General features: G+C 43.4%; 1 protein-coding gene across 1 annotated transcript; it reads right to left on the bottom strand.

Moving 5' to 3' along the window:
- Positions 1 to 26510: 26510 nt before the first annotated feature.
- On the bottom strand, positions 26511 to 105192 carry LOC124033213 (calcium-binding protein 7-like). The gene is made up of 5 exons (XM_046345177.1): positions 105074 to 105192; positions 28435 to 28578; positions 28170 to 28282; positions 27416 to 27566; positions 26511 to 27104 (listed from the first exon to the last, which is right to left on the bottom strand). Exons 1-5 carry the CDS (start codon positions 105183 to 105185, stop codon positions 26977 to 26979), a joined length of 648 nt encoding a protein of 215 aa, XP_046201133.1. The 5' UTR covers positions 105186 to 105192; the 3' UTR covers positions 26511 to 26976.
- Between the last annotated feature and the right edge of the window lie 38987 nt (positions 105193 to 144179).

Below are 144179 nucleotides of genomic sequence, written 5' to 3'. Positions count from 1 at the left end.
GGACAGCAAAGTCCATCTTCTGAAAACATCTGAAACCCTACCTCTTCAAAGAGTATCTTAAATAATCTCGCACCCTCTACTCACCCTTTTGTGAAGTAACACTTGCAATATTTTCCCCCTTTACTAACTCTGTTGCTGAAAGCTGCTTTATTGAGGAAAAATGTACTTCCTATTACTGTGAGATGTGGTTGTCCCACCTATCTATTTTAAGATTAATGCGCTAACTGTAAGTCGCTCTGTATAAGAGTGTCTGCTAAAATGTATACATTTACATTTGAGTCCACTAGTCCCACTCACGCAGAACTACCCTACACTCTGATCTCTTTCTTTCCAGATGAAATCTTGCGACTAGTGATGTCCAGCTGCCTGTCAAACCTGCCCATTCGACCCCACCCTCTCCTCACTTCTCCAGACAATCTCTGGAGAACTTCTCCCAATCCTCATCTCCCTCAACTCATCCGTGACCACTGACTGAGTGCCCTCTGACTTCAAGATGGCCAGAGTCACTACCTTCCTCGAGACCAACACTTGACCCCTCTAATGTCAAACTACAGTCCGGTATCACTTCTTTCTATTATTTCCAGTACACTTGAGTGAGCTGTCTATGACCAACTCTCTTGTTATCTTTGTCAGAATGATCTTATTGACCCTAACCAGTCAGGCTTCAAGACGGCGCACTCTTCTGAAACCACTCTCTTCTGTGTCGCCGAGGCTCTTTGCTCTGTCAAAGCTGACTCTCTCCTCTGTTATCATCCTCCTAGATCTATCCTCTGCATTTGAGAATGTGAATCATCAGATGCTCTTCTCCTCCTCTCCACCTTCTCAGGGCTGGGTGACTCAGCCTCTCCGAACCCTCTCATCTTTTTCTATACAAAGTCACTCAGCTCTGTCATATCCTCAAATGGTCTCCTATCATTGCAATGCAAATGACACTCAGCTACTTTTCTCTGCCCCCCTCCCCTTGACAGCCAGGTGGTTACAATAATCTCTGCATGCCTGGAAAATGTCTCAGCTTGGACGTCTGCCCACCACCTCAAGCTCAACCTTGACACAGTGGAGGTGCTCTTCCTTCCAGAATCCTACCTGCTCCAAGTCCTCTCCATCACGGTTGACAACTCCACAGTGTCCCCCTCCCAGAGTGCAAATAACCTTGGCGTGGCCCTGCACAAAACAACCTGTCCTGCTGGTTTATGCTCTACAACCCTCAGATTAAACTCTGGACCTCAAAGCCAGTTCAACTGCTTTTTTAAATCACAAACTGATTTAGACCTGGGACACCAGGTGGCTGCAAATAAGTATCAGGTACAACTGATAACCAGCAAGCTCCGGACCTCATAGGGCATACCACTACTCTACAACATCCGTAGAGTAAAACCTTCCCTCATACTGAAAGTGGTGCAGGTCCTAATGCAGGCATTTGTCATCTCCCGTCTAGACTACTGCAACTCTCTGGTTGGGCTCCGCATGTGTGTCATCAAACCCCTGCAACTTATCCAGAAAGCAGCAGCCCACCTGGTGTTCAACTTTCCCACGTTCTCCCATGTCACCCCGCTGATCTCCCATGTCACATTCCACTGGCTTTCAGCCGAAGCTTGCATCCACTTCAAGACCCTGGCACATGTCTCCAGAGCAGCAAGGGGAACTTCCCCTCCATACCTTCAGGCTATGCTCAATCCCTACACCCCAAACCGAGCACTCCATTCTGCTACCTCTTGGCCATCCCACCCCTATGGGGGTCAGCTCCCGCTGAGCCCAGTCAAAGCTCCTCTCTGTCCTGGCACCCCAATGGTGGAATGATACAAATGAATGCTTGACAGGACCTATGGACATGTATTCAGTCTGATTGATGAGCTTCTGTGAGTGACCACACCTATACAGTAGCTTGGGACAGGAAATTACCTAACAGTGTGGATGGGCTGGAAAAAAATAGGATAATTTAGGAAGTTTATTCAACCAGCATATTTAAAACATAGTATTTGGAATAGGTGTCGAAAATGGTTCAGTTTAGGGCTATGGTTATGGTTATAGTTGAGATAAAGGATGAACCTTGATGTGGACTTATGGTTACTGGCTGCTGTTAGGGTTAGGGCTAGTGATAAGGTTATTACAGACATTTCATTTCTTCATGTTATTTTCTTAGCTTCGCACTAAAGAAACACATCAATCCTCAATTATAATTCCATCAATGTCAAATTCTCAAATGACTATTTCCAACCCAAGGGACAACATCCTCCTGGGATATTGATTGTACTAAATATTTATTTAGTAGAATTTTGTTAGGATCTCCTACTCTTCCTGGGGGTCCACACAGGAAACAACAAATAAAATTACATAATATACATAACACTACAAAATACAATAGTAGTGTTGATTGAATTACATTAGGATGTTAGGTGACTTCTGATGAATTCCCCATCTTGACAATGGTCCATAACTGTGCCCTGCATAAGAATATACTCACTTCTCAACCAATACCTGACAGACAGGACATCAGACATCGGGAACATGACAGTCTTTCAGCCTTAATGAAAATGTATATTACATTTACATTTAACATTTACATTTAAGTCGTTTAGCAGACGCTCTTATCCAGAGCGACTTACAAATTGATGCATTCACCTTATGACATCCAGTAGAACAGTCACTTTACAATAGTGCATCTAAATCTTAAAGGGGTGAGAAGGATTACTTATCCTATCCTAGGTATTCCTTAAAGAGGTGGGGTTTCAGGTGTCTCCGGAAGGTGGTGATTGACTCCGCTGTCCTGGCGTCGTGAGGGAGTTTGTTCCACCATTGGGGGGGCAGAGCAGCGAACAGTTTTGACTGGGCTGAGCGGGAACTGTACTTCCTCAGTGGTAGGGAGGCGAGCAGGCCAGAGGTGGATGAACGCAGTGCCCTTGTTTGGGTGTAGGGCCTGATCAGAGCCTGGAGGTACTGAGGTGCCGTTCCCCTCACAGCTCCGTAGGCAAGCACCATGGTCTTGTAGCGGATGCGAGCTTCAACTGGAAGCCAGTGGAGAGAGCAGAGGAGCGGGGTGACGTGAGAGAACTTGGGAAGGTTGAACACCAGACGGGCTGCAGCGTTCTGGATGAGTTGTAGGGGTTTAATGGCACAGGCAGGGAGCCCAGCCAACAGCGAGTTGCAGTAATCCAGACGGGAGATGACAAGTGCCTGGATTAGGACCTGCGCCGCTTCCTGTGTGAGGCAGGGTCGTACTCTGTGGATGTTGTAGAGCATGAACCTACAGAAACGGGCCACCGCCTTGATGTTAGTTGAGAACGACAGGGTGTTGTCCAGGATCACGCCAAGGTTCTTAGCGCTCTGGGAGGAGGACACAATGGAGTTGTCAACCGTGATGGCGAGATCATGGAACGGGCAGTCCTTCCCCGGGAGGAAGAGCAGCTCCGTCTTGCCGAAGTTCAGCTTGAGGTGGTGATCCATCATCCACACTGATATGTCTGCCAGACATGCAGAGATGCGATTCGCCACCTGGTCATCAGAAGGGGGAAAGGAGAAGATTAATTGTGTGTCGTCTGCATAGCAATGATAGGAGAGACCATGTGAGGTTATGACAGAGCCAAGTGACTTGGTGTATAGCGAGAATAGGAGAGGGCCTAGGACAGAGCCCTGGGGGACACCAGTGGTGAGAGCGCGTGGTGAGGAGACAGATTCTCGCCACGCCACCTGGTAGGAGCGACCTGTCAGGTAGGACGCAATCCAAGCGTGGGCCGCGCCGGAGATGCCCAACTCGGAGAGGGTGGAGAGGAGGATCTGATGGTTCACAGTATCGAAGGCAGCCGATAGGTCTAGAAGGATGAGAGATATTACTCACCCGTACATTTTTGGGGGGACTTTCATAAATCATATGTTGAAATTCATAACATACTAAAAGCCTCTGTAGCGAAAATAGGCCTAATTATTTCTGCACAACCCACTCCCACATCATAAATTGTAAGCACACTAGTTACACAGCCTCCTAAACACATGATTGACATGAGGGTAAAGAGGGTGGGCTATCAGCTGATGGTTGATGATTGATGTAAATCTTCTAGGTAGCGAGGGCAATTTGTTTTACTAACGGTGATTTATCTTCAATGCTTGTATCAAATAATAACTTAATAATATTCATAATCTTCTAACTCGTGATATGCGGCTGGCTAGTGTCTTATGTGGAGATTTTAGTATATGATGGTTAACTAGAGTGTAGACTTAGCTGTGTTGCTGCTGCCCTGACATACATGTGCAACTCCTAACTTAAGAAGGGTTGGTGTTGGGTACTTAAGAAGGGTTGGTGTTGGGTACTTAAGAAGGGTTGGTGTTGGGTACTTAAGAAGGGTTGGTGTTGGGTCGGAAGGTCGTTGATGCAGCCACTCAAATCAAATCGTATTAGTCACATTCACCGAATAGAACAGGTGTTGACCTTACAGCTTACTTACAAGCCCCTAACTGACAATGCAGTTTAAAAAAACATGGATAAGAATAAGAAATAGTGGGGGTACTGGTACAGAGTCAATGTGCGGGGGCTCCGGTTAGTTAAGGTAATATGCACATGAAGGTAGTGTTATTAAAGTGACTATGCATAGATGATAACAAAGAGCAACAGCTGCGTAAAAGAGGGGGATGTCTGGGTAGCCATTTGATTAGGTGTTCAGGAGTCTTATGGCTTGGAGGTAGAAGCTGTTTAGTGCTACATACCGCTTGCCGTGCGGTAGCGGAGAGAACAGTCTATGACTAGGGTGGCTGGAGTCTGACAATTGTTAGAGCCTTCCTCTGACACGGCCTGGTATAGAGTTCCTGGATGGTAGGAAGCTTGGCCCCAGTGACGTACTGGGTCATTCGCACTACCTCTTTAGTGCCTTGAGGTCGGAGGCTGATCAGTTGCCATTCCAGGCACTCCTCTCTGTCTGTATGATGGCGCCGACTGAGATGGCAGCATTGCGACTAGCTTCTAAGCAACTCGGCAGTATATTGTTTGTTTTATGTACTATATTTTAAGTTATTAGCTCAGGAATTGTTTTGTGTCATTACATACAACCGGGAAGAACTATTGGATATTAGAGCGGAAGTACCTCACCAGAACTTCCAGGATTGCAACTTCCCTGGAGCAGATCCTTTGTTTGCTCTCCCCAGAGCAATTTAACTTATTCCAGAGGCTGACCCAAAACAACGCCAACGGAGAAGAGGTACCCAAGGAGGTCTTCTGGTCCGACTTAGGAAGTGTGCACACCACCCACCGCTCGCGAGTATTTTACTCGCTAATGTCCAATCTCTGGATAATAAAATTGATGAGCTGAAGGCAAAAGTTGCTTTTCAGAGAGACACCAGGTATTGTAACATACTCTGATTCACAGAAACATGGCTCTCTCAAGATATACTGTCTGACTCTGTAAAGTCAGTTGTTTTCTCAGTACATTGCGCCGACAGGAACAAACATCTCTCCGGAAGCAGGAAGGTGGAGGTATATGTTTTATGATTAACAATTTATGGTGCAACTACAGGGACTCTAGTCCTTCTGTTCACCTGACCTAGAATATCTCACAATCAAATGCTGACCGTACTATCTCCCGGGATAATTTTAGTCAATAATAGCCACAGCGGTCTATATTCAGCCCAAGCAGATATCATGACAGTGCTCAAAGAACTTTACTGGGCTTTATGCAAACTGGAAACCACGTATCCTGAGGCTGCATTTACTGTAGCTGGGGATTTTAACTAAACAGATTTGAGGTAAAATTCTATCAACATATTGAATGTTGTACTCACGCTGCTAAAACCCTCGACCATTACTAAACCTACCCTAACCAGAAACCATGGATAGATGGATAGAACGTTTGCGCAAAACTGAAAGCGCGAACCACCACATTTAACCAGGGCTAGAAGACTGGGAATATGAAAGAATACAGTGTAGTTATTCCCTCAGCAAGGCAATCAAACAAGCTAAGCGTCAGTATAGACATAACGTAGAGTCGCAATTCAACGGCTCAAACACGAGACGTATGTGGCAGGGTCTACAGTCAATCACGGACTACAAAAATAAAACCAGCCCCGTCGCAGACACCAACGTCTTGCTACCAGACAAATTAAACAACTTCTTTGCTCGCTTTGTGGACAATACAGTGCCACTGACATGGCCCGCTACCAAAACCTGTGGGCTTCAGTGTTGCCAACTCCTCAGTAAGTAAAGTAGCTATTGGCTGTCCTAAAAGTCGTTAGAAGTTGCTAAATGACGTCATCACCCTAATTTGCATAATTGGCCATGTGCATGTAATTGTGATGGACGCTGTAGGAGAGAGGAATAACGTCTTGGGACAGACAAAAATCGAGTAAAAAACACCCTAAATATGTTTAGAACTACAAATGAGCAAGCTGCAGAGAGTGGCACACACAGCAAATAAGAACCAGATATTTGAGGTCATACTCCTCCTTCAGCACTTTATGGACCCCATTGTTAATCCCCGTCATAAGAGGCATTGTCAGTCCCTATCCCCAGGAGTTTCTCTTTTTTAAGACAACACTTCTCGAGGAAAGCCACAACAGCATGGGGCTATAGATTTGGCATCTCCCCCCTCCAACTTAACAAGCCCCAGAAATGTTGACACAATTGTCTGCTTGGTGTCACTAAAGTACCTTATCACAACCCCCAGGTACTTAAACACTTACATCTGTGGACACATCGAGGAAGAGGCTGAAACGCTGGTCACCCACATCTGCGACCAACTTCTTCAGGAAGTATGGTGCTAGAACACCATTAATCATGTCTGTGCACTTTGTCCTGTGCATTTTGAAGTGGGTAGCAGCAGTGGAGTCTAAGAAAGCAGCTCTACATGCTTTTCCAATGTGATCACATTACCAGCATCGAACAGTCGTCAGCGATAGTTAATGCCATTTGTAGCCACAAATGGCAGCTTGTTTTGGGTGGAACTGTTATAAGGCTTTTTGCCTTGTGAGTATGTTTTTGAGTTGTCATGTGTTTTTTTACATCACTAAGTTTGGCGTAGAAATCAGCCTTACAATACAGGCAGTATGCCCGTGTATCATCTCCAATAAACAGCTTCAACCAGTCTTTGAATTTAGGTACCGCTTGCCGTTTGATTCCCACTCCTTTCTGTATTTTTGATTGTACAGTTTAGACTGAGACATGATGAGCTAGCCAGCTAGATGGTTAGCTTATATAGTCACTGAGAGGGCACACACACAGTTGACAAGGTGAGTAAGTGACTGAGGCTGCGTGAGTCAAATGCAGTGATTTATTTTTGTGTGGTGATTTATTTTAGACAAAGAACATTTTACATTTACATCTTCCCTGAATGTAAGCCAGGGCGGGATCAGCCAGCGGCGGCTTCCCGCATGCGCGATTCATTTGCAGACTGGACAAGGAAGGGTGAACATCTGCTCTGACTGCAGTTGGGAGGGACTGCTACGCGAGGACTGGGCCGCCTGTGAGTGCTTTGGGAAGGGGGTGGGGCCCAATGCAGCACCCGCTGCTCGTTGATAAGAGTAAGAATGATACGTGCTTTCACGTCAGTCTCCAAAAGTCTCCAATAACACCAGAAAAAGTCGCTAGATTTGTCGCTAGTCGATTTTTAAAAAATGTGTCGCTAGAGGGGTCTGAATACTCGATAATTATAGCAACAACGTCACTAAGTTGGCAACACTGGTGGGCTCGCCTTCACCGTGGCCAACTAGCCGCTTCCTCAGAGCATGCGCAGACCTGCTGGCTGGTGTGTTTACGGACATATTCAATCAATCACTATCCCAGTCTGCTGTGCCCTACATGCATCAAGAGGGCTACCATTGTTCCTGGTACGGCAACTGCTCCACCCACAACCGTAAGGCTCTCCAGAGTGTAGTGCGTTCTGCACAACGCATCACCAGGGGCAAACTACCTGCCCTCCAGGACACCTACAGCACCCGATGTCACAGGAAGGCCAAAAAGATCATCGAGGACAAAAAGATCATCGAGGACAACAACCGCTCAAGCCTGTTCACCCCGCTACCTTCCAGAAGGTGAGGTCAGTACAGGTGCATCAAAGCTGGGACCAAGAGACTGAAAAACAGCTTCTATCTCAAGGCCATCAATCAGACTTTTAAACAGCCATCACTAACATTGAGTGGCTGCTGCCAACATACTGACTCACATCTCTAGCCACTTTATTAATTAATAATTGGATGCAATAAATGTATCACTAGTCACTTTAAACAATGGCACTTTATATAATGATTACATACCCTACATTACTAATCTCATATGTATATACTGTACTCTATACCATCTACTGCATCTTGCCTATGCCGCACGGCCATTGCTCATCCATAAATGTATATGTACATATTCTTATTCATCCCTTAACCTGTGTGTATAAGGTAGTTGTTGTGAAATTGTTAGATATTACTGCACGGTCAGAACTAGAAGCACAAGCATTTCGCTACACTCGCATTAACATCTGCTAACCATGTTTATGTGACCAATACAATTTGATTTGAACTGATGCATACACACACACAACATGTTCATGTTTTTAAATGTATGTAAATTGTAAAGTATTTTGTCTGTAATGTCTTTTTTGTTGTACCTCGAACCCCAATAAGACCTTCTCTCGCCATTGGCGTTGGCTATTGGGGATCCTAATTAATCAAATCAAATGACTGTGCTATTCAATGCATTTCTCTGGGCTATAGTAGTAAAGGCCAAATGCAATATTGGATCAAATAATTTGAAAAAAATGATTGATAACTAAAGGGGTGCTAAAATTCTAAATCAAATAGCTATCCATAGTATCACCACCTTAAAACAATTTCATATGTCAGCTAAGAACTCCCCCCTCCCACCTCAAAATGGCTTACACTTTTAAGAATGAACTATAAAACCAACTCTCACTGGACCTATTGTTATGCAGGTGAATGAGGACCCAAAAGCGACTTTACAGAAACAGAGTTTATTCCAAGTCAAAACAGGAATACTGAAACCCTCTAGTCAGTAGAGGGGAACAACTGAAGATGCGACCACAGACTGCAGGTCGCTTCGGGAAGGCGCAGGGCGTAGCTGATCTAGACACCTGCTCACACGCAGCATCTGAAGAAGGAAAAAAAACATGACAGGACGGAACGAGGACATAGAACAGCAAACATCAAACAAGGATCCGACAAGGACAGAAGCGGAAAACAGAGGGAGAAATAGGGACTCAAATCAGAGGGCAAAATAGGGGACAGGTGTGAAAGAGTAAATGAGGTAGTTAGGAGAATGAGGAACAGCTGGGAGCAGGAACGGAACGATAGAGAGAGAGAGAGAGAGGGAGAGAGGGAGGGGGAGAGAAAGGGATAGAAAGAGGGAAAGAACCTAATAAGACCAGCAGAGGGAAACGAATAGAAGGGGAAGCACAGGGACAAGACATGATAATAAATGACAAAACATGACACCTATACTTCTTTCTCCAAACACCTTTTTCGTCCTGCTATCCCCTTAACAGAAACAACCCAGTGTTGACTAATGGGTCAAATGTAGTTGTCACGTTCTGACCTTAGTTCCTTTGTTTTGTCTTTGTTTCAGTATGGTCAGGGCGTGAGTTGGGGTGGGCAGACTATGTTTATTTTTCTAGGTTGGTTTTTGAGTTTGGTCTGGTTCTCAATCAGAGGCAGGTGTCGTTAGTTGTCTCTGATTGAGAATCATACTTAGCCTTTTTCCACCTGTGTTTCGTGAGTGTTTATTTTCTGTTTTGTGTGTCATCACTAGACAGGACTGTTTCGTTTGTTCATTCTTCCTAGTTGTTATTTTGTTTAGTGTTCAGTTTGATTATTATATTAAAAATTATGAACACTTACGACGCTGCACCTTGGTCCTCTTCTTCCACCGACGACGGCCGTTACAGTAGTGACATTTCCTCCTGGCTGGAAACGTAACATTCCTTGGTTTCCTTGCAGTTGGTTGATTTCTCCACAGTCAGTGACCTGTGAAATGGAGGGCTCAGGGGCAGTGAGGAAAGTTAAAGGTTGAGTTAGAGATTTAATGATTCAGATTTGGTGGTAGCATACCTGGGTGGAGCTGGGTAGCCAGATGTGTTGCACCAGACCATATCTGATGTGCTAACAATACTGTGAAATATGTGAACTTCGGGCTTGTTAGCCAGTGAAGGGAGGATATTTTTCTGGTTGTGTGGCGGCTCGTTGATAATGGCTGTATGTCCAATGCAGGTGGAGTTGACATTGACAGTTCTGGCCACTTAATCCTAGTCAATAACAGTACAGCTAAGGTATAGAGAAATACATCAGCTTCATCTCCAGTTGTTTGCGTTTGATTATGACCATTTGCAAAGCATATGAGAACTGTATTTTAACAAAGTAATCAAACCACACTCTGGGGAGAAAGGACTTCTGTGGTAAAATTATGAATAGTCCAACTTCTGATTTTTTTTTATTTAACATTTTTAACCCCTTTTTCTCCACAATTTCGATCTTGTCTCATTGCTGCAACTCCCCAATCAGCTCGGGAGGCGAAGGTAGAGTCATGACCCACCAAACTGCGCTTCTTAACATCCGCCTGCTTAACCTGGAAGCAAGCCACAACAATGTGTCGGAGGAAACACTGCTCACCTGACAACCGAGGTCAGCCTGCAGGCTCCCGGCCCGACACAAGGAGTTGCTAGAGCACGATGAGCCAAGTAAAGCCCCCCGTCTAAACCCTCCCCTAACCTGGACGAAGCTGGGCCAATTGTGCGGTGCCCTATGGGACCGGTTGTGATACAGCCCGGGATCAATGTAGTGCCTTAGACTGCTGCGCCACTCGGAAGACACCCAGCCTCTGATTTCAACGGAGGAGCACAGGAGAAATAGTCTCATCATTAACGTAGAGGTGAAACATATCCATTTATATGTGTTGGTGTGAACAGCCTCAACAGGGCTTTTTACCAATATGGTACTAATAGTCCCCTCCATACACACAGGCGGGCAGGCACACACACGCACGCATACACACACACACTCACGGATGGCTAGAGAAAGGGAGTTCCAGGAGATCCACCTCACACTTCTGCAACTGCAGTGAAAGGTGGCAGTGCAAGAGCGATGTTTGTCAGACCATGATGAGACATCCCGAAAATCAGTCTTTTCACAAAGACGTCTCTAGTGTCCGAACAGTTTAGCCCATGAACTAATATGGAAAGATGACTCTCATGAACATGATGGTGTGCTTTTTTTCTCTATAACTCCCACAAGTGTCACAGAACTCGTCTGAAGATAACTGGATGAACGAATGGATGAACGAATGGATGTATGAAGGTAGTTTTGTGCATAACACAATAAATGCAAAAAAGGGGTTAAATATATGTTTAAAATATATATATATATATAGAGTACCAGTTAAAAGTTTTAGAACACCTACTCACTCAAGGGTTTTTCTTTATTTTTACTATTTTCTACATTGTATAATAACAGTGAAGACATCAAAACTGTAAATTAACACCAAAAAAGTGTTCAACAAATCAAAATATATTTTATATTTGAGATTCTTCCTTGCCTTGATGACAGCTTTGCACACTCTTGGCATTCTCTCAACCAGCTTCACCTGGAATGCTTTTCCAACAGTCTTGAAGGAGTACCAACATATAATGAGCACTTGTTGGCTGCTTTTCCTTCACTCTGCAGTCCAACTCATCTCAAATCATCTACATTTGGTTGAGGTCGGGGGATTGTGGAGGCCAGGTCATCTGATGCAGCACTCCATCGCTCTCCTTGGTCAAATAGCCCTTACACAGCCTGCGGGTGTGTTTTGGGTCATTGTCCTGTTAGAAAAACAAATGATAGTCCCCCTTAGCCCAAACCAGATGGGATGGCAAATCGCTGCAGAATGCTGTGGGAGCCATGCTGGTTAAGTGTGCTTGAATTCTAAATAAATCACAGTGTAGCACTCCCACACCATAACACCTCCTCCATGCTTTACAGTGGGAAATATACATGCGGGGATCATCCGTTCACCCACACCGTGTCTCACAAAGACACAGCGGTTGGAACCAAAAATCTCAAATTTGGACTCCAGACCAAAGCAGATTTCCACCGTTCTAATGTCCATTGCTCGTGTTTCTTGGCCCAAGCAAGTCGCTTCGCTTCTGTTACTTGAACTCTGTGAAGCATTTATGGGCTGCAATTTCTGAGGCTGGTAACTCTGATGGACTTATCCTTTGCAGCAGAGGTAACTCTGGGTCTTCCATTCTTGTGGCGGTTCTCATGAGAGCCATCATAGCGCTTGATGGTTTTTGCGACTGCACTTGAATAAACCATCTTCTGTATATCCCCCTACCTTGTCACAACACAACTGATTGGCTCAAACACATTAAGAAGGAAAGAAATTCCACCAATTATCTTTTAAGAAGGCACACCTATTAATTGAAATGTATTCCAAGTGACTACCTCATGAAGCTGGATGAGAGAATGCCAAGCATGTGCAAAGCTGTCATCAAGGCAAAGGGTGGCTACTTTTGAATAATCTTCAATATAAAATATTTAGATTTGTTTAACACTTTTTTGGTTACTACATGATTCCATAGTGTTGATGACTTTACTGTTATTCTACAATGTAGAAAATAGTCAAAATAAAGAAAAACCCTTGAAGGAGTAAGTGTTCTAAAACTTTTGACCGGTAGTGTAATTTCATAGGCTTAGACTTGTCTAGTCAAATAACGCTAGGCCTGCAGGTTCTCTTCCGTCCAAACATCAGGGGTCTCCAACAGGTCAATTCCAGCCCACCTATGAGTAGCTCATCATGAAAGTACATGCAGCTTTCACCCCAAACTATCGGAAACAAATCTCACAAGTAGCATCAGACACCGCAAGCTCCCATCTAATCAACAGAAAATATAAATTAACCCACCCCTGGTAAGCCAGTATTGGCTTAAAAGGCAAACCTGACACTATCTGACAATTAATTTCCAGCAATATTGCCCGTCTGTCTATGTGGTGAGCACGATTGTTTATCACTCTGCTGCATCCAGTTGATGTGATAACCATCTTGGGGGTTGACAGAAATACAGTACTTTCCACAAAACCTTCTCAATTAAATGTTCACTGAAAAGTTTGGCTTACCTGGCAGAAGTATATCATGAGTAAGTATATCATTTGTTTGTATTATTTGGGCCTGAAGCAGAAAAGGGGAATTACACTCAAATTAAATCAAATCATCAAGTCAATCTTTATTTATACAGCACTTTTCAGACATGGAATGCAACACAATGTTCTTCACAGGAAAAAATAAAAACAATGAAAATAAAAATGAAAATAATTACTACATAACAAATATAAGAGAATAAAAAAATATAACAATAAAACCTGAATGTCTAAAAAGCACCCTAAGAAAAAGCAAAGCTAAAAAGTTGTGTTTTAATCTCTTTTAAAAAAATGTCCAGAGTTTCAGCCCCCCTCAGGCTATTCCAGAGTTTGGGGGCAAAGTAACTAAAGGATGCCTCTCTGTAGTTAAAAAGAGAGTGCCAGAAGGCCTGAGGGACATACTGGGTGCATCACTTAAAAGCATGTCTGACATGTATTGGGGTGCACAATCGTGGATTGATTTAAAAACCAGTAGAATAATATTAAAATGAATTCTACAGTGAGGGAAAAACGTATTTGATCCCCTGCTGATTTTGTACGTTTGCCCACTGACAAAGAAATGATCAGTCTATAATTTTAATGGTATGTTTATTTGAACAGTGAGAGACAGAATAAAAACAACAATATCCAGAAAAAAAACGCATGTCAAAATGTTATAAAGTGATTTGCATTTTAATGGGGGAAATAAGTATTTGACACCCTTTGCAAAACATGACTTAGTACTTGGTGGCAAAACCCTTGTTCACAATTACAGAGATCAGATGTTTCTTGTAGTTGGCCACCAGGTTTGCACACATCTTGTTTCTCACATTCTCCAATCTATCAGAATGATAGAAGATGACCATTTGTTTAAACTCACTAGAAGGTGGAGTTAAAGGAACATAAATTAGGTTACTCACAATAACTATAGTGCCATTTCTATAGGAGTTGATATGATTTCCAAGTCCTCTGTTGCTTATTCTGACAGGGAGAACTGAAGCACTACCAGAACCTGCCTGTCAGTCTCTAACACAGTTTGTGATGTTGCTGGAAATAATATTGGAACCTCTGCGTTTTAAAAAAAAGTGCTGGTTGCTCCCACAGCAAATCAAAGTTGTCACAAAAAGAGAAATTCCTGTCAAAATTCCTGTCGTTGCAAAGTTTCTTCAGATTACTCGTTTAGGGCAAAGAGTCGGCCGAAACGTTACGAACCCCTTCGGTAACACGGAAGGGGGCCAGAGATAATTATTCTCTTCCTTGTCCTGGTGAGGGTCTTTGATTTTTTTTGTAGTTCTCCCTCAAAAAGAATGTGTTCTTCCAGACCCCCAAAAAGTGTCTTCTGTAGTGATGTAAGCACTGACATGGACTCAGAACATCCAATTTTGTTGTTATTCAATGAACAATTGTAATTTTAAGAGTGAAAAACAAAGAAAATCTAAAATGAGGAAAAATAAAACAGAACATAATTTGGGAAAATATAAAACAGAATTTGAGGGAAAAAATCACAGATTTTATAGGGCCCCCCTTAGAGTTCTTTATTAACCATTATTTGACCAAGTACGCTACCGTTCAAAGGTTTGGCGTCGCTTATTGGCTGTGGGGACTGGTGTTTTGCGTGTACTATTTTATGAAGCTGCCAGTTGAGGACTTGTGAGGCGTCTGTTTCTCAAATTAGATACTCTAATGCACTTGTCCTTTTCCTCAATTGTGCACCGGGGCCTCCCACTCCTCTTTCTATTCTGGTTAGAGCAGGTTTGCGCTGTACTGTGGAGGGAGAATTAGAGAGTGTTGTATGAGATCTTCAGTTTCTTGGCAATTCCTCACATGAAATAGCCTTTAAGAATAAACTGACGAATTTCTGGACAGCCTGTAATCGAACCCACAAATGCTGATGCTCCAGATACTCAACTAGTCTAAAGAAGGCCAGTTATATTGCTTCTTTAATCAGAACAACCGTTTTCAGCTGTGCTAACATAATTGCAACGGGGTTTTCTAATGATCAATTAGCCTTTCATAATTATGAACTTGGATTAGCTAACACAACGTGCCATTGGAACACAGGAGTGATGGTTGCTGATAATGGGCCTCTGTACGCCTATGTAGATATTCCATAAAAAAATCTGCCGTTTCCAGCTACAATAGTCATTTACAACATTAACAATGTCTACATTGTATTTCTGATCAATTTGTTCAAAAATGTGATTTTCTTTCAAAAACAAGGACATTTCTAAGTGACCCCAAACTTGTGAATGGTAGTGCATATTGACAGAAAACATAATGCACTTGTAACGGTTGTCGTCTGGAGAAAGAGAGGAGGACCAATGCGCGGCATGGTACATGTCCTTGTTGATAATTTATTAACATTGAACACCAAAAACAAAATAACAATGCGAACGAACAAAAACAAAACAGTTCTGTTCTGGTGAAGAGACAGACAACAATCACCCACAACTAAAATGGGGAAAACAGGCTACCTAAGTATGATTCTCAATCAGAGACAATGAACGACACCTGCCTCTGATTGAGAACCATACCAGGCCAAACACATAAATACTACATAGAAAAAAAGAACAGACTACCCACCCCAACGCACGCCCTGACCAAACTAACACAAAGACATAATAAAGGAACTAAGGTCAGATCGTGAACGTACAAGTATCTCTTGTACTCTAAGGACCTGGGGAAGAGTTGCAGGGGATAGGAGAAGACTATGCCTATTGAAAGCTATAAAAATAGAGGCCCCTGCTGTACATAACAAATACATTGGTACAGACAAGAGTAAATGTCTTAAATTAAAGAATGAATGCAGCAATCATTTAGCTGACATCTGTAAAGCTTTCTCTTTCAATGTTGCTTCTCTTGATGGGCCTGGGGAGAATATGCATTATCTCTAAACAGCATAGCCTAAATATTCTTCCCTGGCAAACAATTTCAGATTAAACCACTGAAAACTAAATCCTGTTTCTGATGCATATTTTACGTGGTTGAAATACTGACAGCTGTTAAAGGACCAATCACTGATTAAAAATACCCATATTCGCATTTGCTCAAAATACTGAAAGAAATCTTACCATATTGCTCCACTCCTTTTCCTGAGACAAAAATAACATTTGGTGTATCATTGTACTGCAAGAAATACATAATTCTGCATGAGTTCATTTCATATTAGGGTACAGGTGAGATGTTATAGGCCTGTCAGTGTCAAGATTTCAGTTTGTATTTCAATCTCAAATTCAAAAATATAATTTCAGCTGTCTAATTCCGGCTCTCACATTTGTTGGCAAAGTAAACATTTTATAACACGATATATTAGTTTCTCACAAGATCACAATCTTTCACAATAAACAAGTCATTCACAATAATACTCAAAGTAGTCATAGTAATAGAGAAATTAGTATTTCAAAGTGTCAAATATTTAAGTAGGCCACTTCCAAATGGAGAGCCATAGTAATAATTCAAAGTGTATTTGTTCTGAAGATACGGAAAAGTTAACAGCACAATTAAATAGTAGCCATACATACAGTAATGGCAGTGTAGTACAATACAAGGACTACTTGTACAGTGGTGCAATAGAGGTAACAGCGGTGTGGGTGTAGAGATGTGCAAAGAGTGATCTTGTGACAAGAACAAGGAGAGAATAGGAGAGAATTTCCCAACACCCTGCAGTGCAGCACCCCTGAGTGGAGAGTGTAGGGGTGCCTTGCTCAAGGGTAAAATGGCAGGAAATGGTACATGGGAGCCTTCCAGCTGCCAGTTCAAATCCATACCCATTTTTGTGTCATCCTTGGCTTGAACCATTGTAGTCATGGCACCACACTCATTCATTGCTCCTGTAGTTGCCTAGCCCTAGAGCACTCTAGTATCCTGATCGTAAAGGAATCAAAGTGGTGCACATTTTTGTTTTTGCCTTAGCACTACACATCTGATTCAAACCATCCAAGCTTGATACGTTGATCATTTGAATCAGCTGTGTATTGATCGGACAAATATAAGAATGTGCACCTGAACCAGAAATGTGCCCCGGTCCGGGCAAGAAAAAATGGGAGTGGAATTGAACTGGCAGCTGGAAGGCTGTTGGTCATTGATCCCATGTACCATCTTCTGCCATTGTGCCCTTGATCATGATCAAGCCACCTAACCCCCCACAATTGCTCTCCATACAGGGCCTCTGCACTGCTGCTGACCCTGTGTCAACTTGTGTATTTGTTGGCGATGGGAAAGAGTGAAGACATATTTTCCATTCTAACCAATGGATTATAAAGTTGTATTTAATTCCTATTTAGCGTAATTTATGTCTTTATACAGCATTCTGTCTATCTAGAGAGGGATAGACAGCCCTGACAACACCAGCTGGCTCCCCATGTACTCCACTCCTGTAATGTAGACGCAAGGAGTCAGGAAGCAGGTGCAGTTAGTGAGTTTAATGATAATGAACATGGAACGATACAAAACATGGAAACACAAACAATACTACCTGAAGACTGACAAAACAGAGTGCTAGATAAATGTTAAGTAATGAAGGTAATAATGAAGTCCAGGTGTGACTGATGATAGGGTACAGGTGTGCATAAAGATGGATTGCTAGGACCGGTGGTTAGTAGATCGGTGACGTCTAGCACCGGAGAGGGAGAGCGGGAGTAGATGTAACAACACCAGGAAATATATGTCTACCATCAAGCATTATTTTCTGGAAAAAAGAACAACACATTAGACTCCCCTGCGCAACCATTTGTTGAAATATATCAGCGCAATGTTGATGGGACAACTTTCACGTTGATTATACCCCACAGACCCCCAAGATGAGTATTAACCATGCGCTATCGCTCACATAGGATAATGAATTGTCTAAAGCCAAATCTTCCTCTTAGTTACTCTTTCTCATCAATATACATTTTCTTTGTAGTAGACACACCAGGATTATGATTATGGGCTAGAATTTGGATAGATATCTAGCCAGCTAGCCAGCTAGAACATAAGGTAACCAAATCCTCTAGCTACTTTAGTTAGTTAGCTAGCTATATATATATATATATATATATATATATAGCTAGTTAGCTAAGTTCAGGTTAACTGGGCAAGCAACCCCATCAGCTTTGGGGGTATAAAGCTATAGCTGTATCACAATTGCTTGCACAGAGAGCAGCTATGGTAGCTTAACAACAATACATGGATGTAGCTATTATTGTGTTTCACAGAATTAGCTATTCAAGTTAGCTAACTAACATTAGCTGGTTAGAGTTGAGAGCTAGCTAGTTAGATGTTACAGCAACCCACAATCAGATGTATTTTCCTGTTGCAAAAAGTTAGCTTTTTGGGTGGCATAGACAGACAGCTTTTAAAAGACTAGACAGTTTTTGCTAGGCCTTCAGACAGTGAGTGGAACACAGTTAGATTTATAGCTAGCTTGCTTGGTAGCAGATTAGACTATAAACACATTCATGTTACCTAAAGTGAAATGCAGCCAGACCTTCATAGCAGTCCTGTCTCAATGAATCCCAACAACACAACACTCAACCCTTAGCTACCCCTAGTAGCTAAAGCTAGCTAGCTACATTTATTCTTGTTGGTTTAGCTTTCTGGCAGACTAAACACTTTGTGGCACCAATTTAGAGGTTCTGAGTTGGAATCCATGCCACTACAAGTATGGTGAGAAATGCATACATTCTTTGGTGTTAAGATGGTGTCTTCCCTAAGAATGAGATGGAGAAGCGGGGTCTAAACCCTTGGATAGGGGTTTAGTTGTTGTTTTTTCCTCAGTCATTTGTCCAGGGTCAGGAGGCCATAGATGTCCCCGTCTATTTCATGCCGCTCCGCAGCACCTGATTGGCTGCGATAAGCATGATACTGATGATGAAAGCAATGGCGAAAGCACATATCAGGCTCTTGCGTACACACGTTTGCTTGACTTGCTGCGTTGGACTAGCTGCTTGACAGGGAAGGGAGGCAAGAGGATAAGGAAGGTATTTTAGAGGAAAATAGCTACTGTACATATAACGCAGCTACCTCCGGGCTATGCGTTTTCCCACCACGTCAACTTTCCATATCTATCACCTGTTAGTCCCTCTCAGTTAATCTATATGCCTGTCTCAAAAAAAAGGATACACAGTGTGTTAGTGTGTGCAAGAAGTCTCTTATGATCTATATCCACCAGAGACGCATGTTAAAGTGTGTATCATACAGTGTGAACTATAAAGTGTCTACTACAAAGTGTGTACTATAAGATCCCTTACTGTCTATATCCACCTGAGACGCATGCTCTGAGTGAACTATAAAGTGTGAACTATAAAGTGTCTACTACAAAGTGTGTACTATAAGATCCCTTACTGTCTATATCCACCTGGCAGGCCCCTGGGTTCTCTATATGGCTCTCCTCGGTCTTGATGATGTTCTCGGTGTCCTTCATGGTCAGGTGGTCGCAGAACGTACGCACGCACAGACAAACAGGAACTGTTGATTTATGTTTTTCACCCCAATGCATATGGTTACGATTTGGGAATGGTAAGTTGATCCTAGACTTTCTAGCCTGAGAGAACAGCACAACACTGCCCATTGATGCGTGTGACATATTGAATGACTGTCTTGACTTGGGAACATACACTTCCATACACACACTACAACGTGTGTGTTTGTTCTAGATTGAACACAAAAACACTGCTTAGGCATAGACATTGCCAAGGGAAGCCTGAATCGGTCCCTAAATATTTGGTAAATCCTATTACTGTCCATATGGGAGGATAATTATCTGGGAAACTGTCACAGAATTAACATCTGATTACATCTACATGGATTTCACTTCCTTTGATAAGTTGGGTCTCAACCCTTGGATGGGAATGTGGACCATAGATCATGAAAATAAGCATCTTTAACGGGGACACATAACCATTCACCCCCAGATCATTCCCCTACGAAATGTTTTTGCTTTGCAACTGCAGTTAGAGTACAGTAAAACTGCATTTATTATTTAACTAGGCAAGTCAGTTAAGAACAAATTCTTATTTTCAATGACGGCCTAGGAACAGTGGGTTAACTGCCTGTTCAGGGGCAGAATGACAGATTTGTACCTTGTCAGCTTGGGGATTTGCAACCTTCCAGTTACTCGTCCAACGCCCTAACTACTAGGCTACCCGGTTATGTATGAGAGGATGTTCTACTTTGTCTTACAGCAGCCTGACTTCCATCAGAACCTTCAAAGAGACAGATGAAGGTGATATGAAGCCTGGGGGATTGGTGATGATACTAGGCTAGAGTCCAAAACATCTCAGAGGAGGAACGATGGCAACAGGCATCATAGTGATCAGCTGGGATCCACAGATACAACATGGACTGACAATCAAATGCGTGTGCCCACTAGTGATACTGCAATGTAAGCATCATCAAAGGGACATACTATCTAAAGTCTTCAACCACATGTGACAGATTGCACACCTGGGACCTAGAGACTCTGGAAAGCCAAGAGGCGACTTGAGATGGAATATAATAGCAATCCATAAATCTACTGAACCCAAGAAAACACGTCAGTTTTTAAGTTGAGTTACTATCTGAAATGTCATCATGTCAAATAGCGCATGTTCATAGAGCTGGTCATCATTCAAAGACAGTGTTATGATTGTAGGTCTTGTGTAATTTTCACTCATCAATAGTTGTGCATTAATATACTTTATTTATGTGAAATACCATCCCACGACAGACAGACATATGGTATTATCAATGAACATATGTCACAGGGGGAGGAAAATATACAGTAACATGTTTTTGCAAAATCCAGAAACATTGAGTATCAAATTACAATACAATGAATGGAACAAGAACATTCAGTAGACTCAACATTTATACATTACAACACGTTTTGTTTCACCTGTAAATGAAAATAAATATTTGACTGGTTTCTATTTCTGTACAGCTTTGCTTTGACAATAAACTATGTTTCGTTGACACTTTATTTAAAAGTACAATGCCAAAGTGTCTCAGAGGATAAGGCAAAGTAACAGGTCGTCAAACAACCTTCTCCAGACCCTCGGTTTCAAAGGGCAACATATTGTCGTCTCATTAGAATATGTCAAAAATAAAGACATTTAATTAAGCAGTGTAGTCAACTGTCGCACAAACTGAATGTACCAACAACAGATTTACCAGTTAAATGTAACAACAAATTAGGTGAGGTCATCTACTCTTCTTCATCATTGCATTCTTTTGATGATATAAGGAAAATGTACAAAACAGTAACTATTCAAAACACAGACAAGTATGTTTTGCGCCGTACTACAAAGTGCTACATTTGTTTACAATACATTTGTTTAAAGTACATGTAAATTGACCATGTGCAATTGTATTATGTCCTCTTGCAACCTTGATGCCTTTAACAAAATGCTCATGCACGTGAGATAATTGTTGTCCTGACTGTTTTTAGACAGGACAGTAATCATTATTCCATCACCTCGGTGGTATGCTTGTTCATAATACACAAATACTGGTTCTGACAATAATATCAAACACAAAAAGTTATATTCAATACAAATTAAATATCCTCAGCCTCCAATACATATTTCAGTATTATAGAGAAGGGCATTTTATTTTTGTTATTTTGTTCATGCTCCACAGTATCTCTCCAATGCTTCGTCCTATTATTTTCGTTACATTGAGATCTCATCTCTGATTCATACACTTCACAGCTCAATAGTCAAATCTCCAACAAATATAACCCATGTCATCATGCCCACATTCAGAGATCCAACAACAGAACCCAGGGCTAGATTCAATCCCATTCTGCCTTAACCCATGATAACTGACAACTGCATAGCAGTTTGTTTAATTGTTTTATTTAGGCGATGTCGGAGATGTAACTGCATTGGAGCTGTCAAATCAGCAAGCGGCTTCCTGCATTAAAGCTATTGCATTAGTAATTTATTTATCTGTTATTTTACCAGGTAAGTTGACTGAGAACACGTTCTCATTTGCAACAACGACCTTACAGGGGAGAGGGAGGGGGATGAATGAGCCAACTGTAAACTGGGTATTATTAGGTGACCGTGATAGTTTGAGGGCCAGATTGGGAATTTAGCCAGGACACCAGGGTTAACACCCCTACTCTTACAAGTGCCATGGGATCTTTAATGACCTCAGAGAATCAGGACACCTGTTTAACGTCCCATCCGAAAGACAGCACCCTACACAGGGCAGTGTCCTGGGGCATTGAGATTCTTTTTTTAGAGCAGAGGGAAGAGTGCCTCCTATTGGCCCTCCAAAACCACTTCCAGCAGCATCTGGTCTCCCATCCAGGACCAACCCTGCTTAGCTTCAGAAGCAAGCCAGCAGTGGTATTCAGTGTGGAAAGCTGCTGGCAGTAATAATCCCATGCAGCCCTGTAACAAGTTCAAACACTTGAATGTGTGTTGTAATCTACACCTTGATGTGGCTGATGTAAACTGTACAAAAATATAAACGCAACATGTAAAGTGTTGGTCCCGTGTTTCATGAACTGAAATAAAATATCCCAGAAATGTTCCATGTGCACAAAAAGCTTAATAAAAAAATAATTGTGCACAAATTGGTTTACATCCCAGTTAGTGAGCATTTCTCCTTTGCCAAGATAATCCATCCACATGACAGGTGTGGCATATCAAGAAGCTGATTAAACATGATCATTACACAGGTGCACAATAAAAGGCCACTCTAAAATGTGCAGTTTTGTCATCCACAATACAATTCTACAGATGTCTCAAGTTTTAAAGAGGCATGCAATTGGCAGGAATGTAATTTGGAGAGTGAAATTTGCAGGAATGTCCACCAGAGCTGTTGCCAGAGAATTTAATGTTCATGTATCTACCATAAACTGCCTCCAACATTGTTTTAGAGAATTTGGCAGTACATCCAACCGGCCTCACAACTGCAGACCACGTGTATTTCTTATATTTTTTATGACGTCTTGTGGGCGAGCGGTTTGCTGATTGTGAACACAGTGCCGCATTGGTGACGGTGGAGTTATGGTTGTGGCAGGAATAAGCTACGGACAACGAATACAATTGCATTTTATCGATGGCAATTTGAATGCACAAAAAAAACGTGACGAGATCCTAAGGCCCATTTCTTTGAGGTATTTGTGGCCAACAGATGCATATCTTTATTCCCAGTCATGTGAAATCCATTGATTAGGGCCTAATGAATTTATTTCAATTGACTGATTTCCTCATATGAACTGTAACTCAGTAAAATCAATGAGATTGTTGCATGTTGCATTTATATAGACTACGGTTCAAAATTTTGGGGTCACTTAGAAATGTCCTTTGTTTTGAAAGAAAAACACATTTTTCATCTGTTAAAATAACATAAAATTGATCAGAAATACAGTGTAGACATTGTTAATGTTGTAAATGACTATTGTAGCTGGAAACGGCAGATTTTTTTATGGAATATCTACATAGGTGTACAGAGGCCCACTATGAGCAACCATCACTCCTGTGTTCCAATGGCACGTTGTGTTAGCTAATCCAAATGTATCATTATAAAAGGCTAATTGATCATTAGAAAACCCTTTTACAATTATGTTAGCACAGCTGAAAACTGTGGTGCTGATTAAATAAGCAATAAAACTGGCCTTCTTTAGACTAGTTGTGTATCTGGAGTTTGATTACAGGCTAAAAATAGCCAGAAACAAAGAACTTTCTTCTGAAACACATCCGTCTATTCTTGTTCTGAGAAACGAAGGCTATTCCATGCGAGAAATTTCAGAGAAACTGAAGATCTCATACAACGCAGTGTACTACTCCCTTCAGAGAACAGCGCAAACTGGCTCAAACCAGAATAGAAAGAGGAGTGGGAGGCCCCGGGGCACAATTAGCCTTTTAAAATGATAAACTTGGATTAGCTAACACAACGTGCCATTGGAACATAGGAGTGATGGTTGCTGATAATGGGCCTCTGCACACCTATGTAGATATTCCATTAAAAAAATCTGTCGTTTCCAGCTACAATAGTTATTTACAACATTAACAATGTCTACACTGTATTTCTGATCAATTTGATGTTATTTTAATGGACAAAAAAATTGCTTTTCTTTCAAAAACAAGGACATTTCTAAATGACCCCAAACGTTTGAGTGGTAATGTATATTTTTTGGTATAAATCCTCATTATTTACTTCAATGGTTTTCAATTTGAGTGTCATTTTTTCTATTTTGGCTACATTTTCTCATTCTGAACTTATAACACAGGTGGGAGTTTAAGGATGGGTGTGGTATCAAATCAAAGTTTATGGGTCGCGTACACAGTTTAGCAGATGTTATGGTGGGTACAGCGAAATGCTTTTGTTGCTTGCTCCTAACAGTGCAGTAAAACGTCAAGCGTGACAATGACGACAAGAGCAGCGGCTCATCAATTTGATAGCTCCAGCACTGTTACATCACCTAAACAAGGCATCTATCACACCTAGACATCACCTCAACAAAACAATGAAACTGCTATGCAGTTGTCAGATGGTTAGCGCTGGAACTGATTGAATCTAGGCCCTAATGATGAGCTATTAAATGTTCATTATCTTGTGGTTTGTAAGAGACCTTTAACTGCATACAGTGATTTACTTTCATAGCTTTGGTTGACATTTGTATCTTACAGATGTATACAGATTCTCTCAGTATTCATGGACGTCATTCAATGGCAACATTGGCAAACATGCAGAACACTTTAAAGACCACTGGGATAGCGTAAATGTTACACAGGCATGGAGTAGTGCTTTATTGCAGAGCTTCACGGGCCATGTGATGTTCAGTATAGCTGCGGTATAGTTCCAGAATCAAAGAGGATAGAAACCTGATGTTTCAGTAGTGCCTTAATGGTCATGAACAGTTTTAATCAAGTTTTTCATGAAATATCTGAAGGAAACTTTGGTCATCAAACTATGATGACCATAAAAAATGACTGTTGCTTCTACATTGACAAAGTTTTATCATAAAGTTACTGGTCCCCTCCCCCATGTTAAACATTTGGAATCATTATTAAGGGTACAAGGTGACATCCCTTTAACTCTCATTTTATTACACCAATTGTAACATGATGTTATCTTACCTACATACGTTCTGCCCTGTAACCAATATAAAATATGTGTTTGCGGAGAGGCGTGGTGCATATAGCTAGATAGCTACTCTACTGGTGCTAAATTTTGACTGTAGGGTGATAGTAAATATAATTAAAAGTTTACCCTCTTCATCTATGGCAAAGCTACTTACTGTATATGTTACCCCATTCATCCGTGTCTGGTGTTCATTACTGGTTATCTAGGTATTCAGCCAGCATGGAACAAAAGCCAACAAATTCGTCAGTGCTGCTGTAAACCTCATCACAAGAGACATTCCAAACAGGAGATGTATAAAAAATATATATAGAATTCATTGACAATTTTAACGTCGTTTGAGTTGCTTTGTGTATCACCAAATGTGCTTGAGATGATTTTACTGCAACACTTCTCAAAACATCCAAGTTGCTTGACATAGAGCTTTCGAAAAGCTGTCAGTCAAGGTGATCTCATGAATATAAGCTCCCCACCCACTTAGCCTGTCTTGTTAAACGTCCTGGTAGATTCAGAAAAACTGTTTAGGTCCTTTGAAGAGGAGTTATTTTTGTTTGCTTGTTTTATCTCATAGACGTCCGGGCTTTGCATCCCAAGGACAACAAGAACCTACCATGGGACAGAATCAGATTGAAGGTAATTGCTCCTGCTTTGATTCTCCAGTGCAGGGCTGCCCTATAGATGAGCCTAAAGGACTATATAGATCATGTCTGGCCGGTGATATCACATGTGATATGTATATACTGTATATGATTTATTGCTCAATATAGCCATGTAAATAGGACTGACCAAGGAGCACAAAATATATTCCATCATTCATCTTATACAGAGCTAACAACCCTCTTCTTTGTATGTTAATAAAAACAAATATGTTAAGAGCAAATTCTTATTTACAATGACAGCATACCGGAGAACAGAAGGGTTAACTGCCTTGTTCAGGGGCAGAATGACAGATTTGTACGTTGTCGGCTCGGGGATTTGATCCAGCAACCGTTCGGTTACTGGCAAAAAGCTCTACCCACTTAGCTACCTGCACTAGGCTATGCACATATAACAAATATCAATAACATACTTTAGGATTTCTCAGTGATATGCTAATACAATCCATCACATCTGAGCTGTTTTTCATTGGCAGTAAGATATACTATGATGATCGTCATGGGATGCTCAGTGAAGTTAATAGTCCACAGTACGTCGATAAGAACAGTTCCCCAACTAACTACTTTTACAATACGAGCATGTAGTCTACTAAACAGCCCTTATGTTCATGCAGAACTGTGAAGTATTCCTATCATTAAATATTATTTGGTACACAGTACAGAAAAACAAATTCTCCATTCCCTCCCCTGACCACTGAACTTTGGTCCTTAACCTGACACCTTGACCTCCGACCCCAACCCCATTAACAAAAGTGAAAGTCACAGTTGGCCATACGTGATTTAAAACACACCTATGTTTGTTACACAGTTCTATGGGTATACACTTATAATAACTTCTACAAATGTTTCAAGAGACGACTGGTTAAATCCATGCACTTCATGCACAGATGATGGTCATCTTCCAGGCCCACATAGTAGGGGCTCAATGGGTTCCATTCAGAAAGGAGTTTAAGGAGCAAGTTGGGAAATATGCCCATGAAGTCAATTGGATGAGAGCCATGTATTCTTTTCCTTTCAGTTTATTTTAATGTTGGTTTGATCATCTGTTGTTGTTTTTGTCATTGTTGTTGTTCTGGTCATGGTTGTGTTTGTGGTTGTGGTTGTGGTTTAGAAGTTTTTCCTCAGTCATTTGTCCAGGTGTTTTACATTAGTCTCTTTCAGAGGGTCAGGAGGCCATAGGTGTCCCCGTCTACTTCATGCCGCTCCGCAGCACCTGATTGGCTGCGATAAGCATGACACTGATGATGAAAGCAATGGCGAAAGCACATATCAGGCTCTTGCGTACACACGTCTGCTTGACTTGCTGCGTTGGACTAGCTGCTTGACAGGGAAGGGAGGCAAGAGGATAAGGAAGGTATTTTAGAGGAAAATAGCTACTGTACATATAACGCAGCTATCTCCGGGCTATGCGTTTTCCCACCACGTCAACTTTCCATATCTCTCACCTGTTAGTCCCTCTCAGGTAATCTATATGCCTGTCTCAAAAAAAACTATTATAAACAGTGTATTATAGTGTGTACAAGAAGTCTCTTATGATCTATATCCACCTGAGACGCATGCTCTGAGTGAACTATAGAGTGTGAACTATAAAGTGTCTACTACAAAGTGTGTACTATAAGATCCCTTACTGTCTATATCCACCTGGCAGGCCCCTGCGTTCTCTATATGGCTCTCCTCGGTCTTGATGATGTTCTCGATGTCCTTCATGGTCAGGTGGTCGCAGAACGTATCGTACAGCAGCCTCTTCAGCTCCTCCACCGTCAGCTTCTGCATGTCAGTCTAGACACAAGCACACACGCACAGACAATCACAAGCTGTTGTCACTATGGTGGAGATACTGTTTCAAGGATGATTTTATGTTTTTCACCCCAATGGAGAGAACAGCACAACACTGCCCATTGATGGGTGTGACATATTGAATGACTGTCTTGACTTGGGAACATACACTTCTATACACGCATTACACCGTGTGTGTTTGTTTTAGATTGAACACAAAAACACTGCTTAGGCATAGACCTTGTCAAGGGAAGCCTGAATCGGTCTCTAAATACTTGGTGACTCCTATTACTGTCAGTATGGGAGGGTAATTATCTGGGAAACTGTCACAGAATCAATGCCTGATTACATCTACATAGATTTCACTTCATTTGATAATAAGACAAGCGTAGGAAAGGGATGACACTGTCCTATTAACCATCCAACCAAATCTGGCAATTACATTTGTCTTTGTTCCAAGTCACAAAGACTTAGATAAACGCGATAAATAATAAATAATTTGATAGATAGATGACAGCTATAGCAAAGCATCCTGATCACCCAGAGGACTTTGCTTCAGCTTGTCAGTGGTAATCAGCAGGAGAGATGCGGGTAACGATTACTTACCTTCCAGAACACGGAGTCAAAGTCGGTTCCGTGGAACTTGTCAGGCATTCCGGCTGCTGTCAGCTTGGGTCCGAGGAGAGTGACAAACTCCTCGAAATCCACCTGACCATCACCTGTTTATGACAGTGGGACAAAGACATCTGTTATGCTCGTGGGTTTGCGAGCACACATGAATGCGTGTATGCATACCCATGTGGGTGCCTGTGTGTGTGCCTGTGTGCGTGCCCTGAGTATTTTCGTCGGTGTGTGTGTGCGCGTGTCTCACCGTCCATGTCCAGTCTCTGTATGATGACCTCCAGCTCCACCTCGTTGGGCATGTATCCCAGGGATCTCATGGCCATGCCTAGCTCCTGCTTGGAAATAAAGCCATTCCCATCACGGTCAAACACCTTGAACGCCTCGCGGATCTCTGCAGAGAAGACACATAGGAAGGAGTATATGAAACCAGCCTACCTGTTCTGTGCGCCTAAGAAAATCAATCAATCAATTCATGTTTGGTTGTGCGTGTGTGTTTGGTGGGTGGATCTTAATTGCACAAGGCCTATTATTTGGCTGGGAATAGTACTTTTATTGATTCTGCACATCACTTTGCTCAAGTTGATTGTCTCCAACCGACTTGTAAGTTGCAGCCATTTTTAGGGTTGTAAACGGCCTATAGCGCATCGATATTAGTCAGGAACATTTATTCCACTGCTCAAATTTATAAAAAATTTAAGTATTATAAATTTGGTCTTCGAGTCGTAATGGTATCCAATTAAACTTTGAGTGAGGCGTAGTGCCTTTACAGCCGTCTAGTTGGCCCTCGAAACAAAGCTAATCGAGAATGATGTTCTGGAACCCAACCCTGGAGAGTTGCTTGAAGAGTAATGGATGAGAAAAATACTAGGATTGAAGCAAATGTAAGGAATTAACTTCATAACAAATCATGCAAAACATTTACAGTTAACAGGAATATGTTAGCTGTAGAGACAAAAAAAATTGTCATGAAGTTAATTGGCAAAAATCATTCTAACATTGCATTTAGCTTTCTATGTGTGCGGTTCACAGTTATACGAATTGTAATTTGTCTTGTTTAATATTTTAGGAACTCCTGAGCAAACCGGAAAGCAAGGCTATCATCTTGTGAAACCCAGTGGAAGTAAAGAATTCAGCTAACGCATTTAATGTTACTGGAAATTGAATGAACAATTTTGTAAACTTGACTTGCTCCTTCAAAAAAATAAATTCTAAGTCTGACTTGTCATAGTTCGTTATTGAAGTAACGTTAACGTTAGAGATTGAAGATATTTGTCTTGCAATGCAGCTGAAGTAACTCTTTTATTGCTTATTGTGTAGTAGAGGATAAAAAATACCCGTATTCCTATGGATGGGTTGCTTTGTAGCCGATCTGTGTATAGACCTTAAAACATTTGGTATAAATACCGTCAGGACCCGGTTACGAACCCAGGTCTCCGGTGTGAGACACAGTCCCTTAGCAAACTGAGCCACGAATAGTCAGCAGAACCCAGATGATGAGGCAGACACAGCAGTACTTGAGACGGTGTTTTAATAAAGTAAAAGGAATGTTCAGGCAAAAATATAAATCCACAACGTCAAAAGTAATTCCAAGAGAACAAAGGTAATCCTCCAAGTCAAAAGGTAAATCCACAAGGTGGTAGGTACAGCAGAAAAAAAGCCTCAAAAGATAATAAAAAATAAAAACAAGAACAAAAACAGAGTACCAGAAGAGAAAAGAACTGAGGAAAACTAAGGGTTTAAATACAATCAAGGGTCAAGGGAAACGAGGCACAGGTGCAAATAATAACTGGGAACAAGGGAAAACAAAAGGGTCAAAAAGCACAATGGGGGCATCTAGTGACCAAAACCGTAACAACCCTGGCCAAATCCTGACAAATATTAGTTCAGAATAGGGGTTTTCATTTTTTTATTGCTTCCACTTGTTAATCATTAATCCCATAGAAATTGCAGGAAACATGAAGGAAATGTGACTGTTACATTTCAAAATAGTTTTGTGAGATTTGTGTAACTCACGACTTACATGAGGGTTGGGTTTGGATTACAATCATGTCACTTACCCACTAACATGTGATTGTATCACCTAGGGAAACCCTTCATGAAGCTGTGCTAATTAAGTTCTATCCAATCATAACACCCTTCAAACAGTGAGACAGACCTAACCATTACACAGCACCTCGGGCCTCGGACATGTTTACATAAGACAACGCAATTGACGTGTTTGACAGTGATTACTCAAGTCTGCCACTGTTTTGGTCATATTGATAATTGAGACGATGCGCGCTTGCATCTACACTGCTACTTGTCAATATTCCAAAATAATTCAAAACCGACACAGAGCATTTTGTGTCCCTCCACAACTTGTTTTGTGATATGATTCCATATAAAACACTGCGTAACAGATGCACACTCTGGTAAGAGATAGTGAGAAAGCTGTAATGGGAAACATCACCAAAACACACACATCGCCACTCTCCAGTAACTTGAAAGCTGATTTTTTTGTGCCTGCGAGCTACTATTAGCTAGCTTCATTGACAACAGTGGTGGAGGGTACTTACGTATAAATACTGTAAAGTAATACTTTAGTTGTTTTTTGGGGTATCTGTACTTTACAATTTATATTTCATTTATAATTTTAACTTCACTACATTCCTAAAGAAAATAATGTACACGGAACTAACATAGAAACGCAACAGAGTTACAGTTTACAGCCCTAATCCATGGATTTCACGCCTGGAAATTCAGATACCTTAAAAAGAATGTTGATGTGGATCAGAAAACCAGTCAGTATCTGGTGTGACCACCATTTGCCTCATACATTGCAACACATCTCATTTGCATAGAGTTGACCAGGCTGTTGATTGTGGCCAATGTGTGCTCAATGTGTGACATGTCTGGTGAGTATGCAGGCAATGGAAGAACTGGGACATTTTTAGCCTCTGCTGTTGTGTACAGATCCTTGCGACATTGAGCCGTGCATTATCATGCTGAAACATGATGGGATGCCGGTGGCTGCATGGCACGACAATGGGCCACAGAATCTCGACACGGTATCCCTACATTGATAAAATGCAATTGTGTTCATTGTCCGTAGCTTATTCCTGCCCATACCATAACCCCACCGCTTGCCCAAACGACACCATACACACTATCTGCCATCTGCCTGGTACAGCTGAAACCAGCATTCATTCCTGAAGAGTACACTTCTCCAGCATGCCAGTGGCCATCGAAGGTGAGCATTTGTCCACTGAAGTCGGTTATGTCGCTGAACTGCAGTCAGGTCAAGACCCTGTTGAGGACGACAAGCATGCAGATGAGCTTCCCTGATACAGTTTCTGGAAGTTTGTACAGAGATTATTCAGCTGCTTCATAGGCTGGCGTGGTTACACATGGTCTGCGGTTGTGAGGCTGGTTGGACATACTGCCAAATTCTCTAAAAGGACAATGGAGGCAGCTTATGGTAGAGAAATGGACATTAAATTCTCTGGCAACAGAGGATATTGTGGATATTGCTGCAGTCCGCCTGCTAATTGCAAACTTTCTCAAAACTGCAGACATCTGTAGCATTTTGTTGTGTGACAAAACTGCACAGTGGCCTTTTACTGTCCCCAGCACAGTGTGTAATGTGCACCTGTGTAATGTTCATGCTGTTTAGCTTTTTGATGTGCCACACCTGTCAGGTGGATAAGAAATGCTCACTAACAGGGATGTACACAAATTTGTGCACACTATTGAGATATCAGCTTTTTGTTGGTATGGAACATTTCTTGGAACTTAACAGTATGCTTTTTATTCCACACATTTTCCCTGACACCCAAAAGTACTCGTTACATTTTGAATGCTTAACAGGACAGGAGAATTGTCCAATTTACACACTTATCAAGAGAGCATCCCTGGTCATCCGTACTGCCTCTGATCTAGTGGACTCATTAAACACACATGCTTAATTTGTAAATGCTGTGTTGTAGTGTGCCCTTGGTTATCAGTCAAAAAATACTGATATATACAGTGGGGAGAACAAGTATTTGATACACTGCTGATTTTGCAGGTTTTCCTACTTACAAAGCATGTAGAGGTCTGTAATTTTATCATATGTACACTTCAACTGTGAGAGACAGAATCTAAAACAAAAATCCAGAAAATCACATTGTATGATTTTTAAGTAATTAATTAGCATTTTATTGCATGACATAAGTATTTGATCACCTACCTGTTGATCACCTACCTGAAGCCCTCCTGTTCTCCACTAATTTATTGTATTAACTGCACCTGTTTGAACTCGTTACCTGTATAAAACACACCTGTCCACACACTCAATCAAACAGACTCCAACCTCTCCACAATGGCCAAGACCAGAGAGCTGTGTAAGGACATCAGGGATACAATTGTAGACCTGTACAAGGTTTGTGATGGGCTACAGGATAATAGGCAAGCAGCTTGGTGAGAAGGCAACAACTGTTGGTGCAATTATTAGAAAATGGAAGAAGTTCAAGCTGACGGTCAATCACTCTCAATCTGGGGCTCCATGCAAGATCTCACCTCGTGGGGCATCAATGATCATGAGGAAGGTGAGGGATCAGCCCAGAACTACATGGCAGGACCTGGTCAATGACCTGAAGAGAGCTGGGAACACAGTCTCAAAGAAAACCATTACGCCCTCATGGATTAAAATCCTGCAACGCATGCAAGGTCCCCCTGCTCAAGCCAGCGCATGTCAGGCCCGTCTGAAGTTTGCCAATGACCATCTGGATGATCCAGAGAAGGAATGGGAGAAGGTCATGTGGTCTGATGGGACAAAAATAGAGCTTTTTGGTCTAAACTCCATTCGCTGTGTTTGGAGGAAGGAGAAGGATGAGTACAACCCCAAGAACACCATCCCAACCGTGAAGCATGGAGGTGGAAACATAATTCTTTGGTGATGCTTTTCTGCAAAGGGGACAGGACGACTGCTTGTAGACATTGTTAGAAATCAGTCCTGAGCACAGCCAGCAGCAGCTGACTCAATACTGTCTGCAATGCACTGACTTTCTTATGCAAATTTTATTAATTGAGAAATTGCGTGACAATCTCTTTTTCAAAAACATCAAAAGTAGTTACAGATTTCTTTATTTATTTTTTTATTAACTCTGACTATTTTGAGAAAGTGGTAGTGGCTATGTTGTTGCTACCGTGACTCAAGAGGGACAAACAACAGTAATTGCCAGGGTATGATAAAGCAAACAAATCACACCCACATCAACAAGACTCAAATCTCATTTTGATCAGCAGAATTGGTGAGTTCAGCTGCTCTTTGAAGGTGAGAGTCAATGAAACCATGGAAGTACAGTGCATTCAGAAAGTATTCAGACCCATTGACTTCTTCCACATTTTGTGACACTATAGCCTTATTCTAAAATGGATTAACTTTTTTTCTCATCAGTCTGCACACAATACCCCAAAATGACAAAGCAAAAACATTTACATAGGTATTCAGACTCAGTACTTTGTTGAAGCACCTTTGGCAGCGATTACAGACTCAAGTCTTCTTGGGTTTGACACTACAAGCTTGGTACACCTGTATTTGGGGTGGTTCTCCCATTCTTCTCTGCAGATCCTCTCAAGCTCTGTCAGGTTGGATGGGGAGCGTTGCTGCACAACTATTTAAAAGTATTTCCAGAGATGTTAGATCGGGTTCAAGTCTGGGCTCTGGCTGGGCATCTCAAGGACATTCAGAGACTTGCCCTGAAGCCACTCCTGTGTTGTTTTGGCTGTGTGCTTAATGTCGTTGACTTGTTGGAATGTGAACCTTCGTCTCAGTCTGAGGTCCTGAGCGCTCTGGAGCAGGTTTTCATCAAGGATCTCTCTGTACTTTGCTCTGTTCATCGTTCCCTCGATTCTGATTAGTCTCCCAGTCCCTGATGCTGAAAAACATCCCCACAGCATGATGCTGCCACCACCATGCTTCACCGTAGGGATGGTGCCAGGTTTCCTCCAGACGTAACACTTGGCATTCAGGCCAAATAGTTCAATCTTGGTTTCATCAGTCCAGAGAATCTTGTTCTCATGGTCTGAGAGTCCTTTAGATGCCTTCTCCTCCGATTGCTCTGTTTGGCCGGGTGGCCAGCTCTAAGAAGAGTCTTGGTAGTTCCAAACTTCTTCCATTTGAGAATGATGGAGGCCACTGTGTGCTTGAGGACCTTCAATGCTGCAGAAATATTTTGGTACTCTTCCCCCAGATCTGTGCCTCCACACAATCCTGTGTCCTTCAACTTCATTTCTTGTTTTTTCTCTGATATGCACTGTCAACTGTGCGACCTTATATAGACAGGGGTGTGTCTGAATACATATGTAAATAAGGTATTTATGGATTTTGTTTTGTTGCAAAAATGTTTTTAAAGTATTTTTGCTTTGTCATTATGCGGTATTGTGTGTAAATTGATTAGGAAAAACATGGAACAATGTGGAAAAAGTTGAAGGGGTCTGAATACTTTCCAAATGCACTGTATATTGTAGCAAAGGCTAAGTGTCATGTTTGTCATTTATTATCATGTCTTGTCCCTGTGCTCCCCATGCTATTCGTTTCCCTCTGCTGGTCTTATTTGGTTCTTTCCCTCCTTCTATCCCTCTCTCTCCCCCTCCCTCTCTCACTCTCTCGCTCTCTCTTCTCTCTATCGTTCCGTTCCTGCTCCCAGCTGTTCCTATTCCCCTAATCATCATTTAATCTTCCCACACCTGTTCCCGATCCTTTCCCCTGATTAGAGTCCCTATTTATTCCTTTGTGATCCGTTCCTGTCCCGTCGGTTCCTTGTTTTGTATTCACCATGCTGTGATTGTGTTTCGCCCTGTCCTGTCGTGTTTTTTGCCTTCATCAGATGCTGCGTGTGAGCAGGTGGCTCTATCAACTACGGCCTGCGCCTACCCAGGCGACCTGCAGTCTGTGGCCGCTTCTCTAGTTATTCCCCTCTACAGACTAGAGGATTTTTGTTATTCCCTGTTTGGATTTAAATAAACTCTGTTTCTGTTAAGTCGCTTTTGGGTCCTCTTTCACCTGCATGACAGAAGGAACCGACCAAGGAATGGACCCAGCGACTTCAGACGCTCGTTACACTGCCGTCGAGATCCAAGGAGCCATGCTCGGCAGACACGAGCAGGAATTGTCTGCTGCTCGCCATGCCGTGGAGAACCTGGCCGCTCAGGTTTCCGACCTCTCTGGACAGTTCCAGAGTCTACGTCTCGTGCCACCTGTTACTTCCTGGCCTGCCGAGCCTCCAGAACCTAGGGTTAATAACCCACCTTGCTACTCCGGGCAGCCCACTGAGTGCCGCTCCTTTCTCACGCAGTGTGAGATTGTGTTCTCTCTCCAACCCAACACATACTCTAGAGAGAGAGCTCGGGTTGCTTACGTCATTTCACTCCTTACTGGCCGGGCTCGAGAATGGGGCACAGCTATCTGGGAGGCAAGGGCTGATTGCTCTAACAAATTCCAGAACTTTAAAGAGGAGATGATTCGGGTTTTTGACCGTTCAGTTTTTGGTGGGGAGGCTTCTAGGGCCCTGGCTTCCTTATGCCAAGGTGAACGGTCCATAACGGATTATTCCATTGAGTTTCGCACTCTTGCTGCCTCTAGTGAGTGGAACGAGCCGGCGCTGCTCGCTCGTTTTCTGGAGGGACTCCACGCAGTGGTTAAGGATGAGATTCTCTCCCGGGAGGTTCCTTCAGATGTGGACTCTTTGATTGCTCTCGCCATCCGCATAGAACGACGGGTAGATCTTCGTCACCGGGCTCGTGGAAGAGAGCTCGCATCAACGGTGTTTCCCTGCTCCGCATCGCAACCATCTCCCTCCTCTGGCTTTGAGACTGAGCCCATGCAGCTGGGAGGGATTCGCATCTCGAATAAGGAGAGGGAACGGAGGATCACCAACCGCCTGTGCCTCTATTGCGGAGTTGCTGGACATTTTGTTAATTCATGTCCAGTAAAAGCCAGAGCTCATCTGTAAGCGGAGGGCTACAGGTGAGCGCAACTACTCAAGTCTCTCCATCAAGGTCCTGTACTACCTTGTCGGTCCACCTACGCTGGACCGGTTCGGGTGCTACATGTAGTGCCTTGATAGACTCTGGGGCTGAGGGTTGTTTCATGGACGAAGCATGGGTTCGGAAACATGACATTCCTTTCAGAGAGTTAGATAAGCCTACGCCCATGTTCGCCTTAGATGGTAGTCATCTTCCCAGTATCAGATTTGAGACACTACCTTTAACCCTCACAGTATCTGGTAACCACAGTGAGACTATTTCTTTTTTGATTTTCCGTTCACCGTTTACACCTGTTGTTTTGGGTCATCCCTGGCTAGTATGTCATAATCCTTCTATTAATTGGTCTAGTAATTCTATCCTATCCTGGAACGTTTCTTGTCATGTGAAGTGTTTAATGTCTGCCATCCCTCCCGTTTCTTCTGTCCCTACTTCTCAGGAGGAACCTGGCGATTTGACAGGAGTGCCGGAGGAATATCATGATCTGCGCACGGTCTTCAGTCGGTCCCGAGCCAACTCCCTTCCTCCTCACCGGTCGTATGATTGTAGTATTGATCTCCTTCCGGGGACCACTCCTCCTCGAGGTAGACTATACTCTCTGTCGGCTCCCGAACGTAAGGCTCTCGAGGATTATTTGTCTGTGTCTCTTGACGCCGGTACCATAGTGCCTTCTTCTTCTCCGGCCGGGCGGGGTTCTTTTTGTTAAGAAGAAGGACGGTACTCTGCGCCCCTGCGTGGATTATCGAGGGCTGAATGACATAACGGTTAAGAATCGTTATCCGCTTCCCCCTTATGTCATCAGCCTTCGAGATTCTGCAGGAGCCAGGTGCTTTACTAAGTTGGACCTTCGTAACGCTTACCATCTCGTGCGCATCAGAGAGGGGACGAGTGGAAAACGGCGTTTAACACTCCGTTAGGGCATTTTGAGTACCGGGTTCTGCCGTTCGGTCTCGCCAATGCGCCAGCTGTTTTTCAGGCATTAGTTAATGATGTTCTGAGAGACATGCTGAACATTTTTGTTTTTGTCTATCTTGACGATATCCTGATTTTTTCTCCGTCACTCGAGATTCATGTTCAGCACGTTCGACGTGTTCTACAGCGCCTTTTAGAGAATTGTCTCTACGTAAAGGCTGAGAAGTGCTCTTTTCATGTCTCCTCCGTTACTTTTCTCGGTTCCGTTATTTCCGCTGAAGGCATTCAGATGGATTCCGCTAAGGTCCAAGCTGTCAGTGATTGGCCCGTTCCAAGGTCACGTGTCGAGTTGCAGCGCTTTTTAGGTTTCGCTAATTTCTATCGGCGTTTCATTCGTAATTTCGGTCAAGTTGCTGCCCCTCTCACAGCTCTTACTTCTGTCAAGACGTGTTTTAAGTGGTCCGGTTCCGCCCAGGGAGCTTTTGATCTTCTAAAAGAACGTTTTACGTCCGCTCCTATCCTCGTTACTCCTGACGTCACTAGACAATTCATTGTCGAGGTTGGCCCTTCAGAGGTAGGCGTGGGAGCCATTCTATCCCAGCGCTTCCAGTCTGACGATAAGGTTCATCCTTGCGCTTATTTTTCTCATCGCCTGTCGCCATCTGAGCGCAACTATGATGTGGGTAACCGTGAACTGCTCGCCATCCGCTTAGCCCTAGGCGAATGGCGACAGTGGTTGGAGGGGGCGACCGTTCCTTTTGTCGTTTGGACAGACCATAAGAACCTTGAGTACATCCGTTCTGCCAAACGACTTAATGCCCGTCAAGCTCGTTGGGCGTTGTTTTTCGCTCGTTTCGAGTTTGTGATTTCTTACCGTCCGGGTAGCAAGAACACCAAGCCTGATGCCTTATCCCGTCTGTTTAGTTCTTCTGTGGCTTCTACTGATCCCGAGGGGATTCTTCCTTATGGGCGTGTTGTCGGGTTAACAGTCTGGGGAATTGAAAGACAGGTTAAGCAAGCACTCACGCACACTGCGTCGCCGCGCGCGCTTGTCCTAGTAACCTCCTTTTCGTTCCTGTTTCCACTCGTCTGGCTGTTCTTCAGTGGGCTCACTCTGCCAAGTTAGCTGGTCATCCCGGTGTTCGAGGCACTCTTGCGTCTATTCGCCAGCGCTTTTGGTGGCCGACTCAGGAGCGTGACACGCGCCGTTTCGTGGCTGCTTGTTCGGACTGCGCGCAGACTAAGTCGGGTAACTCTCCTCCTGCCGGTCGTCTCAGACCGCTCCCATTCCTTCTCGACCATGGTCTCACATTGCCTTAGACTTCATTACCGGTCTGCCTTTGTCTGCGGGGAAGACTGTGATTCTGACGGTTGTCGATAGGTTCTCTAAGGCGGCACATTTCATTCCCCTCGCTAAACTTCCTTCCGCTAAGGAGACGGCACAAATCATTATTGAGAATGTATTCAGAATTCATGGCCTCCCGTTAGACGCCGTTTCAGACAGAGGCCCGCAATTCACGTCACAGTTTTGGAGGGAGTTCTGTCGTTTGATTGGTGCGTCCGTCAGTCTCTCTTCCGGGTTTCATCCCCAGTCTAACGGTCAAGCAGAGAGGGCCAATCAGACGATTGGTCGCATACTACGCAGCCTTTCTTTCAGAAACCCTGCGTCTTGGGCAGAACAGCTCCCCTGGGCAGAATACGCTCACTTCGCTTCCTTCGTCTGCTACCGGGTTATCTCCGTTTCAGAGTAGTCTGGGTTACCAGCCTCCTCTGTTCTCATCCCAGCTTGCCGAGTCCAGCGTTCCCTCCGCTCAAGCGTTTGTCCAACGTTGTGAGCGCACCTGGAGGAGGGTGAGGTCTGCACTTTGCCGTTACAGGGCACAGACGGTGAGAGCCGCCAATAAACGCAGGATTAAGAGTCCAAGGTATTGTTGCGGCCAGAGAACCTTCCTCTTACGACAGCTTCTCGTAAGTTGACTCCGCGGTTCATTGGTCCGTTCCGTGTCTCCCAGGTCGTCAATCCTGTCGCTGTGCGACTACTTCTTCCGCGACATCTTCGTCGCGTCCATCCTGTCTTCCATGTCTCCTGTGTTAAGCCCTTTCTTCGCACCCCGTTCGTCTTCCCTCCCCCTCCCGTCCTTGTCGAGAGCGCACCTATTTACAAGGTACATAAGATCATGGACATGCGTTCTCGGGGACGGGTCACCAATACCTAGTGGATTGGGAGGGTTACGGTCTGAGGAGAGGAGTTGGGTTCCGTCTCGGGACGTGCTGGACCGTTCACTCATCGATGATTTCCTCCGTTGCCGCCAGGATTCCTCCTCGAGTGCGCCAGGAGGCGCTCGGTGAGTGGGGGGGTACTGTCATGTTTTGTCATTTATTATCATGTCTTGTCCCTGTGCTCCCCATGCTATTCGTTTCCCTCTGCTGGTCTTATTTGGTTCTTTCCCTCCTTCTATCCCTCTCTCTCCCCCTCCCTCTCTCACTCTCTCGCTCTCTCTTCTCTCTATCGTTCCGTTCCTGCTCCCAGCTGTTCCTATTCCCCTAATCATCATTTAATCTTCCCACACCTGTTCCCGATCCTTTCCCCTGATTAGAGTCCCTATTTATTCCTTTGTGATCCGTTCCTGTCCCGTCGGTTCCTTGTTTTGTATTCACCATGCTGTGATTGTGTTTCGCCCTGTCCTGTCGTGTTTTTTGCCTTCATCAGATGCTGCGTGTGAGCAGGTGGCTCTATCAACTACGGCCTGCGCCTACCCGAAGCGACCTGCAGTCTGTGGCCGCTTCTCTAGTTATTCCCCTCTACAGACTAGAGGATTTTTGTTATTCCCTGTTTGGATTTAAATAAACTCTGTTTCTGTTAAGTCGCTTTTGGGTCCTCTTTCACCTGCATGACACTAAGTTCATAATATGCTTTTGGGAAACCGGGCCCTGGTAATTAATCCGTGCCCTTTCAAGAGGTTGGCTTGACAGCCGCTGGATCCGTTTTTGAGTGCCGGTCAGGGGTACCCCCAAAATCGCTACAATATACGTCCGTGTTTTTATTTTATTTTATTATTACTGCATTGTCGGAACTAGAAGCACAAGCATTTCGCTACACTCGCATTAACATCTGCTAACCATGTGTATGTGACAAATAAAATTTGATTTGATTTGATAATTGATTCTCCCATATAACTACCCCTAATTTACCCAGTTGTTGCTACATCTTCTGTGTCCGTTGAGGTGAGGTGAGGGGGGTGTCGAGTCACTGATCTATAAATAGTATTCCCTGCCAAATAATAGGCTTTGTGCAATTAAGATTAGCAGAGCTACTCCTCCTCTGGCACAGGCGATCCCCCTACGAAACACCCACAACAAGATATTGATTGATTGGAAACAGTTAGGCCGTATATAAGTGGTTGCTTCGGGACAAAAATATCTGACAGACACATTATTTAATTTATTTAACTACGCATGTCAGTTAAGAACAAATTGTTATTTACATTGACGGCCTACCTCGGCCAAACTCTAACCCGGACGATGCTGGGCCGTTGTGTGCCAACCTACGGGGCGGCAGCGTAGCCTAGTGGTTAGAGCGTTGGACTAGTAACCGGAAGGTTGCGAGTTCAAACCCCCGAGCTGATAAGGTACAAATCTGTCGTACTGCCCCTGAACAGGCAGTTAACCCACTGTTCCCAGGCCGTCATTGAAAATAAGAATATGTTCTTAACTGACTTGCCTGGTTAAATAAAGGTCAAATAAATGTTTAAAAAAAATGGGACTCCCAGTCACAGCCGGCTGTGATACAGCCTGGAATTGAACCAGGGTCTGTAATGATAACGTAACGAAACGATTCCAAGATGGCATAGCAGTTCACTTTTGCCCTCGTCTTGTCGTGTCCCGTATATATATATATATATATATATTTATATATATATTTGCAACTTTTTACGCATACCTTTTTATATATTTTTTTAATTTTCCATAAACTCATCTTCAAAACACTCACCTGCAACCCGCCTCACCAATTTATATGTATAAAAATAAAGTATTATTTACCTCAAATCTTTAATCCTCCATAGAAGCTAACCAGAAGCTAGCCAGAAGCTAATCAGAAGCTAATCCAGAAGCTAGCCAGGAGCTAGTTAGCGTCTTTACTGGCTAATCGTTAGTATTCAGCTAACCACGGTTTGTGGTCATCAGCTATCCTTTAGCTCGAAAATCTATCGCCAGTTTTGTACGGCTCGGAACGAAATATACCGGACCTATTTTTCTCTCCATGTCCCTGGATTTCAACCGCTAACTCTGGACATTCATACCTGGATCTCGCAGCTAGCTAGCTGCTATCCGTGTGACTATCGGCTTTCGGCGATTCCGGAGCAAACATCAATTATTCCGGAGCTAGCCACCTGAAGAGTTCCATCAATCACTCCTGGGCTACAATCACCTATCCGGACCCGTTTTACTGCCAACACGGAGCCCCACCGGGCCTTCACGACTGGACTACTGACGTTATCTACCCGAATGACTTATCCGGCTGGCTCCTCCGTCGCGACGTTACCTGAACGCCCATCTGCGGTCCGCTAACCGTTAGCTGTCTTATCGGCTGCTATCTGAATAGACCTATCGGACAATTTATTTTATTTTTTATTTTTCTTTTTTTCTTAGGCCTCTATAACTATATCTATTGTTTTTTGTTGTTGTTGTGTTTCGGATTCATCCCCTCTACCACACAGAACCCCACTAATCCTACCGACGGAAACGCACGAGGTGGCTAATAACAGACCTCCATCCTATGCTAGCTTGCTACCGATGGCCCGGCTAGCTGTCTAAATCGCCGTGACCCCAACCAACCTCTCTACTCACTGGACCCTTTTGATCACTCGACTAAGCATGCCTCTCCTTAATGTCAATATGCCTTGTCCATTGTTGTTCTGGTTAGTGTTTATTGGCTTATTTCACTGTAGAGCCTCTAGTCCTGCTCACTATACCTCATCCAACCTATTAGTTCCACCACCCACACATGCGATGACATCTCCTGGTTTCAATGATGTTTCTAGAGACAATATCTCTCTCTTCATCACTGAATACCTAGGTTTACCTCAACTGTATTCACATCCTACCATACCTTTCTTTGTCTGTACATTATACCTTGAAGCTATTTTATCGCCCCCAGAAACCTCCTTTTACTCTCTGTTCCAGATGTTCTAGACGACCAATTCTTATTGCTTTTAGCCATACCCTTATCCTACTCCTCCTCTGTTCCTCTGGCGATGTAGAGGTGAATCCAGGCCCTGCAGTGCCTAGCTCCACTCCTATTCCCCAGGCCCTCTCTTTTGATGACTTCTGTAACCGTAATAGCCTTGGTTTCATGCATGTTAACATTAGAAGCCTCATCCCTAAGTTTGTTCTATTCACTGCTTTAGCACACTCTGCCAAACCGGATGTTCTAGCTGTGTCTGCTTAGGAAGACCACCAAACATTCTGACATTTTAATCCCAAAATATAACATTTTCAGACAAGATAGAACTGCCAAAGGGGGCGGTGTTGCAATCTACTACAAAGATAGCCTGCAGAGTTCTGTCCTACTATACAGGTCTGTAGCCAAACAATTTGAACTTCTACTTTTAAAAATCCACCTCTCTAAAAACAAGTCTCTCACCGTTGCCGCCTGCTATAGACCACCCTCTCCCCCTAGCTGTGCTCTGGACAACATATGTGAACTGATTTCCCCCCATCTATCTTCAGAGCTTGTGCTGCTAGGCGACCTAAACTGGAACATGCTTAACACCCCAGCCATCCTACAATCTAAGCTTGATGCCCTCAATCTCACACAAATTATCAATGAACCTACCAGGTACCTCCACAAAGCCTTAAACATGGGCACCCTCATAGATATCATCCTAACCAACTTGCCCTCTAAATACACCTCTGCTGTCTTCAACCAAGATCTCAGCGATCACTGCCTCATTGACTGCATCCGTAATGGGTCAGCGGTCAAACGACCTCCACTCATCACTGTCAAACGCTCCCTGAAACACTGGTCATGGGTGCACCTCATGCCTGGATATTTTTTTAAAACGCTCAAGGTCCCAAACAGATATCTTAACCGCCAAAAACATTACTGTGCAGCCGTATTCATTGATCTGGCCAAGGCTTTCAAGCGACTCTGCAACACCAACTCAATCACCACATCCTCAATCACCATAATTGAGAATTTTAATAAGCACTCATCGGCAGACTCGACAGCATTGGTTTCTCAAATGATTGCCTCGCCTGGTTCACCAACTACTTCTCTGATAGAGTTCAGTGTGTCAAATCGGAGGGTCTGCGAAATTGTTCCTAGGACTCTCTGGCAGTCTCTATGGGGGTGCCACATGGGTTCAATTCTTGGACCGACTCTCTTCTCTGTATACATCAATGATGTCGCTCTTGCTGCTGGTGAGTCTCTGATCCACCTCTCGACAGCATTGGTTTCTCAAATGACTGGTTCACCAACACCATTCTGTCAAATACTTCTGGACCCTTCTTTGGACACTGTGTTAACAACCCTCCAGGCAAGCTTCAATGCCATACAACTCTCCTTCTGTGGCCTCCAATTGCTCTTAAATACAAGTAAAACTAAATGCATGCTCTTCAACCGATCGCTACCTGCACCTGCCCGCCTATCCAACATCACTACTCTGGATGGCTCTGACTTAGAATACGTGGACAACTACAAATACTTAGGTGTCTGGTTAGACTGTAAACTCTCCTTCCAGACCCATATCAAACATCTCCAATACAAAGTTAAATCTAGAATTGGCTTCCTATTTTGCAACAAAGCATCCTTCACTCATACTGCCAAACATACCCTTGTAAAACTGACCATCCTACCAATCCTCGACTTCGGCGATGTCCTTTACAAAATAGCCTCCAATACCCTACTCAACAAATTGGATGCAGTCTATCACAGTGCAATCCGTTTTGTCACCAAAGCCCCATATACTACCTACCATTGAGACCTGTAAACTCTCGTTGGCTGGCCCTCACTTCATACTCGTTGCCAAACCCACTGGCTCCATGTTATCTACAAGACCCTGCTAGGTAAAGTCCCCCCTTATCTCAGCTCGCTGGTCACCATAGCATCTCCCACCTGTAGCATACGCTCCAGCAGGTATATCTCTCTAGTCACCCACAAAACCAATTCTTTCTTCGGCCGCCTCTCCTTCCAGTTCTCTGCTGCCAATGACTGGAACGAACTACAAAAATCTCTGAAACTGGAAACACTTATCTCCCTCACTAGCTTTAAGCACCAACTGTCAGAGCAGCTCACAGATTACTGCACCTGTACATAGCCCACCTATAATTTAGCCCAAACAACTACCTCTTTCCCTACTGTATTTAATTAATTAATTTATTTATTTTGCTCCTTTGCACCCCATTATTTTTATTTCTACTTTTCACATTCTTCCACTGCAAATCTACCATTCCAGTGTTTTACTTGCTATATTGTATTTACTTCGCCACCATGGCCTTTTTTTGCCTTTACCTCCCTTATCTCACCTCGTTTGCTCACATCTTATATAGACTTGTTTATACTGTATTATTGACTGTATGTTTGTTTTACTCCATGTGTAACTCTGTGTCGTTGTATGTGTCGAACTGCTTTGCTTTATCTTGGCCAGGTCGCAATTGTAAATGAGAACGTGTTCTCAACTTGCCTACCTGGTTAAATAAAGGTGAAATAAATCAAATAAAAATGATGCCTCTAGCACTGAGATGCAGTGCCCTAGACTGCTGTGCCACTTGGGAGCCGACTTGGGAAGAAATGTTTGCTTTTCCATTCTACTTTAAACAAATCTAAAGTATACTGAGCAGGTCCAGCTTTAAAATACTTCCCCCACATCTGGAACAAGCTTCAAAGCCCATTTCTTTATTAGGGACTGAATCCCATCATTCATCTGTGTTGTAGATCATCGTCCAGTCACGTAAAAAATTACACTTGTCAAGTGATAATGTGAAATGACTGATCATAAAATATGTAGTTTAGGGAATATATCTCTGTAGATACAGTAGATGATAGCTAGATCTACTGTAGGATAAATCTTCTCTGGTTGCTACTCTTTCTTTCACAGGAGCCAAGATTCAACAGCACATATTTAAAATAATCATGCATAATATTATATTTGTATTAAGTCAGTGTAAGCTGGTAAATGAAATATAGCTCTGTGTGATTACATCATAGATAACATTTGCAAGTGGGAATTGAAAAGATACAAAACCCGATTTGACTATGAATAAATCTAGAATTGAATGCACAAGGGAAATGTTAGTTGCAACTTTTTTCTAATCTATTACAAATGCTCAAGCTTTTGTAATTCTGTGTTCACTCTTAAAACTCATTGTTAATGATATGCAGTGTAGTGAATGTGATTTGCTGTTGCATTGATGTAGTGGGGTTTCAGAATAGGGATGTATAGGCAAGTCTGGACAAAAAAAAACCTGACTCCTTTTGACAAATATTTTGTTTGAGGAAAACAAAAACAAAATGTGAGGATGAATGATGACAACGTGTTGGTATTGTGTACATAAGATGTCTTTTTTAAATTTTTTATGGCGCAAACAAAATGGAAACCCATCCACTACAGAGACAGGGGTAGTTGGCTATCATGGATTACAACAGATTACAATGTGACAAACAATTTATAGGGTGGAGTATAATTACATTTTACTGCAGCTATTTTTCACATTTATCCAATGTATTATTGTAGGTATGGGGTTGAGTTATTGAAAGCCTCCGGATACATTTTTCACCTCATGGCTAGCCCGGCTAATCCCGATCCCATTGTTTATACATCCACCTGAGGTCCCTGGCTCCATCCGTTTGCTGGTGTTAGCTGTTTAAACAGTTAGCTCTGCAGCAGAGCAGACACCTATTCTATTGAAAAGTTCAGATGCTGCCTCTTAGGAGGGGCAAGACCTTTAGAGAAGGTGGCAAAACCATTTAGAAGGTGCTATATCTCTTAATTGGCTTAACTTACTGATTGATTAAAGACAGAGATGAATAAAACATCAAAAAAAGGTTGAATACCGCGTTACAAATAAACTTTGCCGTAGATTAAATGTGCCATTGTTTTTTACCTGTATCAAAATAAATACAGTGCCTTGCGAAAGTATTCGGCCCCCTTGAACTTTGCGACCTTTTGCCACATTTCAGGCTTCAAACATAAAGATATAAAACTGTATTTTTTTGTGAAGAATCAACAACAAGTGGGACACAATCATGAAGTGGAAGGACATTTATTGGATATTTCAAACTTTTTTAACAAATCAAAAACTGAACAATTGGGCGTGCAAAATTATTCAGCCCCTTTACTTTCAGTGCAGCAAACTCTCTCCAGAAGTTCAGTGAGGATCTCTGAATGATCCAATGTTGACCTAAATGACTAATGATGATAAATACAATCCACCTGAGTGTATGTCACATTCTCCATCTCTCTTCCAAACCTTGACTGTTATTCATTAGAGTGCATCTCTTTGTCCTTCCATGCTTCGGCACACAAGTATGATTGGTTCATGGACTTGAATCTGAAGTGGGACAGCCTGCCTGCTGTATCTAGCATGCTGCTAGAGGTGTGGGGGCTGGAATTCACCACCTGTCTCTTCAGTGGCTGGTACATGGGCACCGAGATTGGTGTCAGCGACTTCCGTGACAGCTCTCGTTACAATGGTTAAATGCCACTATTTTGACATTCTAATGAGACCATGAAGTATTACAGTGTTATAACAGTGTTACATGTGTTATGCAGAAGAGAATTCTCAAGAGTTGTGAGTGGACTTTTAACTATAACCTTTTACTACGATATTTACTCAAAACTATAATATGCTTTACTGTAATCTGATAGGGCTAATTAAGATATGTCTTCAATACTTACCCGTGTGGTGGATTTGTCTGATGTCATGACAACATACATACAGAGCTAACATTCATCACTTATACGCTCAACATTCATGCAATAGGTTTCCATAACACATCAAAATGTACACAACGCATTTCCATGTCATTGAAACAACACCTGCTGTTTCCATGACATAGACTGACCAGTTGAATCCAGGTGAAAACTATGATCCCTTATTTATTTTACCTTTTAAATACACTTCAATCAGTGTAGATGAAGGGAAGGAGACAGGTTAAACAAAGATTTTTAAGCCTTGAGACAATAGAGACTTGGATTGTGTATGTGTTCCATTCAGAGGGTGAATGGGCAAGACAAAACATTTAATATTTAAGTGCCTTGGAATGGGGTATGGTAGTAAGTGCCAGGCACATCAGTTTCAGTGTGTCAAGAACTGCAATGCTGCTAGATTTTCACGCTTAACAGTTCCCCGTGTCTATCAAGAATGGTCCACCACCCAAAGAACATCCAGCCAACTTGGAACAACTGTGGGAAGCATTGGAATTAACATGGGCCAACATCCCTATGGAATGCATTCGACACCTTGTACAGTCCATGTCCCGACGAATTGAGGCAGTTCTGAGAGCAAAAGGAGATGCAACTCAATATTAGGAAGGTGTTCCTAAAATGTTGTACATTCGGTGTATGTTTACAGTATATTACTAATATCAATGCCATAGCTGTCAGCACAAGACATCTATTAACACACTGTAAACCCAAACAGTACTTTGTTGTAGAATGTATGCACACATGACTGTAAGTCGCTTTGGATAAAAGCGTCTGCTAAATGGCATATATTATTATTATTATATTAAGTTCTGTAAACATTATGTCATGTTTTGTCTTATATTGTCTTGTCATTTTGCTTTTCCTTCTGTTCGTTTTCCCCCTGCTGGTCTTTTTAGGTTCGTTCCCCTTTTTCTCTCTTCCTCTCTCTCTCTCTTCTCTCTATCGTTCCGTTCCTGCTCCCAGCTGTTCCTATTCCCCTAATCAATCATTTAGTCTTCCCACACCTGTTCCCTATCTTTTCCCCTGATTAGAGTCCCTATTTCTCCCCTTGTTTTCCGTTTCTGCCCTGTCGGATCCTTGTATATTGTTCACCGTGCTGTGTCTTTGTATCGCCCTGTCGTGTCGTGTTTCCCTCAGATGCTGCGTGGTGAGCAGGTGTCTGAGTCTGCTACGGTCAAGTGCCTTCCCGAGGCAACCTGCAGTTTATTATCGAGTCTCCAGTCAGTTCTCGTGATTACGAGTGAAATTGTTTTTATGCTTTATTTACCGCTCCAATTAGAGTTAACTGCACCTCGGAAATTGCAGCCCAAATAAATGCTTAACAGAATTCAAACAAAAGACACATCTCAACATAAACTGTTCAGAGGAGACTGAGTGGAGGCCATCATGGTCAAATTACTACAAAGAAACCATTACTAAAGGACACCAATAACAAGAGACACGAGCAATGGACATTAGACCCGTGGAAATCGTTCTACTTGAGAATTGAGGTTTTTGGTTCCAACCGCCATGTCTTTGTGAGATGCAGAGTAAGTGAACGGATGATCTCCTCATGTGTGGTTCCCACTATGAAGCATGGAGGAGGTGTGATGGTGTGGGAGTGCTTTGCTGGTGGCACTATCTGTGATTTATTTAGAATTCAAGGCACACTTAGGCAACATTGGTACCACAGCATTCTGCAGAGATACACCATCCCATTTAGTTTGCACTTCGTGGGACTATCCTTTTGTTTTTCAACAGGACAATGATCCAAAACCTCCAGGCTGTGTAAGGGTCATTTGACCAAGGAGAGTGATGGAGTGCTGCATCAGATGACCTGGCATCCACAATCATCTGACCTCAACTCAATTGAGATGGTTTGGGATGAGTTGGACTGCAGAGTGAAGGAAAAGCAGCCAACAAGTGCTCAGCATATACAGTCGAAGTTGGAAGTTCACACCTTAGCCAAATACATTTAAACTCAGTTTTTCACAATTCCTGACATTCAATCCAAGTACAAATTCCCTGTCTTAGGTCAGTTAGGATCACCCATTTATTTTAAGAATGTGAAATGTTGGAATAATAGTAGAGAGAATTATTTATTTCAGCTTTTATTTATTTTATCACATTCCCAGTGGGTCAGATGTTTGCATACACTCAATTAGTATTTGGCAGCATTGCCTTTAAATTGCTTAACTTGGTCAAACATTTCATGCAGCCTTCCGCAATAAGTTGGATGAATTTTGGCCATTTCCTCCTGACAGGGCTGGTGTAACGGAGTCAGGTTTGTAGGCCACCTTGCTCGCACATGCTTTTTCAGTTCTGTCCACAAATTTTCTATAGAATTGAGGTCAGGCTTTATGATGGCCACTCCAATACCTTGACTTCGTTGTCCTTAAGCCATTTTGCCGCAGCTTTGGAAGTATGCTTGGGGTCATTGTCCATTTGGAAGACCCATTTGCGACCAAGCTTTAACTTCCTGACTGATGTCTTGAGATGTTGCTTCAAGATATCCACATAATTTCCCTGCCTCATGACGCCATCTAATTGTGAAGTGCACCAGTCCCTCTGTCAGCAAAGCACCCCCACAGCATGATGCTGCTGCCCCATGCTCCACAGCTGGGATGGTGTTCTTCGGCTTGCAAGCCTCCTCCTTTTTCCTCCAAACATAACGATGGTAATTTGTTACTTGATAATTTCACTGTTATTCTACAATGTAGAAAATGGTAATGACTGACCCAGCAGACTGTGCAATGCCATCTTCACCCAGGGAGCCACCATCGGTATGCACGAGGAATTGCTTCGTGGCCTTGTGGATGGGGTTCAAATGTTGGCTGAATGCCATGACGGGGCATTGGACAGTTTGCTGGAGCAATTCCATGGGTTGTCTGGAAGGCCACCTACTACGGTGGTAACCCCACTCAGCGACTCAGCTGCTAGCAGCGCCGTCTCTTCGGTCACTCCACCTTCTCGGGAGCCCTGCTTACCTCCCCCGGGACACTTCATTGGAGAGCCGTACACCTGTCTGGCATTCCTAGCTCAGTGTGCACTCATCTTCGAGCTTCAGCCCTCCTCCTTCCTCTCGGATCGCACCAAGATAGCCTACCTGGGCTACTGCCGTAGGGGAACAACAGTCGGTCAGATGCGCTAGTTTGGAGGGGTTTGTGGGAGGTCTTTGATGCCCCGTTCTCTGGGCGAGAGGACGCCCGGAAAGACTCCCAGTGTAGCTGATTATGTGGTGGATTTCCACACGTTGGCAGCGGAGAGTGCTTGGAATCAAGAGGCACTGTTTGATATGTTCCTGCACAGTGTCTCGGAAGAGGACAAGTATGAGCTTGCAGTACCTACGGAGCTCGATTCCCTCATCACTTTGACCATCCATATCGATGGGCGATTATGGGAACGATGGAGGGAAAGGAATTTGGATTTCACTCGCACGACCAGGGATCCCACCTTGTCTCCTAGTCATCCCGGAAGCTCCCGATGGTCTCATTGCCGAGAGAACCCGAGGATTCCTGACCTGCCCTGAGGGCTGCCGAAGATGGCCAAGTCACCGCTTCCTGAGCCTATGCCACTAGGTAGAGCTGGGGCGTCGCCAGCGGAACGGCAATACAGGATTGACACCAAGAGTTGTCTGTAATGCGGGAATCTTGGTCACTTTGTGTCTTCTTGTCCTTTAGAGAAACCAGGTTCACTGATAGGCGCAAGTACTCTGGTGGGCCATATGGAGAAGGCTCCTGCTTCACCTGATCGCACCCCTTTTCATGCCATTCTGCTGTGGAGAGAACAGTCCAAATCTCTTCAGGTTGTCACTGACTCTGGGGCCGGCGAGTGCTTCTTGGACACTATCCTGTTGTCCAAGTTGAACATCCCCACTCAGCCCTTTTCCATTCCCATGAACGTTAGAGCGCTGGACGGATGCTCTATAGGCCGAGTCACTCACAACACCACTCCCATCAACCTACGGATGTCGGGAAGCACAGCGAGACTATCCAGTTCCTGCTTATCAAGTCCCCTCTGATTCCCGTGGTATTGGGATTCTCCTGGCTCCAACGAGACAATCCCCTCATTAACTGGTCTACTGGTGCCATCATGAGCTGGAGCCCGTTCTGCCATGCCCATTGACTGAAGTCAGCACAACCTGCCCCGGGATGTCTTCCTGGGGGCTCGGAAGGTGCCCCTGACCTCTCTGCCAGTACCAGGACCTCTGGTAGGTGTTCAGCTAGTCGCTTCCGCCGCACCGACCCTATGACTGTGAGATTGACCTTCTCCCTAGCACCACGCTGCCCTGGGGACATCTGTACTCTCTGTTGGGACCAGAGACCAAGGCTATAGATACCTACATTGGGGACTTCCTAGCTGCTGGATTTATCCATCCCTCTTTCTCTTCTGCCGGCACAGAGTTCGTCTTCGTGGAGAAAAAGGACAGGACCCTGCGCACGTGCATTGACACCCGGATACCCAGGCTCTGGTGAATGCAACATGTTGAACTGGTTCATATTCATCTACATTGATGACATACTCGTCTTCTCCCGCTCCCCTCAAGAACACGGGCTCCACGTCCTGCAGGTCCTTCGATGCCTTCTGGAGAATCAGTTGTTTGTGAAGGCGGAGAAGTGCAAGTTTCATCACTCCACCATCCCCATTCTGGGTTACATCATCTCTGCTGGGAGTGTCCAGATGAATCCCGGGAAGATGAGCGCAGTGATGGATTGGTCTCAGCCTACACCCAGGGTGCAGCAACAACATTTCCTGGGGTTCGTCAACTTCTATTGCCGCTTTAATGCGGGGTTACAACACCCTGGCTTCCCCCCTGTCAGCCCTCACCTAGCCCAAGGTTCCTTTCACGTGGTCTCCAGCTGCTGACCGGTCGTTCCGGGACCTCAAACATCGCCTTACCACAGCTCCCATCCGGTTCATCCTGACCACGTAACCTGAGAACATCCTTCCCACTTCATGCCTGGCAACTGCATTCAGCTGGGGAATAGGGAAACAGGTCCGTGAAGTGCAGCATTCCCAACCGAACCCCGGGGGGGTGGCCTGATAACCGGATGTTTGTTGATGACGCCGTCTACTCCGCGGTCCTGGCTTGGCTGCCACCTGGCGCCCGTCGGACCCTGGCTTTTGTGCGACAGCGCTTTTGATGGCCTACTATGGTTCCTGACATGTCCGGATTTGTCGCAGCTCGCACGGTGTGTGCACAGAACAAGACTCCTCACCAATCTCCTGCTGGTCTCCTCCAACCTCTGCTTTTCCCGCACCATACCTGGTCACACATCTCCCTGGACTTTGTCACGGGTCTTCCCCATCTGATGGCAACACCGACATCCTGACCGAAGTGGATCAGTTTTCCAAACCTGCCCACCTCATTCCTCTCCCCAAACTACCCTCTGCCAAAGAGATGGCCAAGCTCATGGATGCATGGACTGTCAGTGGACATGGTCTCTGTACAGGGTCCTCAGTTTTCGTCCCAGTTCTGGAAGGCGTTCTGCACCCTCATTGGGTTGTCGGCCAAAGTGTCCTCCGGGTTACACCCCCAGTCCAACTGCCAGTCGGAGCGAGCCAACCTCAAAACTATCCTGGCTGCCTGATCTCTGCCAACCCCACCACCTGGAGCCAGCAGCTTGTGTGGGTCGAATTCGCCCGCAACACCCTTCCATGCTCTGCCATGGGCCTATCTCTCTTTGAGTGTTCCCTGGGGTATCAGCCCCCACTCTTCCCTGAGCAGGAAGAGGAGGTTGGCATACCTTCTGCCCAGATGTTTGTCCGCCGGTGACGTCATACCAGGAGGAGAGCCTTCCTCAAGACCACCGCCAGGTATCAATGACAAGCGGATCGCCATTGGATCCTGGCTCCCCAGTATCATCTCAGGCAGAAGGTATGGCTGTCCACCTGGGATCTGCCCCTCCAGGTGGAGTCTCTCAAGCTATCCCTCTGGTTTATCGTCTCTTTCCCCATTTCCAAGATCATCAGCCCCTCTGCTCTCCACCTTCTGTTGCCCGGTACCCTTCGTATTCAAAATACATTCCATGTGTCTAGAAGTAAGCCTGTGTCTCACAGCCCTTTGTCTTCTATTTCTAGGCCCACTCCTCCTCCCTGTGTCATTGATGGCCATCCGGCGTTCACGGTGTGGCTCCTCCTGAGGGTTCGACCACAGTGTAGGGGTTTCCAGTACCTGGTTGACTGGGAGGGTTATGGCCCAGAGAAGTTATGCTGGGTCCCCGCTAGAGACATCTTGGACCCAGCCCTCATTGTCGACTTCCACCGACACCACCCCGGTCAACCAGATATGCGCCCAGGTAAGACGCCAGGTGAGGGGTGGTACTATCATACCCTGATCTGTTTCACCTGTCTTTGTGATTGTCTCCACCCCCATCCAGGTGTCGCCCATCTTCCCCATTATCCCCTGTGTATTTATACCTGTGTTCTAGGTTTGACTGTTGCCAGTTCGTTTTGTTTGTCAAGCCAAACAGCATTTTTGCGTCAGCGCCTGCTTTCCCCCAGTCTCTCCTTTCTCGTCCTCCTGGTTTTTGACCCTTGCCTGTCCTGATCCTGTACCCATGTGCCTGTCCACTCTACCTGCCCCTGACCCTGCCTGCCATCCTGTACCTTTGACCCACCTCTGGATTACCGACCCCTGCCTGACCTGACCCTAAGCCTGCCTGCCGTCCTGTAGCTTTTCCCCTGTTGCTATAATAAACATTGTTACTTCGACACGGTCTGCATCTGGGTCTTACCTTGATATCTGATAGGATGTCTGTAATTGCTGAGTATAATGTGACAGGTGCTAAAAAATGGCGCAGCCTAAGCTTGATTCAATGGCATGCTTCCTAATTACAATGCAGTACTCAGAGTTTTGAAAGTTAACATGAATTCTGAATTAGTTATGTACTATTCAAATAGCATATGCTTATTTTCTGACGTTGATATTTGGCTTGAGTGTGAAACACGTATCTAAAGTTATGAATATCATTTTCTGTAATTCTCTGAATGAACAGTAGTAGGCCTACATACTAGTTTCCAACCCTAAGACTGTTACCACTACAAATTGTAATACTAATTATTTATTGATACTTTCTCTCTACAGGCCTGACTTAAGGATATTGGTGCTCTAGACAGAAGGCTAGTAGTTAAATGTGTACCTGTCATTTAATTCACACAAGAGTAGGACACACCAAGTGAGTGTCAGATTCACATTTTTGTCATTGTCTGTCAGCAAACTCATAACCCTCCTGCCACTAGATCAGATGACTTATGTGAAGAATGTCCCATCCAGAGCACAGAAACAGATGATGCCACTGGTGAATTGAGGAATCAGCTGAAACAAAATGTAGCTTCTTTATTTAAAAACTGCAGTATATCGTGTCAGACACAGCTACACAATAAATAGTTGACCACATATTAAAGTAGATATTCTCCTTTAACGAGGTATTGCAGAAGCATGACCACACTATTAGTGATACTATGCTTAAAGAAGTTGTCGATGCGGTCATGGACAGTAATATTCTTGCAAGTGCTACTGCTGAAGGTGCGCAGATGTCATCTTCCGAGAGGAGAAAACGCCATCCAGTACATTATGTTTTAGACTTCGAGCAGCCTAGACACACATTGGTCTATGTTCCAATACTTCAGATGATTCAAGAACTATTTAAAAACACTGATATTGTAAACAAAATCTCAGAACCAAATGTTGAGCCAAGTCACTACATGTCCCACAAAGATGGTTCAAATTTTCAAGAAAATTACTTATTCTCAATAGGAGAACTTAAACTGTCGCTCCAACTGAATATTGATGATTTCGAAATTGCTAACCCACTTGGCACATCCCCAAAAAAATCACAAACGATCAGCAGTATACTGGGTCCTTGCCAATCTACCCAATAAATATTGATCAGCCTTACACACTGTACAGCTTGTCGTACTGTGTAAAGTGACAGAGCTCCAAAAGTATGGTTTTGTGGCTGTACTTGTACCATTATTACATGGCATTCGTTCTCTTGATCAGGATGCCGTTTTCATTGAATCCATTGGTCAGAATGTCAAGGGAACCATCTCTTGTGTTTTGGCTCACAATCTTGCTGCCCATGGATTGGGGGGGGGTTCTAGTCTTTCAGAGCAGTGTAGGTTTGTAGATTCTGTATGGCCACCAACAAACAGTTTCAGTCCAATGAAGGAGAGTTTAGCCTGAGATCTAAAGCCAACCATGACATTCATGTACAAAATTTTGTGCAAAGTGATACTCTGAGCAGTCAGTTTGGTGTGAAAGTGGATTGTGTCCTGTGTGAGTCACTGCGGTATTTCCACCCATTCACAGGTTTTCCACCAGATATACTTCATGTTCTTTTGGAAGGTATTTTGCCTGTTAAACTCTCTTTGCCTTAAAAGATATGATTTGCCTTAAGTACGTCACATTCAATTACTTAAACAGGAAGATAGCACTGTTTCCATATCAGCACACAGACAAAGTTGATAGACCACAGCCCATTCCCAAGACATTCACTTCTAAAAGGACAACAGGGGGGAATGGATATGAGAATGCCACTCTCTTCAGACTACTTCCATTGTTGGTGGGCCGTGACGTCCCAGAGGGTGATGGTTCATGGCTAGTTTTGATGGACTTGAAATAAATTATAGAATTGGCATTGTGTCCAGCGTTTACAGATGAGACCATTAAGTATTTGCAGTGTCAAATTAGTGATCACAGACCGATTCTTAGAGATCTTCCCTGAGTATAGACTTTGCCCTAAACATCACTATGTCGAGCACTATCCCAACCTTATTAAGTGTTTTTGGGCCCTTGGTGCACATTTAGACTATGACTATGCGGTTTGAGGGCAAACATTGTTTCTTCAAAAGGGTTGTACAAGACACACAGAACTTTAAGACATTGGCAACCAGACACCTGTACATGATGGTGTATCATCTCAGTGCTCCATCATTTGTCACACCACAGACCCAAACATCTAATGTTAACTATATCCTAGTTTTAACACTACCAGAATTAGCTCAAATATACATTTGGGGACAGACAACTAGCAGCACAATCTACACTACATCGAAGGTCACCGTTGATGGCACAGACTATGCCCCTGGCATGTTTGTGTCAGTTCTAGTCAATGGGGGGGCTGCCTCAGCTCTGCAAAATTGCTCAGATATATCTTGTGAATAACCATTTTATCTTCTCTGCAGTCACTTTGAGTCGTGGTATGTAGAACATCTTTGTTCCTATGAACTATCATCTACACAAGTTAACCTGTCTGTCCAATTGAGATACAAGTTCTACAGCTGACAGAAATACTTTCAGATGTGTCTTCCCCAGAGCGCCTCAGTAGGTGGCCACCAGACGTTTTTCACATGCCTACTTTTGCATTGGAGGTAGAGTTGAATCTTAAGAGAAGAAAATTCTGCCTTTGAATGGAATGAAATATATCTTCAGTTGTCTAGAGACCAAACATATGACATTTCTACTACTGTGTACAATTTCAAGGCTTACCCAAATGATCGAGAGATAGGAAAGGCAGCTCTTGTTACGAAACACTTCTCTGAAATAGGCAGGATCTGACACTGGGTGGAATGGGTGGAAGAACAGCATCAAATTCAAGATGGGTAACTACAGAACCAAGTTGAGGAGAGCAGGATGTCAGGAGGTCTGTAAATGCAGGAAAAAGAAGCAGAACAATCCAGAGAATGAACCACTGCACTAAGTGGGCTGAAGATAACTTTCTGCCAAACTTCCCCCTTGGAGAGGACTCGTGGAGTCTTGAAACGCTGAGGCAGGAAATGGTCTAAGAAGTTCAGAAGATGGAAAGGAACTTACCCCTGATCAATAGGCAGATGGAGACCACATTCGCCCTGCTGCGCCAGGTTATAGTCACCGACACTCTACCTGTAAAGGAGTTCCATGATCTCTGGCGTGCTCTGGGCATGGAGTCGCAGGTAAAATTGCAATACTGCTTTTACACTAATTTGACCTGCTTTAATATATTAGTTATACTGAGTTAAATTGTGATTCTGTGTTCCAAACTCTAAATACTGTCCTTTGTTGTCTGTCTATTCCAAATGCAGATGCAGATGACACCGACCATGGTGGAAGTGCTACTGTAAAGTGTTCTCTTTAAAAGTGAACCTGCAGTGTGTAGGCTAATAATTGTAGGTCATGGTGTTTCTTAGATCTACCATTTTCCTTAACTTATTATTTCCTTGCTCAAATGCATTGAGATTACTATTTAGGAAGTTAAGCATGTTGCCTACCGTTATTAACATGGCACTTGAATAGGTCTACAACTGTTACTTTTTTCAAGCGTGTTGTCCACCGTATGTAACACGGCCTAGCACTGACAAGTTGATTTTGGGGATTACATAAGGGCAATGTCTCAGTGGAGGTCAGTGTCAGGTCAATTCCATTTTAAATTCAGTCAATTCAGGTAGTAAACTGAAATTCTAATGTTTTCCTCAAAGGAGGCAATGAGGAAAATATTAGAATTTCAGTTTACTTACCAAATCAACTGAATTGAAAATGACTGAACCAAACCTAACCTCCCCTGCCACATTGACCTCAATCTGTGCTCTTTAATTGTGAAACTTGACTATGTTATCTAACATGTGAACCTTTTACTGTATTCTCTTTAAATGTACTTTGATTAGGAGTTTTTTCTTCTTCGGGAAATGTGTTATTGTTACTGCAACAATTAATCCATTATATTCCTGGTTTAAAAGCATTCATTTGTACATGTTTTTTTTGTTTTTTTTTATGTTCTATTAACATTGCATGTATTTAGTTTTAGTTGATGATACTAAAAAAAACTTGTCACAAAGGTTTTGATTAGATGTACAACTACCTTTTGATTTAAGTAAGTTATAGTTTTTAATCTGCGTATTAGTTGTTGCAACTTTAATTGTAATTGAGTACAGGCTAATGGCTAGGAAGTAAGCATGACAAAAAATATTACGTTCTTTTAACATGAAGTTTGTAGTAAAACTACATGAAAGGTGTGTGTTATGTTTACATAAACAAAATTGGTTAAATCGATATATATTTTAAGTCACTATAGATCAGTGTAATAAAGTTAGTAATTGTAATTACTTTAAGTTACATGTAATCAAATGTGTATGTTAATTAACAGAAATTATGAATTACTGTATACATCAATACTTTAAAGTTTCATAACTACCAAAAACTGAAGAAATCAGTTGCCGCAAATGTATTGACTTCTGCTAATTAGTTTCCCTCTCACCCCACCCCCCCTAAGTTTTAGATGCACTATTGTTAAGTGACTGTCCCACTGGATGTCATAAGGTGAATGCACCAATTTGTAAGTCGCTCTGGATAAGAGCGTCTGCTAAATGACTTAAATGTAATGTAAATGTAAATGTAATGCTAACGTATCCTGTTTTACAGTGCATGAATCAAAATACCTCAAACTACTGTTTTTGAAATACTATATTTCTCTGAAAAGAATCACAAAGCCCAAAGATGTAAAAAAAAATGTATAGCGTGCACTTGAACTATTCTTCAAATGGAGCTTGATTCAGCATAATACTGCAGATTCTGTTTCTCTTTGGGGCCACATGACACACAGCTAAATCCACAAAGAGATAATGTCCTGTCTTAATTGTCCCCAAGAGACATAAAATGCTCTGCTTTTTATCATTTTTTTCTACTAGTAAGATGCAATCACATTTTCAGACATATGGGCAGAGAATTGTAACAGTAATATTCACAATTTATTAGTCAAATTAAAGACTGTCAATCTCTTATGAATCTCATATGAATATGATCAACAATTAAATGAGGAGGGGGACCTTAGTATCAGAAAAATAATTTGAAACATTTCTATTCAAAATGATAACGGGGAAGCATACCAATTATGGGGACGTTTCCACCACTTTCTGAATCCACAACTTAAACTATAGCCCTGAATGTAAATGTGACTGTTTCAAACATTACCTGTTCAAATATCACTTCACCATGTACTAAAGTTGTCTATCTCTACAAGATACAACCTAGGGCGATGGACAGCATATGGTCATGGACAAAACGTAAGGTATAGTATAGCCCATAGGGGATGGAAAAGATTGAGATACTGTAGAAAATATTCACCTAAAAACAGATCAAGTAAGCAAGCATAACCTCCTGACCCTGGCCCTATCTCAGATCATGTTTCCTTGCTGCCACAGATTTCCTGTAACTGATTTTGACCTTTAAACAGATCTGTGTTTGTTCCCTTTCTTTTTCTTTGTTCCTGTTTGCTTCAGGGAGCTTCAGAGCCGCATCCTCCTCTCTCTGGGAGTGTTTGCCACCATTTTATTCGTACTGAGTGGCATTTGCTTTGATGTAAAAAGGTGCTTGTTGGACTTCAAAGATAGAACGCCATTACGTTCAGTCCCCTAGGGGCTTGGAGGATAAAATGCACTAGGGAAGATCTGGAGATCACTGAGTTTTACAAAACCATTTAAAGTTTAACCCCACAAGAGAAAGGTGTCCTAGTCTTTTTCCCCCCCCAGAGTCCTGTAAATCAATAAAGCACAAAGCCACTAACAGTATCTCGCTGAAGCTCACAACTAAGTTAGTATCTGATCAGACAGAAACTACTTGGGAGCCAGACAGATATCAGTTCAACATGTAAGTTAAACTTGTCTGAAGGACTTGGGTTGATCTTACTTTGAGGTGATTTTGGCTCAGAATTCAGACAATGCTAAAGTGGGAGTAGAATTATGGAGGAGTTTTGTTGATTGAGCCCACATAGGCTGAGAGAACATGTGGGCACAGTCAACAAAACATGTAACAGGGTTGTACAAAACAATCAGCAGGATTGGACTAAAAAAGAAAGATCCGGTCGACTACACCTAATGAAACACCCTGATCAAATCAGGGGTGCTAGAAACCTAATCCACAGAATTATTATTATTATTATTATTATTGAGCAGTTTTGAAGTGCCTTTCAGCCAAGGTGTTTCAGAGAGTGTTATAGAACCCTTTTGTTTGCAAGTAGCTGATGCTTAACCTTAGCCTGTGGTGGCTATAGTACACGGATAGTACAGTGTGCTATCTTAGTTTGATCACACTGTTGTGTGATCCTGTGCGCTGCAGGAAATCACAATTGTTTAAAAAAAAGGCTTCCAAAGTTTGTCATTTTCATTTTAAAAATTCAGACTTGATTTGCCCTAACAAAAAATGCAAAAAATAAATGTCCTGTTGCTGCAGGATTAATTTCCTGCTGTGAGAAACTGGTTAAATTAAGATACTACATCTGTAGTTTACAGTCACCCATGACCCATAGACTACTTCCAAGGTGAAAACATTCAGCATTGCTGAATGCTGAAATAAATAAATTAAATACAATTTTATTGGTCACATACACATGGTTAGCAGATGTTAATGCGAGTGTAGTGAAATGCTTGTGCTTCTAGTTCCGACCGTGCAGTAATATCTAACAAGTAATCTAACAATTTCACAACAACTACCTTATACACACAAGTGTAAAGGGATGAATAAGAATATGTACATATAAATATATGGATGAGCGATGGCCAAACGGCATAGGCAAGATGCAGTAGATGGTATAGAGTACAGGATATACATATGAGATGAGTAAACATTATATCCCAGCTCTCTGCAGGTCATTCACTAGGTCCCCCTGTGTGGTTCTGGGATTTTTGCTCACCGTTCTTGTGATCATTTTGACCCCACGGGGTAAGATCATGCGTGGAACCCCAGATCAAGGGAGATTATCAGTGGTCTTGTATGTCTTCCCTTTCCTAATAATTGATCCCACCGTTGATTTCTTCAAACCAAGCTGCTTACCTATTGCAGATTCAGTCGTCCCAGCCTGATGCAGATCTACAATTTTGTTTCTGGTGTCCTTTGACAGCTCTTTGGTCTTGGCCATAGTGGAGTTTGGAGTGTGACTGTTTGAGGTTGTGGACAGGTGTCTTTTATACTGATAACAAGTTCAAACAGGTGCCATTAATACAGGTAATGGGTGGAGGACAGAGGAGCCTCTTAAAGAAGAAGTTACAGGTCTGTGAGAGCCAGAAATCTTGCTTTTTTTGTAGGTGACCAAATACTTATTTTGCACCATAATTTGCAAATAAATTCATTAAAAATCCTACAATGTGATTTTCTGGATTTATTTTCTAATTTTGTCTGTCGTAGTTGAAGTGTACCTATGATGAAAATTACAGGCCTCTCTCATCTTTTTAAGTGGGAGAACTTGCACAATTGGTGGCAGACTAAATACTTTTTTGCCCCACTGTATCTATTGAGGATTTTGAGGCATCCATTGCCTAGAGTAAAATTATTGCCTTGAGTTTAGTTTTTATCTGCTGTTAAAATTTCCTAATTACTAGCTGCAGTGATGACTTTGAGAGCTGTGAAGTGGCATGAGGAGAGGAAATACCCACTCCTACAATCCTGGGATCCACTCAACCAAACAAACAAACAAACAAACAAACACACACACACACACACACACACACACACAAACAAACAAACAAACAAACAAACAAACGCATGAACACACACTCCTATAATCCTGGGTTTCTCTCCATGCTTCAGATCCAGAGAAGTACTCCCTCCTCCAGTCAGACCCTGTGTGCGTGTGTGTTGTACTCCTCCAGTCAAGCTCCCATCTGCCAGGACAACTCCTTCACATCAGTAATTGCAGCAGCTCTTCATGTAAGGCCCTTAAAAATCTATGCTTAAGATCTTTTAACTGTGTGTGTGTGATGTGTGGCTCTGCAGACTCTTTTAAACCGCTAACCCATCTTCTGCTGGAAAGGGGCCTACTTGCACATCCAACATTTTTTCAATATTGCTGTAACAGGGGCCTAACACGGCTCTGGAGTATTCTAAAGGGGATGCTGTCTGTGTTTTTGGTAAACTCCCAGCTTTGAATGAAAACCTCTCTAGTGGTAGCAGATATGTTATGAGGTTTGAAGTAATACATTACCCTGCTTAATGTGCAACATACTCACAGGATTTTGGTCCTCTGTTTCTCAGAGCATGGCACTAGCTACTCTGTTGTGGGTTAAATTCCTGCAGGGATCTCAAACCTGCTAAATATGTATGCACTCACTGTACAGTAAGTCAATGTGGATAAAGGCATCTGCTAAGTGAGATTATATTACAGTCAGAAAAAAAAATACTATAATTTATTATCAGTAACATTTAAACTAAATCTGGAATTGTAGCGGACCTCGGTGCCCTCCACTTTCAAAATGGCTTACTGGGTCAACATGTAGAGCATTAGCCTAATTGTCCACGAAGGCCGATTTTTTTTTTCCAGGACCTGCGAACCAAGAATCCCAGGTCCCAAATGGACAACAAGTCCAGCCGTGCACCTTGTCATGGGGTGCGGGGAGGGGGGGCTCCAGGGGCCCTCAGGGGTGGGCAGGGGTCCATGGCTGGTTTAGGTGAGACCCTCTAGGGGGGGCCAACACCCCCCCACCTGGGATCGGCCACAGGGGTGCTCCACTGGTCGTTTTAGGCAATTATTTACCCAATAATAATTAATGAAGGAGCTCTGCTGGGTCCCACTTCTTGCTCATTGCACTTCTCGCTCTACAAACAGGTTACCAAACAGGTTACTGGGGGTGATTGGGCCTCTAGGCCTACTCTCTCTGGGCCTATCACTTCAGATCACTCCCCAGCCATGGATCTTTTTTTCCTCTTCACAGCCTAAGTCATACCTCCAGGCATCTAGGCCTACTCTCTCTGCCCAGCTTGCCCGCCTGCCTGTCCCTCCCTGGGCCTACCACTTCAGCTCTGTGCACCTGGTAACCTATAACACTTTTCAGGCCCCTAGGCCTCCACACCTACTCTTTCTTCCCAGTCCAACACCCCTCTCTCTGGAGATCAACCATGATCGAACACACACACCCACACACACACACAAAGGTGCATTTCAAAGTAATACACTTTTTTAGGAAACAGTGGATAATGGATTTATTTGTGCCTCAGAGATTGGGCCTGGCTGGCGTTATGAGGCAGACGATGGGAACGATAGTAATGAGATTGTTTGGTAAGGGAGTGATTCATGTGATCCACAAAAGTTCTACGTTATTTAAAACCTGTTAGAGATAGGGGGCAGTATTTCCCCTTTGGATGAATTGCGTGCCCATGGTGAACTGCATCAAATCTGTCCTAAATTGCTAATATATGCATATTATTAATAATATTGGATGGAAAACACTCTGAAGTTTCTAAAACCGTTTGAATTATGTCTGAGTATAACAGAACTCACAGGGCAGGCAATCTTCCAAACTAGTTTTGAAATCCTGAAAGTTGGGGCAACTTTGACGTCATCGCCCCCTCCCTTCCCAACAAGTTATGGATCTGGAAACACTTCCTATGTCTTCCACTATATGTCCTCATTCAGTAGAAAGTGTAATGGAGCATTTGCTGTGAACTTTGACCTAATGGGAAGGAAAGTACTAAGTGTCGCAAAATATTTCCATGTGCTTGAAGGCGCGTATGCGTTCGAGTGCTTCGTCTGTTCCAATGAGCCCCAGATGAACATGAATGGCCCGGTTGGAATGCTATTCGATCTGTATGATCATAACATCCTGAAGATTGATTCTCCACTTAGTTTGTGCAGTTTCGTCGACCTGTAATATGTAATTTGGAAGTTTTGATGCAAAGTTATCCTGGACCAGAAGTCATTTTTTGGGCATTTGAGCTGAAAGTGGTAGCAAATGCTGCTACATGGACACTAGAATTGAACATTATGAAACAAAACGATTTATTGTTGAACTAGGACTCCTTGCACTACATTCTGATGGAAGATCATCAAAGGTAAGGGAATATTTATGTTGTCATTTTGTATTTATGTTGATTCCAACATAGTGGAGAAATATTGTTACGTCTGAGCGCCGTCTCAGATTATTTCAATGTTAGGCTTTTTCCGTAACGTAAAAAAAAATGTGACACAGCGGTTGCATTAAGAACCAGTGTATCTTTTTAATTATATGTAGAACATGTATCTTTAGTCAAAGTTTATGATGAGTATTTCTGTTATCTGGCGCAGCTTTCTATAATTCCTCCAGACATTTTGGAGAATTTTATGAACATGGCGTCAATGTAAACCGAGATTTATGGATATAGAATGCATATTATCGAACAAAACATAAATGTACTGTGTAACATGTCATATGACTGTCATCTGATGAAGATTTTCAAGAGGTCAGTGAATGATTTTTTAAAAATCCTGCTTTTGTCATTTTATCTTTTGTTGTACAAAATGGCTATGTTTTTTCTTTGTTTTGGTGGTGGTCTAACATAAATATATGCTGTGTTTTCGCCGTAGAACATTTTAAAAATCTGACACGCTGGGTAGATGAACAAGGTGTTTATCTTTCATTTGAGGTATTGGACTTGTTAATGTGTGGAGGTTTCTAATAATATTTTTGCATTCCCTGCGCCACCGTTTCAGCTGAACGGGGGGGGGGGGTGGAGTTCCTGTAGGGGAACCCATAGGCTTAAGTTAACAATCTTGAGTAAAGCTAATTGTTCCCAATGCTTGTTCCCAATGTGCCGAACGTTCCATGACTTCCAATGCCAAACTCGTCAAACATCTGGCCCACATCGTCCCCGAGATTATCGTACAAAAAGATTGTCTAAAATAAACAATACAAATTCTGAGCTTACAAAAATAGATTTAAAAAATGGTAGAGATTTTGTTTAACAAAACAATTAAATCTTAAAAAGATAGGGTCCTAATAATTGGCACCCCTGTTTTCAATACCTTTTAAATATTATGTATGGAGGAATGGTCTAAAATCTCTCCCAATGTGTTCTCTAATCTCATATATATATATATATATATATATATATGTTAAAGGTTCATTGTAGTTATCCTTGCAGGGTGAGGTATTGAAAGATATTGAAAACATGGGTGCCAAACACTTTGACCCTTATCTTTTTCGAGAGACAATATGTTACTTGTTAAACAAAACCCCTTTCTCTGAGCAATTGTATTAGTACATTTTCTCCTTTTTATGCATACAACACAGCTCAATATTTGAATTATTTATTTTATACAGTTTTTTTGCTCATCTTTATTAAGGGTGCCAATAAGTTCTGACCTGATTATATTACTCACCCAATGTGTTAAATATAGGGGTAAAATGGGCAAGAAGTCAGTAGGGTAGAGTTCCACAAGATGCTAAGAATTATACAGTATCTTATTCTATACCCAATGAACATCAAATTACTTTTCATTAAACGAAGACACAATATCATCCTGGAATACCTTCAAGGTGGTTTCTTTGATTGAAAAACAAATAAGCGATTCACCCACAAACTAATCACAGTTAATTTCACAGGTAATAAAGTATTGCTATAGCCAGTGATTCTCTGAAATCATTCAAAAGGAAAGTAAAGGATTTAACCCTACCCTAGCTCCAATAAATTCACAGATGTCATCTGGCCCACACTGTAATCCATCCGATTAATTTGGAAAACAACAGTGTGTCACACCCTGATCTGGTTCACCTGTCCTTGTGATTGTCTCCAACCCCTCCAGGTGTCGCTTATTATCCCCGGTGTATATATCCCTGTGTTTCCTGTCTCTCTGTGCCAGTTCGTCTTGTTTGCCAAGTCAACCAACGTTTTTCCTTGCTCCTATTTTTCCCAGTCTCTGTTTGTTTCTAGTCCTCCTGTTTCGACCCTAGCCTGTCCTGACTCCGAGCCCACCTGCCTGACCATTCTGCCTGTTCTGACTACCAGCCTGCCTATCCCCTTGCACTGTTTTTGGACTCGGATCTGGTTTCTGGCCTTCGGTGACCGCTGTCACCATTCTGTTCTTTAAGTGTTCAGGTGCAGAAGAGACACCGAAAGGCAGGCTATTGAAGTAGTAACGTCTGAAAGATGTGATGATGGTTGTTAGCTTAACTGACTTGCGGGATATGCCAGAAACCCATGTTTGCGTCAAGCTTGCTGAAGATCTTCGCCCGGCAAGTGAGCCATGGGTCTGTTTAACAGTGGGAAGTTTGTATTTTTCTCTACATACTGACTCGTTGAGACGAGTGAAATCGACATATATCCGCACGTCCTCATTCTTCTTTGGAACAACCACCATGCTGACACTCCAGTCCTTGTGCTCCTCCACTATGATGACAACCTTGAACTCTTGTATGACCTCTAGCTCTTTCTTCACTCTTGGCAGCAATGTCAGAGGAATCAGTTGTGGAGTGAGTAGGGCTCTGCACTCGGTTTTAGCTTGATGTTATATGCCAAGGCCGCTGTACAGCTTTGGATAGCTTTCTTTCAGTGTCTGTAGAATGATCAATGCTGTCAGGTCTAACAACTAGCTAAAGCTTTGTGATGGCGGGTCTGCCTAGTAAAGCTATGTGTACAGTAGATTTATGATGGCGTGCACGTCCCCCAGTGTCTCCTTTCTTTCCTCTCTCTCTTTTTCACAATAAAGAATAGCATGAAATCCATCTCTTACTTGTCCATACTCTTGTTGCTCTAGTTAGTTTAGGTTGAACTCAGCACCGGGATTAAAAATAATAATTTAATATGTACAGAGGGATCTGTTAGCAGAAAAAGTATTTTGATAAATTCTTCGGGGGATCGGTGTCCCGTCCACAAGTAAGAAGATGTCCCAGGAGATAGACATATCTGATAAGGGCAGAAAGCTTAAATTCCTGATAACAAAAGGTAAACAAATGTGTTTGCTTTAAATATCTTTTAAATTGTTTGCCGTTTTACAGCTAGTTTCCTGAAATTATACACATTTTGCCATTATTTATTTATGCCATGTTAATATGATATCTGAGTGAGAGTAAATAACAAAATCAGTGGGGGGGGCTAGAGGTCAGGGCCCCTGGGCATGTGCCCTGCGTGCCCGGTTGGTAATAGGCCATGATTACAGAACAGCATAAATTCCCGGGGCCATGGGTTGTACAAGGTGTCGGAAGCATTCCACAGGGATGCTGGGCCATATTGACTTCAATGCTTCCCAGAGTTGTGTCAAGTTGGTTGGATTTCCTTTGGGTGGTGGATCATTCTTGATACACACGGAAAAGTGTTAAGCGTGAAAAACCTAGCAGCATTGCAGTTCTTCACATACTCTAACCGGCTGGCAGCTACTACCATACCCAGTTCAAAGGTATTTAAATATTTTGTCTTGCTCATTCACCCTCTGAATGTCACACACACAATCCATGTCTCAATTTTCTCAAGGTTTAAAAATCCTTCTTTAACCTGTCTACTCCCCTTCATCTACACTGATTTAAGTGTATTTAACAAGTGACATCAATAAGGGATCATAGCTTTCACCTGGATTCACCTGGTCAGTCTTTGTCATGAAAAGAGCAGGTGTTCCTATTTTCTGTACACTCAGCAAATATACTACACTCAGCAAAAAAATAAATGTCCCTTTTTCAGTACCCTGTCTTTCAAAGCTAATTCATAAAAATCCAAATAACTTCACAGATCTTCATTGTAAAGAGTCTAAACTGTTCCCCATGCTTGTTCAATGAACCATGAACAATTAATGAACATGCACCTGTGGAATGGTCGTTAATAAGACACTAACAGCTTACAGACGGTAGGCAATTAAGGTCACAGTTATGAAAACTTAGGACACTAAAGAGGCCTTTCTACTGACTCTGAAATACACCAAAGGAAAGACGTCCAGGGTCCCTGCTTATCTGCGTGAACATGCCTTAGGCATGCTGCAAGGAGGCATGAGAACTGCAGTCCTGTGGCCAGGGCAATAAATTGCAATGTCCGTACTGTGAGATGCCTAAGACAGCGCTACAAGGAGACAGGACGGACAGCTGATCGTCCTCGCATTGGGAGACCACATGTAACAAGACCTGCATAGGATCGGTACATCCGAACATCACACCTGCGGGACAGGTACAGGATAGCAACAACAACTGCCCAAGTTACACCAGGAACGCACAGTCCCTCCATCAGTGCTCAGATTGTCCGCAATAGGCTGAACTGGGCACAAACCCACCGCCGTTGAACCAGACAGGACTGGCAAAAAGTGCTCTTCACTGACGAGTTGCGGTTTTGTCTCACCACGGGTGATGGTCGGATTCGCGTTTATCGTCAAAAGCATGAGCATTACACCGAGACCTGTACTCTGGAGCGGGCTCGATTTGGAGGTGCGGGGTCCTTCGTGGTCTGGGGCGGTGTGTCACAGCATCATCGGACTGAGTTTGTTGTCATTGCAGGCAATCTCAATTCTGTACGTTACAGGGAAGACATCCTTCTCCCTCATGTGGTACCTGAAATGAACCTCCAGTATGACAATGCCACCAGCCATACTGCTCATTCTGTGCGTGATTTCCTGCAAGACAGGAATGTCAGTGTTCTTCCATGGCCAGCAAAGAACCCGGATCTCAATCCCATTGAGAACGTCTGGGACCTGTTGGCTCCTACTTCCGGCACCGAACAGAGATGGCCACCTCGCTTTGCGTTCCTAGGAAACTATGCAGTATTTTTTTTTTTACGTGTTATTTCTTACATTTGTACCCCAGGTAATCTTAGGTTTTATTACATACAGTCGGGAGGAACTACTAGATATAAGAGCAACGTCAACTCACCATCATCACGACCAGAAATACAACTTTTCCGAAGCGGATCCTGTGTTTTGCCCACCACCCAGGACAATGGATCGGCTCCCAACCGGCAAACCAGAACAACAACGCCATAAAAGGTCTTCTGGTCAGGCTCCAGAGACGGGCACATAGCGCACCACTCCCTAGCATACTATCAATGTCCAGCCTATTGACAACAGCGTTGATGAAATCCGAGCATGGGTAGCATTCCAGAGAGACATAAGAGACTGTAACGTTCTTTGCTTCACGGAAACATGGCTCACTCGAGACATGCTATCGGAGTCGGTATAGCCAGCTCGTTTCTTCACGCATCGCGCCAACAGAAACAAGCATCTTTCTGGTAAGAAGGGTGGCAGGGGGGTATGCCTTAAGATTAACATGACGTGGTGTGATCATAACAACATACAGGAATTCAAGTCCTTCTGTTCACCTGACTTAGAATTCCACACAATCAAATGTCGACCACATTACCGACCAAGGGAATTATCTTTGATTATAAACACAACCGCATATATTCCCCCCCAAGCAGACACATCGATGGCCCTGAACAAACTTTATTTGACTCTATGTAAACTGGAAACCACATATCCTGAGGCTGCATTCATTGTAGCTGGGGATTTTAACAAGGCTTATCTGAAACAAGACTCCCTAAATTCTATCAGCATATTGATTGTGCTACCAGGAATGGTAAAACCCTGGATCATTGTTATTCTAACTTCCACAACGCATATGAGGCCCTCCCCGGCCTTCCTTTCGGAAAAGCTGACCACGACTCCGTTTTGTTGCTCCCTGCCTATAGACAGAGACTAAAACAGGAAGCTCCCGCGCTCAGGTCTGTTCAACGCTGTTCTGACCAATCTGATTCCACGCTTCAAGATTGCTTCAATCACGTGGATTGGGATATGTTTTCCGTATTGCGTCAAACAACAACATTGATCAATTCACTGATTCGGTGAGCGAGTTAATTAGCAAGTGCATCGGCGATGTGATACCCACAGCAACTATTAAAACATTCCCAGACCAGAAATTGTGGATTGATGGCAGCATTAGCTGGAAAATGAAAGCGCGAACCACTGCTTTTAACCGGAGCAAAGTAACCGGAAACATGACCGAATACAAACACTGTAGATGTTCCCTCCGCAAGGCAATCAAAAAAGCTAAGCGTCAATATAGAGACAAAGTAGAGTAGCAATTCAACGGCTCAGACACAAGTGGTATGTGGCAGGGTTTACAGTCAATCACGGTCTACAAAAAGAAAACCAGCCCCATTGCGGACCAGGATGTCTTGCTCCCAGACAGACTAAACAACTTGTTTGCTCAATTTGAGGACAATACAGTGCCACTGACAAGGCCCGCTACCTGCGGACTCTCCTTCACTGCAGCCGACATGAGTAAAACATTTAAATGTGTTAACCCTCGCAAGGCTGCAGGTCCAGACGGCATCCCCAGCCGCGTCCTCAGAGCATGCACAGACCAGCTGGCTGGTGTGTTTACGGACATATTCAATCAATCCTCATCCCAGTCTGCTGTTCCCACATGCTTCAAGAGGGCCACCATTGTTCCTGTTCCCAAGAAAGCTAAGGTAACTGAGCTAAACGACTACCGCCCCGGAGCTATGTGAGAATGCTGTTCATCGACTACAGCTCGGCATTTAACACCATAGTGCCCTCCAAGCTCGTCATCAAGCTCGAGACCCTGGGTCTCGACCCCGCCCTGTGCAACTGGGTACTGGACTTCCTGACGGGCCGCCCCCAGGTGGTGAGGGTAAGTAACAACATCTCCACCCCGCTGATCCTCAACACTGGGACCCCACAAAGGTGCATTCTGAGCCCTCTCCTGTACTCCCTGTTCACCCACGACTGCGTGGCCATGCACGCCTCTAACTCAATCATCAAGTTTGCAGACGACGCTACAGTGGTAGGCTTGATTACCAACAATGACGAGACGGTCTACAGGGAGGAGGTGAGGGCCCTCGGAGTGTGTGTCATGAAAATAACCTCACACTCAACGTCAACAAAACAAAGGAGATGATCGTGTACTTCAGGAAACAGCAGAGGGAGCACCCCCCCCCCTATCCACATAGACGGGACAGTAGTGGAGAGGGTAAGTTTTAAGTTCCTCGGCGTACACATCACAGACAAACTGAATTAGTCCACCCACACAGACAGCGTGGTGAAGAAGGCGCACTAGCACCTCTTCAACCTCAGGAGGCTGAAGAAATTTGGCTTGCAAAAAAGCACTCACAATCTTTTACAGATGCACAATCTAGAGCATCCTGTTGGGCTATATCACCGCCTTGTACGGAAACTGCTCCGCCCACAACCGTAAGGATCTCCAGAGGGTAGTTAGCTCTGCACAACACATCACCGGGGGCAAACTATCTGCCCTCCAGGACACCTACACCACCCGATGTCACAGGAAGGCCAAAATGATCATCAAGGACAACAACCACCTGAGCTACTGCCTGTTCACCCCGCCATCATCCAGAAGGCGAGGTCAGTACAGGTGCATCAAAGCAGGGACCGAGAGACTGAAAAACACTTCTATCTCAAGGCCATCAGACAGCCACCACTAACATCGAGTTGCTGCTGCCAACATCCTTACTAAACTCCAGCCTCTTTTTATAATGTTTACATACCCTACATTACTCATCTCATATGTATATACTGTACTCTATACCTCCTACTGCATTTTGCCATCTTTATGTAATACATGTATCACTAGCCACTTTAAACAATGCCCCTTTTATATGTTTACATGCCCTACATTACTCATCTCATATGTATATACTGTACTCGATACCATCTACTGCATCTTGCCTATGTCGTTCTGTACCATCACTCATTCATATATCTTTATGTACATACTCTTCATCCCTTTACACTTGTGTGCATGAGGTAGATGTTGTGAAATTGTTAGGTTAGATTACTCGTTGGTTATTACTGCATTGTTGGAATTAGAAGCACAAGCATTTCGCTACACTAGCATTAACATCTGCTAACCATGTGTATGTGACAAATAAAAATTGATTTGATTTGGTGATTTGATTTGATCGGAGGGTGAGGGCTAGGGCTAGGGCCATTCCCCCCAGACATGTGGAACTTGCAGGTGCCTTGGTGGAAGAGTGGGGTAACATCTCACAGCAACAACTGGCAAACCTGGTGCAGTCCATGAGGAGGAGATGCACTACAGTACTTAATGCAGCTGGTGGCAACATCAGATACTGACTGTTACTTTTGATTTTGACCCCCCATTTGTTCAGGGACACATTATACAATTTCTGTTAGTAATATGTCTGTGGAACTTGTTCAGTTTATGTCGCAGTTCTTGAATCTTGTTATGTTCATACAAATATTTACACTTCTTTTGATTTTCCTATGATGTCAAGCAAAGAGGCACTGAGTTTGAAGGTAGGCCTTGAAATACATCCACAGGTACACCTCCAATTTACTCAATTGATGTCAATTAGCCTATCAGAAGCTTCTAAAGCCATGACATCATTTTCTGGAATTTTCCAAGCTGTTTAAAGGCACAGTATGTAACCCACTGGAATTGGAATTGACATTGACCCACTGAAATTGTGATACAGTGAATTATACATTTCATACGAATTATACATTTTTTTTTACTTTGCACAAAGTAGATGTCCTAACCGACTTACTAAAACTATAGTTTGTTAAAACATTTGTGGTGTTTGAAAAAGGAGTTTAATGACTCCAACCTAAGTGTGTTTCATGACTTTAACTGTGTGTTTCATCCTACTTTGAAGGGGTAAGCTCTAGTCTAGAGTCTAGATCAATTTCTCAACTCCAGTCCTCAGGTAACCCCAATAGCACATATTTTGTTATTGCACCAGACAAACTCACCTGATTCAATTCATAGAGGGCTTGATGATTTGATGATTAGTTGACAAGTGGAATCAGGTGTGCTTGTCCAGGGCTACAAAAATAAATTATGTTCTGTTGGGTGTACTGGAAGACTGGAGTTGGGAAACGTTGATCTAGATCAGAGTTTCCCAAACTCAGTCCCAGGACACCCCTGGGAACATGGTTTGGTTTTTGCCCTAGCATGACACAGTTGATTCAAATAAGCAATTTATCAACAAACGTTGATTATTTGAATCAGATCTGTAGTGCTAGGGAAAAAAACCAAAACCCAGCACCGAGTTTGGGAAACCCTGGTCTAGATGGTCCTATCTGCCAATCAGATCTGTGTATATGTATTTACATTTGCATTAACATGCCCACACAATCAGACTGAGAATTTCAATGGCAATAGGAGGCTCAGGAAAGTAAATTATGTTATTTTCATTTTTTTTAAACATTTATTAGACATACAATCTTTATCTCTCTGTTTCAATGGCTGCCTATTTTCTTCTCACCTCCATCCATGTTTTAATTTAGATGTAGACATTTTTGTTTCTACTGCTTCTGTCTCATCAATCAGTAGTACTACAAAAATGAACAAATATGGGTGGGTACCAGGGTTGGGGTCAATTAAGTTTTATTTTCCAGTAAATTCTGTAGGCATAATTGGAGTTGGAATTTCATTATCTTGCAATGTTCTTCAATGAGGAAATGTTGGAATTGGAATTTGGTTTACATTCTGAACTGGCTGGAATTTAAATGGAATTGACCCCAACCCTGGTGGGCACTACACAATTAATTTACACTTTGTCAAACAAGTAATCTTGCAATTCACTTCATCATCCTCTTTCAAAGGAGAGAGAGGGAGTGCAAGTCATCCTTACCATCTTCCAACTGTTCATTACAGTGCAACTTCTCTTGAGTAGCATGGCACTGAAGTCATACATCTCTGATGCTGTGATAGCTCAATAGGCCGATGGCATATTGTCATCTCGTTCAATACTAATTGCATGATGACAGGACTGTGAGTGCCGTCGATGGCTCATAACTCAACTCCTTGTTAGATGTGGACAATGCAGGGTTATAGACAGGAATTTACCAGATACACCTCGTATTGTTACATGGCCTTGACAGAAGATGGGAAACGTGATGGCATTGTTTAAATAAAACGTAGAGCTTATAGAATTTTAAATTCACACTTTTTCCACATCTTAGTTTTGTATGAAATCCTTAACCCTGATTCCTTATAACTCCATAAACTATTAACATACCGTAAGTCTACCGGCAATATCAAAAGTAATAATTTGTTATTCATTACCCTTGGGAAACAAGTAAAGCCTTGGGGTGGACTAAATAGATTATAGATTCTCAACGATCAGGAGTGACAAGTTGCTCTTTTAGTGTAAGGTACAGTACGTGTATTTGGTCCTCCTGCACCCAGAGAACCTGATAACCAGCCAACACATCTTTGCAATGAAGATTAAATGTAAAGATTGGTCACTGTTACAGTATGTGTTGTTGTCCTTAACACCACGGCAGCATATGTTTTCAAATGACGGGTGATGTTTGACCCCTTGAAAATACACCCCCACAACACCCACAAATTCTGCACAGGCAGACATTATGTTCATCATTTCTGCCTAAGCCTAATGAGCATATGCCAGAGTCTTTAAATATCCCCATTTGCATTCACTCAAGTATTTCCACAGAAATGGAAAGAAAACCTTCACCTTGAGGTTATCAGCTATTGTCAGTGTTTCCTCTGCACTTACAAGGGGAGCAACATAAATATCTACATAGCCTTGCAGGCTGTCAGTATCATTAGGAATACACTGCTGTCATTGTGAAATGGTTTTGAGATCCAAAGTGAGTTTGTCAATCAAAACAATAGACAGTGCATAAAAGCAAATACATTGTACATTCATAGACATGCACTTTTCTGCATTTAACAGTTGTTGCGCTTCTGCTGCAGTAAAAAATACAACCTGGTAGAAAATAAGAAAACAATGTATTTTCTACAGCTACTAAGATAAACTGAAAGACAATCTTACAATACAGGCTGAGTAGTATTACTATGTGTCTCAGAGAAGCACATGAGATAGACTTCTTATTTGTGTTCTATTATTGAAGTCACTTCCTGTTAGATTTGCCTCAGCTCCCTGTCTCTGGAGGACGACAGCCAATAGTATCTCAATCCTAGACGACAGCCATTTGGTTTTCCTAATGAATCAAGGTGGAAGCCCATCACAGTTCCTGAGGCACGGTGATGGAGAGATGTGACTGTTCATTTGGTTGATTTAGATGATTCCAGACACTTTACAATGATGAGTCTGTAAAACAGTTTATCCCAAAGGGGTACGCTAGCGCACTCGCTATATAAACAGTTGCATTTGTTAGTTAACCTGACAGTGATCAAGAGAGAGCTTTTGGCATGCCTACCTATGAATATGACTTAAGGATTGTGGAGTGTTTGCTTGGGAGAGTTTTAAAAAGGTGGGAAACCTAAATCAGTGGTTGTGGGCGAGCTAGCAAGCATTTATCGGACAACTGGCGGTTATGAGGCAGCTGATATTGGACCTATGTCTACCACCAATGCCACTAGCATCACAACACCATCCATGGTTAACCAAGTCAATATGGCGCTATTGAGGTGTCGGCCCACTGCAAAGCCAATGAACAGTATGCACATTGGGCCGCTTCCTTTGCCAATTGTGGGCTGCTCATGGTCCACTGTAAGCTTGCTACCGCGAAAGTGGATCAGTGCTAGGGTGCAATCGTATTCACCTCAGACATCATTGAGGATGATTTACATAGATGCTATCCCGGTGATCTCTGTGTACTCTCTCCCTCCCATACATCTGGCTCTCATCATATTTGAGGATGATGGGAATCTGTTTTGAATAGGATCAACCCTCATTCCTCCCCAGTAGTGTAGGAGGAAATGTTGAGATCACATCACCATAATCCTAGTCTTCTTTTACATTTGCAATATGTTATCCCACATACACTTAAGCCTCCAGAGCAACAACAAATTGCATTCTATTCTGTTCCAATTATAGCTTTTGACAACCCCTCTCAGGCGTTGGGAGAGCGATGCTGGTTGCCTCATCCTCCTGAGTGTTCAAGCTGGTAATTGAAAATCTAGTTTTGGGCTGTGTGTGTCATTAGTCGGCCATACCCTCTCACACACCAATTTGACCCCTCCCTGCCTCCTCAATCGCCTGGCTGATGCTGAATCATTTAAGATCTCTGACAACCAGAGACAATTCTCCCCCTCCCCCCAACAGACTCAGAAGCCAAATAGGGATTGTACATTAAAGAGTTTATGTACTATTGGACGTAAATTCTGTGCAATCTTCTCCCACCCCAACTTTGCTCCTACATTTTGATTAAAATCTTGAATGGTGAGTATTCAAATTGATCAAAATAAGCACACTTGTGATTATTGTGATTCACACAGCTGCTTAAAAGGATGTGTCTTTTTATAAAACAGTTTTTATAATTTCTCTGTCTGAAACACTACCCACCATGGCCTAGCCGTCTGGCACAGATTTGTGTGTTAAGCCTTAGCGGCTTAGCTCATTTTGAAAGAGGCTGATTGCAGTGAGCCAGTGCCTTTCATTTAGTCTCATATCATTAGACAAATTCAAAATGAAACGGTGTCTGTTCAAAGAGCCTGAGGCTATTGTAGACTACAAATTAAAGGGTTGTCTCATGAAATGAGTGCCTTTTATATCTTTTGGATATTTTGAGTAAAGATTGTGCACCAAAATTGCATTTTCAAAGCCTGTTAGAATAAATGAAGTGCCATTTAATATAGACCACGTGGAGAATTCAATCAATCGGATTGTTAATATGAATAAAGACTTGCTAAAGGAATTCTGCATTTGTGACTCTGTGACTTGTAGGGGGATTTTAACCCACTTAATCCCAACATATCTCCCAAGTATTCATCATCATTATAAAGGCTAGTTATTTTTGTTGCTTTGACAGTCATTTCTGAAAACTATTATTTATTTAATGTGATTAGTGATTATTCCTTCATTTTAAGGTCAACCCTGTTTTAATATGGTGAAACTATTCCTTAAATTTAAAAAAAATAATAATCAAACATTGAACATCTAACAGACAAATCATAGTATAAAAGAAGAGCTGGTTTTACTCTTTTTGCCATTTGATGATGTTTTGTGGTGGAGAAACTGAATTGGGTCAAGCATAACACACCAGAATAATACATGAATACTTTTTTATTGTGAATCTTGCATTAAATTGCCACTATTCCCCTGTCAAATGGAGATTTATGGCTGCTAGACAGCTACAGATGGAGATCCAAATTGAACTTCATAAATCCAAAACTCCTCACTCAGAACACCCTAACACTTTGTACCACTAAAAATGTTTGATTCAGTCTTGTCTTCTCTCAAAAACCACAACATGCAATTGGTGCGCAAACACAATGCTATGTGATATGCTCTGAAGACATTTGACACTGTCTAATGTCGCTGATGTGGGAGTGACAGGGTAGACTAAAGGAGCGAATGATATAATCATGTAAATGACACTGCAAAGAACAATGTTACCACTGACATGCTGCTCTTACGACATACATCTCCTAGCAACCAATTCCATGAGCAGCAGCCCTTAAGAAGTGCTCCTCCTTTACATTTTTTTTGTCAAATTATTTTTATTCTATGTGAAGAGTTTAATTATTTTAGTGCATTGCAATGTTCTGCACATCTAGAGGATACGGAATATAGTTTTATTTGGAGAGATTGATCGACTTGGTTCCGGCAAGCAGCAACGGATTTAGGTATGGGCAATCAGTTTGCTATTGATCATTTGCACGGCACGTCAATGATATCATGTCAACGTGTGGGACTGTTTGTCAATTAACCTTGTCGGATTGGGTGCCCTGATTCTAATTTGTGAGGTAGGCAGGCTACTGCCTGGGAAGGTCTCCCACTCAGGAGTACGAGATGGGGAGGGGGCGGGGGTAGGTAGACCTCAGGTCTCCCCACTGGAAGCCAGAGGTAGTGGGAGCGGGGGAATCTATCAAATATCACACCTCTAACTTTGTACAGTACTAATGCAATTAGTCAAATCATTCACACTACGAAATGCTACCACATAAATCACAATTCATTCATAATACTGTGAATATATTGTTTCGCAGACATTGTTGCATTTTTTTCTGGTTTGTGCGAAATTGTTAAGAATAATATAAAATCAGTCCGCACACCAACAAGGTGAATTGGTTTGGTCTTGACTCTTGGTTGACAGCGTTAGGAGATGGGTAATATATGCTCAAGTGCTAAATCAACACAAATGGATAAGAAAAGGTCTAAGCTTCCCACAATAAGTTGGGTGAATTTTGTCCCATTCCTCCTGACAGAGCTGGTGTAACTGAGTCAGGTTTTTAGGCCTCTTGCTCGCACACACTTTTTCAGTTATGCCCACACATTTTCTATAGGTTTGAGGTCAGGGCTTTGTGATGGCCACTCCAATACCTTGACATTGTTGTCCTTAAGCCATTTTTCCACAACTTTGGAAGTATGCTTGGGGTCATTGTCCATTTGGAAGACCCATTTGCGTCCAAGCTTTAACTTCCTGACTGATCTTGAGATGTTGCTTCAATATATCCACATAATTTTCCCTTCCTCATGATGCCATCTATTTTGTGAAGTGCACCAATCCCTCCTGCAGCAAAGCACCCCCACAACATGATGCTGCCACGCCCATGCTTCACGTTTAGGATGGTGTTCTTCGGCTTGCAAGCCTCCCCCTTTTTCCTCCAAACATAACAATGGTCATTATGGCCAAACAGTTCTATTTTTGTTTCATCAGACCAGAGGACATTTCTCCAAAAAGTACGATCTTAGTCCCCCATGTGCAGTTGCAAACCGTAGTCTGGCTTTTTTTATGGCGGTTTTGGAGCAGCAGTCTTCCTTGCTGAGCGGCCTTTCAGCTTAGGTTGATATAGGACTTGTTTTACTGTGGATATAGACACTTTTGTACATGTTTCCTCCAGCATCTTCACAAGGTCCTTTGCTGTTGTTTTGGGATTGATTTGCACTTTTCACACAAGGTGCATTCATCTCTAGGAGACAGAATGTGTCTTCTTCCTGAGCGGTATGATGGCTGCATGTTCCCATGGTGTTTATACTTGCATACTATTGTTTGTACAGATGAACGTGGTAGCTTCAGGCGTTTGGAAATTGCTCCCAAGGCTGAACCAGACTTGTGGAGGTCTACAATTTTTTTTCTGAAGTCTTGGCTGATTTCTTTTGATTTCCCCATGATGTCAAGCAAAGGCACTGAGTTTGAAGGTAGGCCTTGAAATACATCCACAGGTACACCTCCAATTGACTCAAATGATGCCAATTAGTCTATCAGAAGCTTCTAAAGCCATGACATCATTTTATGGAATTTTCCAAGCTGTTTAAAGGCACAGTTATCTCAGTGTATTTAAACTTCTGACTCACTAGAATTGTGATACAGTGAATTATAAGTGAAATCATCTGTCTGTAAACAATTGTTGGAAAAATGACTTGTGTCATGCACAAAGAAGATGTCGTAACCGACTTGTCAAAACTATAGTTTGTTAACAAGAAATTATGTATGTTAACAAGAAATTATGTATGTAAAAACTTCCGATTTCAACTTTACGTCATCATTTTATGAGTATAATATTATGCATGTAATGAAATAGGCTTGTATAACACTTACGTTTGTTAGCCTACGTTTCTATATTGCTTGCTATGCTATTACACATAGGGCGACAATATTCCGTGTTCTGTCCTACTTGCTTTCATAACATTGGATATCATTTCACACAGTTTCATCATGATAATGTATGTAGCCTGCAGCAAAATGATTACAACCTAACTAGCACATTATTCATTTGGTTTCATTTCAAACTTTCATTTAGGTGACATCATAAAGATTTTCTGTGATTGTATTGACTAGGTCCTGAGCTCAGTAAGGGGAATTTCCAATGCTGTAGGCTAACTTAAAATACATCTATATTATGCTGATATTTTGTATCTTTTGTTGTCTTTTGGGGTGTCTTATGCCTAATATTAGCCAAGGAGTTTGTATGGTTCATTTGGTTCCTATTCTGAAAGTTTGATAAATTGGGCATAATGACATGTATATTTAATTGTGCAACAAATGTATGTATACTGTCCTTCAATGCAAATTCAGGAGGCACTTCTGAAATATTTTGGAGCACCCTCTGGCACTGGCCAGGATGAGGAGTCATCTACCTCCTTAGCCACACAGGCCTCTTCAAAAATTATCTCGGCGCCTCAGGATAAGGAGCCATCCACCTCCTAAGCCACACAGGTGTCTTCGCAAATGTTGTCTGAGCCTGAGGATGAAGACCCATTTGCTTCCACTTCTCCCCAGCAGGATTCTTCAGGTGTATAAATATTTTCCCTTTTGCAAAGTTTTAAGTTTCCATATTGTAGGTAACATTGATGATTCTATTATTACTGGGTTTGTATGTGGGATGTTCCACCACTAGAAATGCTGTGAATAACGTGAGTTAACTAATGCCCTTGTGATCTCCATTAGAAATGCCTTTAGCAGCATCCCCACCAAAACCTGCTGCTGAGGATAAACCACTGTCTACAGACCCTGCTGACTGGCCTTCAGTTCTGAGTGACAGCATTGGGACACAACTAGTTTGCAGAGGACCAAGTGAGGTACCCCCTATCTTTGTTTTCCCTAGGAATGAGAGTGATGGAAGAAGTTGCCACCAGCAGTATTTCAGGAAGACCTTGGTGAGTGGTGAAAAAAATCCCTAGAAGTTGATTGGTGTATTCTGAAAGAAACACCAGCCTCTTCTGCTTCTGCAGCAAACTCTTTTCTAAGAAGAAAATTAATTTAGAAAACTCAGGACTGAAAACATGCAAGCCTACGCAACGTTTATAAATGAGGCCCCTGAACACCAAAACTGCATGAAAACATGAAAAGAACTGGTAATGAGGATCAAAAAATGGGAAACAATTGATAAGCATGAGATGGCAAATAAATTCATTAAAAATCCTACAATGTGATTTTCTGGATTTTTTTCCCCCTCATTTTGTCTGTCATAGTTGAAGTGTACCTATGATGCAAATTACAGGCCTCTCTCATCTTTTTAAGTGGGAGAACTTGCACAATTGGTGGCTGACTGAATACTTTTTTGCCCCACTGTATGGAGGCTGGGAGGATAAGATGGAGAGTGGTGTTGACACGTCTGAAAGCTATTGTGCAGTCTCTGGCAATTAGAAATCTGACACTAAGGGGACACACAGAAACACTGGGAATTTTCTCAAAGAGGTTGAACTGATGGCACAATTTGATCCAGTCACGAAAGAGCACCTTAACCCATCCAAAAAGGGACCTCGAGTCACACTACCTTGGCCACCAAAAACAGAATTAACTCATTAATTTGTTGAGAAGCAAGGTCATTTCAATAATGGTGAGTGACATCAAAATGGAAAAGTTCATCTCTATCATTCTAGATATGTGTCACGATTGTTTAGAGATGGATTGGACCAAGGTGCAGCGTGGTAAGCGTACATTATTTATTAGAACAAAAATAACAAACTGCAACCGAATGTGAAGCTATATGCAGTGCAGTGCAGACTGCAACTACACACAAACAAGATCCAACAACTAAAGGTGGAAAAAATAAGTATGAAACCCAATCAGGGACAACGAAAGACAGCTGCCTCTGATTGGGAACCATACCCGGGCAACGAAGAAATAGAAAAACTAGAATGCCCACCAAAATCACACCCTGACCTAACCAAATAGAGAAATAAAATGTCAAGGTCAGGGGGTGACAATATGACTGCTCCCACTCCTGACTTCCTCCACAGGCTTGAGAAGAAGCCTGACATTGTTTTGATGACCTGCAATGGAAAATTCACTCATTATTAAATAGTGTGTTGGCAAAGTTGTGGTGCCCTACATCTGAGAAAGCCATGGAGCTCCTGAACGTGGCCCAGCTTGGTTCACAAAGCCTTAAAATTGTACATGCTGGAACCAATGACCTGCATACTTAACAGGAGAGGGTGACCACATCACTTGGGAGGGTAATGAAGAAGAACTCTACCACCTTCTCAGATGTGAGGGTTGTAATGTCCATCCCGCTACAGAGGAGAGATGTTCACCCTGCCACCATCGAGAGGATAAATGTCAGCCTCTCCCGGGACTGTGCTAAATTGGGTGGCCAGTCCACCTCACCCCACAGGAGCAGGAGATCAGCCACCAACAGGAGATCAGCCTCCAAGTCAGACGCACCTTCAGACCTGCATCCGGTGGTACCTCACAGAGACTCAAGAACAGCTAGCAACACCCCCCCCCCACACCACCCTCTTCTCTCCCAGAAACTGCATACACTGAGCTATTCCCAAGCGGTACACAGTCACAGAGGCCCCACACAGAGTTTGGAGCATCTCTGGCCACAATGCTCTGCACACCACCCTCTTCAACTCCGCCAGAACCTCCCTCCCACGTTACCAGACCAGGCCCACCTCAGCACAACTCAAACAGACACGGCACATCACAGCACAGCTCAACCAGACCAGGCCCACCTCAACTCAACCCAGCTTTACACAGCACCAACCACTACCCTAGGGTCTGGCAAAACACTGTCGAGTGTAGTGCACCAAATAGTGCTGTTCACACCATGTATCATTCACATCATCAGTCCTCATATGCTGAGAGTTTGGAGCTTTGCCAGCTACACTGCCCCTGTCGTGGACTGGCAATCTTTCAGACAACTGAGAAACAGGTGTACTATCTTGATTAAGAATGCTAAATCAAGCACATTTTTAAGGTCTATCTTTGACTCTGCTGGTGATCTTTCAAAATTTTGGAAAACAGTAAATGGACTGAAACGTACAAATTCCTCTTTTTACATGCCTAAGCATGTTCTGTCTGACTATGGCATATTAACTGAGAAGAATGAGATAAGTGTCATGTTTTGTCTTATATTGTCTTGTCGTTATGCTTTCCCTTCTGTTCGTTTCCCCCTGCTGGTCTTATTAGGTTCGTTCCCTTTTTCTATCCCTCTCTCTCCCCCTCCCTCTCTCTCCTCTCTCTATCGTTCCGTTCCTGCTCCCAGCTGTTCCTCATTCTCCTAACTCACTCATTTAGTCTTTTCACACCTGTCCCCTATTTTGTCCTCTGATTAGAGTCCCTATTTCTCCCCTTGTTTTCCGCTTCTGTCCTTGTCGGATCCTTATATGATGTTCGCTGTGCTGTGTCATTGTCTCGCCCTGTCGTGTCTTGTCTCCTTCAGATGCTGCGTGTGAGCAGGTGTCTAAGTCTGCTACGGTCGGTGCCTTCCCGAGGCAACCTGCAGTCAATGGTTGAGTCTCCAGTCTGTCCTCGTCACTACGAGTGGATTTTAGTTTTTTCATGTTTTGTTTTCTTCTTATATTGTCCAGGAGTATACTTTTGCCAGTTACTGGAATAAAGACTCTGTTTTCTCTAAGTCGCTTTTGGGTCCTCATTCACCTGCATAACAGAAGGATCCGACCAAGAATGGACCCAGCGACTACGGATTCTCGTAACACTGCCGTCGAGATCCAGGGAGCTATGCTCGGCAGACACGAGCAGGAATTGTCTGCTGCTCGTCATGCCGTTGAGACCCTGGCCGCTCAGGTTTCCGACCTCTCTGGACAGTTCCAGAGTCTTCGTCTCGTGCCACTAGCTACTTCCTGGTCTGCCGAGTCTCCGGAACCTAGGGTTAATAACCCACCTTGTTACTCCGGGCAGCCCACTGAGTGCCGCTCCTTTCTCACCCAGTGTGATATTGTGTTCTCTCTCCAACCCAACACATACTCAAGAGAGAGAGCTCGGGTTGCTTACGTCATATCACTCCTTACTGGCCGGGCTCGAGAGTGGGGCACAGCTATCTGGGAGGCAAGGGCTGATTGTTCTAACAATTACCTGAACTTTAAAGAGGAGATGATACGGGTTTTTGATCGTTCAGTTTTTGGTAGGGAGGCTTCTAGGGCCCTGGCTTCCCTATGTCAAGGTGATCGATCCATAACGGATTACTCTATAGAGTTTCGCACTCTTGCTGCCTCTAGTGACTGGAACGAGCCGGCGCTGCTCGCTCGTTTTCTGGAGGGACTCCACGCAGTGGTTAAGGATGAGATTCTCTCCGGGAGGTTCCTTCCAGTGTGGACTCTTTGATTGCACTCGCCATCCGCATAGAACGACGGGTAGATCTTCGTCACCGAGCTCGTGGAGGAGAGCTCGCGTTAACGGTGTTTCCCTGCTCCGCATCGCAACCATCTCCCTCCTCTGGCTCAGAGACTGAGCCCATGCAGCTGGGAGGTATTCGCATCTCGACCAAGGAGAGGGAACGGAGGATCACCAACCGCCTGTGCCTCTATTGCGGATTTGCTGGACATTTTGTCAATTCATGTCCAGTAAAGGCCAGAGCTCATCAGTAAGCGGAGGGCTACTGGTGAGCGCTACTACTCAGGTCTCTCCATCAAGATCCTGTACTACTATGTCGGTCCATCTACGCTGGACCGGTTCGGCTGCTTCATGCAGTGCCTTGATTGACTCTGGGGCTGAGGGTTGTTTCATGGACGAAGCATGGGCTCGGAAACATGACATTCCTTTCAGACAGTTAGACAAGCCTACGCCCATGTTTGCCTTAGATGGTAGTCATCTTCCCAGTATCAGATTTGAGACACTACCTTTAACTCTCACAGTATCTGGTAACCACAGTGAGACTATTTCTTTTTTGATTTTTCGTTCACCTTTTACACCTGTTGTTTTGGGTCATCCCTGGCTAGTATGTCATAATCCTTCTATTAATTGGTCTAGTAATTCTATCCTATCCTGGAACGTTTCTTGTCATGTGAAGTGTTTAATGTCTGCCATCCCTCCCATTTCTTCTGTCCCCACTTCTCAGGAGGAACCTGGCGATTTGACAGGAGTGCCGGAGGAATATCATGATCTGCGCACGGTCTTCAGTCGGTCCCGAGCCAACTCCCTTCCTCCTCACCGGTCGTATGATTGTAGTATTGATCTCCTTCCGGGGACCACTCCTCCTCGGGGTAGACTATACTCTCTGTCGGCTCCCGAACGTAAGGCTCTCGAGGATTATTTATCTGTGTCTCTTGACGCCGGTACCATAGTGCCTTCTTCCTCTCCGGCCGGGGCGGGGTTCTTTTTTGTTAACACGAAGGACGGTACTCTGCGCCCCTGCGTGGATTATCGAGGGCTGAATGACATAACGGTTAAGAATCGTTATCCGCTTCCCCTTATGTCATCAGCCTTCGAGATTCTGCAGGGAGCCAGGTGCTTTACTAAGTTGGACCTTCGTAACGCTTACCATCTCGTGCGCATCAGAGAGGGGGGACGAGTGGAAAACGGCGTTTAACACTCCGTTAGGGCATTTTGAGTACCGGGTTCTGCCGTTTGGTCTCGCCAATGCGCCAGCTGTTTTTCAGGCATTAGTTAATGATGTTCTGAGAGACATGCTGAACATCTTTGTTTTTGTCTATCTTGACGATATCCTGATTTTTTCACCGTCACTGGAGATTCATGTTCAGCACGTTCGACGTGTTCTACAGCGCCTTTTAGAGAATTGTCTCTACGTAAAGGCTGAGAAGTGCTCTTTTCATGTCTCCTCCGTTACTTTTCTCGGTTCCGTTATTTCCGCTGAAGGCATTCAGATGGATTCCGCTAAGGTCCAAGCTGTCAGTGATTGGCCCGTTCCAAGGTCACGTGTCGAGTTGCAGCGCTTTTTAGGTTTCGCTAATTTCTATCGGCGTTTCATTCGTAATTTCGGTCAAGTTGCTGCCCCTCTCACAGCTCTTACTTCTGTCAAGACGTGTTTTAAGTGGTCCGGTTCCGCCCAGGGAGCTTTTGATCTTCTAAAAGAACGTTTTACGTCCGCTCCTATCCTCGTTACTCCTGACGTCACTAGACAATTCATTGTCGAGGTTGACGCTTCAGAGGTAGGCGTGGGAGCCATTCTATCCCAGCGCTTCCAGTCTGACGATAAGGTTCATCCTTGCGCTTATTTTTCTCATCGCCTGTCGCCATCTGAGCGCAACTATGATGTGGGTAACCGTGAACTGCTCGCCATCCGCTTAGCCCTAGGCGAATGGCGACAGTGGTTGGAGGGGGCGACCGTTCCTTTTGTCGTTTGGACAGACCATAAGAACCTTGAGTACATCCGTTTTGCCAAACGACTTAATGCCCGTCAAGCTCGTTGGGCGTTGTTTTTCGCTCGTTTCGAGTTTGTGATTTCTTACCGTCCGGGTAGCAAAAACACCAAGCCTGATGCCTTATCCCGTCTGTTTAGTTCTTCTGTGGCTTCTACTGATCCCGAGGGGATTCTTCCTTATGGGCGTGTTGTCGGGTTGACAGTCTGGGGAATTGAAAGACAGGTTAAGCAAGCACTCACGCACACTGCGTCGCCGCGCGCTTGTCCTAGTAACCTCCTTTTCGTTCCTGTTTCCACTCGTCTGGCTGTTCTTCAGTGGGCTCACTCTGCCAAGTTAGCTGGTCATCCCGGTGTTCGAGGCACTCTTGCGTCTATTCGCCAGCGCTTTTGGTGGCCGACTCAGGAGCGTGACACGCGCCGTTTCGTGGCTGCTTGTTCGGACTGCGCGCAGACTAAGTCGGGTAACTCTCCTCCTGCCGGTCGTCTCAGACCGCTCCCCATTCCTTCTCGACCATGGTCTCACATCGCCCTAGACTTCATTACCGGTCTGCCTTTGTCTGCGGGGAAGACTGTGATTCTTACGGTTGTCGATAGGTTCTCTAAGGCGGCACATTTCATTCCCCTCGCTAAACTTCCTTCCGCTAAGGAGACGGCACAAATCATCATCGAGAATGTGTTCAGAATTCATGGCCTCCCGTTAGACGCCGTTTCAGACAGAGGCCCGCAATTCACGTCACAGTTTTGGAGGGAGTTCTGTCGTTTGATTGGTGCGTCCGTCAGTCTCTCTTCCGGGTTTCATCCCCAGTCTAACGGTCAAGCAGAGAGGGCCAATCAGACGATTGGTCGCATACTACGCAGCCTTTCTTTCAGAAACCCTGCGTCTTGGGCAGAACAGCTCCCCTGGGCAGAATACGCTCACAACTCGCTTCCTTCGTCTGCTACCGGGTTATCTCCGTTTCAGAGTAGTCTGGGTTACCAGCCTCCTCTGTTCTCATCCCAGCTTGCCGAGTCCAGCGTTCCCTCCGCTCAAGCGTTTGTCCAACGTTGTGAGCGCACCTGGAGGAGGGTGAGGTCTGCACTTTGCCGTTACAGGGCACAGACTGTGAGAGCCGCCAATAAACGCAGGATTAAGAGTCCAAGGTATTGTTGCGGCCAGAGAGTGTGGCTTTCCACTCGCAACCTTCCTCTTACGACAGCTTCTCGTAAGTTGACTCCGCGGTTCATTGGTCCGTTCCGTGTCTCCCAGGTCGTCAATCCTGTCGCTGTGCGACTGCTTCTTCCGCGACATCTTCGTCGCGTCCATCCTGTCTTCCATGTCTCCTGTGTCAAGCCCTTTCTTCGCACCCCCGTTCGTCTTCCCTCCCCCCTCCCGTCCTTGTCGAGAGCGCACCTATTTACAAGGTACGTAAGATCATGGACATGCGTTCTCGGGGACGGGGTCACCAATACTTAGTGGATTGGGAGGGTTACGGTCCTGAGGAGAGGAGTTGGGTTCTGTCTCGGGACGTGCTGGACCGTTCACTTATTGATGATTTCCTCCGTTGCCGCCAGGATTCCTCCTCGAGTGCGCCAGGAGGCGCTCGGTGAGTGGGGGGGTACTGTCATGTTTTGTCATTGATTATCATGTCTTGTCCCTGTGCTTCCCCTTCTATTCGTTTCCCTCTGCTGGTCTTATTAGGTTCTTTCCCTCTTTCTATCCCTCTCTCTCCCCCTCCCTCTCTCACTCTCTCGCTCTCTCTTCTCTCTATCGTTCCATTCCTGCTCCCAGCTGTTCCTATTCCCCTAATCAATCATTTAGTCTTCCCACACCTGTTCCTTATCTTTTCCCCTGATTAGAGTCCCTATTTCTTCCCTTGTTTTCCGTTCCTGTCCTGTCGGATCCTTGTCTATGATTCACCGTGCTGTGTCTATGTGTTGCCCTGTCGTGTCGTGTTTCCCTCAGATGCTGCGTGGTGAGCAGGTGTCTGAGTCTGCTACGTTCAAGTGCCTTCCCGAGGCAACCTGCAGTTCTTGATCAAGTCTCCAGTCTGTTCTCGTCATTACGAGTAGTATTATGCCTTTTGTTTGTAAAGTAACTTTACTGGATTAAAAACTCTGTTTTCGCCAAGTCGCTTTTGGGTCCTCATTCACCTGCATAACACTTGAGTACATCCGTTCTGCCAAACGACTTAATGCACGTCAAGCTCGTTGGGCGTTGTTTTTCGCTCGTTTCGAGTTTGTGATTTCTTATCGCCCGGGTAATAAGAACACCAAGCCTGATGCCTTATCCCGTCTCTTTAGTTCTTCTGTGGCTTCTACTGATCCCGAGGGGATTCTTCCTTATGGGCGTGTTGTCGGGTTGACAGTCTGGGGAATTGGGGAATTGAGAGACAGGTTAAGCAAGCACTCACTCACACTGCCGCGCGCTTGTCCTAGTAACCTTCTTTTCGTTCCTGTTTCTACTCGTCTGGCTGTTCTTCAGTGGGCTCACTCTGCCAAGTTAGCTGGCCATCCCGGCGTTCGAGGTACTCTTGCTTCTATTCGCCAGCGCTTTTGGTGGTCTACTCAGGAGCGTGACACGCGCCGTTTCGTGGCTGCTTGTTCGGACTGCGCGCAGACTAAGTCAGGTAACTCTCCTCCTGCCGGTCGTCTCAGACCGCTTCCCATTCCTTCTCGACCATGGTCTCACATCGCCTTAGACTTCATTACCGGTCTGCCTTCGTCTGCGGGGAAGACTGTGATTCTTACGGTTGTCGATAGGTTCTCTAAGGCGGCACATTTCATTCCCCTCGCTAAGCTTCCTTCCGCTAAGGAGACGGCACAAATCATCATCGAGAATGTGTTCAGAATTCATGGCCTCCCGTTAGACGCCGTTTCAGACAGAGGTCCGCAATTCACGTCACAGTTTTGGAGGGAGTTCTGTCGTTTGATTGGTGCTTCCGTCAGTCTCTCTTCCGGTTTTCATCCCCAGTCTAACGGTCAAGCAGAAAGGGCCAATCAGACGATTGGTCGCATACTACGCAGCCTTTCTTTTAGAAACCCTGCGTCTTGGGCAGAACAGCTCCCCTGGGCAGAATACGCTCACAACTCGCTTCCTTCGTCTGCTACCGGGCTATCTCCGTTTCAGAGTAGTCTGGGTTACCAGCCTCCTCTGTTCTCGTCCCAGCTCGCCGAGTCCAGCGTTCCCTCCGCTCAGGCGTTTGTCCAACGTTGTGAGCGCACCTGGAGGAGGGTGAGGTCTGCACTTTGCCGTTACAGGGCGCAGACTGTGAGAGCCGCCAATAAACGTAGGATTAAGAGTCCTAGGTATTGTCGCGGCCAGAGAGTGTGGTTTTCCACTCGTAACCTTCCCCTTACGACAGCTTCTCGTAAGTTGACTCCGCGGTTCATTGGTCCGTTCCGTGTCTCCCAGGTCGTCAATCCTGTCGCTGTGCGACTGCTTCTTCCGCGACATCTTCGTCGCGTCCATCCTGTCTTCCATGTCTCCTGTGTCAAGCCCTTTCTTCGCACCCCCGTTCGTCTTCCCTCCCACCCCCCGTCCTTGTCGAGGGCGCACCTATTTACAAGGTACGTAGGATCATGGACATGCGTTCTCGGGGACGTGGTCACCAGTACTTAGTGGATTGGGAGGGTTACGGTCCTGAGGAGAGGAGTTGGGTTCCATCTCGGGACGTGCTGGACCGTTCGCTGATTGATGATTTCCTCCGTTGCCGCCAGGATTCCTCCTCGAGTGCGCCAGGAGGCGCTCGGTGAGTGGGGGGGTACTGTCATGTTTTGTCTTATATTGTCTTGTCATTATGCTTTCCCTTCTGTTCGTTTCCCCTGCTGGTCTTATTAGGTTCGTTCCCTTTTTCTATCCCTCTCTCTCCCCCTCCCTCTCTCTCCTCTCTCTATCGTTCCGTTCCTGCTCCCAGCTGTTCCTCATTCTCCTAACTCACTTATTTAGTCTTTTCACACCTGTCCCCTATTTTGTCCTCTGATTAGAGTCCCTATTTCTCCCCTTGTTTTCCGCTTCTGTCCTTGTCGGATCCTTATATGATGTTCGCTGTGCTGTGTCATTGTCTCGCCCTGTCGTGTCTTGTCTCCTTCAGATGCTGCGTGTGAGCAGGTGTCTAAGTCTGCTACGGTCGGTGCCTTCCCGAGGCAATCTGCAGTCAATGGTCGAGTCTCCAGTCTGTCCTCGTCACTACGAGTGGATTTTAGTTTTTTCATGTTTTGTTTTCTTCTTATATTGTCCAGGAGTATACTTTTGCCAGTTACTGGAATAAAGACTCTGTTTTCGCTAAGTCGCTTTTGGGTCCTCATTCACCTGCATAACAATAAGTGATGTTTTTAATCGTCATTTTACCTCAGCAGGCCTTTTATTTGAGATAAACTGTGGTTTAATTGACCCTAGACAGTCAATCAACTGCTCTCTGCCAGCCCCTAGCTGGCTTGACGGTTTACCCGTCAACTTCTAGTGAATCTTTGTTTTAATTTCAACAATTTACTACCTGTGATGTGCTAGATGCCTTACTTAAGGTTAAAAAAACACACAAAAACACTGGGGCTGATATAGCACTCACGTCTGTAGCCATGAAATGCTTTGAAAGGCTGGTCATGGCTCACATCAACATCATTATCCCAGAAACCCTAGACCCACTCCAATTTGCATACCTCACCAAGAGATTCACAGATGATGCAATCTCTATTGCACTCCTGGACTTCCTGACTGGCTGTCCCCAGGTGTTAAGGGTAGGTAACAACACATCTTCCACGCTGATCCTCAACACAGGAGCCCCTCAGGGGAGTTTGCTCATTCCCCTGCTGTATTCCCTGTTCACTCATGACTGCATGGTAAGGCACAACTCTGACACCATCATTAAGTTTTCTGATGACACAACAGTGGTAGGCCTGATCATCGACAACAATAAGACATACTATAGGGAGGAGGTCAGAGACCTGACCACAACAACCTCTCCCTCAATGTGATTAAGACAAAGGAGATGATTGTGGACTACAGGACAACGAGGTCCAAGCACACCCTCATTCTCATCGACGGGGCTGTAGTGGAGTAGGTTGAGAGCTTCAAGTTCCTTGGCGTCCACATCAACAACAAACTAACATGGTCCAAGCACAAGACAGTCGTGAAGAGGGCACGACAAAACCTATTCCCCCTCAGGAGACTGAAAAGATTTGGCATGGGTCCTCAGATCCTCAAAAGGTTTTACAGCTGCATCATCGAGAGCATCCTTACGGGTTGCATCACTGCCTGGTATGGAAACTGCTCAGCCTCCGACCGCAAGGCACTAAAGAGGGTAGTGCGTTTGGCCCAGTATATCACCGGGGCCAAGCTTCCTGCCATCCAGGAACTCTATACCAGGCAGTGTCAGAGGAAGGCCCTGAAAATTGTCAAAGACTCCAGCCACCCTAGTCATAGACTGACCTCTCTGCTACCAAGCAGGCAGTACCAGAGCTCCAAGTCTAGGTCCAAGGGGCTTCTAAACAGCTTCTACCCCTAAGCCATAAGACTCAGGAACAGCTAATCAAATGGCTACCCAGACTATTTGCATTGTCCCCCCCCCCAGACCTCCCCCTCTTTTACACCACTGCTGCTCTCTGTTGTTATCATCTATGCATAGTCACTTTAATAACACTACCTACATATATATATTACCTCAACTAACCGGTGCCCCCACACATTGACTCTGTACCAGTACCCCCCTGTATATAGTCTCGCTATTGTTATTTTACTGCTGCTCTTCAATTACTTGTTACTTTTATTTCTTATCTGTATTTTTTTAACTGCATTGTTGGTTAGGGGCTCGTAAGTCAGAATTTGTATTTGGGGCATGTGACAAATAATAATTTGATTTGATATGCTTGATCAATTTTTTTCTTCAACTCTGCCCTCCTAATTGCTGAAATATTAACCCATATTTTTTACCTGACTATTATATCTGGTACTACACCCAAGGTTTGGAAGGCAACCCATGCTCTCCCCCTTCCCAAAGTTGATGACCCTTGTAACCTAAATGATTAATCACACTATTTCAAAACTTTCTTGCCTAGCTAAAATATTAGAATCCCTGATTAATTCTCAGCTAAGATCTTTCTTAATTTTTTCAATGTATTCTAAATGTACATCAGTCAGGTTTAATACCAGGTCATCGCACTTGCTTTGCTGCATCCCTATTTATAAATGATTTGCTTAATTGTATGGATAAAAAGCAACATTGTGCTGCCCTCTTCAATGACCTGGCAAAGGCCTTCGATGCTGTTGATCACTCATTGCTCATTCAGAGGCTTTCCTCAATTGGCCTCGACTTGGCTGCATGTAACTGGTTCAGGAATTACTTAACAGATAGAACTCAATGTGTATCTACTGATGGTGTTAAATACAGTTTTCTGGACATCACAAAAGGTGTCCTACAGGGGTCAATTCTGGCTCCTGTACCTTTTACTGTTTACATAAAAATATTGACAATTTGTAACCTGCACTTAAATGCAGATGATACTGTTGTTTATGCTATTACACCCATGGTTGACCAGGCTCTATCTGAACTACAGTCTGCCTTCATTGTATTAGAGAAAAACTATATTGACCTGAAATTACACTGAACAAAAATGTAAAATGCAACAAGCCAAAATGTCCATGAATTTACTTAGTTACAGCTCACATGGGAAAATCAGTCAATTGAAATAAGTCAATTGGATTTCACAGAACTGGGAATACAGATATGCATCTGTTGGTCACAGATACCTTTAAAAAAAGTAGGGACGTGGAACAGAAAACCAGTCAGTATCTGGTGTGACCCCCATTTGCCTCATGCAGCGCAACACATCTCCTTCAAATAGAGTTAATCAGGCTGTTGATTGTGGCCTGTGGAATGTTGTATGGCTATGCGAAGTTGCTGGATATTGGCAGAAACTGGACCACACATCAAACTCGAGCATCCTATTCATGCTCAATGGGTGACATGTCTGGTGAATATGCAGGCCATGGAAGAACTGAGACATTTTCAGCTTCCAGGAATTGTGTACAGATCCTTGCGATATGGGGCTCTGCGTTATCATGCTGAAACATGAGGTGATGACGGCGGATGAATGTCACGACAATGGGCCTCGGGATCTCATCACGGTATCTCTGTGTATTCAAATTGCCATAGATAAAATGCAATTGTGTTTGTTGTCCATAGCGTATGCCTGCCCATACCCCCATCGCCAACACGGGGCACTCTGTTCACCACGTTGACATCAACAAACCGCTTGCCCACACAACGCCTTTCTGTCTGCCATCTGCCAGTACAGTTGAAACCGGGATTCATCCATGAAGAGCACACTTCTCCGGCGTGCCAGTGGGCATTGAAGGTGAGCATTTGCCTACTAAAGTTGGTTACAATGCTGAACTCCAGCCAGTTCAAGACCCTGGTGAGGACGACGAGCACACAGATAAGCTTCCCTTAGGCTTAGATGGTTTCAGCAGAAATTCTTCGGTTGTGCAAACCCACAGTTTTATCAGCTGTCTGGTTGGCTGTTCTCAGACGATCCCACAGGTTAAAAGCTTCCAAATTCTTTAAAACTACATTGGAGGCAGATTATGGTAGACAAATTCATATTCAATTATCTGGCAATAGCTCTGGTGGAAATTGCTGCAGTCAGCATGCCAATTGCACGCTCCCTCAAAACGTGCACGCTCCCAATGTGGCATTGTGTTGTGTGACAAAACTGCACATTTTAGAGTGGCCTATATTGTCCCCTGCACAAGGTGCACCTGTTTAATGATCATGTTGTTTAATTAGCTTGTCGATATGCCACAACTGTCAGATGGATGGATTATCTTGGCAAAGAAGAAATGCTCACTAACAGGGATGTAAACAAATTTGTGGACATAATTTGAGAGAAATACGTTTTTTTGCATATGGAAAATTTCTGAGATCTTTTATTTCAGCTCATGAAACATGGGACCAACACTTTACATGCGGTGTTTTATATTTTTGTTCAGCGTAGTACTGCATGCAGGTAAAAGTAAGTACATGTTGTTCTCTAGAGTGCATAAAAATAACAAATAAAAATAAAATAATGATTTAAGCATACTGTATCTCCTTTGGATGATGGATTGATCATGTCCCTGCTTACAAATATCTTGGCATTTGGAAAGATGAAAATATGTCATTTAATAGCATATTGATGAGTTAGAAGCTGATAACAAAAATGGGCTTGTTCTCTAGAAATAGGTCATCCTCTCACTAAATAGTAGAAAGCAGATTATTCAGTCGACGTTCCTATTGGTCCTAGACTTCAATTTCATTAAAGCCGTTACATGCAGTTTATCATTAAATGCAGTTTATGCTTTATTACGGGCGCAGTTTTAGTACATTCATCACTGAATTCTCTACCAGAAAGTTGGTTTGCCCTCTTTGATGTCACATAGGTTGATACATTGTTATGTTTTCATTACAGCGCCCTTTTACAAAAACTCCACCTGTACCAAACGTCTGTTTGGTTGTTCTGGTGCCTCTAGGGCAATTCAGAAAGCTGATTGAGGAACTTATTACTGATGAATGTGTTTGTTTTTTATGACCGTGTTTTTCTTTCTGGTTATTTATATTTTGATGTGTGTATTTTCTGTCATTTCCGTAATTCAGGGCTCATCCCTTAAATATACGTTGGTCTCAGTATCAATAAGTCTGTTGACAAAAGAAGCAACTAGGTAGTGTATTTCATCTTATATTTTTCTCTATGTCTGCTAGTAAAGCGAGAGCGAGAGAGAGAGAGAGAGAGAGAGAGAGAGAGAGAGAGAGAGAGAGAGAGAGAGAGAGAGAGAGAGAGATATTCTGAAACTACTCACTGTCGAGGAGTGTTGATTTATCACATGCTCAGTCTACAGAGAGTTGAAACTCATCATCCATACAAAATGTTATAATTTTGTTATTCACGTTTTTCAGCCAGCTTTTCTAATTGTAACCAGTCACAGCACAGAATGGGTTTACTGTGCTGTGCCGAGTCCAAAGTGTGTGTGTGTGTGTGTGTGTGTGCGTGCGTGCATGTACTTGCTCGCATCTTGTGTGTGTGTATGCATGCACGTGTGAGTGTGTGTTTGTGAGTGCGTATGTGAGTCTGTGTGTGCGTGTGAGTGCATGTCAAATCAAATCAAATTGTATTAGTCACATGCGCCGAATACAACAGGTTACAGTGAAGGTTACCTTACAGTGAAATGCTTACTTACGAGCCCCTAACCAAAAATGCAGTTTAAAAAATACGGCTAAGAAATAAAAGTAACAAGTTATTAAAGAGCAGCAGTAAAATAACAATAGCGAGACTATATACAGGGTGGTACCGGTACAGAGTCAATGTGTGGGTGCAACAGTTAGTTGAGGTAATATGTAGGTAGAGGTATTAAAGTGACTATGCATAGATGATAACAACAGAGAGATGCAGCGGTGTAAAAGAGAGGGAGGTGTGTGTGTGTGGTGGGGGGGGGGGCAATGCAAATAGTCTGGATAGCAATTTGATTAGATGTTCAGGAGTCTTATGGCTTAGGGGTAGAAGCTGATTTGAAGCCTCTTGGTCCTAGACTTGGCGCTCTGGTACCTCTTGCCGTGCAGTAGCGGAGAGAACAGTCTATGACTTGGGTGACTGGAGTCTGACAATATTCAGGGCCTTCCTTTGACACAGCCTGGTATAGAGTTCCTGGATGGCAGGAAGCTTGGCCCCGGTGATATACTGGGCCGTTTGCACTCCCCTCTGTAGTGCCTTGCGGTCGGAGTCTGAGCAGTTGCCATACCAGGCAGTGATGCAACCCGTCAGGATGCTCTCGATGGTGCAGCTGTAGAACTGTTTGAGGATCTGAGGACCCATGCCAAATCTTTGCAGTCTCCTGAGGGGGAATAGGTTTTGTCGTGCCCTCTTCACAACTGTCTTGGTGTGCTTGGACTAGAAATGATCCAAGATGGCGTAGCAGTCAGACGTGTGTTTTGTCCTGTCCCGTGTAAATATTGTTTTCGTAAAATGTTTTTGTATATATTTCGTATATATTTTAATCTGACTACATCTACGGACTGAATATACTCTCCTGCAACCTGCCTCACTCAATGTGGTAAGGATCTGCTATTTTTATACTTTAGAACCCGAACCCCCATCAAAGGCTAGCCAGCTAACTAGCTACTAGCTAGTAGTCAGTTAGCCACTGCTAGCGGTCTTCACCATTAACTCGGACATTAGCCAGCCTCAGCTCGGTCAATATCTACCAGTCTACACAGCGCGATATCAATCCAGAGCATATAGGATTGCTTTTTCTCTACCACATCTCCCGATGCCTACTGCAAGCTCTGAACCTTTACACCGGAGCATCGCTGCTTGCTAGCTGCAATCCGAGTGGCTACTCCTGGCTAATGTCTCTGTCCCGAAGCAAGCACCAGTTAGCCTTAAGCTAGCTTTGAGCTAGGCCCATCTCCCAGCTAGCCGAAGAGGTCCACCAGCTAATTTCTTGGGCTACAATACCTCTTTTGCCAATTGGCCTGCACCCTTTACTTCCAACATGGAGCCCCGCCGATCTATCACGACTGCTCTGCTGTGGTAATCGTCTGAGGTGGTCTCAACAGGCTCTTCCATTGCGACGTTGCCGAAGGCCTATCTGCTAGCCCCGGCTAGCTGTCTGAATCGTCGTGTCTCCAGCTCGCCTAGCGTAGTAGCGACTACTGAATCGGCCCCCTGACTCACCTATTGCTACTCATTGGACCCTATGATCACTCGGCTACACATGCCTCTCCCTAATGTCAATATGTCTTGTCTTTTACTGTTTTGGTTAGTGATAACTGTTTGATTTCACTGTAGAGCCCCCAAGCCTGCCCTATATGCATTAGATAGACCTTTTGTCCACCCCCCACACATGCTGTGACCTCACCTGGCTTAACTGGTGCCTTCAGAAATAAAACCTCTCTCATCGTCACTCAATGCCTAGGTTTACCGCCACTGTACTCACATCCTACCATACCCTTGTCTGTACATTATGTCTTGAATCTATTCTTCCATGCCCAGAAATCTTCTCTTTTTACTCTCTGTTCTGAACGCAATAGACGACCAGTTCTTATAGCCTTTAGCCATACCCTTATACTACTCTGTTCCTCTGGTAATGTAGCAGTTAATCCAGGCCCTGCAGCCCCCAGCACCACTCCCATTCCCCAGGTGATCTCATTTGTTGACTTCTGTAACCGTAAAAGCCTTAGTTTCATGCATGTTAACATCAGAAGCCCCCTCCCTAAGTTTGCTTTATTCACTGCTTTAGCACACTTCGCCAACCCTGATGTCCAAGCCGTGTCCGAACCCTGTCTTAGGAAGGCCACCAAAAATCCTGAAATGTTCATCCCTAACTACAACATTTTCAAACAAGATAGAACTGCCAAATGGGGCGGAGTTGCAATCTACTGCAGAGATAGCCAGCAGAGTTCTGTTATACTATCCTGGTCTGTTCCCAAACAATTTGAACTTTTTAATCATCCACCTTTCCAGAAACAAGTATCTCGCCATTGCGCTTGTTACAGACCCCCCTCAGCCCCCAGCTGTGCCCTGGACATCATATGTGAACACTTAACACCCTGGCAGTCCTACAATCTAAGATAGATCCCCTCAATCTCACACAAATTATCAAGAGACCTACCAGGTGCAACCCTAACCTGTAACCATGGGTACCCTCTTAGATATCATCCTGACCAACATGCCCTCTAAATACACCTCTGCTGTCTTCAACCAGGATCTCAGCGATCACTGCCTCATTGCCTGCGTCCGTAATGGGTCCGCGGTCAAACGACCACCCCTCATCACAGTCAAATGCTCCCTAAAACACTTCAGCGAGCAGGCCTTTCTAATCGATCTGGCCCGGGTATCCTGGAAGGATATTGACCTCATCCCGTCAGTAGAGGATGCCTGGTTGCTCTTTAAAAGTGCTTTCCTCGCCATCTTAAATAAGCATGCCCCATTCAATTTTTTAAAAACTAAGAACAGATATAGCCCTTGGTTCACCCCAGACTTGACTGCCCTTGACCAGCACAAAAACATCTTGTGGCGTTCTGTATTAGCATCAAATAGCCCCCGCGATATGCAACTTTTCAGAGAAGTCAGTTAGGAAAGCTAAGGTTAGCTTTTTCAAACAGAAATTTGCATCCTGTAGCACTAATTCCCCCACAAATTGTGACTGAGGCTAGGAAACACTGTTACCACTGATAAATCTACGCTCATCGATCATTTCAACAAGCATTTTTCTATGGCTGGCCATGCTTTCCTCCTGGCTACCCCTACCCCAGCCAACTGCACTGCACCTCCTGCAGCAATGTGTTAACAAACCTCCAAATGAGCTTCAATGCCATACAACACTCCTTCCGTGGCCTCCAACTGCTTTTCAATGCTCGTAAAACTAAATTCATGCTCCTCAACCAATTTCTGCCCGCACCTGTCCGCCTGACTAGCATCATTATTTGGAAAACAGTTCTGACTTAGAATATGTGGACAACTACAAATACCTAGGTGTCTGGTTAGACTGTAAAATCTCCTTCCAGACTCACATGAAGCATCTCCAATCTAAAATTAAATCTAGAATTGGCTTCCTATTTCGCAACAAAGCCTTCTTCACTCATACTGCCAAACATAAAACTGACTATCCTACCAATCCTTGACTTCGGCGATGTCATTTACAAAATAGCCACCAATGCTCTACTCAGCAAACTGGATGTAGTCTATCACAGTGCCATACGTTTTGTCACCAAAGACCCATATACTACCCACCACTGCAACCTGTATGCTCTCGTTGGCTGTAATCCATTGCTTCTGGTTGGGGTATGTACGTATGGTCACTGTGGGGGTGACGTCATCAATGCACTTATTGATGAAGCCAATGACTGATGTGGTGTACTCCTCAACACCATTGAAGGAATCCTGGAACATATTCCAGTCTGTGGTTGCAAAACAGTCCTGTAGCTTAGCATCTGCTTCATCGGACCACTTTTTATTGATCGAGTCACTGGTGCTTCCTGCTTACATTTTTTCCTGTAAGCAGGAATCAGGAGGATATAATTATGGTCAGATTTGCCAAATGAAGGGTGAGGGAGAGCTTTGTATGTGTAACGATGTGCGCTGAGAGTCGGGAAGCAAGTTAAGGGATTGAGTGATTTAATAAATTAACTTAACATAAAACAAAACAAAACAGGAAACATGAACAACCCACAGACTTAACACAGGAACAGAAACAATAAGGCCTGGGGAACGAACCAAAGGGAGTGACATATACAGTGAAGGTAATCAGGGAAGTGATGGAGTCCAGGTGAGTCTGATAACACGCAGGTGCGTGTAACAATGGTGACAGGTGTGCGCCATAATGAGCAGCCTGGTGACCTAGGGGCCAGAGAGGGAGCACACGTGACAGTAACTCCTCCCCGACGCACGGCTCCAGCCGCAGGATGCTGACCGAAATGATGGTCCCGGGGATCAGGAGCGGACCGGTCACCTTTGCTGAGACACGGGAAACCTGTCCGTGCAGCTGAGACATGGGAGCATGGTGACCTAGAGCACCGGAAAGAGCATACGTGACGGTTCCCCCTCACCGGTGCGTTGAGCTCCAACCGCAGGACACCAACCAAAGGGACGATCCCGGGGATCAGGAGTGGACCGATCACCCCTGCTGATGCGCGGGAATCTGTTGCCGGCTGGGGTGCGGGAACCTGACAGACCAACTGAGGCATGAGAGCCTGATGCGCCAGTGGAAGCAGGGGAGCCTGGCAATCCGTGAAGGCATGAAAGACTGACAAGCCGGCTGTAACAGGGGAGCCTGGCGATCCGGCTGAGGCATGAGAGCCTGGAGCAGCTTACGGACCCGACATAATTTCCACCGAAACAAAAAAACAAAAAACACTCCCTGATGCTTCCCTTAGGTGAGGCGTTATTCTGTAATGATGTGTGCTGAGAGTCAGGAAGCAAGTTCAGGGAGTGAGTGTTTTAATAAATAATCGCAACATAAACAAAACAAACACGAACAATGCACAAACTTAACATTGGAACAGAAACAATAACCTCTGGGGAAGGAACCAAAGGGAGTGACATATTTAGGGAAGGTAATCAGGGAAGTGATGGAATCCAGGTGAGTCTGATGACGCGCAGGTGCTCACGGCGATGGTGATAGGTGTGCGCCATAACGAGGAGCCTGGGGACCTAGAGGCCGGAGAGGGAGCAGACGTGACAGTATGCGTCTCTGTGTGTGAAGTAAAGGTGGTCCAGAGTTTTTTCCCTCTGGTTACACATTTAACATGCTGATATAAATTTGGTAAAATGGATTTAAGTTTCCCTGAAAGTTTCCACGGCTAATAGGAGCGCCGCCTCTGGGTGATCATTTTCTTGTTTGCTTATGGCGGAATACAGCTCATTCATTGTGGTCTTAGTGCCAGCCTCAGTCTGTGGTGGTATGTAAAACAGCTACGAAAAATACAGATAAAAACTCTCTAGGTGGATAGTGTGGTCTACAGCTTATCATCAGATAAGATTTCCTTAGATATTGTGCACCAGCTGATATTTACAAAAATACATGGTCCACCGCTCCTTGTCTTGCCAGACGCCGTTGGTATAACCAGCCAGCTGTATGTTGATTGTGTCGTCGTTCAGCCACGACTCCGTGAAGCATAAGATATTACAGTTTTGAATGTCCCGTTGGTAGTAACAGAATGGAAGGAAGTGGGGGTTTATTCGATCGCCTACGAATTCTTAGAAGGCAGCCCGCCCTTTGGCCTCCTCCTTCTCTTCACAAATCACGGGGATCTGGGCCTGTTCCCAGGAGAGCAGTATATAATTCACGTTGGGCTCGTCACACTCGTTAAAGGGAAAAAAGGATTCTGCCAGTCCGTGGTGAGTAATCGCAGTCCTGATGTCCAGAAGTTATTTTCGGTCATAAGAGACGGTAGGGGCAACATTATGTACAAAATAAGTGAAAAAATAAGTTACGAACAAAAAAAACACTATTGGTTAGGTAAAACATCAGCCTTCTTCTCCGGTGCCTTCTTTACAGTGTGAGTGAGAGCGAGTGTGAGTGAGTGCATGTGTGCACATGTGACCCTGTGCATGTGTGTGCATGCATATGTGACTCCAGGTTTAATTAGCTATTCATCTGGTTTTTGTCCCAGGGAATTTCCTCATTGGTAACCACACAGTCATTCACACTTATGCATGCATTCTGTCATGGTCAGATAAGCCAAAATGTGAGGCATTTGAATTGTTTGTACACTGATATACATCTTCTCACACCGAAAAGCGACACCATATACCAACAGTTTCAGTCAATCTGTCAAAGCTCAACCATGCAGCCAAATGCTGTCTGTCTCAAACTGGGACTTGAGAGTGGGTTGAGTGCCTTGAGCCTTTCTTCCTCTCTCTATCTGAACTCAATACTACAGTATAATTGTGTTCCCTTTAAATACAAGCTATAAATATACTGTAGCTGATCCATAAACCTCAATCAGGTGACAAGGGTAAGCCAGCCAGACAACACAACACTGAGTGAAGCGCTACAATAGGAGATTTCTGTCACAATGTGAGCATTTCTCTATCATTGGGATTATTAATCCACTGGGTTTCTATACACCCTTACAAATAAAAGGTCCAAGTTGGAAACAAATAAAGTTATTGAAAGCGATACCATAGGGGAAACATTTTAGGTTCTGAAGAACCATACATAAATACAAAACCAGATGTGTGTTGGACCTCTAGGACCAGAATTGAATAGCCCCGCTGTAGGATTATAAGCATTATTTGCACATTTCCCAAGGTGCCTATCGAGTTCATTTTTGAGTTACCACCCATGACTGTTTGCTAGTGACAAAGACACGATTGTTGCATTTATTCATTTTAAGTCCTGTGGTCTTCACCAATAGAGATCCTAAGTAAATATGTTGTCATTAAAATTAAATTAAGATAATACAATACATATTTCATAAGATCTTTTGAGTGCCTAGTTTGACCCTAATACAGTTCCCTGAATCTCATGGTCTACAGGCCACATCAGGCCTGCAAGTCATATTATGCTGGCTTGCAAAGTGATGTGAAATTCATATTGGAATCCAACAGTGGGGTTATTTTACCCCACTGAGTGTTAACAAGAAATGTGTGGAGTGGTTGAAAAACGAGTTTTAATGACTCCAACCTAAATGTATGTAAACTTACGACTTCAACTGTATATTTTTTTTTTTGCTGATACAGAACAATTCAATCTAATTATATGGTCAGATGATAACTTGACTTCATTCAGAGTGTCACATACACACAGATTTTTTTTCCAAAAGCAACGAGGACTTAGTATGCTATGGTTCTTTACTGTATTTTGTGGACAGCGGCTTCACTCCAGCTGTGTATTCATTCGTGTGTCCGTCTCTTGAAGTCACTTTTCTGAATGGTTTTCTGTCATGACTTATTCTAAAAAAAAATCTATTTTTTATTTTACTTTCTTTCTCGCAATAAACCAAAAACGTACATAGACAAAAACCATAGGCAACATAACATTACAATACATACATTCACCAGTGTTAATTAGTGTAGATTTTTCAGTGTAACATTTTTAGTGATTATTAAAGAGTTATATTAAAACTCTAAATATTTAAATTAACAAACTATAGTTTTGACAAGTCGGGTAGGACATCTACTTTGTGCATGACACAAGTAGCTTTTCTAACAATTGTTTACAAACAGATAATTTCACTTAAAATTCACTGTAAATTCACTGTATCACAATTCCAATGGGTCAGAAGTTTACATACTTTACATTGACTGTGCCTTTAAACAGCTTGGAAAATTCCATAAAATTATGTAATGGATTTAGAAGCTTCTGATAGGCTAATTGACATAATTTGTGTCAATTGGAGGTGTACCCGTGGATGCATTTTTGGAGAAATACTTTTTGGAGAAATGTCCTCTGGTTTGATGAAGCAAAAATAGAACTGTTAATAATGACCATTGTTATGTTTGGAGGAAAAAGTGGGAGGCTTGCAAGCCGAAGAACACCATCCCAACCGTGAAGCATGGGTGTGGTAGCATCATGTTGTCTGGTGCACTTCACAAAATAGATGGCATCATGGGGTAGGAAAATTATGTGGATATATTGAAGCAACATCTCAAGACATCAGTCAGGAAGTTAAAGCTTGATCGCAAAAGGGTCTTCCAAATGGACAATGACCCCAAGCATACTTCCAAAGTTGTGGCAAAATGGCTTAAGGACAACGAGGTCAAGGTATTGGAGTGGCCATCACAAAGCCCTGACCTCAATCCTATAGAAAATTTGTGGGCAGAACTGAAAAAGTGTGTGCAAGCAAGCAGACCTACAAACCTGACACCAGCTCTGTCAGGAGGAATGGGCCAAAATTCGCCCAACTTATTATGGGTGTCACACCCTGACCATAGTTTGTTTTGTATGTTTCTATGTTTTGTTTGGTCAGGGTGTGATCTGAGTGGGCATTCTATGTTGGATGTCTAGTTTGTCTGTTTCTGTGTTTGGCCTGATATGGTTCTCAATCGGAGGCAAGTGTTAATCGTTGTCTCTGATTGGGAACCATATTTAGGTAGCCTGTTTTGTTATTGTGGGTTGTGGGTGATTGTCTGTTAGTTGCTTGTGTGAGCACAGTTCTTATTATAGCTTCACGGTCGTTATTCGTTTATTGTTTTGTATAGTTTGTTCAAGTGTTCTCTGTTCATTAAATTCACGATGAGCACATACCACCCTGCATTTTGGTCCTCCGATCCTTCCAACTACGAGGAGGACGACGATCGTGACAGTGGGAAGATTGTGGAAGGCTACCCGAAATGTTTGACTCAAGTTAAGCTATTTAAAGGCAATGCTATCCAATACTAATTGAGTGTTTGAAAACTTCTGACCCACTGAGAATGTAATGAAAGAAATAAAAGCTGAAATAAATCATTCTCTTTTCTTTTATTCTGACATTTCACAAAATAAAGTAGTGATCCTAACTGACCTAAAGCAGGGAATTTTTTATTTGGATTAAATGTCAGGAATTGTGAAAAACTGAGTTTAAATGTATTTGGATAAGGTGTATGTAAACTTCCCTACTTCAACTGTATCACTTATACAACACGCACACTTTTAGCATAGACACTTTTACACCCCTACTGGCTTGCCCCTACTAACTAACCACTAGCAACCTTGAATTAAATCACTTATTAACAGTTCAGCACATCAGCATTTCTCATACTGTTACACAAAGTCAAGATAAACCTTTACCATCATGGTATTCATTAAATGTAAATATAAGAAAACTGGCTAAAATGCTCTCGTTGGGAAATGTTAGCTATAGCTGGCCACATGCTAAACGGAGTGCTAAGGTTACTAACGTTACTAGCAACAGTAACAGTAAATCCAGGCATAATGGCTACCACAAACATTGGCTACCATGATATCCTGCAAGTTCTATCGGCTAATAAAGATCAGAGAGCAAAACTAAATACATACTGTACCTTGAAATAAACAATGACTGTACTATTTCACTGTACTTGTACACTTGACATAAAAAAATGGAAACTTCATACAATAGGTGATTTCCACCACTACAGTGTGATATTTCAGTCACAATGTACGCATGAGTGTTCTGTCTCATTGAGAGGATTCCTCTACAGGGTTTCTGTGTAATACAGATGATGTGTCTACCAGAGGTTTACATTTCAAGTGCTATTTATATGGATACATACATTATTGCTATTGGGCAACGTGTGCCGGGGTGCAGAAATACATACATTAATACACATCTCTAACCTATTTGTTCGAGAGACAGTCTCAATGCTAGTACTGCCTTCTTACCAGAACAAGTACTGGTTAGTCACTGATAAGCAAGTTCACAATAAGGCACTATTACACACCAATAAACAAAATATGTTGACTCAGTGGACAGGCTTGTAGCACTGTCTTTTGAATATGTGGACATCTCACTACTCTCACAATTCCCACTCCTCTCACAATTCCCCTTTCACCTGCAAACAGGTGAAGCTCGAACCACACACAATTATCCCACTGATTGATGATTAAATTAATTGATTAATTGATAGCTTCATAATTTATTAAATTATAAAGTTGAGGTAGAAAAGCAACGAAACATCTGTGAATGACAATCTACTGTGGTTGGGTGGTCTAAACGGTGTCACACATTGTTATCACGGTGAGGCGAGGGATTGCTTGAAATGCAGACGCTTTGAGTGGCGCTGTCCATGGTGCTTAATCTGATAATGCTGACAGCGACTTCGTCTGAATGAACTCAAACCGCTCGCTGAGAGCCACACCAATTAGCCTATAGTGAATACAACTGCCTTACCCTGACATTTTTTTCACACATTGAAAGAGCCATGATTATATATTGACTAGGCAACAGAATACCATCAGAGCTGGTAACCGAAACAGAGCTGATTATATAACAGGTAAAGTCTCATCCTCACCTTCAACCTCGTCCTCGGGCAGGTTGACCGGTGCTCGGTAGGCGAGCATGTCCGGGATAGTGCAGATGCCCCGGTACATCAAATTGGAGGTGATTGGATGCATGATAGGCATGGCTGCGGTGACGGTCTGGGGCTGCCACCTGTGACCTGGTCTTCATATGAGTGGTTCTTCAGAGTCGTTCACAACTTTACTTTCAAAGAGGGTGCGGGGGTCAAGTCCATGGATAGGAAGGAACCGCTGTGGCCACAGGATCGAGAGGCAGGAGAGAGGAGAAGATTCGTGAATTCCTCCCCTGTTCTTTGATAAATGAACACTAAGAAGCCTAATAGATTATTAGATATGACGTTGTCACAGTATATCGTTTTTATTTATCTGGATAGTTGACAGTTATGTTTACAGACATTGCGAGATGGATCAAGCCTAGGTTGAAGGAATTAATTGGCAACTTTTGAAACATGCCTATATTGCCACACGTATAATTGCTATTAGCTGAACAAAACTAAACACATCACGGCGACTCCATCTGCTGAGACACACTGCCAGTGAGCTTTCAGCGCAACATGCAAATAAAAAAGACAAGCGGTTTAACTCACTGCGGTAGAAGAGAGGCAGACAAAGACAATGAGACAATTCAACGATGCTTAATCCGTTGTTTTTGTCCAGTCGTTCATGCAGATAAATAATATTAATTCAGCCACTTGTTGGATCTCTTGGATGCAAGTTATTTTCTTCTTCCATTGAGCACTCAGTGATACAAATCACACAGTGATACAAATCCAGGTGAAAAATACAAATTAAATACAAATTACAGAGTAGGAATTAAGAGTCCAAATTGACCTTCAACTCAAAACTGTCTCAGGAATCGTTAGAACATTCACTAAAATAGCCTATGCGTTCAGCATAAGCACTCGCTCGCCCTTATTTTGGTCATTGGCACGGGGGCGCCTTTTCATCTCCAATTCACTATTTGTTCCGCACAGGTAAGGGACTCTTGTGAACGGCAGCCCTGGACCCTGTGTATAGTCAGCTCTCTCACACACCCGTCCACACACACTCCGTACACTGACTCAACTGTGTGTGCATCTTTCTCTACGCGTTCAACCTGAATTCCACACAGCGCGCAACTAAATCCCGTAGAGTCACACGTGCTCCACTGGTATCACATAAACAACGAGAGCTGTGATTAATGACAACGAGGCACAATAGCATACCGATGATTTATCCCCTGGCGTATCTCCTCTCAAATTAATACATTTGACCTTTTATATCTGAAACCTTAAATTGCACACCAAATATTAAACACTGAACAGCCATGTGTGCCATTGAGGTTGTTGACCAGAAACCACTGAATGTGATGCCAACAGGACCAAAAGTATGTGAACACCTGGTTGTCGAACATCTCATTCCAAAACCATGAATATGAATATGGAGTTGGTCCACCCTTCGCTGCTTGAACATCCTGCACTCTTCTGGGAAGGCTTTCCAATAGATATTGGAACATTGCTACAGGGACAAAAGCAGCCACAAGGCTCGTAGTCGGAGTTCCAGTTCATCCTAAAGGTGTTCGATGGGGGTTGAGGTTAGCTCTCTCTGCAGACCAGTCAAGTTCTTCCACAACGATCTCAACAAACCATTTCTGTATGAACCTCGCTTTGTGCACATGCACATTGTCAAGCTGAAGCAGGAAAGGTCCTTCCCCAAACTGTTTCCACAAAGTTGGAAGCACATAATTGTCTAGGACATCATTGTATGCTGTAGCATTAAGATTTGTCATCACTGGGCCTAACCCGAACTATGAAAAGCAGCCCCAGACCATTATTCCTCCGGCACCAACTTTACAGTTGGCACTATGCATTCTCTCGGGTAGCCCACTCCTGGCATCTGCCAAACCCAGATTCGTCTGTCAGACAGCCAGATGGTGAAGCGTGATTCATCACTCCAGAGAATGCGTTTCCACTGCTACAGAGTGCAATGGCGGTGAGCTTTACACCACTCCTGCTGACGTTTGGCATTGTGCATGGTGATCTTAGGCTTGTGTGCAGCTGGTCGGCCATGGAAACCCATTTCATGACACTCCAGACGAACAGTTATTGTGCTGACGTTACTTCCAGACGCAGATTGGAACTCGTTAGCGAGTGTTGCAACTGAGGACAGACGATTTATATGCATTACGTGCTTCAGCACTTGGTGGTCCCATTTTGTGAGCTTGTGTGGCCTACCACTTTGTGGCTGAGCCGTTGTTGCTCCTAAAGGTTTCCAATAACAACACAGTTGACCGGGTCAGCTCTAGCATGGCAGAAATATTACAAACTGACTTGTTGGAAAGGTGGCATCCTATGATGGTGCCATGTTGAAAGTCACTAGCTCTTTAGTACAGGCCATTCCACTGCCAATGTTTGTCTATGGAGATTGCATGGCTGTGTGCTTGATTTTATACATCTGTCAGTAACAGGTGTGGCTGAAATAGCCAAATCCACTCATTTAAATGTGTAATAATAGGGCAGGCATTTAAAGTTAAAGTAAGTGAAGTCACAGGTGTTTTTCATGAAGTTCTAAAAAAGGGATAGTTCACCCAAATTCCAAAATAAAATGTTGTTTTCCTTACCCTATAAGCAGCCTAGGGACAGCAATACAGGATTTGGTTTATTTCTCATGGCCCTGTTTCCAAATTTGTCGCCACTAACCATTTGGACATGATGTGTCAAAAATGCTAATATCAAAACCGTGGCTAGAAGGAGATTTGTGCCACAAATGCTAAAATGTTAGCATTTGGAAACAGTGTCAGGGAAATAAAACCAAAGCATGGATTGCTGTCATACCTTGTCCATAGCTTGCTTGCCGAGGATTATAGGCTTAAGGTGGCTTCCTTGATCACGCAGGTCGCCAGCCTACGTAAGAAACTGGGGAAACAAGCGGATACAAACAACGAATAGTTTCGTCGTCCTGGAGCCTGATCTTCCTGCACCTTCGTCGCTGGTTGTACCTGTGCCTGCCCGCCGCAGTGTCTACTCCTACGATTTTGAAGTCGACGTTGGCAACCTTCCATCCCTGCTCTGGATCGAGCCGGGCTTCTCGCTCTGTTGGAGGCCTCACCCATCCATAAACGGTTCTCTGAATCCTGTGATGTGTGGGAGTTGGTGGATTTCCTCGTCTTTCTCGCCAGCCGTGATTTTGAGCAGCTCCATGGTAAGAAATGTGACCGTTCCTGGTGCAAAAACAATGTCCTATCCTGGAGTTTGAGAATATCACATTACTAAGCTGCTCCTGAATTTACTACTTCAGGACATGGAAATTGATTATATCGTAGTCCATGTGGGTTTTAATTACATTATAAAGGGCAGCTCTAAACAGTTGAAACTGGATTTTAAAGAGCTGATTGACACTGCTAGAAAGTAATAAAAAAACAGAATATCTGGCCCTGTGCTTTCTCTAAATCATGGCATTGAAAGTTTTGGCTGGATTCTTTCACCTCACAACTGGCTACGTGACTATTGAAGCTCAATGTGTGCAACTCTTGTTTAGAATTTCGATAACTTTGGGAAACGTAACACGTTTTATAAGGAGGATGGGATCCACCAAAATCATTTGGGGCCCTGGATCATTTCACAGCATTATAAGGCTGAATTGAGACATTGACTTATCAATGACCCAAGCCCAGCTCAGTTAATCCCTTGCCATAATGCTTCAGCAAATGTACATTGTACCAGGGGAGTTGGTAGACACAATGTAAGTAACCTCATTTATGTCCCTATAACTGCCATGAATGCCTCTGCTGATCCTATAGCAATTGTATGCAGTAATCATGTGCCTATGAACCAGATTTATACTGTTAGCACTGAGGCAGTGTGCCCTAGTAGAAAGTCCACTGTAAATAACATGAGCATATTTACTTCTGCTAAACTTCCCAGTAAAGCAATGAAAACAAGTAAGCATCCCAGAAGAAACATGCTTAAAATAGGCCACGTTAACATATGTAGCTTAAGGAACAAGGTTCATGAAATCAATAAATTGCTAGTAACAGATGACATTCATATTCTGACTATCTCTGAAACTCACTTAGATAATACCTTTGATGATACAGTGGTAGCAACACAAGTTTAGAACATTTACAGAAAAAACAGAAATGCCAATTGTTTATATTCATAACCACATTCCTGTTAAGCTTAGAGATGATCTCATGTTAAATACTGTTGGAGTAATATGGCTACAGGTTCATCTGACTCACGTAAAGCCCATTTTTTTGTGGAAAACTGCCAAAAACCACCAAGTGCTAACAGTAAGTATCTGAATAACATGTGTGAAATGCTTGATAATGTATTTGATATCAACAGGTTGCAGGCACTGGTTACAGTTTGAAGTTTTGTCTTGAGTGGGTAGCTTGATGAAAGCCAGTAAATATTTAAATCACCCAGAAAATATCAGTCAACCTACCAGGCTTGTTACAAACAGCACAGGAATTAAATCATCAACATGTATTGATCACATCTTTACTAGTGCCGCAGAAATATTCTTGAAAGCAGTATCCAGTACTCAGCTCCACCATTCTTTGAATCAGATGGCTCGTTCATCATAAAACCGAATGATATTGCCAAATACTTTAATGACTTTTTCATTGGAAAGATTAGCAAACATAGGCATGACATGTCAGCAACAAACATCCAAGTATATCTGACTTAATTATGGAAGACAAGCATTGAAATGTTCAAATCCGTAAAGTGAGTGCGGAAGAGGTGAAAAAATGATTATTGTCTACTAACAATGACAAGCCACCGTGGTCTGACAACTTGGATGGAAAATGACTAAGGATAATATCGGACGGCATTGCCACTCCTATTTGCCATATGTGGATCAACACCTGGATTCGGCTTATGTAGCAAATTGTGAAATTATGTTTTTTTTTACATTGGATAAAAGTAGAGACTCATACACTGCACTCATCATACACTGCATTTGATGAACAATGGGAAAGTAATTCTGCTTTGAAATTTGATCAACTCGTAAACTCACTTTTGAGAAAATCACCTTTGAATGTTTTAGTATCTAGTGAAAAGCTCTTCTTTGTCTACACCCATTTAGCATCGTTCACACTCTTTTAAGTTTATCCCCACCCATCTCGTTTCGCTCTCTGAGTACACACTTGATGCTCTGGCCGGTGATTTGTTTACCTCTGGACAACACGAAAACAGCCTAACCAGCTCTGCTGGCAACAATTTCATTATGCTTTTTGCAGACGTTTACTGACAATGGCCATATTCAACGGGTGTTGTACACACGTCACTTAAAATTAGCTAACAAGCCAGCCAGCTATCATTAGCAAGTTATTAAACAACAATGAACAAAGTACCAACAATGCCTAACATTAGGCTCTAACTAGAAAACAAACAGCACTGGGAAACAAATAACAACGTCCGCTAGGGAGCCAGCCAACTAACGTTAGCTAGCTAGCTAACATTTACATTTACATTTAAGTAATTTAGCAGACGCTCTTATCCAGAGCGACTAACAGTACCCTTTAGCTTGAAATGAAAACACTTTCTGTCCAATACCTGAAAAAGTAGCTGCTAACGCTAGAATATCTTACCTGTATACATCCTCATGCATGATGATGATGTCTCCTTGTCAGGAATGCCATACCACGGTTGCCCTTAGTTTGAAGATGTAATCCAGAGACAGGTGTTTTCTCCATCTCTTTAGCTATCATACTCTAATTCCACTGATTTCAAACCTTGATCCTCCAGAAAGTGGAGAGCAACACTTATGCATCTTCACTACACAATACATTAAAAAAAGCCGTGCTTGACAGGATTACCAACACGTACCGACAAGCTCAAAAAGACAGAAGCCTTGAATATAGCAGACCAATCAGAATACATCTCTCGGCATGTGCAGCCCACTCATTATTGCAGCCAATCATGACTGGTGGGAAGGTTGCTTCCTTTTTCTGTGGCTTTACCCACAAGGCTCGTAATTTAATTAACAATTGTATTCATATTTACAGATGGCATACATTTTGGTTATTAAGGCACATGAAAGTTCACATGTTTGAGAAGGCCCCAAAACGCATTTTGATAAAAATACATTTTGTGACATGCGACGTACTTCTAGTTTCCTGAATTGGGTTACATATTTTCTGGCTCAAATAGCCGACCAATCAGCCTGTTACCAACCCTTAGTAAACTTTTGGTTTGTGTCACGCCTGCTCCCGCTCCCCCTCCCTAGCTCTCGAGGGCGCAAGGCTGCCCATCATGATGCACAGTTGTCTCCATCGTTATGTGAACCAGCCCTTGTTTGGAGTCACCTGGACACAATTACTTTGTTGATTGCTCCTCTTATATCTGTCTGTTGCTCAGTTTGATCCCCGTGTCAGCATTATTGTCGTTATGTTTCCCCTGTCCAGACGCTGTCCTTGTCTGTTTCATGTCGGTTATTTATTAAATGGTCACTCCCTGTACTTGCTTCTCGTCTCCCAGTGTCTGTCCTTACAGAATGCTGACACACAATTTGAAGCATCAGTGAGTGTTTTGTTTTTGTTGGTGACATCGGGTCCGGTTGCAGCTGCCCGAAGGAACCGGGGGTGCCTCAGCTGGCTCGAGAGGTTTCCTTGCCTCAGTTGGCTCACAGGCTCACACCCCATGCCGTGCCTCAGCCGGCTCATCAGGCTCCCACACCTCGGCCGATTCATCAGGCTCCCACGACTCAGCCATCTTGCCAGGCTTCCATGCCTTAGCCGCCTCATCCGACTCCCGCGCCTCAGCCAGCTCGTCAGGCTCCCACGCCTCAGCGGAATTGCCAGTCTCTCACGCCTCAGCCGGCTCATCGGGCTCCCATGCCTCAGCCAGTTCGTCGGGCTCCCATGCCTCAGTAGGCTCGTCGGGCTCCCACGCCTCGGCCGGCTCATCGGGCTCCCACGCCTCAGGCGCCTCGTCGGGCTCCCACGCCTCAGCCACGTCGTCGGCTACTACAGCAAGTGAAATGACTGCAACATGTACAAAGTGCTGCAGTTAGTTTCAGAGTGGATGGCAAGGAATAAGTTAGTCCTAAATATTTCTGAAACTAAAAGCATTGTATTTGGAACAAATCATTCACTATACCCTAAACCTCAACTAAATCTTGTAATAAATCATGTGGAAAATAAGCAAGTTGAGGTGACTAAGTTGAGGTGCACAGACACATGCATACACACACACGATAACATAAGCACTATACACACATGTCCACATTGTAACGCTGTTCTTCGTTTGTAGAAAGAGAGTCGGACCGAAATGCAGCGTGGTGGTTACTCATGTCTTTAATAAATGAAGAGCGATACATGAAATAACTTAATACAAAAGCAAAACAACAAACGGAACGTGAAAACCTAATTACAGCCTATCTGGTGAAAACTACACAGAGACTAGAACAATCACCCACGAAATACAAAGTGAAACCCAGGCTACCTAAATACGGTTCCCCATCAGAGACAACAAGAATCACCTGACTCTGATTGAGAACCGCCTCAGGCAGCCAAGCCTATACTATACACACCCTAATCAACCACAATCCCAATGCCTACAAAAACCCCAATACGACAATACAATAACCCTATGTCACACCCTGGCCTGAACAAATAATTAAAGAAAACACAAAATACTAAGACCAAGGCGTGACACACATGGATTTTGTATTGTAGATATGTGGTAGTGGTGGGGTAGGGACCTCAGGGCACACAGTGTGTTGTGAAATCTGTGAATGTATTGTAATCTTTTCATAATTGTATAACTGCCTTAATTTTGCTGGAACCCAGGAAGAGTAGCTGCTGCCTTGGTAGCAGCTAATGGGGATCCATAATAAATACAAATACATAGTAAGTAAACCAATGTTTAGTTTTATAATTTGGGTTAACTATCCTATTATGTTACTTTTTGGTCAAAGTCACCAAATTCACATAGACATATGAGTTTCAGAGTTCAGAGTATAGATCTGTCATTCTCATTGAATTCAAGTCTAAAAGCAGTAGATCTATTCTATGTGCACTATTTTTATGCTTCCCACTCTTAAGTTTTGTTTTTGTGTCTTTTACTTTCGGTTGGTACACTAACTTCAAACAGCTGAAAATAAAATATTTGTTGTTTTGAAAAATATTTCAGAGTGATTCTTAACACTAAATACTGCTTGTTTTGTTAGATAAACTGTAATTAGGTGAACCATTATAATTTTCGCAAACAGGAAATGGCAGAGCGTTTTCTGCATATTGCAACTTTAAGTATGAAAAATGTTTCTGGATTTTCGGGACAGTGGCTCTTTAATGTCTTTTTGTTCTGTAATTAATAAACTATTGAGTGTTTTAAAAGATAATTCATGTCACATAGCCTTCGTTCCCAAGTGTTGCTTCTGAGACTGAGGTATTTGCGTAACAATGGACAAGGGCATATATATATATACGTATATATATGGTACAGTACAGTAGGTTTGCTATTGGAAACAATTATAATCTCGCATCATTAGCCCTTATCACCACTGCTCTCCCGCTGGGCACAGATGTCAGTTTTATACATCTAGTTTTGATTGATGAGCTGTCAACTGACGTGAATTCATTGTGAACTCAACAAAAATGGTCAGCATGTCATTGGATTTAGATTTAAAGTTGGTTGAAAAAAGACTAAATGTCTCTTTTGCAAATTCAATACATTTTTCATGTTGATTCAACATCATAACATAGATTTTTTGTTGTTGAAATGACGTGGAAACAACATTGATTCAACCAGTTTTTGCCCAGTGGGCTGTGTGTGTGTCACTCCTCTGTTGACGACTTGGGAGGGCAGTGTTGGGGTCACTTCCATCTCCCCTAATTTATATGTAATTACAGTCCATCAGAGACATAATGAATATAGTGTTGAGAGTAAACACACACACACACACACACACACACACACACACACACACACACACACACACACACACACACACACACACACACACACACACACACACACACACACACACACACACACTCACGCAGTGCCTTCAGAAAATATTCATACCCCTTGACGTATTTCACGTTTTGTTGTGTTACAGCCTGAATTCAAAATGTATTAAATATAGATTTTCAATTAGATTTAAGTCGAAACTGTAACTTGGCCACTCAGCAAAATTCAATGTCTTCTTGGTAAGTAAGCAACTCTAATGTAGATTTGGCCTTGTGTTTTAGGTTATTGTCTTGCTGAAAGGTGAATTAATCTCCCAGTTTCTGGTGGAAAGCAGACTGAATCAGGTTTTCCTCTATGATGTTGCCTGTGCTTAGCTCCATTCCGTTTATTTTTTTACACTGAAAAACTCCCCAATCCTCAATGATTACAAGCATACTCATGATTTTCCCCAAACATAACACTTTCTATTCAGGAGGAAAAGTTATTTGCTTTGCCAAATGTTTTGCAATATTACTTTAGTGCCTTGTTGCAAACAGGATGCATGTTTTGGAATATTTGTATTCTGTATAGGTTTCCTTATTTTTACTCTGTTAGTTACGTTCGTATTGTGGAGTAACTACAATGTTGTTGATCCATCCTCAGTTTTCTTCTATCACAGCCAATAAACGTTGTAACTGTTTTAAAGTCACCATTGGTCTCATGGTGAAATCCCTGAGCGGTTTCCTTCCTCTCCGGCAACTGAGTTAGGAAGGATTTCTGTATATTTGTAGTGACTGGGTGTATTGATACACCATACAAAGTGTAATTGATAACTTCACCATGCTCAAAGGGATATTCAATGTCTGATTTTTATTTGTTTTACCCATCTACCAATAGGTGCCATACTTTGTGAGACACTGGAAAACCTCCCTGCTCTTTGTAGTTTAATCTGTGCTTCAAATTCAATGCTCGACTGAGGGACCTTACAGATATTTGTATGTGTAGGGTACAGAGATGAGGTAGTCATTCAATTATTGCATAAATTAATATTGCACAAAGAGTGAGTCCATACAACTTATTATGTGACATGTTAAGCATATTTTTTACTCCTGAACTTATTTATGCTTGCCATAACAAAGGGGTTGAATACTTATTGAATCAAGACATATAAGCTTTTCATTTATAATTAATTTGAAAATGAATACAAAATTCATTCCACTTTGACATTATGGGGTATTGTGTGTACGGCAGGCCAGTTGCAATTCTTGAAACATTTAGGCTGTAACACAACAAAATGTGGGAAAAGTCAAGGGGTGTGACTACTCTGAAAGCACGTTACGTGTGAGACATATCTGATATCCTGTACGCCTCAATTTTCTTAATCCCGCCTCTACATTGATGTCACTCTCTATCTCTATATATAGATATTTCTCTATCTCTGGCTCTCTCATTCTCTCTCTGCCTGCTTGCCTTTCTTCATCCCTCCATCCCATCCCTGTGTTAAATCCGAAGGCCCGGTAAAAACGCCTCTCCACATCATTGCCTGCACCAACCAACCCAGGCCATTGAGTCACAATCCTCTCTTAGAAGAAGCATTCAAAGCTTCTCTCGAATTCAGGGATTTTCTTCCAAGTTACTTTTTAACTGTTCATCGATCCCAATGCAACCAGCTCCCCTTGACGACTGGGCTGTAAACAAAAAGCTTGAAGTTCTCTGTGACTATACCACCTCCTCCATCTTCTCCAACATAAATCTGGAGTCCCACCCTTTTATGTTCACAAAGCAGCATACCTACATTATAGAATGCACTCATCGAAGAGGCATGGAGGAGGTCAGACTGCTTTGTTCTTCCAATAGACACTCAATTAGCCTGACGTTTAGACCCCAGTCAGTGCCTTCCGTTTGTTACCTCGGGCATCTAATGATTTCCCTCTCCTGTGCTGGAGCCTGTGTGTTAGTGTCTCCTACTGTTGTTTTCTGGCTCAACTCTATGTCAGTGGTGTGGTGAGTCTGTCGGTCTCAGGGCTAGCACAAGATGGCAGTGCTCCTACCCTCACTGCCCACACCACTCACTGCATAAGCCCTCTCATCTGTCTGAATTCCAAAACGGGAACTAGATTTTGTACCCGCAAGGCAGTTGCGTAGATGTTAGACAGGGTTACAGTAGGTGGTAGAGGATCAATTCGGAATTCATTGTATGTTGTCCAGTAGCATTTCTCATAACCAAAAATGAGCTGACCCTGTGTCAGTGCTTAGGTACAACTCCTTCCCACTCATTGCCACTCATGGGCAATTGTGTGCTACGAGCTAGCATATGCCATACCATGGTGGCATGGAACTGGGCTGAGCTGAACTAGGGGGACTAGGGGAACAGGGGTGGGTAGCTGAGGTAGGGGGACTCTGGTGATGCCCATCAGGGCTCCGTAGACAGTTTGGCGCCACAGATGTAAACCTCATCATGCCGAGCCCAGCTCCTCAGCTCCCTGGCAGTTATTCACCAAAGACAAGAAGGTGGCTCACAGGAGGCTCTTCCTCTTCCTCAGACTCTTTTTTTTCTATTGCCAAATCTCTTCTTCAGTCTGCAACAAGGATGTGAAGGAGAGAGATAGGTTTTGGGGAAGAAGCCTTATTGCATTGTTAGAGATGAAAAAATGTGAAAGATTAATAAAGAGGGAAAAAGAGAGGGGTACACTACCGGTCAAAGGTTTTAGAACACCTACTCATTCAAGGGTTTTTCTTTATTTTTATTTTATTTCTACATTGTAGAATAATAGTGAAGACATCAAAACTATGAAATAACATGTGGGATCATGTAGTAACCAAAACAGTGTTAAACTAATCAAAATATATTTTAGATTTGAGATTCTTCAAAGTAGCGGCCCTTTACCTTGATGACAGCTTTGCACACTCTTGGCATTCTCTCAACCAGCTTCACCTGGAATGCTTTTACAACAGTCTTGAAGGAGTTCCCATATACAATGAGCACAGGTCATCTGATGCATCACTCCCCTTCTTGGTCAAATAACCCTTACACAGCCTGGAGGTGTGTTCGGTCATTGTCCTGTTGAAAAACAAGTGAGAGTACCGCTAAGCCCAAACCAGATGGGATGCTGTATTGCTGCAGAATGCTGTGGGAGCCATGCTGGTTAAGTGTGCCTTGAATTCTAAATAAATCACAGACAGTGTCACCAGCAAAGCACCTCCACACCATAACATCTCTTCCTCCATGCTTTACGGTGGGAAATAGACATGAGGAGATCATCCGTTCACCCACACCACATCTCAGAAAGACACGGCGGCGGTTGGAACCAAAAATCTCAAATTTGGACTCCAGACCAAAGGATATATTTCCACAGGTTGAATGTCCATTGCTTGTGTTTCTTGGCCCAAGCAAGTCTCTTCTTCTTGTTGTTGTGCTTTAATAGTGGTTTCTTTGAAGCAATTCAACCATGAAGGCCTGATTCACGCAGTCTCTTCTGAACAGTTGATGTTGAGATGTGTCTGTTACTTGAACTCTGTGAAGCAGTTATTTGGGCTGCATTTTACATTTACATTTACATTTAAGTCATTTAGCAGACGCTCTTATCCAGAGCGACTTACAAATTGGTGCATTCACCTTATGACATCCAGTGGAACAACCACTTTACAATAGTGCATCTAAATATTTTAAGGGGGGGGGGGGGGTGAGAAGGATTACTTTATCCTATCCTAGGTATTCCTTAAAGAGGTGGGGTTTCAGGTGTCTCCGGAAGGTGGTGATTGACTCCGCTGTCCTGGCGTCGTGAGGGAGTTTGTTCCACCATTGGGGAGCCAGAGCAGCGAACAGTTTTGACTGAGCTGAGCGGGAACTGTACTTCCTCAGTGGTAGGGAGGCGAGCAGGCCAGAGGTGGATGAACGCAGTGCCCTTATTTGGGTGTAGGGCCTGATCAGAGCCTGGAGGTACTGAGGTGCCGTTCCCCTCACAGCTCCGTAGGCAAGCACCATGGTCTTGTAGCGGATGCGAGCTTCAACTGGAAGCCAGTGGAGAGTGCGGAGGAGCGGGGTGACGTGAGAGAACTTGGGAAGGTTGAACACTAGACGGGCTGCGGCGTTCTGGATGAGTTGTAGGGGTTTAATGGCACAGGCAGGGAGCCCAGCCAACAGCGAGTTGCAGTAATCCAGACGGGAGATGACAAGTGCCTGGATTAGGACCTGCGCCGCTTCCTGTGTGAGGCAGGGTCGTACTCTGCGGATGTTGTAGAGCATGAACCTACAGGAACGGGCCACCGCCTTGATGTTAGTTGAGAACGACAGTTTGTTGTCCAGGATCACGCCAAGGTTCTTAGCGCTCTGGGAGGAGGACACAATGGAGTTGTCAACCGTGATGGCGAGATCATGGAACGGGCAGTCCTTCCCCGGGAGGAAGAGCAGCTCCGTCTTGCCGAAGTTTTTCTGAGACTGGTAACTCTGATGAATGTATCCTATGCAAAAAGGTAACTCTGGGTCTTCCACTCCTGTGGCGGTGCTCATGAGGTGCCAGTTTCATCATAACGCTTGATGGTTTTTGTGACTGCACTTGAAGAAACTTTCAGATCTTGAAATGGTATCAAATTGACTGACCTTCATGTCTTAAAGTAATGATGGACTGTTGCTATCTAAGTCATTCCAAAGGATAGTTTTAACAGAGCAAATGAAATGTAGCCATACTTTATGAGTCATATATCATCAATTATACTATTTAAGCTTATAGTATTTGAGAAGTCATCAACAAATATCTTTTCAATTCAACCCAGGGTTCAACAAAGAATAGACAATATATATGGGCGGAGGGTTTCATGCTTTGGTTTCATTTCATATATACTCTTCAAGGTGATCCTTAATACGTTTTATTCTCGTCTCCGTCTCTACCAAAAATCTTAGTTAAAGAATAGGACTAAATCCAATCAAACTTTATTTCAAGTGCATTTAAAGTTTGATTACATGTATTATTATTTTTATTTTACCGTTATTTAACTAGGCAAGTCAGTTAAGAAAAAAATATTATCTTATTTACAATGATGGCCTACCCCGGCAAAGCTGGGCCAATTGTATGCCTCCCTATGGGACTCCCAATCACAGCTGGTTGTAATGCAGCCTGGAATCGAACCAGGGTCTGTAGTGATGCCTCTAGCACTGAGATGCAGTGCGTTAGACTGCTGCCCCACTCGGGAGAAAATTTAAGAGATTAGATTTCGTTATATTGTTAAACTTAGTGCACCAGTGGCTCAGATGAAATTTTCTAAGCATTAGATATCCTTTAAATGTTGATATTTGATTGCGCTGTGAACCAAACACAATTCAATAATATTTCTGCAATGAAGACTCTAGTCTAAAGTTAAGGCTATTGTACAAACTAACGCAACAGTAGTTATTCAACCTTAATATTAGTAACACATCCATGGCCACATTTTGAGGTTAGCCTATCGTAACTATGAATGTATTCTGATGTATTCATCGAAAATGTGCATGTTCAAGATAGCATGCAAAGGTCACAGATTATTCTCGCGGTTAGCCCTCTCCTGGCATCTGCCGAACCCAGATTCGTCTGTCAGACAGCCAGATGGTGAAGCGTGATTTATCACTCCAGAGAATGCATTTCCACTGCTACAGAGTGCAATGGCGGTGAGCTTTACACCACTCCTGCTGACGTTTGGCATTGTGCATGATGATCTTAGGCTTGTGTGCAGCTGGTCGGCCATGGAAACCCATTTCATGACACTCCAGACGAACAGTTATTGTGCTGATGTTACTTCCAGAGGCAGTTTGGAACTGCCTGTAGCGAGTGTTGCAACTGAGGACAGACGATTTTGAAGTCGACGTTGGCAACCTTCCATCCCTGCTCTGGATCGAGCCGGGCTTCTCGCTCTGTTGGAGGCCTCACCCATCCATAAACTGTTCTCCGAATCCTGTGACGTGTGGGAGTCGGTGGATTTCCTCGTCTTTTTCACCAGCCATGATTTTGGGCAGCTCCATGGTAAGAAATGTGACCATTCCTGGTGCAAAAACAATGTCCTATCCAGGAGTTCGAGAAAATCACATTACTAAGCTCCTCCTGAATTTACTACTTCAGGACATGCAAATAGATTCTATCGTAGTCCGTGTGGGTTTTAATGACATTATAAAGGGCAGCTCTGAACAGTTGAAACTGGATTTTAAAAGGGCTGATTGACACTCTGCTAGAAAGAAAGAAAAAACCCATCATATCTGGCCCTGTGCTCTCTCTAAATCATGACATTGAATGTTTTTGCTGGATTATTTCACCTCACAACTGGCTATGTGATTATTGCAGCTCAATGTTTGCAACTCTTGTTTAGAATTTCGATAACTTTTGGAAACGTAACACATTTTATAAGGAGGATGGGATCCACCAAAATCATTTGGGTTCCTGGATCATTTCACAGCATTATAAGGCTGAATTGAGACATTGACTTATCAATGACCCGAGCCCAGCTCAGTTAATCCCTACCATTCTGATGCTGAGTTGCCATAACGCTTCAGCAAATGTACATTGTACCAGGGGAGTTGGTAGACCCAATGTAAGTAACCTATATATGCCCTGAATGCCTCTGCTGATCCTATAGCTATTGTATGCAGTAATCATGTGCCTATGAACCAGATTTATACTGTTAGCACTGAGGCAGTGTGCCCTAGTAGGAAGTCCACTGTAAATAACATGAGCATATTTACTTCTGCTAAATTTCCCAGTAAAGCAATGAAAACAAGTAAGCATCCCAGAAGAAACATGCTTAGAATATAGGCCACATTAACATATGTAGCTTAAGGAACAAGGTTCATGAAATCAATAAATTGTTAGTAACAGATGACATTCATATTCTGACTATCTCTGAAACTCACTTAGATAATACCTTTGACGATACAGTGGTAGCAACACAAGTTTAGAACATTTACCAAAAAGACAGAAATGCCAATGGTGGAGGTGTTGCTGTTTATATTCAGAACCACATTCCTGTTAAGCTTAGATATGATCTCATGTTAAATACTGTTGAAGTAATATGGCTACAGGTTCATCTGACTCACCTAATGTCCATTTTTGTGGGAAACTGCTACAAACCACCAAGTGCTAACAGTAAGCATCTGGATAACACATGTGAAATGCTTGATAATGTATTTGATATCAACAGAGTTACATTTTCTGGGTGATTTAAATATGTACTGGCTTTCATCAAGCTACCCACTCAAGAAAAAACTTTAACATGTAACCAGTGCCTGCAACCTGGTTCAGGTTATCAGTCAACCTACCAGGCTTGTTACAAACAGCACAGGATTTAAATCATCAACATGTATTTATACCATCTATACTAATGCCGCAGAAATTTTCTTGAAAAAAGTATCCAGTACTCAGCTCCACCATTCTATGAATCAGATGGCTTGTTCATCATCAAACCGAATGATATTGCCAACTACTTCATTGATTTTTTCATTGGCAAGATTAGCAAACATAGACATGACATGTCAGCAACAAACACTGACACTACACATCCAAGTATATCTGACCTAATTATGGAAGACAAGCATTGAAATGTTCAATTCCGTAAAGTGAGTGTGGAAGAGGTGAAAAAATGATTGTTGTCTACTAACAATGACAAGCCACCGTGGTCTGACAACTTGGATGGAAAATGACTAAGGATAATACCAGATTGATTTGATTTGATTTGATTTTGATTTGACGACATTGCCACTCCTATTTGCCATATGTGGCTCTCCACCTGGATTCGGTGTTACGTAGCAAGATGTGAAATTGGTGTATGAGTCTCTAAAAGTAGAGACTCATACACTGCACTCATCATACACTGCACTCATCATGCACTGCATTTAATGAACAATGGGAAAGTAATTCTGCTTTGAAATTTGATCAACTTGTAAACTCACTTTTGAGAAAATCACCTTTGAATGTTTCAGTATCAAGTGAAAAGCTCTTCTTTGTCTACACCCATTCAGTATCGTTCACACTCTTTTAAGTTTATCCCCACCCATCTCGTTTCGCTCTCTGAGTACACACTTGATGCTCTGGCCGGTGATTTGTTTACCTCTGGATAACATGAAAACAGCCTAACCAGCTCTGCTGGCAACAATTTCATTACGTTTTTTGCAGACGTTTACTGCCAATGACCATATTCAACGGGTGTTGTACACATGTCACTGAACATTAGCTAACAAGCCAGTCAGCTAACATTAGCTAGTTAAGCAACAATGAACAAGGTACCAACAATGCCTAACATTAGGCCTAGAAAACAAACATTAGGCCTAGAAAACAAACAGCTCTGGGAAACAAATAATAACATCCGCTAGGGAGCCAGCCAACTAACGTTAGCTAGCTAACAATACACGTTAGCTTAAGACATACAGCTAGCTAACTAGGTAAACAATGAACCTGGCTAGGTAAACAACATTTTAGATCACACACGTCATGTAACGTTAGCTAATGAGCCAGCCAGCTAACGTTAGCTAGTTAAACAACAATGAACAATGTGCCAACAATGCCACAGTGCTGGGAGCTAATCAACCAGGGCCAATGTTAGCTAGCTAACATTAGGCTCAAATTAGAAAAGCAAAAGGCTCTAGGAAACAAATAATAACGTCAGCTAGGGAGCCAGCCAGCGAACGTTAGCTAGCTAGCTAACAGTACCCTTTAGCTTGAAATGAAACCACTTTCTTTCCAAATTAGAAACGTGTGATACCTGAACATGTAGCTGCTAAACGCTAGACTATCTTACCTGTATACATCATCATGCATGATTATGATGTCTCCCTGTCAGGCATGCCATACCACGGTTGACCTTAGTTTAAAGATATAATCCGGAGACAGGTGTTTTCTCCATCTCTTGGAGAGGTGTGGGGGGGGGGGGTACTGTCATGCCTGATCACGCTCCCTGGTGCTCAAGGGTGCCAGGCTGCCCATCATTATGCACACATGTCACCATCGTTACGCACACCAGTGCATCTTTGGACTCATGAGGATTCCATTACTTTGTCCCTCCTATATCTGTCTGTTCCTCGGGTTGATCCCTGTGTCCGCATTATTGTCGTTATTTTTCCCTTGTCCAGATGCTGTCCTTGTTTGTTTCATGTTGATTATTCATTAAATGTTCACACTCTGTACTTGCTTCTCATCTCCCAGCATCTGTTCTTACAGTTTTACCAGATACAATGCTATTTTACAGTACACAAATTGGTAACAGACATTCAGCATGCTTCTAGGGAATTACATTCAACAAGAACAGCACTTACACAAATGACTGATGATTGGCTAAGATAAATTAATGATAAAAAAATGTGGGGGCTGTTTTGTTAGACTTTGGTGCAGCTTTTGACATTATCGATCATAGTTTGCTGCTGGAAAAATGTATGTGTTATGGCATTACACACCCTGCTCTATTGTAGATAAAGAGTTACCTGTCTAACAGAACACAGAGGGTGTTCATTAATGGAAGTCTCTCCAACATAGTCCCCTTCATTTTTTCAATCTTTACTAACGACATGCCACTGGCTTTAAGTAAAGCCAGTGGCATCAACTTTATACACGTCAGCTAATACAGCAAGTGAAATGACTGCAACATTTACAAAGTGCTGCAGTTAGTTTCAGAGTGGATGGAAAGGAACAAGTTAGTCCTAAATATTTCTGAAACTAAAAGCATTGTATTTGGAACAAATCATTCACTATACCCTAAAACTCAACTAAATCTTGTAATAAATCATGTGGAAAAAAAGCAAGTTGAGGTGACTAAACTGCTTGGAGTAACCCTGGATTATAAACGGTCATGGTCAAAACATATTGATAAAACAGTGGCTAAAATGGGGAGAAGTCTGTTATAATAAAGTGCTGTTCTACCTTCTTAAAACAGTTACAAAGTTTAATGGCTGTGATAGAAGAAAACTGAGGATGGATCAACAACATTGTAGTTACTCCACAATATGTAAAATAAGGAAACCTATACAGAATACAAATATTCCAAAACATGCATCCTGTTTGCAACAAGGCACTAAAGTAATACTGCAAAACATTTGGCAAAACAAATAACTTTTCCTCCTGAATACAAAGTGTTATGTTTGGGGCAAATCCAATATAACACATTACTGAGTACCAGCATTGTGGTGGCGCATCATGTTATGAGTATGCTTGTAATCATGGAGAATTGGGGAGTTTTTCAGGATAAAAAATTAACGGAATGGAGCTTAGCACAGGCAACAACATCCTAGAGGAAAACCTGATTCAGTCTGCTTTCCACCAGAAACTGGGAGATTAGTTAACATTTCAGCAAGACAATAACCTTAAACACAAGGCCAAATCTACATTAGAGTTGCTTACTTACCAAGAAGACATTGAATTTTGCTGAGTGGCCAAGTTACAGTTTTGACTTAAATCTATTTGAAAATATATGGCAAAACCTGAAAATGGTGTCTGGCAATTAACAACAACCAATTTGACAGAGAATGTTTGGAAGAATTTTGAAAGATCAATGGGCAAATGTTACACAATCCAGGTGTAGAAAGCTCTTAGAGACTTACCTAGAAAGACTCACACCTGTAATCGCTGCCAAACGTGCTCAGGGGTGTTAATACGTATGTAATTAGATATCTGTATTTAATTTTCAATACATTTGAAAAAAAACATATGTTTAATACATTTTGAATTCAGGCTGTAACACAACAAAATGTGAAATACGTGAAGGGGTATGAAGGCACTGTGTGTGTGTGTGTGTGTGTGTGTGTGTGTGTGTGTGTGTGTGTGTGTGTGTGTGTGTGTGTGTGTGTGTGTGTGTGTGTGTGTGTGTGTGTGTGTGTGTGTGTGTGTGTGTGTGTGTGTGTGTGTGTGTGGGTGGGTGTGTGTGCGTGCGTGCGTGCGTGCGTGCGTAGGTATGTGTGTTGTTGTGTTCACTCTCAACATTATATTCATTATGTCTCTGATGGACTGTAATTACATATAAATTAGGGGAGATGGAAGTGACCCCAACACTGCCCTCCCAAGTCGTCAACAGAGGAGTGACACACACACAGCCAACTGGGCAAAAACTGGTTGAATCAATGTTGTTTCCACGTCATTTCAACAACAAAAAATCTATGTTATGATGTTGAATCAACATGAAAAATGTAATTTAATTTGCAAAAAGGACATTTAGTCTTTTTTTCACCCAACTTTAAATCTAAATTCAATGACATGCTGACCATTGTTGTTGATTTCACAATGAATTCACATCAGTTGACAGCTCATCAATCAAAACTAGATGTTTAACAGACATCTGTGCCGAGCGGGAGAGCAGTGGTGATAAGGGCTAATGATGCGAGATTGTAATTGTTTCCAATAGCAAACCTACTGTACTGTACCATATATATATATATATATATATATATATATATACTTATATATATATACACAGATCAAAAAAATAAAGGGAACACTTAAACAACACAATGTAACTCCAGGTCAATCACACTTCTGCGAAATCAAACTGTCCACTTAGGAAGCAACACTGATTGACAATACATTTCACATGCTGTTGTGCAAGTGGAATAGACAACAGGTGGAAATTATAGGCAATTAGCAAGACACCCCCAATAAAGGAGTGGTTCTGCAGGTGGTGACCACAGACCACTTCTCAGTTCCTATGCTTCCTGACTGATGTTTTGGTCACTTTTGAATGTTGGCGGTGCTTTCACTCTAGCGGTAGCATGAGACGGAGTCTACAACCCACACAAGTGGCTTAGGTAGTGCAGCTCATCCAGGATGGCACATCAGTGCGAGCTGTGGCAAGAAGGTTTGCTGTGTCGGTCAGCGTAGTTTCCAGAGCATGGAGGTGCTACCAGGAGACAGGCCAGTACATAAGGAGACGTGGAGGAGAACGTAGGAGTGCAACAACCCAGCAGCAGGACCGCTACCTCCGCCTTTGTGCAAGGAGGAGCAGGAGGAGCACTGCCAGAGCCCTGCAAAATGACCTCCAGCAGTCCACAAATGTGCATGTGTCTCCTCAAACGGTCAGAAAGAGACTCCACGAGGGTGGTATGAGGGCACGACGTCCACAGGTGGGGGTTGTGCTTAGAGCCAAACACCGTGCAGAACGTTTGGCATTTGCCAGAGAACACCAAGATTGGCAAATGCGCCACTTGCGCCATATGCTCTTCACAGATGAAAGCAGGTTCACACTGAGCACATGTGACAGAGTCTGGAGACGCCGTGGAGAACATTCTGCTGCCTGCAACAACCTCCAGCATGACCGGTTTGGCGGTGGGTCAGTCATGGTGTGGGGTGGCATTTCTTTGGGGGGGCCGCACAGCCCTCCATGTGCTCGCCAGAGGTAGCTTGACTGCCATTAGGTACCGAGATGAGATCCTCAGACCCCTTGTGAGACCATATGCTGGTGTGGTTGGCCCTGGGTTCCTCCTGATGTAAAACAATGCTAGACCTCAAGTGGCTGGAGTGTGTCAGCAGTTCCTGCAAGAGGAAGGCATTGATGCTATGGACTGGCCAGCCCATTCCCCAGACCTGAATCCAATTGAGCACATCTGGGACATCATGTCTTGCTCTATCCACCAACACCACGTTGCACCACAGACTGTCCAGGAGGACACCTCCACCTCATCAGGAGCATGCCCAGGTGTTGTAGGGAGGTCATACAGGCATGTGGAGGCCACACACACTACTGAGCCTCATTTTGACTTGTTTTAAGGACATTACATCAAAGTTGGATCAGCCTGTAGTGTGGTTTTCCACTTTAATTTTGAGTGTGACTCCAAATCCAGACCTCCATGTGTTGAGAAATTTGATTTCCATTGATCATTTTTGTGTGATTTTGTTGTCAGCACATTCAACTATGTAAAGAAAAAAGTATTTAATAAGAATATTTCATTCATTCAGATCTAGGATGTGTTATTTTAGTGTTCCCTTTATTTTTTTGAGCAGTGTATATATATATATACGCTCTTGTCCATTGTTACACAAATACCTCAGTCTCAGAAGCAATACTTGGGAAGGCTATTTGACTTGAATTATCTTTTAAAACACTCAATAGTTTATTAATCACATAACAAAAAGACATTGAAGAGCCACTGTCTTAAAATCCAGAAACATTTTTCATACTTACAGGTGCAATATGCAGAAAACGCTCTGCCATTTCCTGTTCGCGAAAATTTGAATGGTTCACCTAATTACATTCCACCTCGCCGCACTGGCCTGGCTACGGGGAGCATTCAGCCAGGTAGGGTTGGGCAGGCTCTGTGCTCGACACCTGTAGTGCGCCTCCACGGTCCGGTCTATCCGGTGCCGCCTCCACACACCAGCCCTCTGGTGGCAGCCACCCGCACCAGGCTGCCAGAGTCGCACGTCTGTCCTGAGCTGCCAGAGTCGCCCGTCTGTCCTGAGCTGCCAGAGTCGCCCGTCTGTCCTGAGCTGCCAGAGTCTCCCTCCAGTCCAGATCTGCCAGTTCTGCCTGTCAGTCCAGAGGCGCCACTCACTCTAGACTCGACCATCAGTCCAGTGGCGTCCTCTAGTCCGGGGTCGGTGGTGAGGGTTCCCGCTCCAGAGACATTACGTAAGTGGGCCGAGTCAGAAGTGAAGTGGGGTCCACGTCCCTCACCAGAACCACCACCGCGGAGATATGCCCACCCAGACCCTCCCATATATGCTTGGTGTGCGGCCGGGAGTCCGCACCTTTGGGGGGGGGGGGCTACTGTCACGCCCTGACCTTAGTATTCTGTGTTTTCTTTATTATTTTGGTTAGGTCAGGGTGTGACATGGGTGATTATATGTTTTTAACCTGTCTAGGGCTTTTGTTTGTTTATGGGTTTGTGACCAGTCTAGGGGGTTTGTATGTCTATGGTTGCCTAGATTGGTTCTCAATTAGAGGCAGCTGTGTATTGTCTCTGATTGGGAACCATATTTAGGCAGCCATATTCCTTGAGTATTTCGTGGGTGATTATCTATATCTATGGATGTTGCATGTTTGCACTCTTTGTTGATAGCGGTCACGGTCGTTTTGTTTGTTTAGTGTACTTCGTGTTATTTCATCTTACATTAAAATAATGTATTCACATCACGCTGCGCTTTGGTCCTCCGATCCTTACTACTACTCCTCGTCAGAGGAGGAGGTGGAAGAAGAGTGTGACAAACAGTTAATAATATGTTTAGTTATTAAGAGGTCTCTCAGTAATTATTCTCACAATAGCACATTGGTAGTATTCAGAGACAACGATAAAAACTTAGCAGGGCTGGGCTTGGTTAAAACCCTGGATTGGAGATCATCTCTCCAGTAGAAGAGGCTGTCCAGCCTATTGCTAACTTTTAGAGTGTATGTAGCATGAAAACAGCTCAATTAAGCAAAGTGAAACAACAGTCCATCATTACTTTAAGACATGAAGGTCAGTCAATTTAAACATTTCAAGATCTGAAAGTTTCTTCAAGTGCAGTCACAAATCACAAACCATCAAGCGTTATGATGAAACTGGCACCTCATGAGCACCGCCACAGGAATGTAAGACTGAGAGTTACCTTTGTTGCATAGGATACGTTCATTAGAGTTACCAGTCTCAGAAATTGCAGCCCAAATAAATGCTTTACAGAGTTCAAGTAACAGACACATCTCAACATCAACTGTTCAGAGGAGACTGCGTGAATCAGGCCTCCATGGTTGAATTGCTTCAAAGAAACCACGTCTAAAGGACACCAACAAAGAAGAGACTTGCTTGGGCCAAGAAACACAAGCAATGGACATTCAACCGGTGGAAATATGCCCTTTGGTCTGGAGTCCAAATTTGAGACTTTTGGTTCCAACCGCCGTGTCTTTCTGAAATATATATATAAAATATATTTTGATTTGTTTAACACTGTCTTCTGTCCCTCACGACACCAGGACAGCGGAGTCAATCACCACCTTCCGGAGACACCTGAAACCCCACCTCTTTAAGGAATACCTAGGATAGGATAAAGTAATCCTTCTCACCCCCCTCCCCCCCCTTAAAATATTTAGATGCACTATTGTAAAGTGGTTGTTCCACTGGATGTCATAAGGTGAATGCACCAATTTGTAAGTCGCTCTGGATAAGAGCGTCTGCTAAATGACTTAAATGTAAATGTCTTGGTTACTACATGATTCCACGTGTTATTTCATAGTTTTGATGTCTTCACTATTATTCTACAATGCAGAAATAAAATAAAAATAAAGAAAAACCCTTGAATGAGTAGGTGTTCTAAAAACTATTGACAGGTAGTGTACCCCTCTCTCTTTCCCTCTTTATTAATCTTTCACCTTTTGTCATCTCTAACAATGTATTCAGGCTTCTTCCCTAAAACCTGTCTCTCTCCTTCACATCCTTGTTGCAGACCGAAGAAGATTTGGCAATAGAAAAAAAAGAGTCTGAGGAAGAGCCTCCTGGGAGCCACCTTCTTGTCTTTGGTGAATAACTGCCAGGGAGCTGAGGAGCTGGGCTCGGCATGATGAGGTTTAAATCTGTGGCGCCAAGCTGACTTCAGAGCCCTGATGGGCATCACCAGAGACCCCGAGCTCGGCTACCCACCACTGTTTCCCTAGTCCCCCTAGTTCAGCTCAGCCTAGTTCCATGCCATCATGGTATGGCATATGCTAGCTCGTAGCACACAATTGCCCATGAGTGGCAATGAGTGGGAAGGAGTTGTACCTAAGCACTGACACAGGGTCAGCTCATTTTTGGTTATGAGAAATGCTACTTGACAACATACAATGAATTCCGAATTGATCTCTACCACCTACTGTAACCCTGTCTAACATCTACGCAACTGCCTTGCGGGTACAAAATCTAGTTCCCGATTTGGAATTCAGACAGATGAGAGGACTTATGCAGTGAGTGGTGTGGGCAGTGAGAGTAGGAGCAATGCCATCTTGTGCTAGCCCTGAGACCGAAAGACTCATCACACCACTGACATAGAGTTGAGCCAGAAAACAACAGTAGGAAACACTAACACACAGGCTCCAGCACAGGAGAGGTAAATCATTAGATGCCCGAGGTAACAAACGGAAGGCACTGACTGGGGCCTAAACGTCAGGCTAATTGAGTGTCTATTGGAAGACCAAAGCAGTCTGACCTCCTCAATGCCTCTTCAATGAGTGCACTCTATAATGTAGGTATGCTGCTTTGTGAAGATAAAAGGGTGAAACTCCAGGTTTATGTTGGAGAAGATGGAGGAGGTGGTATAGCCACAGAGAACTTCAAGCTTCAAGTTGCATCGGGATCGATGAACAGTTGAAAAGTAACTTGGAAGAAAATCCCTGGATTCGAGAGAAGCTTTGAATGCTTCTTCTAAGAGAGGATTGTGACTCAATGGCCTGGGTTGGTTGGTGCAGGCAATGATGTGGAGAGGAATTTTTAACGGGCCTTCGGATTTAACACAGGGATGGGATGGAGGGATGAAGAAAGGCAAGCAGGCAGAGAGAGCGAGAGAGCCAGAGAGAGAGAAATATATATATACAGTGGGGCAAAAAAAGTATTTAGTCAGCCACCAATTGTGCAAGTTCTCCCACTTCAAAAGATGAGAGGCCTGTAATTTTCATCATATATGTACACTTCAACTAGAACAGACAAATGAGAAAAAAAATCACATTGGAGGATTTTTAATGAATTTATTTGCAAATTATGGTGGAAAATAAGCATTTGGTCAATGACAATATACTTTGTTATATACCCTTTGTTGGCAATGACAGAGGTCAAACGTTTTCTGTAAGTCTTCATAAGGTTTTTACACACTGTTGCTGGTAATTTGGCCCATTCCTCCATGCAGATCTCCTCTAGAGCAGTGATGTTTTGGGGCTGTTGCTGGGCAACACGGACTTTCAACTCCCTCCAAAGAATTTCTATGGGGTTGAGATCTGGAGACTGGCTAGGCCACTCCAGGACCTTGAAATGCTTCTTACGAAGCCGATCCTTCGTTGCCCGGGCGGTGTGTTTGGGATCATTGTCATGCTGAAAGACCCAGCCACGTTTCATCTTCAATGCCCTTGCTGATGGAAGGAGGTTTTCACTCAAAATCTCACGATACATGGCCCCATTCATTCTTTCCTTTACACAGATCAGTCATCCTGGTACTTTTGCAGAAAAACAGCCCTAAAGCATGATGTTTCCACCCCCATGCTTCACAGTAGGTATGGTGGTCTTTGGATGCAACTCAGCATTCTTTGTCCTCCAAACACGACTAGTTGACTTTTTTTAAACAAAAAGTTACATTTTGGTTTCATCTGACCATATGACATTCTCCCAATCTTCTTCTGGATCATCCAAATGCTCTCTAGCAAACTTCAGACGGGCCTGGACATGTACTGGCTTAAGCGGGGGGACACGTCTGGCACTGCAGGATTTGAGTCACTGGCATCGTAGTGTGTTACTGATGGTAGGCTTTGTTACTTTGGTGCCAGCTCTCTGCAGGTCATTCACTAGGTCCCCCCGTGTGATTCCGGGATTTTTGCTCACCGTTCTTGTGATCATTTTGCCCCCACCGAGTGAGATCTTGCGTGGAGATTATCAGTGGTCTTGTATGTCTTCCATTTCCTAATAATTGTTCCCACAGTTAATTTCTTCAAACCAAGCTGCTTACCTATTGCAGATTCAGTCTTCCCAGCCTGGTGCAGGTCTACAATTTTGTTTATGGTGTCCTTTGACAGCTCTTTGGTCTTGGCCATAGTGGAGTTTGGAGTGTGACTGTTTGAGGTTGTGGAGAGGTGTCTTTTATACTGATAACAAGTTCAAACAGGTGCCATTAATACAGGTAACGAGTGGAGGACAGAGGAGCCTCTTAAAGAAGAAGTTACAGGTCTGTGAGAGAAATCTTGCTTGTTTGTAGGTGACCAAATACTTACCTTCCACCATAATTTGCAAATAAATCCATTAAAAATCCTACAATGTGATTTTCTGGATTTTTTTTCTCATTTTGTCTGTCATAGTTGAAGATTACAGGCCTATGATGAAAATTACAGGCCTCTCTCATCTTTTAAGCTGGAGAACTTGCACAATTGGTGACTGACTAAATACTTTTTTGCCCCACTGTATAGAGATAGAGAGTGACATCAATGTAGAGGAGGGATTTCGAAAATTGAGGTGTACAGGATATCAGATGTGTCTCACACATAAAGTGCTTTCAGAGTAGTCACACCCCTTGACTTTTTCCACATTTTGGTGTGTTACAGCCTAAATGTTTAATTAATTCCATTTTAAAGAATTGCAACTGGCCTACCGTACACACAATACCCCATAATGTCAAAGTGGAATGAATCTTGTATTTATTTATACAAATTAATTACAAATTAAAAGCTTATGTCTTGATTCAATAAGTATTCAACCCCTTTGTTATGGTAAGCATAAATAAGTTCAGGAGTAGAAATGTGCTTAACAAGTCACATAATAATTTGTATGGACTCACTCTTTGTGCAATAATAGTGTTTAACATGATTTTTTTAATGACTACCTCATCTCTGTACCCTACACATACAAATATCTGTAAGGTCCCTCAGTCGAGCAGTGAATTTGAAGCACAGATTAAACTACAAAGAGCAGGGAGATTTTCCAGTGTATCACAAAGTATGGCACCTATTGGTAGATGGGTAAAACAAATAAAAATCAGACATTGAATATCCCTTTGAGCATGGTGAAGTTATCAATTACACTTTGTGTGGTGTATCAATACACCCAGTCACTACAAATATACAGAAATCGTTCCTAACTCAGTTGCCGGAGAGGAAGGAAACCGCTCAGGAATTTCACCATGAGACCAATGGTGACTTTAATACTTTAATAAGAAAAAATAACAAAATACACGTGACCGCTATCAACACGGAATGCAAACATGCAACATCCATAGACTTAGATAATCACCCACGAAATACTCAAGGAATATGGCTGCCTACATATGGTTCCCAATCAGAGACAACAATACACAGCTGCCTCTAATTGAGAACCAATCTACGCAACCATAGACATACAAAACCCCTAGACTGGTGCAAAACCATAAACATACAAAAGCCCTAGACAGGACAAAAGATACATATAATCACCCATGTCACACCCTGACCTAACCAAAATAATAAAGAAAACACAGAATACTAAGGTCAGGGTGTGACACTGTTGCTATCTAAGTCATTCCAAATGATAGTTTTAACAGAGCAAATTAAATGTAGCCATACTTTATGAATCATATATCATCAATGACACTATTTAAGCTTATATAGTATTTGCGAAGTCATCATGTCATGTTTTGTCATTTATTATCTTGTCTTGTCCCTGTGCTTCCCATTCTATTCGTTTCCCTCTGCTGGTCTTATTAGGTTCTTTCCCTCTTTCTATCCCTCTCTCTCCCCCTCCCTCTCTCACTCTCTCGCTCTCTCTTCTCTCTATCGTTCCGTTCCTGCTCCCAGCTGTTCCTATTCCCCCTAATCAATCATTTAGTCTTCCCACACCTGTTCCCGATCCTTTCCCCTGATTAGAGTCCCTATTTCTTCCTTTGTGTTCCGTTCCTGTCCTGTCGGTTCCTTGTCTAGAATTCACCGTGCTGTGTTTGTGTATCGCCCTGTCGTGTCGTGTTTTCCTCAGATGCTGCGTGGTGAGCAGGTGTCTGAGTCTGTCTGGTTCAAGTGCCTTCCCGAGGCAACCTGCTGTTCACCTGCTGTTCAAGATCGAGTCTCCAGTTTGTCCTCGTCATTTCGAGTGAAAGTTGTGTTTTTTGTTTGTATTTACTTTACTGGATTAAAGACTCTGTTTTCGCCAAGTCGCTTTGGGTCCTCTTTCACCTGCATGACAGAAGGAACCGACCAAGGAATGGACCCAGCGACTTCAGACGCTCGTTACACTGCCGTCGAGATCCAAGGAGCCATGCTCGGCAGACACGAGCAGGAATTGTCTGCTGCTCGCCATGCCGTGGAGAACCTGGCCGCTCAGGTTTCCGACCTCTCTGGACAGTTCCAGAGTCTACGTCTCGTGCCACCTGTTACTTCCTGGCCTGCCGAGCCTCCAGAACCTAGGGTTAATAACCCACCTTGCTACTCCGGGCAGCCCACTGAGTGCCGCTCCTTTCTCACGCAGTGTGAGATTGTGTTCTCTCTCCAACCCAACACATACTCTAGAGAGAGAGCTCGGGTTGCTTACGTCATTTCACTCCTTACTGGCCGGGCTCGAGAATGGGGCACAGCTATCTGGGAGGCAAGGGCTGATTGCTCTAACAGGTTCCAGAACTTTAAAGAGGAGATGATTCGGGTTTTTGACCGTTCAGTTTTTGGTAGGGAGGCTTCTAGGGCCCTGGCTTCCTTATGCCAAGGTGAACGGTCCATAACGGATTATTCTATTGAGTTTCGCACTCTTGCTGCCTCTAGTGAGTGGAACGAGCCGGCGCTGCAAATCGCTCGTTTTCTGGAGGGACTCCACGCAGTGGTTAGGATGAGATTCTCTCCCGGGAGGTTCCTTCAGATGTGGACTCTTTGATTGCTCTCGCCATCCGCATAGAACGACGGGTAGATCTTCGTCACCACTATTCCCCCCCGGGCTCGTGGAAGAGAGCTCGCATCAACGGTGTTTCCCTGCTCCGCATCGCAACCATCTCCCTCCTCTGGCTCAGAGTCTGAGCCCATGCAGCTGGGAGGGATTCGCATCTCGACTAAGGAGAGGGAACGGAGGATCACCAACCGCCTGTGCCTCTATTGCGGAGTTGCTGGACATTTTGTTAATTCATGTCCAAAAAGCCAGAGCTCATCTGTAAGCGGAGGGCTACAGGTGAGCGCAACTACTCAAGTCTCTCCATCAAAATCCTGTACTTCTTTGTCGGTCCATCTACGCTGGACCGGTTCGGTGCTACATGTAGTGCCTTGATAGACTCTGGGGCTGAGGGTTGTTTCATGGAATAAGCATGGGTTCGGAAACATGACATTCCTTTCAGAGAGTTAGAGAAGCCCTACGCCCATGTTCGCCTTAGATGGTAGTCATCTTCCCAGTATCAGATTTGAGACACTACCTTTAACCCTCACAGTATCTGGTAACCACAGTGAGACTATTTCTTTTTTGATTTTTCGTTCACCGTTTACACCTGTTGTTTTGGGTCATCCCTGGCTAGTATGTCATAATCCTTCTATTAATTGGTCTAGTAATTCTATCCTATCCTGGAACGTTTCTTGTCATGTGAAGTGTTTAATGTCTGCCATCCCTCCCGTTTCTTCTGTCCCTACTTCTCAGGAGGAACCTGGCGATTTGACAGGAGTGCCGGAGGAATATCATGATCTGCGCACGGTCTTCAGTCGGTCCCGAGCCAACTCCCTTCCTCCTCACCGGTCGTATGATTGTAGTATTGATCTCCTTCCGGGGACCACTCCTCCTCGGGGTAGACTATACTCTCTGTCGGCTCCCGAACGTAAGGCTCTCGAGGATTATTTGTCTGTCTCTTGACGCCGGTACCATAGTGCCTTCTTCCTCTCCGGCCGGGGCGGGGTTCTTTTTGTTAAGAAGAAGGACGGTACTCTGCGCCCCTGCGTGGATTATCGAGGCTGAATGACATAACGGTTAAGAATCGTTATCCGCTTCCCCTTATGTCATCAGCCTTCGAGATTCTGCAGGGAGCCAGGTGCTTTACTAAGTTGGACCTTCGTAACGCTTACCATCTCGTGCGCATCAGAGAGGGGACGAGTGGAAAACGGCGTTTAACACTCCGTTAGGGCATTTTGAGTACCGGGTTCTGCCGTTTGGTCTCGCCAATGCGCCAGCTGTTTTTCAGGCATTAGTTAATGATGTTCTGAGAGACATGCTGAACATCTTTGTTTTTGTCTATCTTGACGATATCCTGATTTTTTCTCCGTCACTCGAGATTCATGTTCAGCACGTTCAACGTGTTCTACAGCGCCTTTTAGAGAATTGTCTCTACGTAAAGTCTGAGAAGTGCTCTTTTCATGTCTCCTCCGTTACTTTTCTCGGTTCCGTTATTTCCGCTGAAGGCATTCAGATGGATTCCGCTAAGGTCCAAGCTGTCAGTGATTGGCCCGTTCCAAGGTCACGTGTCGAGTTGCAGCGCTTTTTAGGTTTCGCTAATTTCTATCGGCGTTTCATTCGTAATTTCGGTCAAGTTGCTGCCCCTCTCACAGCTCTTACTTCTGTCAAAAGACGTGTTTTAAGTGGTCCGGTTCCGCCCAGGGAGCTTTTGATCTTCTAAAAGAACGTTTTACGTCCGCTCCTATCCTCGTTACTCCTGACGTCACTAGACAATTCATTGTCGAGGTTGAGCCTTCAGACTGGTAGGCGTGGGAGCCATTCTATCCCAGCGCTTCCAGTCTGACGATAAGGTTCATCCTTGCGCTTATTTTCTCATCGCCTGTCGCCATCTGAGCGCAACTATGATGTGGGTAACCGTGAACTGCTCGCCATCCGCTTAGCCCTAGGCGAATGGCGACAGTGGTTGGAGGCGACCGTTCCTTTGTCGTTTGGACAGACCATAAGAACCTTGAGTACATCCGTTCTGCCAAACGACTTAATGCCCGTCAAGCTCGTTGGGCGTTGTTTTTCGCTCGTTTCGAGTTTGTGATTTCTTACCGTCCGGGTAGCAAGAACACCAAGCCTGATGCCTTATCCCGTCTGTTTAGTTCTTCTGTGGCTTCTACTGATCCCGAGGGGATTCTTCCTTATGGGCGTGTTGTCGGGTTAACAGTCTGGGAATTGAAAGACAGGTTAAGCAAGCACTCACGCACACTCTGGCACTGCGATTTTGTCCTAGTAACCTCCTTTTCGTTCCTGTTTCCACTCGTCTGGCTGTTCTTCAGTGGGCTCACTCTGCCAGTTAGCTGGTCATCCCGGTGTTCGAGGCACTCTTGCGTCTATTCGCCAGCGCTTTTGGTGGCCGACTCAGGAGCGTGACACGCGCCGTTTCGTGGCTGCTTGTTCGGACTGCGCGCAGACTAATTGTCGGGTAACTCTCCTCCTGCCGGTCGTCTCAGACCGCTCCCCATTCCTTCTCGACCATGGTCTCACATCGCCCTAGACTTCATTACCGGTCTGCCTTTGTCTGCGGGGAAGACTGTGATTCTTACGGTTGTCGATAGGTTCTCTAAGGCGGCACATTTCATTCCCCTCGCTAAACTTCCTTCCGCTAAGGAGACGGCACAAATCATTATCGAGAATGTATTCAGAATTCATGGCCTCCCGTTAGACGCCGTTTCAGACAGAGGCCCCAATTCACGTCACAGTTTTGGAGGGAGTTCTGTCGTTTGATTGGTGCGTCCGTCAGTCTCTCTTCCGGGTTTCATCCCCAGTCTAACGGTCAAGCAGAAGGGCCAATCAGACGATTGGCCGCATTAACGCAGCCTTTCTTTCAGAAACCCTGCGTCTTGGGCAGAACAGCTCCCCTGGGCAGAATACGCTCAGAGTCGCTTCCTTCGTCTGCTACCGGGTTATCTCCGTTTCAGAGTAGTCTGGGTTACCAGCCTCCTCTGTTCTCATCCCAGCTTGCCGAGTCCAGCGTTCCCTCCGCTCAAGCGTTTGTCCAACGTTGTGAGCGCACCTGGAAGGAGGTTGAGGTCTGCACTTTGCCGTTACAGGGCACAGACTGTGAGCCGCCAATAAACGCAGGATTAAGAGTCCAAGGTATTGTTGCGGCCAGAGATGTGGCTTTCCACTCGCAACCTTCCTCTTACGACAGCTTCTCGTAAGTTGACCCCTTTGTTCATTGGTCCGTTCCGTGTCTCCCAGGTCGTCAATCCTGTCGCTGTGCGACTCACTTAATTTCGCGACATCTTCGTCGCGTCCATCCTGTCTTCCATGTCTCCTGTGTCAAGCCCTTTCTTGCACCCCCGTTCGTCTTCCCTCCCCCTCCCGTCCTTGTCGAGAGCGCACCTATTTACAAGGTACATAAGATCATGGACATGCGTTCTCGGGGACGGGGTCACCAATACTTAGTGGATTGGGAGGGTTACGGTCCTGAGGAGAGGAGTTGGGTTCCGTCTCGGGACGTGCTGGACCGTTCACTCATTGATGATTTCCTCCGTTGCCGCCAGGATTCCTCCTCACAAGTGCGCCAGGAGGCGCTCGGTGAGTGGGGGGTACTGTCATGTTTTGTCATTTATTATCTTGTCTTGTCCCTGTGCTTCCCATTCTATTCGTTTCCCTCTGCTGGTCTTATTAGGTTCTTTCCCTCTTTCTATCCCTCTCTCTCCCCTCCCTCTCTCACTCTCTCGCTCTCTCTTCTCTCTATCGTTCCGTTCCTGCTCCCAGCTGTTCCTATTCCCCTAATCAATCATTTAGTCTTCCCACACCTGTTCCCGATCCTTTCCCTGATTAGAGTCCCTATTTCTTCCTTTGTGTTCCGTTCCTGTCCTGTCGGTTCCTTGTCTAGAATTCACCGTGCTGTGTTTGTGTATCGCCCTGTCGTGTCGTGTTTTCCTCAGATGCTGCGTGGTGAGCAGGTGTCTGAGTCTGTCTGGTTCAAGTGCCTTCCCGAGGCAACCTGCTGTTCACCTGCTGTTCAAGATCGAGTCTCCAGTTTGTCCTCGTCATTTCGAGTGAAAGTTGTGTTTTTTGTTTGTATTTACTTTACTGGATTAAAGACTCTGTTTTCGCCAAGTCGCTTTTGGGTCCTCTTTCACCTGCATGACAATCAACAAATATCTTTTCAATTCAACCCAGGGTTCAACAAAGAACAGACAATACATATGGGCGGAGGGTTTCATGCTTTGGTTTCATTTCATATATACTCTTCAAGTTATTCCTTAATAAGTTTTATTCTCGTCTCCGTCTCAACCAAAAATCTAAGTTAAAGAATAGGACTAAATCCAATCAAACTTTATTTGAAGTGCATTTAAAGTTTGATTACATGTATTTTTTTTATTTAACCGTTATTTAACTAGGCAAGTCAGTTAAGAACAAGTTATTATCTTATTTACAATGATGGCCTACCCTGGCAAAGCTGGGCCAATTGTATGCCTCCATATGGGACTCCCAATCACAGCCGTTTGTAATGCAGCCTGGAATCGAACCAGGGTCTGTAGTGACGCCTCTAGCACTGAGATGCAGTGCGTTAGACTGCTGCCCCACTCGGGAGAAAATTTGAGAGATTAGATTTCGTTATATTGTTACACTTAGTGCACCAGTGGCTCAGATGAAATTTTCTAAGCATTAGATATCCTTTAAATGTTGATATTTGATTGCGCTGTGAACCAAACACAATTCAATAATATTTCTGCAATGAAGACTCTAGTCTAAAGTTAAGGCTATTGTACAAACTAACGCAACAGTAGTTATTCAACCTTAATATTAGTAACACATCCATGGCCACATTTTGAGGTTAGCCTATCGTAACTATGAATGTATTCTGATGTAATCATTGAAAATATGCATGTTCAAGATAGCATGCAAAGGTCACAGGTCTGTGGAGATATTGACAATTGCTATAATAATATGCACAGGAACTTGAACAGCATTGATCACTTGCACTATATAATTTTAATTCATGTAATCCCAAATGCAATGCTGGTCGTGTGGTTGTGCTATTAGATGAACAACAGTGATAACACATTATGTTGTATAAAAATAAAATATCTGATATTGTTTTTCCATTGGATTTTGGTTGTGCTTTTAAATGGTTGAAAGTATAGCGATAATAAACAAAAATGTATATAAAAGAAGACTGAATGTGACTGACCTGCACAGATAGAAAAATGTCCAAATGACTGTGTGGTGATTGACCATTAGGCTAGGTGTGGATGTTCTGAAAGATGAATTCTGATCAATCATCTGAACACTTTAAGAGCCCCATCGACACCTGATTGGCTATCAGCAGGACAATTAGTCAATATCCCTAAATTGATGTTGGTCATCTGCTAGTGTCTGCTTGATTTAAAGCAGTGTGTTGGAAGATATAACAGAGAAAGCAAGGATATTTTGAACGGGATTCATTTTTCCAAACTGCCCCCTGTAGGGTAACATGGGGTAAGACCCCCCTAAGATCAACGTCTAATTGCTGTAAAAAAAAGCATTGTAGGTGGATGATGGCCATACTTAGGGTAACAAACCATGAAGCAAAATACATGGCTACATTTGACAGATTTTTTTTGTTAATTAATCAAATTTATTCTTTTTGAAAATCTTGCCCCCAACATACTAACCTAGCATATTACTACTCCAAAACCATCAACATTTACCTCTCTAAACAAGTGGATGATTTTCTTTAAGACTTCCCTATATGTATATAAAATAAAATTATGTATCTAACTTTATTGGATTTATATCTACCACTTTTTCTAAATTACAAAAAATATGATAAATTTACCTCAAAATCGTTTTGATGGAATTACTTCAAAAGTGTTGATGAAACAGAGGAAATTTGTAGTTCATCAAAACTAGCGTCTCGCACCCACGTACCCTTATTTTTCTTCCAATTGAATCTCTTGACGGAAGCATGGAGGTTTTTATTCTCGTCATGAAAATATTTCAACATCATGTGTAGACAACAATATGTGTCTACAGTGATATCCGGTCCTTGGCTGCCAAATGCATAGGTTTCCACATAATATTTAAATTTAGGAGGTGCACGTTAATCATTATTTTAGCGATCCACGGTAGACGTCCAATGATGTCACGCATATGGTAATATGGTCAAACATTTGCTAGCTAGCAAACCAACAACTGTAACAATGTATGTGAGAGACAACAAGCGCTCATTGTGCAACTTTATTTATGTTTTCAATAAACATTGGAGACGAAAACTAGTTTACATGTTGTCAATCTAAGGCAACCCTATCTATTTTGCCCATTGTTGCGCACACGTCGGTTTAATTGCTAAACAACCACCCCGTGTACTGAAGTTGAAATTTCAAATGGTTAAGCTAAGTGTTAAGGTTAGGGTTATGTAAGGGTTATGGTTAAGATTAGAGTTTTGGTGTGTGTGGGGGGGGGGATTCTTATGACATTATCAGCAGTAAGATTTGAGTTTGATTTCCAAAAAGACAAGGACTCTAGCTTTCAAATGATTTGTCACTTTCTATTTTCTGTCAACGATATTTTTTGGTGGGGCACCCCCAAAACTCACCTTGCCAAGTACCGGGTCCCAATCAACCACTCAGAGTTTAAAAGGCTAACCATGTTGTAAATTAGGTCCATCAGGATGAACCTCTCAGTGACACCATTGTAGAAGTCTTCTTTATTCCCTTTGAGTTTGAAACATTTCTCAGTCCCAGTTGACATGAGGCACAGTTGTACTTCACCAACACTCCCAATACATAATGACTGCTTCTATCAAATCATTCTGTATTCTGTTGGATGTACCCAGAAACACGGTGGAAGTCTCCAAGTGTCAAGCTAGCCTTACATTTTTGTCAGCAAAGGTGTAGAACAACCAGTGACCGTCACATTGTTGCCACGAGTACATGAGCTAGCTTATTACCGCATAATGCTAACACATGTTACCCTAGGTAGGATGTTGCTCTAATTGTCCTTCGAAATCTTACAGTTTTCCTTTATTGTGGACGGTCACTGGTTGTTTTTTCTACTAATTTATTGACAGATTGATCCATCTCTTCCCAAATGTTTTTAGCGTGATATGGTGTTGGATATGGGATGCCAACTTGTCATGTTTGTTGAGGGCATTGGTCAGGTTGTTGAGGTTGCAGAAGCAGCATGCTATGCAATCGTTGTCCCTGATTGAGAAGAGCAGGCAGCGTAACTAGTACAGACGTCTACTGGTAGCGCAACCACACAGCCATTGTTTTCATTCATACCACTCCTGTTTAAACAATCTTATGATTTCCTGTTCCTCCAGGAAGTGCAGGTGTTGTTCTGTATACCAAGTTTTCCTTTACAGTCCAACTGGGATTTTTTTTGTGGTGCAGTATAGTGTCCATTTTATCAGGTTGTTTTTGCTAGCTAGCAAGCTAGCTTCATTCAGTTTAAGGGATGCGTGCGCCAAATGATGTAGACTCCCAAATGTGCAGAGCTCACCCACACAACATTTTTAGGCAATACGCATTCACAAAATATCTAATCCGCTCAATGAAACAAATGTCAGCTAGGAAAAGCAGTGAGGTCTATGCTGACTCTGTCCATTAACAGCCTTTGGAGTCAGGAATGGCATCAACTAATTGAATGGATGGGGACATTGAGGAGAAAGGTCATGCATATCCTGGCACTTTTCCTGAGGTTTTGATGCAGTTTGTTGAGCAAATGTTGAGATCTTGAGCATAAACACCACCAGAATCATTTAGAAAAAACATTAGATAAGAAAATAAATATTTGTATGTAATTGTATTTTTACTAGGCTTTTCATAACTGCTTATTTTATTAGATTATCACAGGGTAAGCACTGCCTACCCTGACTGCACATTGCTGCATCTAATAGCCTTCAAAGTACAGTCACCAGATTGTGAGGACAGATGCTGGGAGACATGAAGCAAGTACAGGGAGTGAAGATTTCATGGATAAACGGACATTTAACAAAACAAGAAAAGTGTCTGGACAGGGGGAACAAAACGGCATTAAGACATTAATGCAGACACGTGAAAGAAACTGAGGAAGTGACAGATATAGGGAAGACAATCAATAAAGTAACAGAGTCCAGGTGAGTACCATGAAGTGCTGATGTGAGTAACGATGGTGACAGGTGTGCGTAATGATGGGCCACATGGTGCCCTTGAGCGCCAGAGAGGGGGAGCTGGAGCAGGCGTGACACAGATTTTTTCAATATAAATTTAAATGAGCAGATTGAGTTTTTAAAGAAAGACTAATACAGCAGCAAATCCTCCACCAGACAGACTGACATAAAAATTCTAAAGTAAAATTGGTGGAACATTGTGTGTCATTCCAGGACCCTCTATTGAAAAATTTCCAGATTCTACTACCATGTCCATCTACTCCGCCAGACACCATCTTGGGATGAAAAAATCTGTTTTTCTGCCTGTCAATCTGGGGGGCTAGTACCCTTCCCTTTCTGTCATATCTGCCCCTGAACCAATCATTCTCTCCATTCAGACCGTGTTGCTGGCAATACAGAGCGAGCTGCAGAGCAGGCAGGAAACTACATGGAGTGAATAACGGCCCACATTGCATCCTATTCAGCTGCCGACGGATTTTCCCTAATATATAGGGAATAGGGTGCCACTTAGGACATCCACAGGGAAGTGCGGGCTGAAAAACAAGGAAGTGGGAGAGGGAAAAGCAAAAAGGGTGATTTCTCTGTATTTGGGACTGAAGCACACAAACTTCATGACCGGCTAGCCACTTCAGCACATTGCTTTGGGAAAATTGGATTAGTCTAGTTTTGTTTAGTGATGTATGATTGTGTAAGCACTGATGTTGTGTGATGCAGTACTCACACTCAGACTCAGACCCAGACAGAGCTTTGTTCCAATTGAATGTCCCATCTCAAACATTCTAATTTGGTGAGCAGTGGCACAACCAGCCCCGGTTCCGATTCTCTTTAACTCTCATACCCACTGTGTGTGCATGCTCACTGTAGCCATTTCTGGGTTTTGGTTGAATTACAGTTCAATCTGAAGTCTATAAAGAAACAAGAGAGCTGCCAGGGAAAGAGGAGCAGAACTGAGCTGAATTGTTCTCTCTGAATGCTGCAGCAGCAGAAATAGCATATAGTACATTAATCAGAAAGGGTTCATTCAGGGATATGGTTTCCAACTCTCTGAGATTGAGAACTCTTTTTTTCTCTGGCTTTCATGTTCTCTTCCTGGGACTTTGTGCTTATCTCCAATTGTTCCTCTCATCTCCCCTATGCCTCCATGGGCAGTCCTGAGATGGGTGTACGGTGCTGAAGATTTTTGGACGGCGCGCCAGCTCCTGTTTGATGTTCCGTTCCATTACTTGGGAAGCTTCTGCCTTGGTGTCATGCAGGTGAAAGAGGACCCAAAAGCGACTTAACAGAAACAGAGTTTATTTAAGTCCAAACAGGGAATAACAGAAATCCTCTAGTCTGTAGAGGGGAATAACTGGAGAAGCGGCCACAGACTGCAGGTCGCTTCGGGTAGGCGCAGGCCGTAGTTGACAGAGACACCTGCTCACACGCAGCATCTGATGAAGGCAAAAAACACGACAGGACAGGGCGATACACAATCACAGCAAAAACACGACAGGACAGGGCGAAACGCAATCACAGCATGGTGAATACTAAACAAGGAACCGACGGGACAGGAACGGAACACAAAGGAATAAATAGGGACTCTAATCAGGGGAAAGGATCGGGAACAGGTGTGGGAAGACTAAATG

This window comes from Oncorhynchus gorbuscha, linkage group LG04 (genome assembly GCF_021184085.1).
Source record: "Oncorhynchus gorbuscha isolate QuinsamMale2020 ecotype Even-year linkage group LG04, OgorEven_v1.0, whole genome shotgun sequence".
NCBI classification, from domain to species: domain Eukaryota; kingdom Metazoa; phylum Chordata; class Actinopteri; order Salmoniformes; family Salmonidae; genus Oncorhynchus; species Oncorhynchus gorbuscha.
This window is presented reverse-complemented; position numbering and strand designations above follow the sequence as displayed.

Coding starts and splice junctions, on each gene's coding strand:
- LOC124033213 (XM_046345177.1), bottom strand. CDS start 105,185: ATGCCTATCATGCATCCAATCACCTCCAATTTGATGTACCGGGGCATC. Junction 28,283..28,434: donor ACAGAGACTGGACATGGACG/GTGAGACACGCG, acceptor TGTCATAAACAG/GTGATGGTCAGGTGGATTTC. Junction 27,105..27,415: donor CTGCCAGGTGGATATAGACA/GTAAGGGATCTT, acceptor CCTGTCAAGCAG/CTAGTCCAACGCAGCAAGTC.